Source organism: Athene noctua, chromosome 18 (genome assembly GCF_965140245.1).
Source record: "Athene noctua chromosome 18, bAthNoc1.hap1.1, whole genome shotgun sequence".
Taxonomy (NCBI): Eukaryota; Metazoa; Chordata; class Aves; order Strigiformes; family Strigidae; genus Athene; species Athene noctua.
The window spans coordinates 6,152,443-6,276,171 of NC_134054.1; the positions used below are offsets into that span (position 1 = coordinate 6,152,443).

General features: G+C 56.4%; 20 protein-coding genes across 34 annotated transcripts; all 20 read left to right on the top strand.

Annotated features, from left to right (window-relative positions):
• The first annotated feature begins 2,079 nt into the window (after positions 1-2,079).
• LOC141968001 (phosphoribosyl pyrophosphate synthase-associated protein 1-like) lies at positions 2,080-4,487 on the top strand. Of its 4 annotated transcripts, XR_012634793.1 has the most exons (4): positions 2,080-2,705; positions 3,406-3,552; positions 3,794-4,128; positions 4,227-4,338. XR_012634793.1 is itself a non-coding variant. In XM_074922314.1 (3 exons), the coding sequence occupies exons 1-3, from the start codon at positions 2,637-2,639 to the stop codon at positions 4,383-4,385; spliced, it is 375 nt and encodes a 124-aa protein (XP_074778415.1). In that variant the 5' UTR covers positions 2,080-2,636; the 3' UTR covers positions 4,386-4,487. The 4 variants fall into 4 exon arrangements, 2 of the variants coding, with proteins under 2 accessions (XP_074778415.1, XP_074778416.1); XM_074922314.1 differs by lacking the exon at positions 3,794-4,128 and having other exon boundaries at positions 4,227-4,487; XM_074922315.1 differs by having other exon boundaries at positions 3,794-4,336.
• A 3,355-nt stretch (positions 4,488-7,842) lies between these two features.
• Positions 7,843-10,002, top strand: LOC141968037 (uncharacterized). The gene is made up of 3 exons (XM_074922371.1): positions 7,843-8,386; positions 9,303-9,407; positions 9,778-10,002. The coding sequence occupies exons 1-3, from the start codon at positions 8,057-8,059 to the stop codon at positions 10,000-10,002; spliced, it is 660 nt and encodes a 219-aa protein (XP_074778472.1). The 5' UTR covers positions 7,843-8,056.
• A 2,164-nt stretch (positions 10,003-12,166) lies between these two features.
• Positions 12,167-14,114, top strand: LOC141968038 (glutamine-rich protein 2-like). Its single transcript, XM_074922372.1, has 7 exons — positions 12,167-12,413; positions 12,541-12,632; positions 12,749-12,863; positions 13,032-13,235; positions 13,506-13,631; positions 13,858-13,932; positions 14,106-14,114. The coding sequence occupies exons 1-7, from the start codon at positions 12,222-12,224 to the stop codon at positions 14,112-14,114; spliced, it is 813 nt and encodes a 270-aa protein (XP_074778473.1). The 5' UTR covers positions 12,167-12,221.
• On the top strand, positions 14,082-18,316 carry LOC141967799 (glutamine-rich protein 2-like). The gene is made up of 7 exons (XM_074921943.1): positions 14,082-14,410; positions 14,565-14,686; positions 15,577-15,642; positions 15,869-15,970; positions 16,556-16,709; positions 16,915-17,248; positions 17,582-18,316. The coding sequence occupies exons 1-7, from the start codon at positions 14,303-14,305 to the stop codon at positions 17,779-17,781; spliced, it is 1,086 nt and encodes a 361-aa protein (XP_074778044.1). The 5' UTR covers positions 14,082-14,302; the 3' UTR covers positions 17,782-18,316.
• A 2,558-nt stretch (positions 18,317-20,874) lies between these two features.
• On the top strand, positions 20,875-24,888 carry LOC141967804 (phosphoribosyl pyrophosphate synthase-associated protein 1-like). 4 transcript variants are annotated; one of them, XR_012634760.1, is made up of 4 exons: positions 20,875-22,297; positions 22,998-23,144; positions 23,386-23,720; positions 23,819-23,878. XR_012634760.1 is itself a non-coding variant. In XM_074921951.1 (3 exons), the coding sequence occupies exons 1-3, from the start codon at positions 22,229-22,231 to the stop codon at positions 23,975-23,977; spliced, it is 375 nt and encodes a 124-aa protein (XP_074778052.1). In that variant the 5' UTR covers positions 20,875-22,228; the 3' UTR covers positions 23,978-24,888. The 4 variants fall into 4 exon arrangements, 2 of the variants coding, with proteins under 2 accessions (XP_074778052.1, XP_074778053.1); XM_074921951.1 differs by lacking the exon at positions 23,386-23,720 and having other exon boundaries at positions 23,819-24,888; XM_074921952.1 differs by lacking the exon at positions 23,819-23,878 and having other exon boundaries at positions 23,386-23,812.
• A 7,269-nt stretch (positions 24,889-32,157) lies between these two features.
• LOC141968039 (uncharacterized) lies at positions 32,158-36,408 on the top strand. The gene is made up of 4 exons (XM_074922373.1): positions 32,158-32,498; positions 34,431-34,794; positions 35,709-35,813; positions 36,184-36,408. Exons 2-4 carry the CDS (start codon positions 34,465-34,467, stop codon positions 36,406-36,408), a joined length of 660 nt encoding a protein of 219 aa, XP_074778474.1. The 5' UTR covers positions 32,158-32,498; positions 34,431-34,464.
• Positions 36,409-38,526: 2,118 nt separating this feature from the next.
• On the top strand, positions 38,527-40,474 carry LOC141968040 (glutamine-rich protein 2-like). Its single transcript, XM_074922374.1, has 7 exons — positions 38,527-38,773; positions 38,901-38,992; positions 39,109-39,223; positions 39,392-39,595; positions 39,866-39,991; positions 40,218-40,292; positions 40,466-40,474. The coding sequence occupies exons 1-7, from the start codon at positions 38,582-38,584 to the stop codon at positions 40,472-40,474; spliced, it is 813 nt and encodes a 270-aa protein (XP_074778475.1). The 5' UTR covers positions 38,527-38,581.
• LOC141968041 (glutamine-rich protein 2-like) lies at positions 40,446-45,322 on the top strand. The gene is made up of 7 exons (XM_074922375.1): positions 40,446-40,770; positions 40,925-41,046; positions 41,937-42,002; positions 42,229-42,330; positions 42,915-43,068; positions 43,263-43,596; positions 43,930-45,322. Exons 1-7 carry the CDS (start codon positions 40,663-40,665, stop codon positions 44,127-44,129), a joined length of 1,086 nt encoding a protein of 361 aa, XP_074778476.1. The 5' UTR covers positions 40,446-40,662; the 3' UTR covers positions 44,130-45,322.
• Positions 45,323-47,296: 1,974 nt separating this feature from the next.
• On the top strand, positions 47,297-53,313 carry LOC141967961 (phosphoribosyl pyrophosphate synthase-associated protein 1-like). 2 transcript variants are annotated; one of them, XM_074922241.1, is made up of 3 exons: positions 47,297-48,622; positions 49,323-49,469; positions 49,711-49,851. In XM_074922241.1, the coding sequence occupies exons 1-3, from the start codon at positions 48,554-48,556 to the stop codon at positions 49,810-49,812; spliced, it is 318 nt and encodes a 105-aa protein (XP_074778342.1). In that variant the 5' UTR covers positions 47,297-48,553; the 3' UTR covers positions 49,813-49,851. The 2 variants fall into 2 exon arrangements, with proteins under 2 accessions (XP_074778342.1, XP_074778341.1); XM_074922240.1 differs by lacking the exon at positions 49,711-49,851 and adding an exon at positions 50,144-53,313 and having other exon boundaries at positions 47,303-48,622.
• Positions 53,314-54,147: 834 nt separating this feature from the next.
• On the top strand, positions 54,148-56,624 carry LOC141967814 (uncharacterized). 2 transcript variants are annotated; one of them, XM_074921962.1, is made up of 4 exons: positions 54,148-54,312; positions 55,229-55,333; positions 55,703-55,859; positions 55,952-56,624. In XM_074921962.1, the coding sequence occupies exons 1-4, from the start codon at positions 54,262-54,264 to the stop codon at positions 56,317-56,319; spliced, it is 681 nt and encodes a 226-aa protein (XP_074778063.1). In that variant the 5' UTR covers positions 54,148-54,261; the 3' UTR covers positions 56,320-56,624. The 2 variants fall into 2 exon arrangements, with proteins under 2 accessions (XP_074778063.1, XP_074778064.1); XM_074921963.1 differs by having other exon boundaries at positions 55,703-56,624.
• A 1,299-nt stretch (positions 56,625-57,923) lies between these two features.
• LOC141968043 (glutamine-rich protein 2-like) lies at positions 57,924-64,040 on the top strand. The gene is made up of 13 exons (XM_074922376.1): positions 57,924-58,170; positions 58,298-58,389; positions 58,506-58,620; positions 58,789-58,992; positions 59,263-59,388; positions 59,616-59,690; positions 60,004-60,168; positions 60,300-60,421; positions 61,312-61,377; positions 61,604-61,705; positions 62,290-62,443; positions 62,639-62,972; positions 63,306-64,040. The coding sequence occupies exons 1-13, from the start codon at positions 57,979-57,981 to the stop codon at positions 63,503-63,505; spliced, it is 1,947 nt and encodes a 648-aa protein (XP_074778477.1). The 5' UTR covers positions 57,924-57,978; the 3' UTR covers positions 63,506-64,040.
• Positions 64,041-67,425: 3,385 nt separating this feature from the next.
• Positions 67,426-69,959, top strand: LOC141967783 (phosphoribosyl pyrophosphate synthase-associated protein 1-like). Of its 2 annotated transcripts, XR_012634753.1 has the most exons (4): positions 67,426-68,054; positions 68,754-68,900; positions 69,142-69,477; positions 69,576-69,688. XR_012634753.1 is itself a non-coding variant. In XM_074921921.1 (3 exons), the coding sequence occupies exons 1-3, from the start codon at positions 67,986-67,988 to the stop codon at positions 69,732-69,734; spliced, it is 375 nt and encodes a 124-aa protein (XP_074778022.1). In that variant the 5' UTR covers positions 67,426-67,985; the 3' UTR covers positions 69,735-69,959. The 2 variants fall into 2 exon arrangements, 1 of the variants encoding a protein (XP_074778022.1); XM_074921921.1 differs by lacking the exon at positions 69,142-69,477 and having other exon boundaries at positions 69,576-69,959.
• Positions 69,960-78,217: 8,258 nt separating this feature from the next.
• Positions 78,218-82,176, top strand: LOC141968044 (uncharacterized). The gene is made up of 4 exons (XM_074922377.1): positions 78,218-78,264; positions 80,197-80,560; positions 81,477-81,581; positions 81,952-82,176. The coding sequence occupies exons 2-4, from the start codon at positions 80,231-80,233 to the stop codon at positions 82,174-82,176; spliced, it is 660 nt and encodes a 219-aa protein (XP_074778478.1). The 5' UTR covers positions 78,218-78,264; positions 80,197-80,230.
• A 2,206-nt stretch (positions 82,177-84,382) lies between these two features.
• LOC141968045 (glutamine-rich protein 2-like) lies at positions 84,383-86,330 on the top strand. Its single transcript, XM_074922378.1, has 7 exons — positions 84,383-84,629; positions 84,757-84,848; positions 84,965-85,079; positions 85,248-85,451; positions 85,722-85,847; positions 86,074-86,148; positions 86,322-86,330. The coding sequence occupies exons 1-7, from the start codon at positions 84,438-84,440 to the stop codon at positions 86,328-86,330; spliced, it is 813 nt and encodes a 270-aa protein (XP_074778479.1). The 5' UTR covers positions 84,383-84,437.
• LOC141967871 (glutamine-rich protein 2-like) lies at positions 86,302-90,656 on the top strand. The gene is made up of 7 exons (XM_074922072.1): positions 86,302-86,626; positions 86,781-86,902; positions 87,793-87,858; positions 88,085-88,186; positions 88,771-88,924; positions 89,120-89,453; positions 89,787-90,656. Exons 1-7 carry the CDS (start codon positions 86,519-86,521, stop codon positions 89,984-89,986), a joined length of 1,086 nt encoding a protein of 361 aa, XP_074778173.1. The 5' UTR covers positions 86,302-86,518; the 3' UTR covers positions 89,987-90,656.
• Positions 90,657-92,617: 1,961 nt separating this feature from the next.
• Positions 92,618-96,273, top strand: LOC141968000 (phosphoribosyl pyrophosphate synthase-associated protein 1-like). Of its 4 annotated transcripts, XR_012634791.1 has the most exons (4): positions 92,618-94,491; positions 95,192-95,338; positions 95,580-95,914; positions 96,013-96,124. XR_012634791.1 is itself a non-coding variant. In XM_074922312.1 (3 exons), exons 1-3 carry the CDS (start codon positions 94,423-94,425, stop codon positions 96,169-96,171), a joined length of 375 nt encoding a protein of 124 aa, XP_074778413.1. In that variant the 5' UTR covers positions 92,618-94,422; the 3' UTR covers positions 96,172-96,273. The 4 variants fall into 4 exon arrangements, 2 of the variants coding, with proteins under 2 accessions (XP_074778413.1, XP_074778414.1); XM_074922312.1 differs by lacking the exon at positions 95,580-95,914 and having other exon boundaries at positions 96,013-96,273; XM_074922313.1 differs by having other exon boundaries at positions 95,580-96,122.
• Positions 96,274-99,628: 3,355 nt separating this feature from the next.
• On the top strand, positions 99,629-101,786 carry LOC141968046 (uncharacterized). Its single transcript, XM_074922380.1, has 3 exons — positions 99,629-100,172; positions 101,087-101,191; positions 101,562-101,786. The coding sequence occupies exons 1-3, from the start codon at positions 99,843-99,845 to the stop codon at positions 101,784-101,786; spliced, it is 660 nt and encodes a 219-aa protein (XP_074778481.1). The 5' UTR covers positions 99,629-99,842.
• A 2,080-nt stretch (positions 101,787-103,866) lies between these two features.
• On the top strand, positions 103,867-105,814 carry LOC141968047 (glutamine-rich protein 2-like). The gene is made up of 7 exons (XM_074922381.1): positions 103,867-104,113; positions 104,241-104,332; positions 104,449-104,563; positions 104,732-104,935; positions 105,206-105,331; positions 105,558-105,632; positions 105,806-105,814. Exons 1-7 carry the CDS (start codon positions 103,922-103,924, stop codon positions 105,812-105,814), a joined length of 813 nt encoding a protein of 270 aa, XP_074778482.1. The 5' UTR covers positions 103,867-103,921.
• LOC141967794 (glutamine-rich protein 2-like) lies at positions 105,778-112,461 on the top strand. Its single transcript, XM_074921934.1, has 7 exons — positions 105,778-106,110; positions 106,265-106,386; positions 107,277-107,342; positions 107,569-107,670; positions 108,255-108,408; positions 108,614-108,947; positions 109,281-112,461. Exons 1-7 carry the CDS (start codon positions 106,003-106,005, stop codon positions 109,478-109,480), a joined length of 1,086 nt encoding a protein of 361 aa, XP_074778035.1. The 5' UTR covers positions 105,778-106,002; the 3' UTR covers positions 109,481-112,461.
• Positions 112,462-112,573: 112 nt separating this feature from the next.
• LOC141967844 (phosphoribosyl pyrophosphate synthase-associated protein 1-like) lies at positions 112,574-115,899 on the top strand. Of its 3 annotated transcripts, XR_012634769.1 has the most exons (4): positions 112,574-113,995; positions 114,695-114,841; positions 115,083-115,417; positions 115,516-115,575. XR_012634769.1 is itself a non-coding variant. In XM_074922028.1 (3 exons), the coding sequence occupies exons 1-3, from the start codon at positions 113,927-113,929 to the stop codon at positions 115,672-115,674; spliced, it is 375 nt and encodes a 124-aa protein (XP_074778129.1). In that variant the 5' UTR covers positions 112,574-113,926; the 3' UTR covers positions 115,675-115,899. The 3 variants fall into 3 exon arrangements, 2 of the variants coding, with proteins under 2 accessions (XP_074778129.1, XP_074778130.1); XM_074922028.1 differs by lacking the exon at positions 115,083-115,417 and having other exon boundaries at positions 115,516-115,899; XM_074922029.1 differs by having other exon boundaries at positions 115,083-115,589.
• The last annotated feature ends 7,830 nt before the right edge of the window (positions 115,900-123,729 follow it).

A 123,729-nucleotide genomic window follows, 5' to 3' on the forward strand; every position in this document is an offset into this window, starting at 1 on the left:
CTTGCTGCCATCTCCGGAGCTGCTGCATTCCCCTTCTGGTTTTTGGGGTTTTTTACCCCAGTCGCTTGGTGTGTGTGCGGTGTGGCGATGGGGGAGGTGCCGTGTTCTGACTCAATTTTAATCCCGTTTGGATACTTCAGCACAAACCCGGGGCTGCTGTGTTGTTTGGAGCCGTTAGAAGGGGGGTGGAGGTCGGGGCCTGGGGCTGAGCAGCGCCTGGGCCCGGGGAGGGGGGGAAGGAGTTGGTGGCCAGCGAGCCCCCACCCATGTCCTCGGGCCGTGGGGGACACTGAAAAAAGATCATGCTCACCTCCCTCCCCCCAAGCAGGGTTTGCCTAAAGGCCTGGCAGCCCTCCTATGGCAGGGGTCCCTGCAGGGCTGAGGCCTGGGGGGCTCATCACATGGCTGGGTGATGGGGCTGGGGAGGGGGGTGGGTTGCAAACCGCAGTGTTTTGTGAGGGTGCAGGATGGGGGCTGCGCTGCAGCCCAGGACATGGGGGTCCTTGCTGTGCTCACATGGCCCCCCCATGGCTCCGGGGTCTCCCCTTCCCTCCGCCCCCTCTTTGGGGATGGCAGCGGTGGCGTTGCGGGCAGGGTGCGGGCAGGGTGCGGGCAGGGTGCGGGCAGGGTGCGGGCAGCACGTGGGACTTGGCGCAGCCTCCTGGGGGGGTGCTCAAGCCCATTCTCAGTCCCAGGGATGTTCTCCCAGCAAAGAGAAAAGGCAGGGACAGCTGGTGTTAAAAAAGTGATGTTTTTAATTATTTTTAAATTAATAAAAAACCTTCAACCTGTTTTTTGTTGTTTTTTTGTTTGGGTTTGTTTTTTTTTTTTTTAGCAAGATTGATTTGAAAACTAAAAAATCCTCCCCCCAGCTCCCCCCTCTCTGGGGAAGGGCCATGAATGGCAGTTGCAGGGAGAGGGTGGGGGCATCACCTTGATAAATCCCCCTATGCCCTGGGGGTGCCAAGGGAGGGAGGATGGGGTTGGGGGGCGGTCCGGGGGGGTCTGTGTAAGAAGCTGGGCTGAATTTCAGAAGCCAGAGAAGAGGCATGTTTGCTCTGGGCGCTGCAACAAGTGTCCAGGAAATCCAGAGCCAGGGATGGGGGGACCAGCGGCTCCGTGCCCGTGGCCATGATCTGGGGTGCCTACAGCTGCCTCCATCCGTTTATTTTTTTATTTCCTCCCCCCCTGCCCCGCCCTCTTCCTTCTCCTGCCCTGCTGCAGGGATGCTGGGACGGGGAGCCACAGGGAACCCCCCCCCCCCAGCAGCCACCTCCGTGCTGCTGCTCCTTCTCTCTGGATTTATATACATTAGATATATTTATATATTATAGTTATATATTTTTTTAAAAAAATGGGGGGAGAAAAGACCAGCTAGTGACTCTTGCAGAGGCTCTCGTGGGCTGGTGCCCTCCCCGGCAGCGTGTGTCATCCCCCCCCACTTAGGCCAGGTAAGTGTTCCAAAATGCTGGATGTTCCTCTTTGCTTCAGTGGTTAGATCAGCGCAGATTATCGCCTCATGACGCGGGCATGCCCTTCACTGTGTCATTTCCATGCTGGAGTTTTTGTACTGCATTCCCTGTATAAACCAGCACCTCTGGCAGGCGAGAGGTTTGGCTTATGGACAGCAAGTCCCTGGCCCATATCAGAGGCTGGTTGCTGTTTGGTTCAAGCCTGAAGACTCTGTTATGTCTGGACACTCTCAGTGCATCCTAGTTCATCTCTCTGTTACTTTTTATAGTGCTGCTGGAAGTTTTTCAGGATAAAGGACAAAGGCTGCTACACATGTAGTTTTTCTATGAACCGTGTCAGTGCAAAAGTAGAGTCAGGAGGGAGTGGAACCTTATTTCGCAGTACATCACTGTGTGTCAGATAGCACAGCTCATCCAGGTATCCTTTTGCTTCAAATTGCTGATTGCCCTGAGCTTGTAGAACTGAGTTTGAACTGGATTTTTTCCTGCTCTTTCCATTAATCCACTTTAAAAAAAAAAAAAAAAAATTAAAAAATTAGCAAATTTGCTCCTGTAAGCTTCCTTAAGCTTTCTTTGCCTGAGCAGGTATTATGAAGGTGCTTATGCCCTCCGAAAGAGCCTTGTGTGTTTGGTGATGTGAGAGAAAGCAAGCAAGCTGCAGTGTGAGTCTCAGATCCTTCAGATGAATTAGTGAGTCCAGCAGGTGAAAAACTGCACCTGGTAAAGCATATGCCCTTTGAGAGGTGCTGCTCAGAGAAGTCCCTTTGTTGTTCCCAGCCATGAAATACCCTCTTTTTTTAAATTCCAAGTCCTGTTCTGGAGCATAAAAAGTCACTGATGTTTCCCATAAACTAGGTGCTGCTTTGTAGCTCTCCTTGCACAGGTATCTGTGAACTATTTGGATTTGCTTACTGTCTCTGAGGTCAGTACAAGGTCCCCACAGAAACTGAGTTTCATCTTTCATGCAGCAGTGCTATTCATTTAAGGAGGAAAACAATGGTTAAACGAGTGGTTCCCCACTTAGGTGGGTGTCAGGATAATGGAAAGCACGTGCCTGTATCTGTGCACCAGTAAGACACAGTTAAGGGCCTCTTGTGTGGTGAAGCTGTTGTGGTTTGACTCAAGGCTAACTGACCTGGGCTTTTTTTTTTTTCTTCTTTAGTGATGATGGCCAAGGAGAAACCGCCAATAACTGTGGTTGGAGACGTTGGAGGAAGAATTGCCATCGTTGTGGTGTGAGTGTGATGGAGAGGAGGGGGGTGGCTTCCTCCCAGCATCTTTCCTTGAGCTGCTTTATCCCAGAGGGTAGGAGGGACTGCTCATGTAGGGGTGGTAACAGGATTGTCACCACTGTTTTTTCCAGTTTTGCTGGTGGCTTTGGTTACTTCAGCTTTCACTGAAAATCCTTTGTATTTCAGTGCTTTAAGCCCTGAAATCTCCTTGCTCCCTTGAATCTACAAATACCAGATGTGTGCAAATACTCAACAAATCCAGGACATGCAGAGAAATCTCCTGAAGTATTTAAAAAAAACGCCAACCAACCAAAGTACTCGCTGAGCTTTTCTTACATGCTGTGCCATGCTGCAGTATAAGTAATCAACATGCAGCTACTATCACTGTGGAAAAAAAAACCAAAAACGCTTGCTGAAGATAAGCTCTGTTTGCCTGTGAGCATGTGCAGGGACTAATTTGTTTCCAAGACACAATATTTGTTCTGCACACTAGCAAAAGGGTGTGTAAATTAGGGAAATGGTGTCCACAGATTTAAGTTGTGCACGTGGCTGTGCTTGAATCTCAACAGCAGCTGAAGTAGCCAGAGATTATATTCTTTTTGGCTGTGTTTGTGGCCAAAGCTGCAGTACCTTGCGGATCCACTCCTGCCCTGCAGGCACAATAAACTTCTGGTTTTGATGTTATTTCTGTCTCTTCTCAGGATGACATCATCGATGATGTGGAAAGCTTTGTAGCTGCTGCAGAGATCCTGAAAGAGCGTGGAGCCTACAAGATTTTTGTGATGGCTACTCACGGGCTCCTGTCAGCAGATGCCCCCCGTCTCATAGAGGAATCCTCCATCGATGAGGTGCATCTGCTTTCTGGGCTGCTGGGGAAGGGCTGGCTCTGGTAACTGGGTTGATTTAAGGCACCAAAACCCACAAACTGATGTTCTTCCCCTGCCACGTAGCTCATCTCTGAAACGACTGGTTTCATCAGATGCTTTCAGTTAGCTGGTTCTTCACTGAGAAAAAAAAAAAAAAAAGCGTGTGTGATTAATACGTGTTCAGATCATGCTTCTCTGTGTATATTTTCTCCTTAATGCACAGATATTAGTCATCCCTGCCTGGACACTTCCCTTCCCACAGCTGAGTGCATGTGATCGCTTTCTCACTGCACAGACCTTCTACCTGCCCCTCTCCCCCAGCTGATGACGAGCTGTTGGATGCCTTAAGAGGATAAGATTTCAAACCTCGCCCTTAGGAACAAACATGTCAGATCCTGCGCTCTAAACGCACCGTCAGCCTGTGTGGAGGTGGCTGTTGTAGAGTGCTGGTTACGCCGGGCCCCTCAACAGATTGACTGTCATGTGGGGGAGACCATTTATTTTCATCTTTTGTTCCTAACGTACAAGGATTTCTCCCCCTGAACTGGGAAACAGCAGGTACACACCTCTCGTGGAGTTAATCTAGGGTGGCTGTTCAGTGAGAGCAAGCGTATCAGCAGCACAGCTAACCATCTTTTCTTTTTGTCACTCCATAGGTGGTAGTGACCAACACAGTTCCTCACGAGGTACAGAAGCTGCAGTGCCCCAAGATAAAGACGGTGGATATCAGTTTGATTCTCTCTGAAGCCATCCGACGAATCCACAATGGCGAGTCCATGGCCTATCTCTTTCGCAACATCACTGTCGATGACTAGACCTGGCGCTGCCCCCGTCCCGGCTTCCACAAGAGAAGGAAATACGCACGAAACGGCAATACCATAAATTATAGGCATAACACAACAGTTTATTCTTGTAGGAGCGTGAAGGTTTTCAGTCTTGAGCCATGAGATCTAATAGAAAACATCAACCTGGCCAGCACTTTACAGGTGAACAGAAGAGGCCACTGGCAGTGGGGAGGATTATATCGTGAGAGAGATGGAGAAATGAGGTGGTGTTGAATTTTTAAGTTCCTCTTTTTTTTTTTTTTTTTAGTTGTTATCTCTTGCCCTATAGGGGTGGAAAGCAAAGCAAAAAGAAGTAGCTGTCAGCTTATGAGAAGGGAATAGAGACTGCTCGTTGCTGCGTGTGGGCAGCAAGAGGAGACAGCCTTTGGGTTTCTGTTTCTGACTGTGACTCGCCTGAGAGAGCGCAGAAGGGAGTGCTTTATTCAGACAGCTGGGCAGGACTGCTCGCTGCTGGCAGGGCTGATCAGCAGAGCAGCTCCTTGCCAACCGAGTGGCCTCTCATCTCCTGCACAGCATAGCAAGGACTTTCATCAGAACTAAGTTAGCGGAATATCCAGACAGGGCAGCTTAGGGCAACCCATTCGCAGGGCTGCTCACATCCTTGTGTCGGGGCTCTGGGAACAAGCTCACATGTGTCTCCCAGCAGGGCAAGGGGTGCTAGTTAATGTGCTGGCCTTTTCATTTTACGAGCCTTGGATCATTATTGTTCTTCAGTGGCAAGTCACATGAGAGTCTTAAGTCCTCACTTGAAACTTGTCTGCACTGCAAAACAAGGCGCAGTTTCTGGAGTAGCATGGAGCTGATGAATTGTGGCACTCTCACGGGGAAGGGGAGTTGGAACAATATCTGCCTCTAATGCAGCTGTGCTCTCCAAAACACTAACACTGAACCTGCAACAAAAAGCATAGAATTTTTCGGTTTTGGTGGTTGCCCTGAACCTTGTACCCCCCGAACAGCTGCTCTGTCTGTACCGTGGGGCTGTTGCTGTCACCAGGCTCACTTGGAGCTTCCATGGGGAAGCAGGACTCGCTGCTTGCTCCTTTCTTGAGTGACACTAATCCTTGGCTGGAGGGGCACTTGAGAAAGTTGCACAAGGTGCTTGTGAAAGCTTTCATCTCCAGGATGAAACAAGGATAAATTCCCAAACTGTGATCTTCCCCCTTGATGAGACTGACAAACACACTTCAGTAAAATGTATGCCACTTTGTAGCCGGCTGATGTGTGGAACAAATCCTGCTTGGAGGCAGTAGCTTTAAAAGAGCACTGCTGCTAACGGGCTGTCTCTAGCAGGCAGTTGTTTTCTTTTTGCTTATCCTTCAACTTCTGCCTACATCCTTCTCTTCCACTCCAGCATCTAAAGTGTGCGCAGTGCCAAGGAGCAGGCAGCGACTCTGGGAGAAGGACAAGCCTTGAACACTGGGCACACAAGCGTGCCTCGGCCTGGGGGAGCTGGTTCTGCAGCATAGCGCCTTGTCTCGTAGCTGGTGAGGGTACACAAAAGCCCAGAGCTCTTGGGTCATCTCCAGTATCCAGCATGGGTTAAACCTCCGAGCCTGATCCCATGAGGGATGCTTGGGGCTGAATGAGCTCTTGATGCTGTTGATTGTTTTCCTGCGTTTTCAAAGCACTGTGAACAAATCACAGCTGTACTTTGTGACCACAGCGTGGGTCCTCAGCTGGGTGGAGGAACACAGTTCTGTGCTGAAGTGTGTGAAGCCCTTGCAGGTGTCTGCATGTCCCCTTGTTCGGAGCCAGTACTGGATCATACTCTTCACACTTTTAACGTTGGCTTACACTGTGAGCAGTGTCGCTCTTTTCTCCCCTCAAACTGCTTGTCAGACCGGCCAGAAGCACGGTCAGGGCTTGCTGAGTGCTCTTGCCCCAGTCAGGCTTGCTTGTACTGGGCTGTATTTGTGTGGAAACTGAAACCACAGCACTGGTGAGCAGAGAGTTATGCTTGGGACCACAACCTGAATTATTCTCAGGCTTTGCTTCAAACCTTACCCTGACTAGAAGCCAAAAAAGCAGTTGGCTAAACTGAAGCCAGGAGATGTTCGCATCTCAAAATCCTTAACTGCTTTAGGAAAACTGGTACCCTGTATTCCCTGGGCCCATAAGGGTGGCAGCGGGATATGGGTTGGGGACACAGCATCTGCCCGACCTGACCAGCCCAGACCTAGGCTGCTGTCCCATCAGCATCAAACCAGCATTTTCTCTCCAGCCCCAAGATCCTCCCCTTGCTGTTGCTGCGCCGCTGTGCTGATGGAGCCTGTGCTCTTTTAGGGGGTCTTACATCTTTTCCTGCCAGTCCCGAGTGCTGTCTAGACAGCTTGAGCAGCCCCTGGGTGTAGCTTTCGCACTCCTGAGCCTGCAGGTCTGACGCTGACTTGGAGGTAAGAGGGGCACTCAGAGGAGGGTTTGCTTCTTGCCTCTGTGCATCTTGTTCCCATCTGTTAATCTTTCTACTCCCTCTTGGAATTTAGTCCTCCCAGTCTGAAAAAAGAAGAATACAGAGCAGATCTAGATGCTTTGATTTTAATGTCTGAAAACAGGTATCGGGTGTCATTTAAAAACACGAGGTGTCTGTTCCGCTTCCTGCCTGCCCACCCTCATCCTTTCTTGGAAATGGTCTTTGAGTGCCTCAGCCAAGGGGGTGCTCTGACCCTGTGATGGTCTGAGCCGGAGGTTTCTAAGGGAAAAGAAATTCTTGTTGATTATTTTTGTAAGTCCTTCGATGGATCCCTCAGGCTCGAAGATTTTTCCCAGTGTTTGAACACTTGCTGGGGCTGTCTGGGTGCCTCTGTTTAGCTGCGTTTCTTTTTTCCCGCTAACACGGCCCTTTACTTTGCTGCAAGGGGCGGTGTCGATGCAATCAGCAGCAGCCTTCCACCATTCCCGCGTCTGAGGGAGAGGGTGAAATCTGTCATGCTTTTGATAACCAATAAATAAACGGAGGTGCTTCCTTGCCGGGACTGGGCTTGTCTGGGAGATTTTCCGGGGGGAGCAGGGTGCCGGACGGGCAGGACGGTCTCTGTGCATGGCGCAGCCACGGGCTGCAGGGAGCTGCGTCAAAATTAGCCGTCATCGTTTGCATTTTGGGTTATTGCCGCGGAGAAGGCAGCGGGGAGCCTGGGCCCTGCCCGCCGCCGGGGCCGCCGCGTCGCCTAGCAACGGGAGGCGCTGCTGTGTCCTGCCATGGAAACACGGGCACGTGGGCAGCGGGCTCGGCCAATGGGCGGTGGGCAGCGGCGGCTGCTGGCCAATAAGAAGAGGGGAGGGGCGGGCTCAGGGTGAGGGTAGGGGCTAGGGGAGCGCAGCTTGGCGGCAGAGCGCAGAGGTTGGCGGGGGGCAGAGGTTGGCGGGGCGGGGGGCCCGGGCGGTTCGGGGCGCTGGGGGTGAGGCAGAGCCGGGTATGGGGCTGGGGGTGGCCGAGGAAGGAGACACCCCCCCTCTCCCCCAGACAGCCCTGCCCTCGGGGGGTCACCGGGTCACCCGCTGCTTCGGCCACTTTCTGTGGTGAGGAGGAGGCGGGCGGCTGCCGGCTGCCCATCCCTCCCACCTGCCCAGGTCCCCTCCAGGCAAAAGGAGTGCTGTGTGTCCCCCCTAGGTGAGGCTTCGTGTTTTTGGGCAGGGCAGCAGCCATGGCCCCGCTCAGCCTGTCCCAGCTGCTGGACGTCGCCATCGGGACGCCCGAGGTCGGGGCCGTCAACTTCACGGCGCTGTACAGCCTGCTGCAGGCTGTGCTGGGGCACCTGGGCCTGGAGGACCTGCCTGCCCTGGGGTGCGATCAGCCCCCCGAGGCACCCCTCAGAGCAGAAGGGGCACAGGGCAGAGGCCCAGGCACAGAGCTGCTGACCCCCTCGAGGGACCCGCTGCAGGGGACCGTGAGCACCCCATGTGATGCCTCCACGGCTGCCGACATGGGACAGATGAAAACAAAGATTGAAGAGAACAAGAGCAGCATCTCCAAGGTAGAGGCTACTCCCAGTTCCCTGGGTGCCCCCGTGAGACACACCCTCCTCTGGGGTCTGCACCACCATTGTCTGCCCTTAGGTCTGGTTTAAGCCTAAGCTCGAGGTGGTGTGTGGAGCTTCACTGTGGGAAAGGGATGGAGTTTTGGGGAGAAAGTGCTGGGGCTGAAATGCTGCTCCAGTTGCTCTGGGTTCTCCCCAAGTTTCCATCAAGTTGTTGGTCCAATACAGCACCCGGTGCCCTCAGCTCCACCAGTCAGAAGCTCAGCACCTGTGGAGGTCCTGCCCCACCACTATCCATCCCTTCCTTCCCTACTCCTGACCCACAGCTGGGTACCGCCTCTGCTCCTCAGGCAGCTGAGAGGCTCCATCAGCATCTCCTGGGCCTCATCTCCCACCCTAAATCCCCTTGGCTCGCCCAAGCACTAAACCCAGCACTGGTGGGGATGGAGAGGGGCCTCATCCTGCACAGTGCTGAGCCACTTGCAGCCGTGCACATCCCCAGTGGGAAGAAATAAGCTCAGGTTCAAGGAAATGGCCACCTTCAGCACTGCAGGGCTGGATCCTGCTGAGGCTGGGACACGTAGGAAGAAGGCAGCAGGGAGAGTTTCCCGGCCGGGTGAGCTCACCCTCCCCGGGGCAGGCCCCTGCTTGATCACTCCTCGCTTTGTTAGCGGCGATTGCCGGTGCCCTCCCAGGCCAGGCTGCGGTTGACAGGGTGGCAGCAGCTCTTTGCCCTTTGAATCGGCCGACGTGGACAGGCGGGGATGGATCTGTCCCTGCTGAATCGGGCTGTACAGTGGACGCCCCTTGGGCAGGGGTGGGGGGGTCTCTGGGGAGCTGCTGAAGGCGTGATGAATGGTAAGTGCTGCCCGCAGTGCCCCCAGGACTCACCCCTGCCACCCCCCTCTCTCAGGCCGTAGCTCTTTCCCAGGATCTCCTCGAGGAGATCGGCAGGATGAAGGCGGCGCAGTCCCGCACGGAAGAGGACATCCGGACGATCCAGGAGACGCTTGGCATGGTGAGCTGCTGCCACTGTCCCCGGGAGGCAGCTGGGCCCTCACCCCCCTCCCTGCCCCTGTGTCACCCTGCTGCCCCTGCCCCGCGGCCCTTGGGTGTCAAGGGTGCCAGGAGGGAAGAGCAAGAAGGGTGTCCCAAGGCTGAAGAGGTGACTGCATGCACCAACCAAAGAGAAGCTAAGACATTTTTGAACAGCTGTAAAAAAAGAAACATGGGTGCTGAGAAGGAGTGGAGATAAAGATCTACTGATGCAACACAGCCACAGCCCTGCCTGGCATCCCTCTGTCCTGTGCCCAAGTTGATTCCTGGATGCTCCTTTTAAATCCCGCTCCTGTGTCCGGGCTGCCATCCCTCTCCTTGTCCCACTCCAGGGGAATCTCCAGGATGCTGCCGGCCAGCTGCCGGCCCTCCGTGACCAGACAGCGTTGGACAGTGACGTGGTACGGCCCCACGCACACCCGGATCCTGCTCCAGGATGGAGGCAGCTGCATCCCCGAGGCACCAGTGCACGCAGTCCCTCCGTGTCAAGTCATGGGCCCGGGGGGGGTCAGTGCTCCTGTGGGTCCCACCCCACCTGGCTACGTGGCCAGGGTTGACCCTCCGATCCCTTTTTTCCCCAGCAAAATCTGAAGGAAAGGCTGAGCCTCTACCCGGCCCCGGAGGAGGTGAGCAACATGGTGCGCTGGGAGGTGCTGGAGGATTGCCTGGTGGGCAGCAAAGCAGGAGGAGTAGGAGAAGGAGGAGGAGAAGGAGAAGGTCGAGGTCTGTCGGTGGTGAGTGCTGGGGCATCCCAGCTGTGGGAGCAGGACTGAGCAGGACCGCAGCCCCCAGCACCTCCAGCTGCTGCGCACCCCGGGCCCTCAGCGGAGGTTTACTCAGCACTTGTCTTCCTTGTGCATCCCGCCGGGAGGCAGGACCTGGCACTGGCAGAGCCAGGGCAGCTCTTTGGCTGCCCCAACAGAGACCTCCTCATCGTCTATGCCACTGACAGCCCCCAACAGCCCCTCTGTGGGGCAAGCGAGTACCCAAAACCCTGGAGTGGCCGCACAGCCCCCTGTCCTTGCTCAACGTTGGGCAGGACCATGGCTCCCTGCCCTCATAGTCTCTCTGGAGCTGGTGGGTGGGAGCTGGGGACAGCGGAGGGACATTCTGGGGTGAACCCCACCATGAGATGGTTTCCAAACCCTACCTGGGGCTGCTGCTCCTGAAAGGAAGATGCAGCCCATTAGACTGGGAAGTGGGTCTAGTCTAGCAGCTCTGGAGTACAGAATCCCATGGCTGGAGAGGAAAATGCCTTGCTGTTGTGTCAGGTGGCATCAGCAGGGGCTTTGCTGATCCTCTGGATCGGCTGCTAAAATGACTCTGCAGGTACAGATGTGGCCAAAAGACTATAAGGAGGCTGGGGAGGGGCCGGGTGGCTGTGGGTGCTCTGGGGTCTCTGTGGGCTGGGCAGTCTCTGCCTTTGGGGTACTTGAGTTTGGCTCCATGAGCTGGGGGGTTTGGGGACAGGGCGGGTGGCCCTTGCTGCTGCACTTCTGCCCATAAACCTGCTCCCCTTTGCCTCCTCTTCCCAGGATGGCAGTGCAGGTCAGGCTGTCCCCGCCGAGCCTCCCACTGCAGACATGGACACCCCGCACGGGGCAAGCTCAGTGCTGGGACTGAAGGGACCAGGGACACAGCCTGTACCCAGGACCAGCAAAGGGACAAGCAAGGGGACTCCAGAGACACAGCCTGGCTCCCTGGGGACACAGAGAGCACCAGTGGCCACTGAGAAGGGGGCAGGCACTTCCTCAGACGAGAAAAAGACTTCTGATGCCCGTGCCACCACCGTGGGGACACAGACAGAATCCCCTGGCATCAAGACGACCAAACTGGGGACAGAGTCAGGGGCCCCTGACACCCAGATCTCCACTCCAGGGGTGCAGGCAGGGGCCCCCAGCACCCAAACCACCGCGCCAGGGGTGCAGGCAGGGGCCCCCAGCACCCAAACCACCGCGCCAGGGGTGCAGGCAGGGGCCCCCAGCACCCAAACCACCGCGCCAGGGGTGCAGCCAGGGGCCCCCAGCACCCAAACCACCGCGCCAGGGGTGCAGCCAGGGGCCCCCAGCACCCAAACCACCGCGCCAGGGGTGCAGCCAGGGGCCCCCAGCACCCAAACCACCGCGCCAGGGGTGCAGCCAGGGGCCCCCAGCACCCAAACCACCACCCCAGGGGTGCAGCCAGAGATCCCCAGCACCCAAACCACCACCGCAGGGGTGCAGAGAGGGGCCCCCAGCACCCAAACCACCGTCCCAGGGGTGCAGCCAACACCTCCAGGGACCCAAGGAGGAGGAGCAGGGGTTCAGCCAAGCCCCTTCTGCATGGACTCCAGCCTTTCTGGTGCTGAGAAAATCCCTGGTGAAGCGATCCTTGATGCTCTGGGGACACAGATGGATGATACAAGTCCCAAGGAGGAAGGCAAGGCTTTATCCACCACACAGCTTGCCTGGACAGGCCACCCGGCGGTGGGGACCTTGCCCACATCCCAGGGGCTAGAGATCCCCCTTGACGCTGATCCCAGGGCCACGTCCCCTTCACAAGAGCCTCCCGTGCCCTGCGGGTCCTCGGGCTCCAGCAGTGTCCCCGACCGCTACGCAGAGACGGTGGAGGCTCTCCGCCAGATCGGGCAGCTCAGCCACCTCTGTGCCACCCTGAAGCAGCAGGTGGCCCAGCTGGAAGCCACCAAGTCAGACCACGCTGAGCTTGAGAAGCTGCGCCTACTCTTCTCAGGGGGAGGGGGGACCCCGTGGGGGGACGGCCGGGGCGGGGGGTAGGCATGGGGACACCCTGGGCTGGAGGCTCGTTGTACTCAGAGCCTGGCCTCAAAGGTGAGACCCCCTCACTGACAGCGTGTCCCCTTGGACCACATCTAGACAAGGAGAGCATCGCCAGCATCCTGGCCGACCTCCAGGGCCGGGTGTCCTCGCTTCAGGGCCTGACCAGCGACCTGCAGGGCGAGAAAGGGAAGGTGAGTCCCTGGGGGGCTGCGGGGTTGCCAGCGGGGGAGTTGGGCAGGGAGGAGGCAGCTGAAGGGCCCCTGGGCTGGGACAACACAAGGAGCTGTGCCCTGACTCATCCACCACTGCCTTTCCCAGATCAGGCAGCTGGAAGATGCCCTTGGAAAGCTGGAGGTAGCTGGAGCCACCTGGAAAGGGGACGTCAGCAACCAGATCACCCTGCAACTGGGGTAAAAGGATGGGACAGGGTTTCCTACCCTGCAGGAGGAGCTTGGGGGGACAAGGGACACCCCCTGAGTGTCCCTGTGGAGGCTAAGCCTGCCTGTGCCTCTGTCTCACTGACCAGGTCCACACTGCAGGAGATAAAGTATAAGCTGAAGGAGCTGGAAGAACAGCAGCAGATGACCAAGGCCACGCTGGAGCAGTTGGTGGCCAAGACAGCTGACAAGCCGCAGGAGCAGGTGAGGTCTGGGGGCAGCGCTCCCACCGCTGCAGCTCGGTGGGGTGGTTCTGGAGGGGTTCCCAGCCACATCCCCTGGCTGGCTGGGGCCATCAAGCCTCCACGGCACCCAGACTTGTTGACTGCATCCACCTCATCTCAGAGCTGATTCCTTCTCCCCTTCCTGCAGCTGGGTGAGCTGAGGGCGACCGTGTCAAGCACGGGGCAGGAGCAGGCAGAGGTGCAGGCAGCGTGCCCCGTCTGCAGCACAGACCTCAGCAAGCAGGTGGGGCAGCTCCTCCAGCGCTACGAGAAGCTCCAGGACCTGGTGGACGACTTCATGTCGCGGCAGGCGGTGGGCAAGGTGGTGAGGCAGCTGCCAGGGAGGAGCCAGGTAGGGAGATACCGGCATGGGGGGCTTGGGAGGGGGTTGCCAGCACCCCCACAGCTGGTTGTGCCTCACTTACTGTAATGTGGGGGAGCCCCTCGCTGCCCCCCAGATTGGCTCATACAAGTGAGCAGCGTGGAAGGAAATTAAAGCCTTGATGCAAATGTCCTGCTGGCACTGAGCCCATGGTCACCGGGCGAGTAACCTGGGTCTGTCCCCACGGGGGCAGCCAGCCCCCCCTTGCACGGCACCACCTTGTCATCTTCCTCCCTGAAGCAGGACGAGGAGCTGCTGAAGCGCATCCAGGCCACCATCATGCAGGTGCAAGGGGACTATGAGAAGCTCAGCTCTGTCACCGAGAACCTCCTGAATGACCGGCACCAGAAGCAGAAAGATATCGAGGTAGGTGACAGAAACCCCCCCGGGGTCAGAGCATCCTCCAGGCAGACCCCAGGCTGGGAACCACAAGGGATTTGTCTGCACCCCCCCAAACCTTGCAGCCCTGTGGAAGTTCAGTGTACCTTTCCTGGAAGTTTGGGTGAGGTGGGGGGAGTGGGGGTTGCTCGGCTGGCCAGGAAGCAGCTCCAACCCTGCCGTGGTGTCACGGGATGCTTTTCTGTGTTGGAAGGCTCTGTTCCGGTCCCTGGAGAGGCTGGAGAAGGAGAAAGCCGACAAGGAAGACCTTGTGCTGGGAATTGACGTGGTATGGCCATGGGGGGTCCTGGCACCAGCCAAGGGGGTGCTGGGCAGGGTGGCAAACACCCCTTGTCTCTTGGGGGCTCGGTGGCAGAACTGGCCTGGGGGAGGGAGGGAGGATTTCCAGACTGGCTGTGGCTCCTTCCCCAGGTCCCTCTGTCTCCTCCCGGGTCCCTTCAGCTACTGTGACCAACCCCACGGGTGTGATGGGGCGAGTGGGGCCATGTAGCCACTTCTCCCTCTCCTCCCGCCACGAGCTGGCCCTGCCCATCATACCTCCATCCTTTCCTCACCTTTCTCCTGCCTTTCCCTGCTGCTAGAAGGCAGTCAAAACCGCCCTGGCCGGCAAAGTGAGTCTCGCCCAGTTTGAGGCAAGCATGGAGCGGCAGCGTGAGATGATCCAGGAGATGCTGAGCCGGGTGACGGGGCAGGAGCAGGGCTGGCACCAGGTCCAGCAGCAGCTCAGTGAAGAGATGGACTCCAAGGTGAGGGGTGGCACGTCCCTGCTGCACCAAACTGGCGCCTTCGGGGCTTGGCAGCCTGAGGCAGCATCTCTCTGAGGATCCCCCCTCCTGGCTTTTCATGGGGAACACGATGTCCCACCCGGGGCAGTGGCTGAGGGTGTGTGTCTGTCCGTAGCTGGACCGCCTGGAGCTGGGCCCTTTCCGGCAGCAGCTGGAGGAGCACTGCAGGAGCATCCTGGAGCAGCTCGAGGAGAAGGCGCCGCTGACGGAGGCTGACGATGCAGCTGGGACGAAGAAGTGAGTGTGATGGGGGTGGCGGTGGCTTCTCCTCCCACCAGTAGTAGGTTCCTGAAGTTAAAGAAGGCACGAGGAGGGGGACCTGCAGGATGGAGCCCTCCCGAACCACAACTGGGATGTGGGTGCAAAGGTTTTCTGGAGCAAGGGTGAGGGACGGCGACTCGTCCCCCTGGGCAGGGGTGTGACACGCGGTATCACAGAGCTGCGTTTTGACCTGCCCCCCTGGCAAGGTGCAGGGGGGTTATTAGCACCGACAAAGTGATGAAACCAGTGTGAGGGCTGGTTGGGATGGCAGCTATGGGCGCCTGTGCCCTTCACCTCCCATCCCTGCTCGCCCTGGGCAGCCACAGGCAGCTGCCAGGTTTCGGAGGCGGCCGCAGGGCCAAGGCGAGCGTGTCCCTGTCCTCGGGGCAGCTGTGACAAAACTCATCCCGAAAAACGTGGTAATCCTGCATCCCCCAGGCCCGGCATTTGCACCCCAGCAAGAGGTACAGCAACACCGCCGTTTTGTCCTTGCCGGCACCCCCAGTTCCCATGTGGGTGCCCGTGGGAGTAGTTCCCATAATGGTGGTTTTTGGGTGCTCCCCTCAGTGGATTCTCCAGTGCCTAAGATGAGGTGGAGATTTTTCCCAAGCAGGAGCCCACAACCAACCGCTGTCCCACATTGTACCCCCTTGATTTTGTAGCCAGCCGGTGGGTTGTGACCTTGTTGGGGGTGGGGGGGGGTGAGTAAACCAGGCTCAAACCCCTGCGGTTCCACCCTCAAATACCATAACTCATTACCATAAAGTGCCCAGCACCTTGCTGCTGCCTGCCAGCTGCCTGCCTGTGTGCAGGCAGGGCTGAATCCCCCCCCAGGAACTCACCCAGCCCTTTTCTTCCCCCCCCAGGCAGGTGCTGGCCCATTTCCACTGCTTGTCCTGCGACCGGCCCCTCAGCGTGCTGGTGCCTGCCCCGTGAGTAGCGCCCGGCGATTTGGAGGAGAGATGGGTGCTGGTGGTGCCCCGCTGTGCCCGGCACGGGGGTTAGGGTGTCTGCCTGGGGGGTGCAGCCCTCCTGAGCCCCTCCCTGAGGGCAGCGGGATGGGAATGGGGTACAAGCCTGTGGGTTTTGGGGCACTGCCCCGAGCTGGGCTGGGTTGTGTGTCCCCTGTCACTCACGCACATCTCCTGCCCTCCCCAGGCACATCGTGGCCAACCCATACATGCCACCGCTGCCCCCCAACTTTGCCGGGCGCTCCCATGCTGTCCCTGAGGTGGAGCAAACACCACAGCACAGCCACAGGTAGGGGACGTGGGCACCCGGCCCCTGGGGTGCAGGTTGGCCCTGCCCTGGCGAGGGAGAGCTCTTCCCAGGGTGGGTGTGAAGGGATGCAGGGGGGGCCTGGGCAGGGCAGGGGAGTGCTGCAGGGGGGTCAGCTGTGCTTGTCCCAGGTCTGTGGGGTTTTACAGCCCTTCCGGCGCTGCCCTGTCTAGCCCAGGTCTGTGTCTCAGTGGTGCTGAAGCCACATGTGATGAGTTGTGTCTGGTCTCAGCCTGACTTCAGGCTTGGGGGGGGGAGTCAGCTGCCTCCTGTGAAACAAGTCGCCGAAATTAAGCACTGCAGCTGGGACAGCCCAGCTCCTGCCTCCTGATGTCCCTTGCGTAGGGTGCAGGGACCTGCCATGGCCATGACCAGCTTACCAGGGCCATGGGGAAAGAGCAGATCCAGCACGGCTGGATGGGTGTGGGCCTCCTTCAGCAGTCGGAGGGGACCCGGGAGGGACATACCCCACTGGGGAGCACCCGCGGCCCCCTCCCCGGCGTAGTAGGGTGACGCACGGGGTGCCACAGTGCTGGGCACTCAGCATCCCTGTGCTCTGTCCCACAGGGAGCTGGCGGCTGAGTGTGGGTACCCCAGCGTGCCACGGCGCTGCGGGGGCCGGCACACCCTCACCCACCCGCTGCAGCGCTGCCCGTGCCCCCCGCCCCTCCCGCCCGGCGCCCTGCGGCCGCTCCAGCCCCAAACCCTGCTCCCCACCAAGGTAGGGATGACGAAGGTAGGGATACGGCGGGGCGAGCGCGGCTGGGAGGGTGATGCTGAGCATCCGGGGGGGGGGGGGTGGGGGGGTGGGGGGGGGGCGGGGAATGATCTGTGATTCATTTTCCTCAGGGAGAGCTGGGGGGGGGTTTGCCTGGGGATGCTGATTTGGGCGCTGTGTTTCAGCCAGCCCCCTCTCTCCTTCCCAGCACGACGAGATGGAGCTGTTGGGCCAGGATGGCCACGTCTACAGGGGCCGGCGGGGCAGGCAGCTGTCTGTGCTCGTGGGCAAGGAGGGTACGGCTGGGCCACCCTCAGGGAGAGGATCCAGCGGGGGTGAAGGGGGCAGTGGAGTGGGCAGGGTGCCCAGTTTTCCCCCCCCACATGTTCCCCCTGGCTCCCCCCAGCCCAGCTCCCTCTGCTCCCTCCTGCCGAACTTCCCCAGGGCCAAGCCCAACCTGTCCCCGAGGCAGCGGGACGCCAGGGACACCGGCCGCCTGCTCTCCCGGCCCCAGAGTGCTGTGTCCTCGCTCAGCCAGCCAGGTACAGCCCTGCCAGGGCACCGGGGTGGGGGGAGAGGACACCCTGCTGTGTCCCAGTGGGTGGGGGAAAGCAGGGTGGGATGGGGGTTTGGGGTGGGGTGGAAGGAGGCTGGAGGGGGAGGACTGGGAGACGGGTCACCAGATCCCCATGTTGGAGCCAGAGCAAGGTGGGGGGATGTGGCAGGGTGGTCCTGGCCGCTCTGGGACAACAGCCTGTTTGCTTCAGGGTGGGGACCAGGACCCTGTTTCTGGGTGTCTCTGGCCGGGCAGGTGCGCATGGGTGGTGCCTGCCCCAGGGGCTGCAGGGGGGCTAACCCCTACCCCTCGCCCCCAGGCACCCCCGCCTCGCCAGAGACCAGGACAGCCTCCTCCCACGGCCACCTCTCCCAGGCACGGGGGCTCCTCCCGCCCCTCCGGCCCTTGTGGGACAGATCCAGCACCTCGGAAGCCAGGCAGGACTGGGGGTCCCCGACCGAACCCCCACCACCTCCGCCACCAAGCAGGAGAGCAGGCATCTCTGGCCAGCAGCAATAAAGGGCGATGGGCAGCCAAGCACCTGTGTGGCCTGAGTGGGGTGGCCCTGGGCCGGGATCTTCCCTTCATGCATAAGGAGGGGTCGCAGCATCCCTTGTCCTGCAGCCACAGGAGGCCAGAGGAGCTGAAACCAGCCCCTGTCCAGCCCCCATCCCGGCGTCTGTGCCAGCCCCGTGCTGCCACACTCCCCCTGACACCCCCTGGCCTCCATGAACCCCTTTCTGGCCCTGATAGCCCCTGGCAGGGAGCTCGTGGCCCCCAAAAGGGTCTGGGGGAGCCCACACTAAAGCAGGAGGAGGATTACGCTCCGTTGCTGCTGAAGGTGGTGGGAGATGGGGACTGTGGTTGGATACGGTGACCACAGTGGGAGATGGGGACCGCGGTGGGAAGGGTGGCAGCAGGACAGGGCTTCACGCCAAAAGCCAATCCCACCCCAAGCCCGCTGGTTTGCAATTCTTATCCTGCGCGATGAGCATCACTGAGCAGGTTTCCTTATCTGCTCGTGGATTGTCACCCCCTTGTCCCTCTTCCAATGCTGCCATTGATGGAAGGAGGAAGGCACTGACCCCACTGCTGCCGGGCTCGGGGCAGCTGATGATTCCCACCTCCGGAGTGAAGCACCATAACCCCTCTGTGCCCCCAGCCCTGGGGACACACATCCCCTCCTTTCTCTCATGCCACCCCCATTGCTGGGGGCTACTTTTCCCCAGCCCCTTTCTGCCACCCCTCACCATCAGATGGGAGAAAGGCCCATGGCATGCTGAGACCTGGCATAAGTCATGTCACAAATGGAGAGGTACCGGGCAGGGAAACTGCAGTCCCTGGAAGCAACATGGTGGGGGGACCTGGGGGTGTCACAGCTGGGGACATGTGGCTGCGTGTATGGGGGAGCCGGGGCTGTCCCAGCACAAAGTGTCAAGTGCCGGGGACAGCCCCAACTCCCCCATGCACACACGCAGTGACATGGAGGGGGGGGGACAGACACCAAGCGGGTGGCACCTCTCAGGTGAGTGGGAGGGTGGGAAACCCTGAGGGGAACCCCAGAGGCAGCCTGGGGGGACCCAGGCACCCGGGGAGCATCCCCTCACCCCGCCATGGTGTGTGCTGGGGGCTGCCCTGTGGAAAAACTGCTCCCCTACGTCTCCCTAAATTGGGGCGAGGAAGCACCCAAACCTCCCCCCAACAATGGCAGACCCCATCCCTGCCCACCCCACTGCAGTCTCCAGGCACCTGAGGCCCCCCCCCCCGGCCGGGGATGTTTCCCCTGGTGGGTTTGGTTTTTCAGGGGAAAACTAGGTGCTGAATACCTGCTTTGGGTGCCCAGGTGGTTCCATCAGGATCTGGGATTCCCTCAGTGCCACCTCCAGTGGGATAACTGGGAGCACTCAGAGCAAACTGGTGGGCACTGGAGTAGAGCCAGCAAAGGACCATCCCGCACCCCAGGAGGGGGGGTCAGGCACTGATGGGCTTAAAAACGCATTTGCAGGATTTGGCCCAGCTGGGGCTGAGCCCTTTGCTGCGTGCACGTGTGTGTGTCTGTGTGTCCCCCAGCTCAGCCCCTCTCCCACCCACTGTCCCATTCGCTGCTGCTGGGACCCCGCTGTGCCCTATAAACACCCCCCACCCCCCCACATGAGCACCCAGCCCCATGTCCCTTTTTGGGTGCTGCCTGCGCTGCTGGAGCAGGAGAGTAGCCCCAGCTGGGGCATTTTTTTTCCTTTTTTCTTCTGAGGTTGGGCCGTGTTGGGGGTCTCCCCTTTCCCTGGGGGATGATTTGCTGCTGTGCCTTGAGCCCCCCCCCAGCCCTTGCTGCCATCTCCGGAGCTGCTGCATTCCCCTTCTGGTTTTTGGGGTTTTTTACCCCAGTCGCTTGGTGTGTGTGCGGTGTGGCGATGGGGGAGGTGCCGTGTTCTGACTCAATTTTAATCCCGTTTGGATACTTCAGCACAAACCCGGGGCTGCTGTGTTGTTTGGAGCCGTTAGAAGGGGGGTGGAGGTCGGGGCCTGGGGCTGAGCAGCGCCTGGGCCCGGGGAGGGGGGGAAGGAGTTGGTGGCCAGCGAGCCCCCACCCATGTCCTCGGGCCGTGGGGGACACTGAAAAAAGATCATGCTCACCTCCCTCCCCCCAAGCAGGGTTTGCCTAAAGGCCTGGCAGCCCTCCTATGGCAGGGGTCCCTGCAGGGCTGAGGCCTGGGGGGCTCATCACATGGCTGGGTGATGGGGCTGGGGAGGGGGGTGGGTTGCAAACCGCAGTGTTTTGTGAGGGTGCAGGATGGGGGCTGCGCTGCAGCCCAGGACATGGGGGTCCTTGCTGTGCTCACATGGCCCCCCCATGGCTCCGGGGTCTCCCCTTCCCTCCGCCCCCTCTTTGGGGATGGCAGCGGTGGCGTTGCGGGCAGGGTGCGGGCAGGGTGCGGGCAGGGTGCGGGCAGCACGTGGGACTTGGCGCAGCCTCCTGGGGGGGTGCTCAAGCCCATTCTCAGTCCCAGGGATGTTCTCCCAGCAAAGAGAAAAGGCAGGGACAGCTGGTGTTAAAAAAGTGATTTTTTTGTTTTTAATTATTTTTAAATTAATAAAAAACCTTCAACCTGTATTTTGTTGCTGTTTTTTTGTTTGGGTTTGGGTTTTTTTTTTTAGCAAGATTGATTTGAAAATTAAAAAATCCTCCCCCCAGCTCCTCCCTCTCTGGGGAAGGGCCATGAATGGCAGTTGCAGGGAGAGGGTGGGGGCATCACCTTGATAAATCCCCCTATGCCCTGGGGGTGCCAAGGGAGGGAGGATGGGGTTGGGGGGGGGGTCCGGGGGGGTCTGTGTAAGAAGCTGGGCTGAATTTCAGAAGCCAGAGAAGAGGCATGTTTGCTCTGGGCGCTGCAACAAGTGTCCAGGAAATCCAGAGCCAGGGATGGGGGGACCAGCGGCTCCGTGCCCGTGGCCATGATCTGGGGTGCCTACAGCTGCCTCCATCCGTTTATTTTTTTATTTCCTCCCCCCCTGCCCCGCCCTCTTCCTTCTCCTGCCCTGCTGCAGGGATGCTGGGACGGGGAGCCACAGGGAAACACAACACCCCCCCCCCCAGCAGCCACCTCCGTGCTGCTGCTCCTTCTCTCTGGATTTATATACATTAGATATATTTATATATTATAGTTATATATTTTTTTAAAAAATGGGGGGAGGAAAGACCAGCTAGTGACTCTTGCAGAGGCTCTCGTGGGCTGGTGCCCTCCCCGGCAGCGTGTGTCATCCCCCCCCACTTAGGCCAGGTAAGTGTTCCAAAATGCTGGATGTTCCTCTTTGCTTCAGTGGTTAGATCAGCGCAGATTATCGCCTCATGACGCGGGCATGCCCTTCACTGTGTCATTTCCATGCTGGAGTTTTTGTACTGCATTCCCTGTATAAACCAGCACCTCTGGCAGGCGAGAGGTTTGGCTTATGGACAGCAAGTCCCTGGCCCATATCAGAGGCTGGTTGCTGTTTGGTTCAAGCCTGAAGACTCTGTTATGTCTGGACACTCTCAGTGCATCCTAGTTCATCTCTCTGTTACTTTTTATAGTGCTGCTGGAAGTTTTTCAGGATAAAGGACAAAGGCTGCTACACATGTAGTTTTTCTATGAACCGTGTCAGTGCAAAAGTAGAGTCAGGAGGGAGTGGAACCTTATTTCGCAGTACATCACTGTGTGTCAGATAGCACAGCTCATCCAGGTATCCTTTTGCTTCAAATTGCTGATTGCCCTGAGCTTGTAGAACTGAGTTTGAACTGGATTTTGTCCTGCTCTTTCCATTAATCCACTTTAAAAAAAAAAAAAAAAAAAATTAAAAAATTAGCAAATTTGCTCCTGTAAGCTTCCTTAAGCTTTCTTTGCCTGAGCAGATATTATGAAGGTGCTTATGCCCTCCGAAAGAGCCTTGTGTGTTTGGTGATGTGAGAGAAAGCAAGCAAGCTGCAGTGTGAGTCTCAGATCCTTCAGATGAATTAGTGAGTCCAGCAGGTGAAAAACTGCACCTGGTAAAGCATATGCCCTTTGAGAGGTGCTGCTCAGAGAAGTCCCTTTGTTGTTCCCAGCCATGAAATACCCTCTTTTTTTAAATTCCAAGTCCTGTTCTGGAGCATAAAAAGTCACTGATGTTTCCCATAAACTAGGTGCTGCTTTGTAGCTCTCCTTGCACAGGTATCTGTGAACTATTTGGATTTGCTTACTGTCTCTGAGGTCAGTACAAGGTCCCCACAGAAACTGAGTTTCATCTTTCATGCAGCAGTGCTATTCATTTAAGGAGGAAAACAATGGTTAAACGAGTGGTTCCCCACTTAGGTGGGTGTCAGGATAATGGAAAGCACGTGCCTGTATCTGTGCACCAGTAAGACACAGTTAAGGGCCTCTTGTGTGGTGAAGCTGTTGTGGTTTGACTCAAGGCTAACTGACCTGGGCTTTTTTTTTTTTCTTCTTTAGTGATGATGGCCAAGGAGAAACCGCCAATAACTGTGGTTGGAGACGTTGGAGGAAGAATTGCCATCGTTGTGGTGTGAGTGTGATGGAGAGGAGGGGGGGTGGCTTCCTCCCAGCATCTTTCCTTGAGCTGCTTTATCCCAGAGGGTAGGAGGGACTGCTCATGTAGGGGTGGTAACAGGATTGTCACCACTGTTTTTTCCAGTTTTGCTGGTGGCTTTGGTTACTTCAGCTTTCACTGAAAATCCTTTGTATTTCAGTGCTTTAAGCCCTGAAATCTCCTTGCTCCCTTGAATCTACAAATACCAGATGTGTGCAAATACTCAACAAATCCAGGACATGCAGAGAAATCTCCTGAAGTATTTAAAAAAACCGCCAACCAACCAAAGTACTCGCTGAGCTTTTCTTACATGCTGTGCCATGCTGCAGTATAAGTAATCAACATGCAGCTACTATCACTGTGGAAAAAAAACCAAAAACGCTTGCTGAAGATAAGCTCTGTTTGCCTGTGAGCATGTGCAGGGACTAATTTGTTTCCAAGACACAATATTTGTTCTGCACACTAGCAAAAGGGTGTGTAAATTAGGGAAATGGTGTCCACAGATTTAAGTTGTGCACGTGGCTGTGCTTGAATCTCAACAGCAGCTGAAGTAGCCAGAGATTATATTCTTTTTGGCTGTGTTTGTGGCCAAAGCTGCAGTACCTTGCGGATCCACTCCTGCCCTGCAGGCACAATAAACTTCTGGTTTTGATGTTATTTCTGTCTCTTCTCAGGATGACATCATCGATGATGTGGAAAGCTTTGTAGCTGCTGCAGAGATCCTGAAAGAGCGTGGAGCCTACAAGATTTTTGTGATGGCTACTCACGGGCTCCTGTCAGCAGATGCCCCCCGTCTCATAGAGGAATCCTCCATCGATGAGGTGCATCTGCTTTCTGGGCTGCTGGGGAAGGGCTGGCTCTGGTAACTGGGTTGATTTAAGGCACCAAAACCCACAAACTGATGTTCTTCCCCTGCCACGTAGCTCATCTCTGAAACGACTGGTTTCATCAGATGCTTTCAGTTAGCTGGTTCTTCACTGAGAAAAAAAAAAAAAAAAGCGTGTGTGATTAATACGTGTTCAGATCATGCTTCTCTGTGTATATTTTCTCCTTAATGCACAGATATTAGTCATCCCTGCCTGGACACTTCCCTTCCCACAGCTGAGTGCATGTGATCGCTTTCTCACTGCACAGACCTTCTACCTGCCCCTCTCCCCCAGCTGATGACGAGCTGTTGGATGCCTTAAGAGGATAAGATTTCAAACCTCGCCCTTAGGAACAAACATGTCAGATCCTGCGCTCTAAACGCACCGTCAGCCTGTGTGGAGGTGGCTGTTGTAGAGTGCTGGTTACGCCGGGCCCCTCAACAGATTGACTGTCATGTGGGGGAGACCATTTATTTTCATCTTTTGTTCCTAACGTACAAGGATTTCTCCCCCTGAACTGGGAAACAGCAGGTACACACCTCTCGTGGAGTTAATCTAGGGTGGCTGTTCAGTGAGAGCAAGCGTATCAGCAGCACAGCTAACCATCTTTTCTTTTTGTCACTCCATAGGTGGTAGTGACCAACACAGTTCCTCACGAGGTACAGAAGCTGCAGTGCCCCAAGATAAAGACTGTGGATATCAGTTTGATTCTCTCTGAAGCCATCCGACGAATCCACAATGGCGAGTCCATGGCCTATCTCTTTCGCAACATCACTGTCGATGACTAGACCTGGCGCTGCCCCCGTCCCGGCTTCCACAAGAGAAGGAAATACGCATGAAATGGCAATACCATAAATTATAGGCATAACACAACTGTTTATTCTTGTAGGAGCGTGAAGGTTTTCAGTCTTGAGCCATGAGATCTAATAGAAAACATCAACCTGGCCAGCACTTTACAGGTGAACAGAAGAGGCCACTGGCAGTGGGGAGGATTATATCGTGAGAGATGGAGAAATGAGGTGGTGTTGAATTTTTAAGTTCCTCTTTTTTTTTTTTTTTTAGTTGTTATCTCTTGCCCTATAGGGGTGGAAAGCAAAGCAAAAAGAAGTAGCTGTCAGCTTATGAGAAGGGAATAGAGACTGCTCGTTGCTGCGTGTGGGCAGCAAGAGGAGACAGCCTTTGGGTTTCTGTTTCTGACTGTGACTCGCCTGAGAGAGCGCAGAAGGGAGTGCTTTATTCAGACAGCTGGGCAGGACTGCTCGCTGCTGGCAGGGCTGATCAGCAGAGCAGCTCCTTGCCAACCGAGTGGCCTCTCATCTCCTGCACAGCATAGCAAGGACTTTCATCAGAACTAAGCGGAATATCCAGACAGGGCAGCTTAGGGCAACCCATTCGCAGGGCTGCTCACATCCTTGTGTCGGGGCTCTGGGAACAAGCTCACATGTGTCTCCCAGCAGGGCAAGGGGTGCTAGTTAATGTGCTGGCCTTTTCATTTTACGAGCCTTGGATCATTATTGTTCTTCAGTGGCAAGTCACATGAGAGTCTTAAGTCCTCACTTGAAACTTGTCTGCACTGCAAAACAAGGCGCAGTTTCTGGAGTAGCATGGAGCTGATGAATTGTGGCACTCTCACGGGGAAGGGGAGTTGGAACAATATCTGCCTCTAATGCAGCTGTGCTCTCCAAAACACTAACACTGAACCTGCCACAAAAAGCATAGAATTTTTCATTTTTGGTGGTTGCCCTGAACCTTGTACCCCCTGAACAGCTGCTCTGTCTGTACCGTGGGGCTGTTGCTGTCACCAGGCTCACCTGGAGCTTCCATGGGGAAGCAGGACTCGCTGCTTGCTCCTTTCTTGAGTGACACTAATCCTTGGCTGGAGGGGCACTTGAGAAAGTTGCACAAGGTGCTTGTGAAAGCTTTCATCTCCAGGATGAAACAAGGATAAATTCCCAAACTGTGATCTTCCCCCTTGATGAGGCTGACAAACACACTTCAGTAAAATGTATGCCACTTTGTAGCCGGCTGATGTGTGGAACAAATCCTGCTTGGAGGCAGTAGCTTTAAAAGAGCACTGCTGCTAACGGGCTGTCTCTAGCAGGCAGTTGTTTTCTTTTTGCTTATCCTTCAACTTCTGCCTACATCCTTCTCTTCCACTCCAGCATCTAAAGTGTGCGCAGTGCCAAGGAGCAGGCAGCGACTCTGGGAGAAGGACAAGCCTTGAACACTGGGCACACAAGCGTGCCTCGGCCTGGGGGAGCTGGTTCTGCAGCATAGCGCCTTGTCTCGTAGCTGGTGAGGGTACACAAAAGCCCAGAGCTCTTGGGTCATCTCCAGTATCCAGCATGGGTTAAACCTCCGAGCCTGATCCCATGAGGGATGCTTGGGGCTGAATGAGCTCTTGATGCTGTTGATTGTTTTCCTGCGTTTTCAAAGCACTGTGAACAAATCACAGCTGTACTTTGTGACCACAGCGTGGGTCCTCAGCTGGGTGGAGGAACACAGTTCTGTGCTGAAGTGTGTGAAGCCCTTGCAGGTGTCTGCATGTCCCCTTGTTCTGAGCCAGTACTGGATCATACTCTTCACACTTTTAACGTTGGCTTACACTGTGAGCAGTGTTGTTCTTTTCTCCCCTCAAACTGCTTGTCAGACCGGCCAGAAGCACGGTCAGGGCTTGCTGAGTGCTCTTGCCCCAGTCAGGCTTGCTTGTACTGGGCTGTATTTGTGTGGAAACTGAAACCACAGCACTGGTGAGCAGAGAGTTATGCTTGGGACTGTTGTGGTAAGGTATTAGCTGGTTTTTTTCATCTGCTTAGCCACAGGGGTGCGGCGCTCAGATCACAGCAAACCCTTGCAGGAGGTTAACCTCTGCGGGAAAAGAGAGCACAAACGCCACTATGGTGGATGCTATCTGTTCGATTTATTAACTGCGCAATTGCTTTATATACCCCTTTCTGTACATCGCGAGATCTTTAGTTCCCTGTTCTTTCCATGCATCACGAGATCTTTTCATGTGCCTCTGTTTTTCCCGTGCATTGCGAGATCTTCCGAGCGCCTCCCCCTACACTTTCCCCTCCCCATGCTTTATTGACCATGCGTCAGAAGTTGTATCAGACCGATGCCTTCCGGATCTTCCCTTTCTTTGTTCTGCAGCGGCGCCCGCAAGACCCGTCCGGGAGCTGTCTCAATCAAGGGTTAGTCAAACTTCAAAAACAGAGCACACTTAGAATAATTCCACAAAAGGCGAAAACAATACAGCAGTTATGATTACTAACTAAAAGATAAGCTAAGTTCACTACTTACAATTAAGGGATGTGAAACAGTGAGGAAAATATGAAGTAGCACACTTAATTAATAAAATACTAATGTTCAGAGCCGCAATTCCTAGGGAACCCTGGATGCAGCGAGAGTTCAGAGTGCCCTTCCTCACAAACCGGAAATCCTACGCGATGCGTCCATCCGTAGGTGAGGCGTCCAACGTCGCTGCAAGCAGGTCCAGCCTCTAAATCAACAGGCCAAAACAGCTGGCAGTTTTCTTTGAGCGGGAACATCTGATTTCATCCTCCTGTTGGGTTCCACCCAGAGTCTGGCCAGAACTCCAGGGGGAAAACCAAGGGAGTTTCTAAATAGGGTTAAACACTTGAGTTCTTAATTCTTAATATTCCTAAGCAAAGAAAGTTGAATACATGCATTCTTACAGCATTTCATCCTTGTTAATAACTACATTTCATCTAAACTACATCTTCCACTATTGACTAATAAATCTAAATATTTCATTAAGGCAACTGTATTGTGGTTCGTTCTGTCGCAGTAGCAAAATTTACCCAGACATTCTGCTTAAAAAGATCAGTCGAAGAGATTACAAACAGTTGGTACAGGGGCATCCACAGCACCCACAGCTGGATCCTGAGTGCTGGCTGCCTCTCACGCCTCAGGTGGGGTTGCACACACCTTGTCAGTAATCACCAGGGACTGTGACCTGTGAACACACAAGCGTAACCTCTTCTCCGGGTTATTAAAGAAAATAGTTCTATTTGCACCACACCTTTCCACCATCCGTTAATTTAACCTTACCAAATGTTTGTGGTGTTGCCACCAAAATTAATATTTTGGGCAGTGGTGTTGACCTGTGATAAATAAAAGAGTTCTTTTCCCGTCTCATTTGCTATAGTTACCCATATGTTAGGTCTGGGCGAGAGAATTCGTCTCGCAAAGGATTTAAGTAGCCAGAGGCCACAGAAAATCTACAAAACTTTTAAGAAGAAGTGGTTATTTCAGGTTTTATACATCGTGCAGGTATCCATTTAATTAAACCATCCTTTTCCACTGCTGCATACCCACGTCCGAACACTCTCAGTGACCAGCCCGATTCCCATGTCATCGCTCCCGGTTCCTTGATCTGAACCAAAGGATAATTTCTTGTCACCTGGTTGGCATAAAGTGTTTCCGTAGGGGAGGTGTGGACTCGTCGCCTCTAACAAAGTGATTTAGAGCATAAAGGGCGCGGGACAAAAGAGTCTGCTGCCGGTCTATGGGTGTTGTCCCCTTATGACCTTCCCCCTCCCCAAGCTGTTGTAGTTTTGCTTTTAGGGTGCGATGCGCACGTTCTACTATTGCTTGTCCTTGACTGTTGTAAGGGAGGCCGTGTACTAACTTGATGTCCCATAATGCACACCGTTCTTTAGCACGTTTAGCAATGAAACAAGGGCCGTCATCTGTTTTGATTTCTTGGGGCTTCCCTAATAAGGCAATGACGCCCTCCCAATGAGCAGTAATGTGTCTGGCTGTTTGTTTGCGAGCCATTGTGGCTAATATTGTAGAGCTAAAGGTGTCGATAGTTACTATGAGGTATTTATTTGGTTTTAATAGGTCACATTCTGTTATGTCAGTTTGCCATATCTGATTGGAAGAGAGAACCCTTGGATTGACACCTGCTTCCCACAATGGGCCCTTTTGACAGTAGGGGCAAAGTGCTACTATGTTTTTTGCTTGTGACAGAGAAATATGACATGTTTTCGCTCAGGCTTTTGCTCCGAGGTGTAGAAAGGCATGCAAATGCTTTGCAGCATCTAGTGACCATACGCCCTGAGCTGCCTGGTCAGCATGATGATTGCCTTCTGCAATTAGACCAGGTAGGGATTGATGACTGTTCACATGTGTAAGAAAGACCTGCCCTATGCCTTGTTGTAGAGCATCATAAAGTAAAGTTGATGCTTCTGTCTGTACAAATCCTACTGTTGTCATTTTGTGTACAAGTTTATAAACATATAAAGAGTCTGTAACAATATTAATTGGATTTTCTGTTTCCTGCTGAAGTGCCGTCTGGACCGCTTTGGCTTCCAACCATTGTACTGATTTGTCAATCTGAGTCCACAACTTCTTTTGCCGGCGTTCCTCAGCTTTCCATACGACTGCAGCTGTTTGGGATTGTGATGAGGCATCTGTAAAGTATGTTGTGCCAATAAGAGGGCGCATGACTAGAGGTAGTGTAAGTTGTAGGTGAAGTGTTTTCAAGTGTGAAACCCATTGTAGACCCTTTCCAGTTACTATGGTGCTCAGAAAGTCAAAGATGGCACATTGTAAATCTTCTGAACGCATAACTATGTCATCCCATACTTGTTGCTTCCAGGGGATGAGTATTGTGTCAGGTTCCTTCCCAAAGTGTTGAAGGGTCATATTACGTAGGCGTCCGATAAGGTCTGCTATAACAGCAACTATGGTAACAAAGGCGGCCTTGTTGGTATTTTGGTAAGCCCAGGCTAAAGGCGCAGGCTTGCCGTCCGTGCCTTGAAACAGGATGCCTATTGTGCCATGGTCAGAAATAAAGCACCCTGCTATGATTGGCGGTTTTGAATCCCATCGCTGCAAAGGTCTCTGTTGTTGTAAAATGTAAGTGCTACATTGTCCTGGCATTCTTTTGTGAGTTTTTTTGGTTCCCACAAGTGTTCCCCTTTCAGCAATTCGTAAAAGGGTTGCATAAGTCCCAAGGGAATACAGACAAAGCTGTGGAGCCACTGTAAGGCTCCTACTAATTTCTGAACATCATGTAGAGTGGCAATGTGTGGAGCAAGAGCTATTGGTTGTGGACTTCTATTGTTCCCAGCTAAAGTCATACCCAGATATTGTAATTGCGTACCTCGCTGGATCTTTGCCTCGGCAATACTCAAATTATGTTGTTGCAACAAGGCTTTGGCACGCTGGAACAGGTGTTCCACTTGCTGCTCTGTAGGTGCTGCTAATAATGTCATCCATATAGTGTATCACATAATGGTCAGTCTTACCTTCTCTCAAGGGTGCAATGGCTTTGGCCACATATAGCTAACAAATGACAGGTGAGTTTTTCACACCTTGAGGTAGTACAGTCCATTGCCAACGCTGAGCTGGTTGAGCAAGGTTCACAGAAGGCACAGTAAAGGCAAATCTTTGTTTGTCAGCGGGATGTAAAGGGATGCTGAATAAACAATCTTTAATATCAATAATCACAATGGACCAATCTTTTGGTATGGCGGAACCCCAGGGCAATCCAGGTTGCAGGGCGCCCATTGCCTGCATCTGTTGATTTACAGCCCTGAGGTCATGGAGTAAGCGCCACTTAGTCTTATCTTTCTTTGGATAACGAACACAGGAGTATTCCAAGGGCTTGTAGAGGGTTCCAAATGACCCACCTGTACATCTCTTTCTACTAATTGTTGAAGTGCACTTAGTTTTACTGAATTAAGCGACCGCTGCTCGACCCACAGCGGTGAAGAAGTTAACCATGTAAGTTTTAGGGCTGGTATGTGTTCGGCAGTGGCCTCTAATCTAAATTTGTAATGCCAGTTTTCATTTGTTGCATGCAGTCAAGGCCCAACAAAACTCCCTGGAAATTTGCTAATACTATAGGCTTGAGTATTGCAATCAAGGCCCCTTTCTTCTGCTCTTGGATTTTAAATGTTGTGTCGGTGATTGCTTTGTACACTGGTTTTCTCCTCTGACACCTGCCACAAATCCCCCAAATGTAGTCTGCCAGGGTCCTGGCCACCATTGTTTGCCCACTACTGCTGTATCAGCTCCTGAATCAGTCATGGCCTGCAGCACTATTTCTTCTGTTCTTCCTGGGCGAAGCTGGCTCATCCACACGGTGACCGTGGGCTTATCGCTACAATCTAAAACGAGAGCCACGGTTCCTGTCCCTGAGGGACATCTTGTGGAAAATTGTGGGCATACTTGACTGTCACTCGGGGAGTATAGGAGAAGTTGTCTCTGATTTCTGGGGGTTGCTTGCGGGGCATTGGAGGAGCCCGGCCCCCATTCCTGGCTCCTCCCCTTTCGTTTCCCTGATACTTATACCAACAATCACGTGCCCAATGACCTGTTTTGCCACATACCCAGCAAGGTGCAGTTAGCAAGGAACGTGGTTCTTGTCGCTTCATCCGATGAGATCTTCTACGAACACCAGAGAGGTTGTTTTTCCTATATGATATAGGTTTTTCTGCAAGATGGATGTCACCTGGGGCATGGATCATTGCCTCCTTTTGCACCACTTGTCATAAGAGGGTGGCTATAGGTGTATTCAAAGGAATATCCTTTACAATATCCTTGATCATTAGATTAGATTGCTGTCGCATACATTCTATTATTACAGCTTCCTTAGCACCATCAGGTAAGTCTGATTCTGTGACCGCAGCGTGGAGCTTATTAACACATTTCAAGAACGGTTCATTTTGTTCTTGCCTAATAGAGGTCCACGGGGGTTCTGCCTTTTCTAACTTAGCTATATCCATGAAAGCTTTTTTAGGAGCTTCGGTAGTGGCGGTAAATTCCCTGGGTCTGAGCTGTAATTGAGCAGGGGTTGTTGAAAATGCTCCCCGTCCTGTAAGGCGGTCGAAAGCAGTCTCCACGTGAGGGGTGTTGTAGATCTACGGCTGCTTGTACACGGTTATTAATACGATTGCCCCATGCTTCCTTCCAAAACAAAAACATAGCTGGTTTTAATCTTGCTTTTGCTAACTGTCCTAGATCAGCTGGGGTTAGTGGTAGAGCTAAGATAGTATCTGATAATAAGGTCGTTCCCGGATGTCTCAGCCCATGTTCGTTCACTGCTTTAAACAATGTTTGTACTGTTTTGGCACCAAGGGGATGCCATTCTTGCTGTCCTCCTGGGAGTAACCTAACTGGGTAAGCATCTACGGTTGTAGGTTGAAGCTTCACTCCTGACATTACACAGTCTTTCGCTACGAGCTGCCGATCAGTAGGGGGTTTTTGTAAACAAGAGGAAGCAGCCCCGCCCAGGATCAGACGTCTGTTTTCTTGGGTGGAGGCTGCCGGTGTGCGCACCGCTGCCGTCAGTGCCGCTAGCCATTTCGTCACTTCCTCCCCCGGGTTCTTCTCCTCCCCTTCCGGCAGCGCCCCTCCCTTTCCCCTGTCATTGGATGTCGGACCGCTGTCGGCTGATTCGTCATCTGACTCCGCCTGAGTTTTTTGATCTCGGCAATGAGCAAACTGACTGCCTGATTGTTTTATATCGGAGGGGTCAGGAGGCTCCGCTACAATCCAAGGTTTCACTTCCTCCGGAGGAGGGGGTGCCCCCGCAAGCCAATCGAGCAGGGGATCCGGCCGGAGCCGCCCCTTTTTTGCTCTCCTGCTGTTTTTGAAGTGCCTGCATTTCTTGTTTACATTCTTGCATTTGTTTTCTCCACTCCTCATCCTCTAAGTCAGCCAGTTGTATTGCGGCTTCTGTTTTTTGTGATGTTCCCCGAGGGCATACGGGGGGGGGGGGGGGGGGGTGCGGGCGAACTGGAAGGGCTTAGTGCCACTTCCGCTCCCTTTGTTCTCTTCAGGGGGTTTGCCTTCTGTAGGCCACGCCGCCCCTAGCTTGATAGCTTCCTCCTTAGAGGAAATATCTGCAAGGTTCTTTGTCTGAGTCATTTTCTCTGAGAAACCTTGCAACCCTCTACGTGCATCCTTAGATGCGTGCTGTTCAGCTTGGGCAATTTTCATCAATGCATTTACTTTATCCCAAGTCATCAAGTGCTGCGGATTTCTCTTTCTTGCTTGCTCTTTTAAATCACCTCTAATCAGGGGCCACAGCTCAAGCTTCATACAATCCATCGGCTCAGGCAGAATACCGAGCTTTAATAATCTTTGTAGCATCTCATTAAAGCGCTCGACTCCACAGAAGTCTTTTATTTTCTGGTCCATATTTTTATTACCTTTATTGTGGCCTGCATGGCACGCCTTGGAGTCTCCCGTCCTGCGTGAAGCTCCTTTGCCTCCTGCCGTGTACCGCCGACAGCCACCGTCCGTACACCGGGGTCGCCACTTGTTGTGGTAAGGTATTAGCTGGTTTTTCCATCTGCTTAGCCACAGGGGTGCGGCGCTCAGATCACAGCAAACCCTTGCAGGAGGTTAACCACCGCGGGAAAAGAGAGCACAAATGCCACTATGGTGGATGCTATCTGTTCGATTTATTAACTGCGCAATTGCTTTATATACCCCTTTCTGTACATCGCGAGATCTTAAGTTCCCTGTTCTTTCCATGCATCACGAGATCTTTTCATGTGCCTCTGTTTTTCCCGTACATTGCGAGATCTTCCGAGCGCCTCCCCCTACATGGGACCACAACCTGAATTATTCTCAGGCTTTGCTTCAAACCTTACCCTGACTAGAAGCCAAAAAAGCAGTTGGCTAAACTGAAGCCAGGAGATGTTCACATCTCAAAATCCTTAACTGCTTTAGGAAAACTGGTACCCTGTATTCCCTGGGCCCATAAGGGTGGCAGCGGGATATGGGTTGGGGACACAGCATCTGCCCGACCTGACCAGCCCAGACCTAGGTTGCTGTCCCATCAGCATCAAACCAGCATTTTCTCTCCAGCCCCAAGATCCTCCCCTTGCTGTTGCTGCGCCGCTGTGCTGATGGAGCCTGTGCTCTTTTAGGGGGTCTTACATCTTTTCCTGCCAGTCCCGAGTGCTGTCTAGACAGCTTGAGCAGCCCCTGGGTGTAGCTTTCGCACTCCTGAGCCTGCAGGTCTGACGCTGACTTGGAGGTAAGAGGGGCACTCAGAGGAGGGTTTGCTTCTTGCCTCTGTGCATCTTGTTCCCATCTGTTAATCTTTCTACTCCCTCTTGGAATTTAGTCCTCCCAGTCTGAAAAAAGAAGAATACAGAGCAGATCTAGATGCTTTGATTTTAATGTCTGAAAACAGGTATCGGGTGTCATTTAAAAACACGAGGTGTCTGTTCCGCTTCCTGCCTGCCCACCCTCATCCTTTCTTGGAAATGGTCTTTGAGTGCCTCAGCCAAGGGGGTGCTCTGACCCTGTGATGGTCTGAGCCGGAGGTTTCTAAGGGAAAAGAAATTCTTGTTGATTATTTTTGTAAGTCCTTCGATGGATCCCTCAGGCTCGAAGATTTTTCCCAGTGTTTGAACACTTGCTGGGGCTGTCTGGGTGCCTCTGTTTAGCTGCGTTTCTTTTTTCCCGCTAACACGGCCCTTTACTTTGCTGCAAGGGGCGGTGTCGATGCAATCAGCAGCAGCCTTCCACCATTCCCGCGTCTGAGGGAGAGGGTGAAATCTGTCATGCTTTTGATAACCAATAAATAAACGGAGGTGCTTCCTTGCCGGGACTGGGCTTGTCTGGGAGATTTTCCGGGGGGAGCAGGGTGCCGGACGGGCAGGACGGTCTCTGTGCATGGCGCAGCCACGGGCTGCAGGGAGCTGCGTCAAAATTAGCCGTCATCGTTTGCATTTTGGGTTATTGCCGCGGAGAAGGCAGCGGGGAGCCTGGGCCCTGCCCGCCGCCGGGGCCGCCGCGTCGCCTAGCAACGGGAGGCGCTGCTGTGTCCTGCCATGGAAACACGGGCACGTGGGCAGCGGGCTCGGCCAATGGGCGGTGGGCAGCGGCGGCTGCTGGCCAATAAGAAGAGGGGAGGGGCGGGCTCAGGGTGAGGGTAGGGGCTAGGGGAGCGCAGCTTGGCGGCAGAGCGCAGAGGTTGGCGGGGGGCAGAGGTTGGCGGGGCGGGGGGCCCGGGCGGTTCGGGGCGCTGGGGGTGAGGCAGAGCCGGGTATGGGGCTGGGGGTGGCCGAGGAAGGAGACACCCCCCCTCTCCCCCAGACAGCCCTGCCCTCGGGGGGTCACCGGGTCACCCGCTGCTTCGGCCACTTTCTGTGGTGAGGAGGAGGCGGGCGGCTGCCGGCTGCCCATCCCTCCCACCTGCCCAGGTCCCCTCCAGGCAAAAGGAGTGCTGTGTGTCCCCCCTAGGTGAGGCTTCGTGTTTTTGGGCAGGGCAGCAGCCATGGCCCCGCTCAGCCTGTCCCAGCTGCTGGACGTCGCCATCGGGACGCCCGAGGTCGGGGCCGTCAACTTCACGGCGCTGTACAGCCTGCTGCAGGCTGTGCTGGGGCACCTGGGCCTGGAGGACCTGCCTGCCCTGGGGTGCGATCAGCCCCCCGAGGCACCCCTCAGAGCAGAAGGGGCACAGGGCAGAGGCCCAGGCACAGAGCTGCTGACCCCCTCGAGGGACCCGCTGCAGGGGACCGTGAGCACCCCATGTGATGCCTCCACGGCTGCCGACATGGGACAGATGAAAACAAAGATTGAAGAGAACAAGAGCAGCATCTCCAAGGTAGAGGCTACTCCCAGTTCCCTGGGTGCCCCCGTGAGACACACCCTCCTCTGGGGTCTGCACCACCATTGTCTGCCCTTAGGTCTGGTTTAAGCCTAAGCTCGAGGTGGTGTGTGGAGCTTCACTGTGGGAAAGGGATGGAGTTTTGGGGAGAAAGTGCTGGGGCTGAAATGCTGCTCCAGTTGCTCTGGGTTCTCCCCAAGTTTCCATCAAGTTGTTGGTCCAATACAGCACCCGGTGCCCTCAGCTCCACCAGTCAGAAGCTCAGCACCTGTGGAGGTCCTGCCCCACCACTATCCATCCCTTCCTTCCCTACTCCTGACCCACAGCTGGGTACCGCCTCTGCTCCTCAGGCAGCTGAGAGGCTCCATCAGCATCTCCTGGGCCTCATCTCCCACCCTAAATCCCCTTGGCTCGCCCAAGCACTAAACCCAGCACTGGTGGGGATGGAGAGGGGCCTCATCCTGCACAGTGCTGAGCCACTTGCAGCCGCACATCCCCAGTGGGAAGAAATAAGCTCAGGTTCAAGGAAATGGCCACCTTCAGCACTGCAGGGCTGGATCCTGCTGAGGCTGGGACACGTAGGAAGAAGGCAGCAGGGAGAGTTTCCCGGCCGGGTGAGCTCACCCTCCCCGGGGCAGGCCCCTGCTTGATCACTCCTCGCTTTGTTAGCGGCGATTGCCGGTGCCCTCCCAGGCCAGGCTGCGGTTGACAGGGTGGCAGCAGCTCTTTGCCCTTTGAATCGGCCGACGTGGACAGGCGGGGATGGATCTGTCCCTGCTGAATCGGGCTGTACAGTGGACGCCCCTTGGGCAGGGGTGGGGGGGTCTCTGGGGAGCTGCTGAAGGCGTGATGAATGGTAAGTGCTGCCCGCAGTGCCCCCAGGACTCACCCCTGCCACCCCCCTCTCTCAGGCCGTAGCTCTTTCCCAGGATCTCCTCGAGGAGATCGGCAGGATGAAGGCGGCGCAGTCCCGCACGGAAGAGGACATCCGGACGATCCAGGAGACGCTTGGCATGGTGAGCTGCTGCCACTGTCCCCGGGAGGCAGCTGGGCCCTCACCCCCCTCCCTGCCCCTGTGTCACCCTGCTGCCCCTGCCCCGCGGCCCTTGGGTGTCAAGGGTGCCAGGAGGGAAGAGCAAGAAGGGTGTCCCAAGGCTGAAGAGGTGACTGCATGCACCAACCAAAGAGAAGCTAAGACATTTTTGAACAGCTGTAAAAAAAGAAACATGGGTGCTGAGAAGGAGTGGAGATAAAGATCTACTGATGCAACACAGCCACAGCCCTGCCTGGCATCCCTCTGTCCTGTGCCCAAGTTGATTCCTGGATGCTCCTTTTAAATCCCGCTCCTGTGTCCGGGCTGCCATCCCTCTCCTTGTCCCACTCCAGGGGAATCTCCAGGATGCTGCCGGCCAGCTGCCGGCCCTCCGTGACCAGACAGCGTTGGACAGTGACGTGGTACGGCCCCACGCACACCCGGATCCTGCTCCAGGATGGAGGCAGCTGCATCCCCGAGGCACCAGTGCACGCAGTCCCTCCGTGTCAAGTCATGGGCCCGGGGGGGGTCAGTGCTCCTGTGGGTCCCACCCCACCTGGCTACGTGGCCAGGGTTGACCCTCCGATCCCTTTTTTCCCCAGCAAAATCTGAAGGAAAGGCTGAGCCTCTACCCGGCCCCGGAGGAGGTGAGCAACATGGTGCGCTGGGAGGTGCTGGAGGATTGCCTGGTGGGCAGCAAAGCAGGAGGAGTAGGAGAAGGAGGAGGAGAAGGAGAAGGTCGAGGTCTGTCGGTGGTGAGTGCTGGGGCATCCCAGCTGTGGGAGCAGGACTGAGCAGGACCGCAGCCCCCAGCACCTCCAGCTGCTGCGCACCCCGGGCCCTCAGCGGAGGTTTACTCAGCACTTGTCTTCCTTGTGCATCCCGCCGGGAGGCAGGACCTGGCACTGGCAGAGCCAGGGCAGCTCTTCGGCTGCCCCAACAGAGACCTCCTCATCGTCTATGCCACTGACAGCCCCCAACAGCCCCTCTGTGGGGCGAGTACCCAAAACCCTGGAGTGGCCGCACAGCCCCCTGTCCTTGCTCAACGTTGGGCAGGACCATGGCTCCCTGCCCTCATAGTCTCTCTGGAGCTGGTGGGTGGGAGCTGGGGACAGCGGAGGGACATTCTGGGGTGAACCCCACCATGAGATGGTTTCCAAACCCTACCTGGGGCTGCTGCTCCTGAAAGGAAGATGCAGCCCATTAGACTGGGAAGTGGGTCTAGTCTAGCAGCTCTGGAGTACAGAATCCCATGGCTGGAGAGGAAAATGCCTTGCTGTTGTGTCAGGTGGCATCAGCAGGGGCTTTGCTGATCCTCTGGATCGGCTGCTAAAATGACTCTGCAGGTACAGATGTGGCCAAAAGACTATAAGGAGGCTGGGGAGGGGCCGGGTGGCTGTGGGTGCTCTGGGGTCTCTGTGGGCTGGGCAGTCTCTGCCTTTGGGGTACTTGAGTTTGGCTCCATGAGCTGGGGGGTTTGGGGACAGGGCGGGTGGCCCTTGCTGCTGCACTTCTGCCCATAAACCTGCTCCCCTTTGCCTCCTCTTCCCAGGATGGCAGTGCAGGTCAGGGTGTCCCCGCCGAGCCTCCCACTGCAGACATGGACACCCCGCATGGGGCAAGCTCAGTGCTGGGACTGAAGGGACCAGGGACACAGCCTGTACCCAGGACCAGCAAAGGGACAAGCAAGGGGACTCCAGAGACACAGCCTGGCTCCCTGGGGACACAGAGAGCACCAGTGGCCACTGAGAAGGGGGCAGGCACTTCCTCAGACGAGAAAAAGACTTCTGATGCCCGTGCCACCACCGTGGGGACACAGACAGAATCCCCTGGCATCAAGACGACCAAACTGGGGACAGAGTCAGGGGCCCCTGACACCCAGATCTCCACTCCAGGGGTGCAGCCAGGGGCCCCCAGCACCCAAACCACCCCCCCAGGGGTGCAGCCAGGGGCCCCCAGCACCCAAACCACCGCGCCAGGGGTGCAGCCAGGGGCCCCCAGCACCCAAACCACCGCGCCAGGGGTGCAGGCAGGGGCCCCCAGCACCCAAACCACCGCGCCAGGGGTGCAGGCAGGGGCCCCCAGCACCCAAACCACCGCGCCAGGGGTGCAGCCAGGGGCCCCCAGCACCCAAACCACCACCCCAGGGGTGCAGCCAGAGATCCCGAGCACCCAAACCACCACCGCAGGGGTGCAGAGAGGGGCCCCCAGCACCCAAACCACCGTCCCAGGGGTGCAGCCAACACCTCCAGGGACCCAAGGAGGAGGAGCAGGGGTTCAGCCAAGCCCCTTCTGCATGGACTCCAGCCTTTCTGGTGCTGAGAAAATCCCTGGTGAAGCGATCCTTGATGCTCTGGGGACACAGATGGATGATACAAGTCCCAAGGAGGAAGGCAAGGCTTTATCCACCACACAGCTTTCCTGGACAGGCCACCCGGCGGTGGGGACCTTGCCCACATCCCAGGGGCTAGAGATCCCCCTTGACGCTGATCCCAGGGCCACGTCCCCTTCACAAGAGCCTCCCGTGCCCTGCGGGTCCTCGGGCTCCAGCAGTGTCCCCGACCGCTACGCAGAGACGGTGGAGGCTCTCCGCCAGATCGGGCAGCTCAGCCACCTCTGTGCCACCCTGAAGCAGCAGGTGGCCCAGCTGGAAGCCACCAAGTCAGACCACGCTGAGCTTGAGAAGCTGCGCCTACTCTTCTCAGGGGGAGGGGGGACCCCGTGGGGGGACGGCCGGGGCGGGGGGTAGGCATGGGGACACCCTGGGCTGGAGGCTCGTTGTACTCAGAGCCTGGCCTCAAAGGTGAGACCCCCTCACTGACAGCGTGTCCCCTTGGACCACATCTAGACAAGGAGAGCATCGCCAGCATCCTGGCCGACCTCCAGGGCCGGGTGTCCTCGCTTCAGGGCCTGACCAGCGACCTGCAGGGCGAGAAAGGGAAGGTGAGTCCCTGGGGGGCTGCGGGGTTGCCAGCGGGGGAGTTGGGCAGGGAGGAGGCAGCTGAAGGGCCCCTGGGCTGGGACAACACAAGGAGCTGTGCCCTGACTCATCCACCACTGCCTTTCCCAGATCAGGCAGCTGGAAGATGCCCTTGGAAAGCTGGAGGTAGCTGGAGCCACCTGGAAAGGGGACGTCAGCAACCAGATCACCCTGCAACTGGGGTAAAAGGATGGGACAGGGTTTCCTACCCTGCAGGAGGAGCTTGGGGGGACAAGGGACACCCCCTGAGTGTCCCTGTGGAGGCTAAGCCTGCCTGTGCCTCTGTCTCACTGACCAGGTCCACACTGCAGGAGATAAAGTATAAGCTGAAGGAGCTGGAAGAACAGCAGCAGATGACCAAGGCCACGCTGGAGCAGTTGGTGGCCAAGACAGCTGACAAGCCGCAGGAGCAGGTGAGGTCTGGGGGCAGCGCTCCCACCGCTGCAGCTCGGTGGGGTGGTTCTGGAGGGGTTCCCAGCCACATCCCCTGGCTGGCTGGGGCCATCAAGCCTCCACGGCACCCAGACTTGTTGACTGCATCCACCTCATCTCAGAGCTGATTCCTTCTCCCCTTCCTGCAGCTGGGTGAGCTGAGGGCGACCGTGTCAAGCACGGGGCAGGAGCAGGCAGAGGTGCAGGCAGCGTGCCCCGTCTGCAGCACAGACCTCAGCAAGCAGGTGGGGCAGCTCCTCCAGCGCTACGAGAAGCTCCAGGACCTGGTGGACGACTTCATGTCGCGGCAGGCGGTGGGCAAGGTGGTGAGGCAGCTGCCAGGGAGGAGCCAGGTAGGGAGATACCGGCATGGGGGGCTTGGGAGGGGGTTGCCAGCACCCCCACAGCTGGTTGTGCCTCACTTACTGTAATGTGGGGGAGCCCCTCGCTGCCCCCCAGATTGGTTCATACAAGTGAGCAGCGTGGAAGGAAATTAAAGCCTTGATGCAAATGTCCTGCTGGCACTGAGCCCATGGTCACCGGGCGAGTAACCTGGGTCTGTCCCCACGGGGGCAGCCAGCCCCCCCTTGCACGGCACCACCTTGTCATCTTCCTCCCTGAAGCAGGACGAGGAGCTGCTGAAGCGCATCCAGGCCACCATCACGCAGGTGCAAGGAGACTACGAGAAGCTCAGCTCTGTCACCGAGAGCCTCCTGAATGACCGGCACCAGAAGCAGAAAGATATCGAGGTAGGTGACAGAAACCCCCCCGGGGTCAGAGCATCCTCCAGGCAGACCCCAGGCTGGGAACCACAAGGGATTTGTCTGCACCCCCCCAAACCTTGCAGCCCTGTGGAAGTTCAGTGTACCTTTCCTGGAAGTTTGGGTGAGGTGGGGGGAGTGGGGGTTGCTCGGCTGGCCAGGAAGCAGCTCCAACCCTGCCGTGGTGTCACGGGATGCTTCTCTGTGTTGGAAGGCTCTGTTCCGGTCCCTGGAGAGGCTGGAGAAGGAGAAAGCCGACAAGGAAGACCTTGTGCTGGGAATTGACGTGGTATGGCCGTGGGGGGTCCTGGCACCAGCCAAGGGGGTGCTGGGCAGGGTGGCAAACACCCCTTGTCTCTTGGGGGCTCGGTGGCAGAACTGGCCTGGGGGAGGGAGGGAGGATTTCCAGACTGGCTGTGGCTCCTTCCCCAGGTCCCTCTGTCTCCTCCCGGGTCCCTTCAGCTACTGTGACCAACCCCACGGGTGTGATGGGGCGAGTGGGGCCATGTAGCCACTTCTCCCTCTCCTCCCGCCACGAGCTGGCCCTGCCCATCATACCTCCATCCTTTCCTCACCTTTCTCCTGCCTTTCCCTGCTGCTAGAAGGCAGTCAAAACCGCCCTGGCCGGCAAAGTGAGTCGCGCCCAGTTTGAGGCAAGCATGGAGCGGCAGCGTGAGATGATCCAGGAGATGCTGAGCCGGGTGACGGGGCAGGAGCAGGGCTGGCACCAGGTCCAGCAGCAGCTCAGTGAAGAGATGGACTCCAAGGTGAGGGGTGGCACGTCCCTGCTGCGCCAAACTGGCGCCTTCGGGGCTTGGCAGCCTGAGGCAGCATCTCTCTGAGGATCCCCCCTCCTGGCTTTTCATGGGGAACACGATGTCCCACCCGGGGCAGTGGCTGAGGGTGTGTGTCTGTCCGTAGCTGGACCGCCTGGAGCTGGGCCCTTTCCGGCAGCAGCTGGAGGAGCACTGCAGGAGCATCCTGGAGCAGCTCGAGGAGAAGGCGCCGCTGACGGAGGCTGACGATGCAGCTGGGACGAAGAAGTGAGTGTGATGGGGGTGGCGGTGGCTTCTCCTCCCACCAGTAGTAGGTTCCTGAAGTTAAAGAAGGCACGAGGAGGGGGACCTGCAGGATGGAGCCCTCCCGAACCACAACTGGGATGTGGGTGCAAAGGTTTTCTGGAGCAAGGGTGAGGGACGGCGACTCGTCCCCCTGGGCAGGGGTGTGACACGCGGCATCACAGAGCTGCGTTTTGACCTGCCCCCCTGGCAAGGTGCAGGGGGGTTATTAGCACCGACAAAGTGATGAAACCAGTGTGAGGGCTGGTTGGGATGGCAGCTATGGGCGCCTGTGCCCTTCACCTCCCATCCCTGCTCGCCCTGGGCAGCCACAGGCAGCTGCCAGGTTTCGGAGGCGGCCGCAGGGCCAAGGCGAGCGTGTCCCTGTCCTCGGGGCAGCTGTGACAAAACTCATCCCGAAAAACGTGGTAATCCTGCATCCCCCAGGCCCGGCATTTGCACCCCAGCAAGAGGTACAGCAACACCGCCGTTTTGTCCTTGCCGGCACCCCCAGTTCCCATGTGGGTGCCCGTGGGAGTAGTTCCCATAATGGTGGTTTTTGGGTGCTCCCCTCAGTGGATTCTCCAGTGCCTAAGATGAGGTGGAGATTTTTCCCAAGCAGGAGCCCACAACCAACCGCTGTCCCACATTGTACCCCCTTGATTTTGTAGCCAGCCGGTGGGTTGTGACCTTGTTGGGGGTGGGGGGGGGTGAGTAAACCAGGCTCAAACCCCTGCGGTTCCACCCTCAAATACCATAACTCATTACCATAAAGTGCCCAGCACCTTGCTGCTGCCTGCCAGCTGCCTGCCTGTGTGCAGGCAGGGCTGAATCCCCCCCCAGGAACTCACCCAGCCCTTTTCTTCCCCCCCCAGGCAGGTGCTGGCCCATTTCCACTGCTTGTCCTGCGACCGGCCCCTCAACGTGCTGGTGCCTGCCCAGTGAGTAGCGCCCGGCGATTTGGAGGAGAGATGGGTGCTGGTGGTGCCCCGCTGTGCCCGGCACGGGGGTTAGGGTGTCTGCCTGGGGGGTGCAGCCCTCCTGAGCCCCTCCCTGAGGGCAGCGGGATGGGAATGGGGTACAAGCCTGTGGGTTTTGGGGCACTGCCCCGAGCTGGGCTGGGTTGTGTGTCCCCTGTCACTCACGCACATCTCCTGCCCTCCCCAGGCACATCGTGGCCAACCCATACATGCCACCGCTGCCCCCCAACTTTGCCGGGCGCTCCCATGCTGTCCCTGAGGTGGAGCAAACACCACAGCACAGCCACAGGTAGGGGACGTGGGCACCCGGCCCCTGGGGTGCAGGCTGGCCCTGCCCTGGCGAGGGAGAGCTCTTCCCAGGGTGGGTGTGAAGGGATGCAGGGGGGGCCTGGGCAGGGCAGGGGAGTGCTGCAGAGGGGTCAGCTGTGCTTGTCCCAGGTCTGTGGGGTTTTGCAGCCCTTCCGGCGCTGCCCTGTCTAGCCCAGGTCTGTGTCTCAGTGGTGCTGAAGCCACATGTGATGAGTTGTGTCTGGTCTCAGCCTGACTTCAGGCTTGGGGGGGGAGTCAGCTGCCTCCTGTGAAACAAGTCGCCGAAATTAAGCACTGCAGCTGGGACAGCCCAGCTCCTGCCTCCTGATGTCCCTTGCGTAGGGTGCAGGGACCTGCCATGGCCATGACCAGCTTACCAGGGCCATGGGGAAAGAGCAGATCCAGCACGGCTGGATGGGTGTGGGCCTCCTTCAGCAGTCGGAGGGGACCCGGGAGGGACATACCCCACTGGGGAGCACCCGCGGCCCCCTCCCCGGCGTAGTAGGGTGACGCACGGGGTGCCACAGTGCTGGGCACTCAGCATCCCTGTGCTCTGTCCCACAGGGAGCTGGCGGCTGAGTGTGGGTACCCCAGCGTGCCACGGCGCTGCGGGGGCCGGCACACCCTCACCCACCCGCTGCAGCGCTGCCCGTGCCCCCAGCCCCTCCCGCCCGGCGCCCTGCGGCCGCTCCAGCCCCAAACCCTGCTCCCCACCAAGGTAGGGATGACGAAGGTAGGGATACGGCGGGGCGAGCGCGGCTGGGAGGGTGATGCTGAGCATCCGGGGTGGGGGGGGGGGGGGGGCGGGGAATGATCTGTGATTCATTTTCCTCAGGGAGAGCTGGGGGGGGGTTTGCCTGGGGATGCTGATTTGGGCGCTGTGTTTCAGCCAGCCCCCTCTCTCCTTCCCAGCACGACGAGATGGAGCTGTTGGGCCAGGATGGCCACGTCTACAGGGGCCGGCGGGGCAGGCAGCTGTCTGTGCTCGTGGGCAAGGAGGGTACGGCTGGGCCACCCTCAAGGAGAGGATCCAGCGGGGGTGAAGGGGGCAGTGGAGTGGGCAGGGTGCCCAGTTTTCCCCCCACACATGTTCCCCCTGGCTCCCCCCAGCCCAGCTCCCTCTGCTCCCTCCTGCCGAACTTCCCCAGGGCCAAGCCCAACCTGTCCCCGAGGCAGCGGGACGCCAGGGACACCGGCCGCCTGCTCTCCCGGCCCCAGAGTGCTGTGTCCTCGCTCAGCCAGCCAGGTACAGCCCTGCCAGGGCACCGGGGTGGGGGGAGAGGACACCCTGCTGTGTCCCAGTGGGTGGGGGAAAGCAGGGTGGGATGGGGGTTTGGGGTGGGGTGGAAGGAGGCTGGAGGGGGAGGACTGGGAGACGGGTCACCAGATCCCCATGTTGGAGCCAGAGCAAGGTGGGGGGATGTGGCAGGGTGGTCCTGGCCGCTCTGGGACAACAGCCTGTTTGCTTCAGGGTGGGGACCAGGACCCTGTTTCTGGGTGTGTCTGGCCGGGCAGGTGCGCATGGGTGGTGCCTGCCCCAGGGGCTGCAGGGGGGCTAACCCCTACCCCTCGCCCCCAGGCACCCCCGCCTCGCCAGAGACCAGGACAGCCTCCTCCCACGGCCACCTCTCCCAGGCACGGGGGCTCCTCCCGCCCCTCCGGCCCTTGTGGGACAGATCCAGCACCTCGGAAGCCAGGCAGGACTGGGGGTCCCCGACCGAACCCCCACCACCTCCGCCACCAAGCAGGAGAGCAGGCATCTCTGGCCAGCAGCAATAAAGGGCGATGGGCAGCCAAGCACCTGTGTGGCCTGAGTGGGGTGGCCCTGGGCCGGGATCTTCCCTTCATGCATAAGGAGGGGTCGCAGCATCCCTTGTCCTGCAGCCACAGGAGGCCAGAGGAGCCGAAACCAGCCCCTGTCCAACCCCCATCCCGGCGTCTGTGCCAGCCCCGTGCTGCCACACTCCCCCTGACACCCCCTGGCCTCCATGAACCCCTTTCTGGCCCTGATAGCCCCTGGCAGGGAGCTCGTGGCCCCCAAAAGGGTCTGGGGGAGCCCACACTAAAGCAGGAGGAGGATTACGCTCCGTTGCTGCTGAAGGTGGTGGGAGATGGGGACTGTGGTTGGATACGGTGACCACAGTGGGAGATGGGGACCGCGGTGGGAAGGGTGGCAGCAGGACAGGGCTTCACGCCAAAAGCCAATCCCACCCCAAGCCCGCTGGTTTGCTATTCTTATCCTGCGCGATGAGCATCACTGAGCAGGTTTCCTTATCTGCTCGTGGATTGTCACCCCCTCGTCCCTCTTCCAATGCTGCCATTGATGGAAGGAGGAAGGCACTGACCCCACTGCTGCCGGGCTCGGGGCAGCTGATGATTCCCACCTCCGGAGTGAAGCACCATAACCCCTCTGTGCCCCCAGCCCTGGGGACACACATCCCCTCCTTTCTCTCATGCCACCCCCATTGCTGGGGGCTACTTTTCCCCAGCCCCTTTCTGCCACCCCTCACCATCAGATGGGAGAAAGGCCCATGGCATGCTGAGACCTGGCATAAGTCATGTCACAAATGGAGAGGTACCGGGCAGGGAAACTGCAGTCCCTGGAAGCAACATGGTGGGGGGACCTGGGGGTGTCACAGCTGGGGACATGTGGCTGCGTGTATGGGGGAGCCGGGGCTGTCCCAGCACAAAGTGTCAAGTGCCGGGGACAGCCCCAACTCCCCCATGCACACACGCAGTGACATGGAGGGGGGGGGACAGACACCAAGCGGGTGGCACCTCTCAGGTGAGTGGGAGGGTGGGAAACCCTGAGGGGAACCCCAGAGGCAGCCTGGGGGGACCCAGGCACCCGGGGAGCATCCCCTCACCCCGCCATGGTGTGTGCTGGGGGCTGCCCTGTGGAAAAACTGCTCCCCTACGTCTCCCTAAATTGGGGCGAGGAAGCACCCAAACCTCCCCCCAACAATGGCAGACCCCATCCCTGCCCACCCCACTGCAGTCTCCTGGCACCTGAGGCCCCCCCCCCCGGCCGGGGATGTTTCCCCTGGTGGGTTTGGTTTTTCAGGGGAAAACTAGGTGCTGAATACCTGCTTTGGGTGCCCAGGTGGTTCCATCAGGATCTGGGATTCCCTCAGTGCCACCTCCAGTGGGATAACTGGGAGCACTCAGAGCAAACTGGTGGGCACTGGAGTAGAGCCAGCAAAGGACCATCCCGCACCCCAGGAGGGGGGGTCAGGCACTGATGGGCTTAAAAACGCATTTGCAGGATTTGGCCCAGCTGGGGCTGAGCCCTTTGCTGCGTGCACGTGTGTGTGTCTGTGTGTCCCCCAGCTCAGCCCCTCTCCCACCCACTGTCCCATTCGCTGCTGCTGGGACCCCGCTGTGCCCTATAAACACCCCCCACCCCCCCACATGAGCACCCAGCCCCATGTCCCTTTTTGGGTGCTGCCTGCGCTGCTGGAGCAGGAGAGTAGCCCCAGCTGGGGCATTTTTTTTCCTTTTTTCTTCTGAGGTTGGGCCGTGTTGGGGGTCTCCCCTTTCCCTGGGGGATGATTTGCTGCTGTGCCTTGAGCCCCCCCCCAGCCCTTGCTGCCATCTCCGGAGCTGCTGCATTCCCCTTCTGGTTTTTGGGGTTTTTTACCCCAGTCGCTTGGTGTGTGTGCGGTGTGGCGATGGGGGAGGTGCCGTGTTCTGACTCAATTTTAATCCCGTTTGGATACTTCAGCACAAACCCGGGGCTGCTGTGTTGTTTGGAGCCGTTAGAAGGGGGGTGGAGGTCGGGGCCTGGGGCTGAGCAGCGCCTGGGCCCGGGGAGGGGGGGAAGGAGTTGGTGGCCAGCGAGCCCCCACCCATGTCCTCGGGCCGTGGGGGACACTGAAAAAAGATCATGCTCACCTCCCTCCCCCCAAGCAGGGTTTGCCTAAAGGCCTGGCAGCCCTCCTATGGCAGGGGTCCCTGCAGGGCTGAGGCCTGGGGGGCTCATCACATGGCTGGGTGATGGGGCTGGGGAGGGGGGTGGGTTGCAAACCGCAGTGTTTTGTGAGGGTGCAGGATGGGGGCTGCGCTGCAGCCCAGGACATGGGGGTCCTTGCTGTGCTCACATGGCCCCCCCATGGCTCCGGGGTCTCCCCTTCCCTCCGCCCCCTCTTTGGGGATGGCAGCGGTGGCGTTGCGGGCAGGGTGCGGGCAGGGTGCGGGCAGGGTGCGGGCAGCACGTGGGACTTGGCGCAGCCTCCTGGGGGGGTGCTCAAGCCCATTCTCAGTCCCAGGGATGTTCTCCCAGCAAAGAGAAAAGGCAGGGACAGCTGGTGTTAAAAAAGTGATTTTTTTGTTTTTAATTATTTTTAAATTAATAAAAAACCTTCAGCCTGTATTTGTTGTTGTTTTTTTGTTTGGGTTTGTGTTTTTTTTTTTTAGCAAGATTGATTTGAAAACTAAAAAATCCTCCCCCCAGCTCCCCCCTCTCTGGGGAAGGGCCATGAATGGCAGTTGCAGGGAGAGGGTGGGGGCATCACCTTGATAAATCCCCCTATGCCCTGGGGGTGCCAAGGGAGGGAGGATGGGGTTGGGGGGCGGTCCGGGGGGGTCTGTGTAAGAAGCTGGGCTGAATTTCAGAAGCCAGAGAAGAGGCATGTTTGCTCTGGGCGCTGCAACAAGTGTCCAGGAAATCCAGAGCCAGGGATGGGGGTCCAGCGGCTCCGTGCCCGTGGCCATGATCTGGGGTGCCAACAGCTGCCTCCATCCGTTTATTTCTTATTTCCTCCCCCCCTGCCCCGCCCTCTTCCTTCTCCTGCTGGGACGGGGAGCCACAGGGAACCCCCCCCCCCCCCCAGCAGCCACCTCCGTGCTGCTGCTCCTTCTCTCTGGATTTATATACATTAGATATATTTATATATTATATATAATTTTTTTAAAAAATGGGGGGAGAAAAGACCAGCTAGTGACTCTTGCAGAGGCTCTCGTGGGCTGGTGCCCTCCCCGGCAGCGTGTGTCATCCCCCCCCACTTAGGCCAGGTAAGTGTTCCAAAATGCTGGATGTTCCTCTTTGCTTCAGTGGTTAGATCAGCGCAGATTATCGCCTCATGACGCGGGCATGCCCTTCACTGTGTCATTTCCATGCTGGAGTTTTTGTACTGCATTCCCTGTATAAACCAGCACCTCTGGCAGGCGAGAGGTTTGGCTTATGGACAGCAAGTCCCTGGCCCATATCAGAGGCTGGTTGCTGTTTGGTTCAAGCCTGAAGACTCTGTTATGTCTGGACACTCTCAGTGCATCCTAGTTCATCTCTCTGTTACTTTTTATAGTGCTGCTGGAAGTTTTTCAGGATAAAGGACAAAGGCTGCTACACATGTAGTTTTTCTATGAACCGTGTCAGTGCAAAAGTAGAGTCAGGAGGGAGTGGAACCTTATTTCGCAGTACATCACTGTGTGTCAGATAGCACAGCTCATCCAGGTATCCTTTTGCTTCAAATTGCTGATTGCCCTGAGCTTGTAGAACTGAGTTTGAACTGGATTTTGTCCTGCTCTTTCCATTAATCCACTTAAAAAAAAAAAAAAAAAATAAAAATTAAAAAATTAGCAAATTTGCTCCTGTAAGCTTCCTTAAGCTTTCTTTGCCTGAGCAGATATTATGAAGGTGCTTATGCCCTCCGAAAGAGCCTTGTGTGTTTGGTGATGTGAGAGAAAGCAAGCAAGCTGCAGTGTGAGTCTCAGATCCTTCAGATGAATTAGTGAGTCCAGCAGGTGAAAAACTGCACCTGGTAAAGCATATGCCCTTTGAGAGGTGCTGCTCAGAGAAGTCCCTTTGTTGTTCCCAGCCATGAAATACCCTCTTTTTTTAAATTCCAAGTCCTGTTCTGGAGCATAAAAAGTCACTGATGTTTCCCATAAACTAGGTGCTGCTTTGTAGCTCTCCTTGCACAGGTATCTGTGAACTATTTGGATTTGCTTACTGTCTCTGAGGTCAGTACAAGGTCCCCACAGAAACTGAGTTTCATCTTTCATGCAGCAGTGCTATTCATTTAAGGAGGAAAACAATGGTTAAACGAGTGGTTCCCCACTTAGGTGGGTGTCAGGATAATGGAAAGCACGTGCCTGTATCTGTGCACCAGTAAGACACAGTTAAGGGCCTCTTGTGTGGTGAAGCTGTTGTGGTTTGACTCAAGGCTAACTGACCTGGGCTTTTTTTTTTTTCTTCTTTAGTGATGATGGCCAAGGAGAAACCGCCAATAACTGTGGTTGGAGACGTTGGAGGAAGAATTGCCATCGTTGTGGTGTGAGTGTGATGGAGAGGAGGGGGGTGGCTTCCTCCCAGCATCTTTCCTTGAGCTGCTTTATCCCAGAGGGTAGGAGGGACTGCTCATGTAGGGGTGGTAACAGGATTGTCACCACTGTTTTTTCCAGTTTTGCTGGTGGCTTTGGTTACTTCAGCTTTCACTGAAAATCCTTTGTATTTCAGTGCTTTAAGCCCTGAAATCTCCTTGCTCCCTTGAATCTACAAATACCAGATGTGTGCAAATACTCAACAAATCCAGGACATGCAGAGAAATCTCCTGAAGTATTTAAAAAAACTGCCAACCAACCAAAGTACTCGCTGAGCTTTTCTTACATGCTGTGCCATGCTGCAGTATAAGTAATCAACATGCAGCTACTATCACTGTGGAAAAAAAAACCAAAAACGCTTGCTGAAGATAAGCTCTGTTTGCCTGTGAGCATGTGCAGGGACTAATTTGTTTCCAAGACACAATATTTGTTCTGCACACTAGCAAAAGGGTGTGTAAATTAGGGAAATGGTGTCCACAGATTTAAGTTGTGCACGTGGCTGTGCTTGAATCTCAACAGCAGCTGAAGTAGCCAGAGATTATATTCTTTTTGGCTGTGTTTGTGGCCAAAGCTGCAGTACCTTGCGGATCCACTCCTGCCCTGCAGGCACAATAAACTTCTGGTTTTGATGTTATTTCTGTCTCTTCTCAGGATGACATCATCGATGATGTGGAAAGCTTTGTAGCTGCTGCAGAGATCCTGAAAGAGCGTGGAGCCTACAAGATTTTTGTGATGGCTACTCACGGGCTCCTGTCAGCAGATGCCCCCCGTCTCATAGAGGAATCCTCCATCGATGAGGTGCATCTGCTTTCTGGGCTGCTGGGGAAGGGCTGGCTCTGGTAACTGGGTTGATTTAAGGCACCAAAACCCACAAACTGATGTTCTTCCCCTGCCACGTAGCTCATCTCTGAAACGACTGGTTTCATCAGATGCTTTCAGTTAGCTGGTTCTTCACTGAGAAAAAAAAAAAAAAAAGCGTGTGTGATTAATACGTGTTCAGATGATGCTTCTCTGTGTATATTTTCTCCTTAATGCACAGATATTAGTCATCCCTGCCTGGACACTTCCCTTCCCACAGCTGAGTGCATGTGATCGCTTTCTCACTGCACAGACCTTCTACCTGCCCCTCTCCCCCAGCTGATGACGAGCTGTTGGATGCCTTAAGAGGATAAGATTTCAAACCTCGCCCTTAGGAACGAACATGTCAGATCCTGCGCTCTAAACGCACCGTCAGCCTGTGTGGAGGTGGCTGTTGTAGAGTGCTGGTTACGCCGGGCCCCTCAACAGATTGACTGTCATGTGGGGGAGACCATTTATTTTCATCTTTTGTTCCTAACGTACAAGGATTTCTCCCCCTGAACTGGGAAACAGCAGGTACACACCTCTCGTGGAGTTAATCTAGGGTGGCTGTTCAGTGAGAGCAAGCGTATCAGCAGCACAGCTAACCATCTTTTCTTTTTGTCACTCCATAGGTGGTAGTGACCAACACAGTTCCTCACGAGGTACAGAAGCTGCAGTGCCCCAAGATAAAGACGGTGGATATCAGTTTGATTCTCTCTGAAGCCATCCGACGAATCCACAATGGCGAGTCCATGGCCTATCTCTTTCGCAACATCACTGTCGATGACTAGACCTGGCGCTGCCCCCGTCCCGGCTTCCACAAGAGAAGGAAATACGCACGAAACGGCAATACCATAAATTATAGGCATAACACAACTGTTTATTCTTGTAGGAGCGTGAAGGTTTTCAGAGTCTTGAGCCATGAGATCTAATAGAAAACATCAACCTGGCCAGCACTTTACAGGTGAACAGAAGAGGCCACTGGCAGTGGGGAGGATTATATCGTGAGAGAGATGGAGAAATGAGGTGGTGTTGAATTTTTAAGTTCCTCTTTTTTTTTTTTTTTTAGTTGTTATCTCTTGCCCTATAGGGGTGGAAAGCAAAGCAAAAAGAAGTAGCTGTCAGCTTATGAGAAGGGAATAGAGACTGCTCGTTGCTGCGTGTGGGCAGCAAGAGGAGACAGCCTTTGGGTTTCTGTTTCTGACTGTGACTCGCCTGAGAGAGCGCAGAAGGGAGTGCTTTATTCAGACAGCTGGGCAGGACTGCTCGCTGCTGGCAGGGCTGATCAGCAGAGCAGCTCCTTGCCAACCGAGTGGCCTCTCATCTCCTGCACAGCATAGCAAGGACTTTCATCAGAACTAAGTTAGCGGAATATCCAGACAGGGCAGCTTAGGGCAACCCATTCGCAGGGCTGCTCACATCCTTGTGTCGGGGCTCTGGGAACAAGCTCACATGTGTCTCCCAGCAGGGCAAGGCAAGGGGTGCTAGTTAATGTGCTGGCCTTTTCATTTTACGAGCCTTGGATCATTATTGTTCTTCAGTGGCAAGTCACATGAGAGTCTTAAGTCCTCACTTGAAACTTGTCTGCACTGCAAAACAAGGCGCAGTTTCTGGAGTAGCATGGAGGTGATGAATTGTGGCACTCTCACGGGGAAGGGGAGTTGGAACAATATCTGCCTCTAATGCAGCTGTGCTCTCCAAAACACTAACACTGAACCTGCAACAAAAAGCATAGAATTTTTCATTTTTGGTGGTTGCCCTGAACCTTGTACCCCCCGAACAGCTGCTCTGTCTGTACCGTGGGGCTGTTGCTGTCACCAGGCTCACTTGGAGCTTCCATGGGGAAGCAGGACTCGCTGCTTGCTCCTTTCTTGAGTGACACTAATCCTTGGCTGGAGGGGCACTTGAGAAAGTTGCACAAGGTGCTTGTGAAAGCTTTCATCTCCAGGATGAAACAAGGATAAATTCCCAAACTGTGATCTTCCCCCTTGATGAGGCTGACAAACACACTTCAGTAAAATGTATGCCACTTTGTAGCCTGCTGATGTGTGGAACAAATCCTGCTTGGAGGCAGTAGCTTTAAAAGAGCACTGCTGCTAACGGGCTGTCTCTAGCAGGCAGTTGTTTTCTTTTTGCTTATCCTTCAACTTCTGCCTACATCCTTCTCTTCCACTCCAGCATCTAAAGTGTGCGCAGTGCCAAGGAGCAGGCAGCGACTCTGGGAGAAGGACAAGCCTTGAACACTGGGCACACAAGCGTGCCTCGGCCTGGGGGAGCTGGTTCTGCAGCATAGCGCCTTGTCTCGTAGCTGGTGAGGGTACACAGAAGCCCAGAGCTCTTGGGTCATCTCCAGTATCCAGCATGGGTTAAACCTCCGAGCCTGATCCCATGAGGGATGCTTGGGGCTGAATGAGCTCTTGATGCTGTTGATTGTTTTCCTGCGTTTTCAAAGCACTGTGAACAAATCACAGCTGTACTTTGTGACCACAGCGTGGGTCCTCAGCTGGGTGGAGGAACACAGTTCTGTGCTGAAGTGTGTGAAGCCCTTGCAGGTGTCTGCATGTCCCCTTGTTCTGAGCCAGTACTGGATCATACTCTTCACACTTTTAACGTTGGCTTACACTGTGAGCAGTGTTGCTCTTTTCTCCCCTCAAACTGCTTGTCAGACCGGCCAGAAGCACGGTCAGGGCTTGCTGAGTGCTCTTGCCCCAGTCAGGCTTGCTTGTACTGGGCTGTATTTGTGTGGAAACTGAAACCACAGCACAGGCGTGCAGAGAGTTATGCTTGGGACCACAACCTGAATTATTCTCAGGCTTTGCTTCAAACCTTATAACCCTGACTAGAAGCCAAAAAAGCAGTTGGCTAAACTGAAGCCAGGAGATGTTCACATCTCAAAATCCTTAACTGCTTTAGGAAAACTGGTACCCTGTATTCCCTGGGCCCATAAGGGTGGCAGCGGGATATGGGTTGGGGACACAGCATCTGCCCGACCTGACCAGCCCAGACCTAGGTTGCTGTCCCATCAGCATCAAACCAGCATTTTCTCTCCAGCCCCAAGATCCTCCCCTTGCTGTTGCTGCGCCGCTGTGCTGATGGAGCCTGTGCTCTTTTAGGGGGTCTTACATCTTTTCCTGCCAGTCCCGAGTGCTGTCTAGACAGCTTGAGCAGCCCCTGGGTGTAGCTTTCGCACTCCTGAGCCTGCAGGTCTGACGCTGACTTGGAGGTAAGAGGGGCACTCAGAGGAGGGTTTGCTTCTTGCCTCTGTGCATCTTGTTCCCATCTGTTAATCTTTCTACTCCCTCTTGGAATTTAGTCCTCCCAGTCTGAAAAAAGAAGAATACAGAGCAGATCTAGATGCTTTGATTTTAATGTCTGAAAACAGGTATCGGGTGTCATTTAAAAACACGAGGTGTCTGTTCCGCTTCCTGCCTGCCCACCCTCATCCTTTCTTGGAAATGGTCTTTGAGTGCCTCAGCCAAGGGGGTGCTCTGACCCTGTGATGGTCTGAGCCGGAGGTTTCTAAGGGAAAAGAAATTCTTGTTGATTATTTTTGTAAGTCCTTCGATGGATCCCTCAGGCTCGAAGATTTTTCCCAGTGTTTGAACACTTGCTGGGGCTGTCTGGGTGCCTGTGTTTAGCTGCGTTTCTTTTTTCCCGCTTACACGGCCCTTTACTTTGCTGCAAGGGGCGGTGTCGATGCAATCAGCAGCAGCCTTCCACCATTCCCGCGTCTGAGGGAGAGGGTGAAATCTGTCATGCTTTTGATAACCAATAAATAAACGGAGGTGCTTCCTTGCCGGGACTGGGCTTGTCTGGGAGATTTTCCGGGGGGAGCAGGGTGCCGGACGGGCAGGACGGTCTCTGTGCATGGCGCAGCCACGGGCTGCAGGGAGCTGCGTCAAAATTAGCCGTCATCGTTTGCATTTTGGGTTATTGCCGCGGAGAAGGCAGCGGGGAGCCTGGGCCCTGCCCGCCGCCGGGGCCGCCGCGTCGCCTAGCAACGGGAGGCGCTGCTGTGTCCTGCCATGGAAACACGGGCACGTGGGCAGCGGGCTCGGCCAATGGGCGGTGGGCAGCGGCGGCTGCTGGCCAATAAGAAGAGGGGAGGGGCGGGCTCAGGGTGAGGGTAGGGGCTAGGGGAGCGCAGCTTGGCGGCAGAGCGCAGAGGTTGGCGGGGGGCAGAGGTTGGCGGGGCGGGGGGCCCGGGCGGTTCGGGGCGCTGGGGGTGAGGCAGAGCCGGGTATGGGGCTGGGGGTGGCCGAGGAAGGAGACACCCCCCCTCTCCCCCAGACAGCCCTGCCCTCGGGGGGTCACCGGGTCACCCGCTGCTTCGGCCACTTTCTGTGGTGAAGAGGAGGCGGGCGGCTGCCGGCTGCCCATCCCTCCCACCTGCCCAGGTCCCCTCCAGGCAAAAGGAGTGCTGTGTGTCCCCCCTAGGTGAGGCTTCGTGTTTTTGGGCAGGGCAGCAGCCATGGCCCCGCTCAGCCTGTCCCAGCTGCTGGACGTCGCCATCGGGACGCCCGAGGTCGGGGCCGTCAACTTCACGGCGCTGTACAGCCTGCTGCAGGCTGTGCTGGGGCACCTGGGCCTGGAGGACCTGCCTGCCCTGGGGTGCGATCAGCCCCCCAAGGCACCCCTCAGAGCAGAAGGGGCACAGGGCAGAGGCCCAGGCACAGAGCTGCTGACCCCCTCGAGGGACCCGCTGCAGGGGACCGTGAGCACCCCATGTGATGCCTCCACGGCTGCCGACATGGGACAGATGAAAACAAAGATTGAAGAGAACAAGAGCAGCATCTCCAAGGTAGAGGCTACTCCCAGTTCCCTGGGTGCCCCCCTGAGACACCCCCTCCTCTGGGGTCTGCACCACCATTGTCTGCCCTTAGGTCTGGTTTAAGCCTAAGCTCGAGGTGGTGTGTGGAGCTTCACTGTGGGAAAGGGATGGAGTTTTGGGGAGAAAGAGCTGGGGCTGAAATGCTGCTCCAGTTGCTCTGGGTTCTCCCCAAGTTTCCATCAAGTTGTTGGTCCAATACAGCACCCGGTGCCCTCAGCTCCACCAGTCAGAAGCTCAGCACCTGTGGAGGTCCTGCCCCACCACTATCCATCCCTTCCTTCCCTACTCCTGACCCACAGCTGGGTACCGCCTCTGCTCCTCAGGCAGCTGAGAGGCTCCATCAGCATCTCCTGGGCCTCATCTCCCACCCTAAATCCCCTTGGCTCGCCCAAGCACTAAACCCAGCACTGATGGGGATGGAGAGGGGCCTCATCCTGCACAGTGCTGAGCCACTTGCAGCCGCGCACATCCCCAGTGGGAAGAAATAAGCTCAGGTTCAAGGAAATGGCCACCTTCAGCACTGCAGGGCTGGATCCTGCTGAGGCTGGGACACGTAGGAAGAAGGCAGCAGGGAGAGTTTCCCGGCCGGGTGAGCTCACCCTCCCCGGGGCAGGCCCCTGCTTGATCACTCCTCGCTTTGTTAGCGGCGATTGCCGGTGCCCTCCCAGGCCAGGCTGCGGTTGACAGGGTGGCAGCAGCTCTTTGCCCTTTGAATCGGCCGACGTGGACAGGTGGGGATGGATTCGTCCCTGCTGACTCGGGCTGTACAGTGGACGCCCCTGGGGCAGGGGTGGGGGGGTCTCTGGGGAGCTGCTGAAGGCGTGATGAATGGTAAGTGCTGCCCGCAGTGCCCCCAGGACTCACCCCTGCCACCCCCCTCTCTCAGGCCGTAGCTCTTTCCCAGGATCTCCTCGAGGAGATCGGCAGGACGAAGGCGGCGCAGTCCCGCATGGAAGAGGACATCCGGACGATCCAGGAGACGCTTGGCATGGTGAGCTGCTGCCACTGTCCCCGGGAGGCAGCTGGGCCCTCACCCCCCTCCCTGCCCCTGTGTCACCCTGCTGCCCCTGCCCCGCGGCCCTGGGTGTCAAGGGTGCCAGGAGGGAAGAGCAAGAAGGGTGTCCCAAGGCTGAAGAGGTGACTGCATGCACCAACCAAAGAGAAGCTAAGACATTTTTGAACAGCTGTAAAAAAAGAAACATGGGTGCTGAGAAGGAGTGGAGATAAAGATCTACTGATGCAACACAGCCACAGCCCTGCCTGGCATCCCTCTGTCCTGTGCCCAAGTTGATTCCTGGATGCTCCTTTTAAATCCCGCTCCTGTGTCCGGGCTGCCATCCCTCTCCTTGTCCCACTCCAGGGGAATCTCCAGGATGCTGCCGGCCAGCTGCCGGCCCTCCGTGACCAGACAGCGTTGGACAGTGACGTGGTACGGCCCCACGCACACCCGGATCCTGCTCCAGGATGGAGGCAGCTGCATCCCCGAGGCACCAGTGCACGCAGTCCCTCCGTGTCAGGTCATGGGCCCGGGGGGGGTCAGTGCTCCTGTGGGTCCCACCCCACCTGGCTACGTGGCCAGGGTTGACCCTCCGATCCCTTTTTTCCCCAGCAAAATCTGAAGGAAAGGCTGAGCCTCTACCCGGCCCCGGAGGAGGTGAGCAACATGGTGCGCTGGGAGGTGCTGGAGGATTGCCTGGTGGGCAGCAAAGCAGGAGGAGGAGGAGAAGGAGGAGGAGAAGGAGAAGGTCGAGGTCTGTCGGTGGTGAGTGCTGGGGCATCCCAGCTGTGGGAGCAGGACTGAGCAGGACCGCAGCCCCCAGCGCCTCCAGCTGCTGCGCACCCCGGGCCCTCAGCGGAGGTTTACTCAGCACTTGTCTTCCTTGTGCATCCCGCCGGGAGGCAGGACCTGGCACTGGCAGAGCCAGGGCAGCTCTTCGGCTGCCCCAACAGAGACCTCCTCATCGTCTATGCCACTGACAGCCCCCAACAGCCCCTCTGTGGGGCAAGCGAGTACCCAAAACCCTGGAGTGGCCGCACAGCCCCCTGTCCTTGCTCAACGTTGGGCAGGACCATGGCTCCCTGCCCTCATAGTCTCTCTGGAGCTGGTGGGTGGGAGCTGGGGACAGCGGAGGGACATTCTGGGGTGAACCCCACCATGAGATGGTTTCCAAATCCTACCTGGGGCTGCTGCTCCTGAAAGGAAGATGCAGCCCATTAGACTGGGAAGTGGGTCTAGTCTAGCAGCTCTGGAGTACAGAATCCCATGGCTGGAGAGGAAAATGCCTTGCTGTTGTGTCAGGTGGCATCAGCAGGGGCTTTGCGGATCCTCTGGATCGGCTGCTAAAATGACTCTGCAGGCACAGATGTGGCCAAAGGACTATAAGGAGGCTGGGGAGGGGCCGGGTGGCTGTGGGTGCTCTGGGGTCTCTGTGGGCTGGGCAGTCTCTGCCTTTGGGGTACTTGAGTTTGGCTCCATGAGCTGGGGGGTTTGGGGACAGGGCGGGTGGCCCTTGCTGCTGCACTTCTGCCCATAAACCTGCTGCCCTTTGCCTCCTCTTCCCAGGATGGCAGTGCAGGTCAGGCTGTCCCCGCCGAGCCTCCCACTGCAGACATGGACACCCCGCATGGGGCAAGCTCAGTGCTGGGACTGAAGGGACCAGGGACACAGCCTGTACCCAGGACCAGCAAAGGGACAAGCAAGGGGACTCCAGAGACACAGCCTGGCTCCCTGGGGACACAGAGAGCACCAGTGGCCACTGAGAAGGGGGCAGGCACTTCCTCAGACGAGAAAAAGACTTCTGATGCCCGTGCCACCACCGTGGGGACACAGACAGAATCCCCTGGCATCAAGACGACCAAACTGGGGACAGAGTCAGGGGCCCCTGACACCCAGATCTCCACTCCAGGGGTGCAGGCAGGGGCCCCCAGCACCCAAACCACCACGCCAGGGGTGCAGGCAGGGGCCCCCAGCACCCAAACCACCACGCCAGGGGTGCAGGCAGGGGCCCCCAGCACCCAAACCACCACGCCAGGGGTGCAGCCAGGGATCCCCAGCACCCAAACCACCACCGCAGGGGTGCAGAGAGGGGCCCCCAGCACCCAAACCACCATCCCAGGGGTGCAGCCAACACCTCCAGGGACCCAAGGAGGAGGAGCAGGGGTTCAGCCAAGCCCCTTCTGCATGGACTCCAGCCTTTCTGGTGCTTAGAAAATCCCTGGTGAAGCGATCCTTGATGCTCTGGGGACACAGATGGATGATACAAGTCCCAAGGAGGAAGGCAAGGCTTTATCCACCACACAGCTTGCCTGGACAGGCCACCCGGCGGTGGGGACCTTGCCCACATCCCAGGGGCTAGAGATCCCCCTTGACGCTGATCCCAGGGCCACGTCCCCTTCACAAGAGCCTCCCGTGCCCTGCGGGTCCTCGGGCTCCAGCAGTGTCCCCGACCGCTACGCAGAGACGGTGGAGGCTCTCCGCCAGATCGGGCAGCTCAGCCACCTCTGTGCCACCCTGAAGCAGCAGGTGGCCCAGCTGGAAGTCACCAAGTCAGACCACGCTGAGCTTGAGAAGCTGCGCCTACTCTTCTCAGGGGGAGGGGGGACCCCGTGGGGGGACGGCCGGGGCGGGGGGTAGGCATGGGGACACCCTGGGCTGGAGGCTCGTTGTACTCAGAGCCTGGCCTCAAAGGTGAGACCCCCTCACTGACAGCGTGTCCCCTTGGACCACATCTAGACAAGGAGAGCATCGCCAGCATCCTGGCCGACCTCCAGGGCCGGGTGTCCTCGCTTCAGGGCCTGACCAGCGACCTGCAGGGCGAGAAAGGGAAGGTGAGTCCCTGGGGGGCTGCGGGGTTGCCAGCGGGGGAGTTGGGCAGGGAGGAGGCAGCTGAAGGGCCCCTGGGCTGGGACAACACAAGGAGCTGTGCCCTGACTCATCCACCACTGCCTTTCCCAGATCAGGCAGCTGGAAGATGCCCTTGGAAAGCTGGAGGTAGCTGGAGCCACCTGGAAAGGGGACGTCAGCAACCAGATCACCCTGCAACTGGGGTAAAAGGATGGGACAGGGTTTCCTACCCTGCAGGAGGAGCTTGGGGGGACAAGGGACACCCCCTGAGTGTCCCTGTGGAGGCTAAGCCTGCCTGTGCCTCTGTCTCACTGACCAGGTCCACACTGCAGGAGATAAAGTATAAGCTGAAGGAGCTGGAAGAACAGCAGCAGATGACCAAGGCCACGCTGGAGCAGTTGGTGGCCAAGACAGCTGACAAGCCGCAGGAGCAGGTGAGGTCTGGGGGCAGCGCTCCCACCGCTGCAGCTCGGTGGGGTGGTTCTGGAGGGGTTCCCAGCCACATCCCCTGGCTGGCTGGGGCCATCAAGCCTCCACGGCACCCAGACTTGTTGACTGCATCCACCTCATCTCAGAGCTGATTCCTTCTCCCCTTCCTGCAGCTGGGTGAGCTGAGGGCGACCGTGTCAAGCACGGGGCAGGAGCAGGCAGAGGTGCAGGCAGCGTGCCCCGTCTGCAGCACAGACCTCAGCAAGCAGGTGGGGCAGCTCCTCCAGCGCTACGAGAAGCTCCAGGACCTGGTGGACGACTTCATGTCGCGGCAGGCGGTGGGCAAGGTGGTGAGGCAGCTGCCAGGGAGGAGCCAGGTAGGGAGATACCGGCATGGGGGGCTTGGGAGGGGGTTGCCAGCACCCCCACAGCTGGTTGTGCCTCACTTACTGTAATGTGGGGGAGCCCCTCGCTGCCCCCCAGATTGGCTCATACAAGTGAGCAGCGTGGAAGGAAATTAAAGCCTTGATGCAAATGTCCTGCTGGCACTGAGCCCATGGTCACCGGGCGAGTAACCTGGGTCTGTCCCCATGGGGGCAGCCAGCCCCCCCTTGCACGGCACCACCTTGTCATCTTCCTCCCTGAAGCAGGACGAGGAGCTGCTGAAGCGCATCCAGGCCACCATCACGCAGGTGCAAGGGGACTACGAGAAGCTCAGCTCTGTCACCGAGAGCCTCCTGAATGACCGGCACCAGAAGCAGAAAGATATCGAGGTAGGTGACAGAAACCCCCCCCGGGGTCAGAGCATCCTCCAGGCAGACCCCAGGCTGGGAACCACAAGGGATTTGTCTGCACCCCCCCAAACCTTGCAGCCCTGTGGAAGTTCAGTGTACCTTTCCTGGAAGTTTGGGTGAGGTGGGGGGAGTGGGGGTTGCTCGGCTGGCCAGGAAGCAGCTCCAACCCTGCCGTGGTGTCACGGGATGCTTCTCTGTGTTGGAAGGCTCTGTTCCGGTCCCTGGAGAGGCTGGAGAAGGAGAAAGCCGACAAGGAAGACCTTGTGCTGGGAATTGACGTGGTATGGCCGTGGGGGGTCCTGGCACCAGCCAAGGGGGTGCTGGGCAGGGTGGCAAACACCCCTTGTCTCTTGGGGGCTCGGTGGCAGAACTGGCCTGGGGGAGGGAGGGAGGATTTCCAGACTGGCTGTGGCTCCTTCCCCAGGTCCCTCTGTCTCCTCCCGGGTCCCTTCAGCTACTGTGACCAACCCCACGGGTGTGATGGGGCGAGTGGGGCCATGTAGCCACTTCTCCCTCTCCTCCCGCCACGAGCTGGCCCTGCCCATCATACCTCCATCCTTTCCTCACCTTTCTCCTGCCTTTCCCTGCTGCTAGAAGGCAGTCAAAACCGCCCTGGCCGGCAAAGTGAGTCGCGCCCAGTTTGAGGCAAGCATGGAGCGGCAGCGTGAGATGATCCAGGAGATGCTGAGCCGGGTGACGGGGCAGGAGCAGGGCTGGCACCAGGTCCAGCAGCAGCTCAGTGAAGAGATGGACTCCAAGGTGAGGGGTGGCACGTCCCTGCTGCGCCAAACTGGAGGCAGCATCTCTCTGAGGATCCCCCCTCCTGGCTTTTCATGGGGAACACGATGTCCCACCCGGGGCAGTGGCTGAGGGTGTGTGTCTGTCCGTAGCTGGACCGCCTGGAGCTGGGCCCTTTCCGGCAGCAGCTGGAGGAGCACTGCAGGAGCATCCTGGAGCAGCTCGAGGAGAAGGCGCCGCTGACGGAGGCTGACGATGCAGCTGGGACGAAGAAGTGAGTGTGATGGGGGTGGCGGTGGCTTCTCCTCCCACCAGTAGTAGGTTCCTGAAGTTAAAGAAGGCACGAGGAGGGGGACCTGCAGGATGGAGCCCTCCCGAACCAAAACGGGGATGTGGGTGCAAAGGTTTTCTGGAGCAAGGGTGAGGGACGGCGACTCGTCCCCCTGGGCAGGGGTGTGACACGCGGCATCACAGAGCTGCGTTTTGACCTGCCCCCCTGGCAAGGTGCAGGGGGGTTATTAGCACCGACAAAGTGATGAAACCAGTGTGAGGGCTGGTTGGGATGGCAGCTATGGGCGCCTGTGCCCTTCACCTCCCATCCCTGCTCGCCCTGGGCAGCCACAGGCAGCTGCCAGGTTTCGGAGGCGGCCGCAGGGCCAAGGCGAGCGTGTCCCTGTCCTCGGGGCAGCTGTGACAAAACTCATCCCGAAAAACGTGGTAATCCTGCATCCCCCAGGCCTGGCATTTGCACCCCAGCAAGAGGTACAGCAACACCGCCGTTTTGTCCTTGCCGGCACCCCCAGTTCCCATGTGGGTGCCCGTGGGAGTAGTTCCCATAATGGTGGTTTTTGGGTGCTCCCCTCAGTGGATTCTCCAGTGCCTAAGATGAGGTGGAGATTTTTCCCAAGCAGGAGCCCACAACCAACCGCTGTCCCACATTGTACCCCCTTGATTTTGTAGCCAGCCGGTGGGTTGTGACCTTGTTGGGGGGGGGCGGGGGTGAGTAAACCAGGCTCAAACCCCTGCGGTTCCACCCTCAAATACCATAACTCATTACCATAAAGTGCCCAGCACCTTGCTGCTGCCTGCCAGCTGCCTGCCTGTGTGCAGGCAGGGCTGAATCCCCCCCCAGGAACTCACCCAGCCCTTTTCTTCCCCCCCCAGGCAGGTGCTGGCCCATTTCCACTGCTTGTCCTGCGACCGGCCCCTCAGCGTGCTGGTGCCTGCCCCGTGAGTAGCGCCCGGCGATTTGGAGGAGAGATGGGTGCTGGTGGTGCCCCGCTGTGCCCGGCACGGGGGTTAGGGTGTCTGCCTGGGGGGTGCAGCCCTCCTGAGCCCCTCCCTGAGGGCAGCGGGATGGGAATGGGGTACAAGCCTGTGGGTTTTGGGGCACTGCCCCGAGCTGGGCTGGGTTGTGTGTCCCCTGTCACTCACGCACATCTCCTGCCCTCCCCAGGCACATCGTGGCCAACCCATACATGCCACCGCTGCCCCCCAACTTTGCCGGGCGCTCCCATGCTGTCCCTGAGGTGGAGCAAACACCACAGCACAGCCACAGGTAGGGGACGTGGGCACCCGGCCCCTGGGGTGCAGGCTGGCCCTGCCCTGGCGAGGGAGAGCTCTTCCCAGGGTGGGTGTGAAGGGATGCAGGGGGGGCCTGGGCAGGGCAGGGGAGTGCTGCAGAGGGGTCAGCTGTGCTTGTCCCAGGTCTGTGGGGTTTTACAGCCCTTCCGGCGCTGCCCTGTCTAGCCCAGGTCTGTGTCTCAGTGGTGCTGAAGCCACATGTGATGAGTTGTGTCTGGTCTCAGCCTGACTTCAGGCTTGCGGGCGGAGTCAGCTGCCTCCTGTGAAACAAGTCGCCGAAATTAAGCACTGCAGCTGGGACAGCCCAGCTCCTGCCTCCTGATGTCCCTTGCGTAGGGTGCAGGGACCTGCCATGGCCATGACCAGCTTACCAGGGCCATGGGGAAAGAGCAGATCCAGCACGGCTGGATGGGTGTGGGCCTCCTTCAGCAGTCGGAGGGGACCCGGGAGGGACATACCCCACTGGGGAGCACCCGCGGCCCCCTCCCCGGCGTAGTAGGGTGACGCACGGGGTGCCACAGTGCTGGGCACTCAGCATCCCTGTGCTCTGTCCCACAGGGAGCTGGCGGCTGAGTGTGGGTACCCCAGCGTGCCACGGCGCTGCGGGGGCCGGCACACCCTCACCCACCCGCTGCAGCGCTGCCCGTGCCCCCCGCCCCTCCCGCCCGGCGCCCTGCGGCCGCTCCAGCCCCAAACCCTGCTCCCCACCAAGGTAGGGATGACGAAGGTAGGGATACGGCGGGGCGAGCGCGGCTGGGAGGGTGATGCTGAGCATCCGGGGGGGGTGGGGGGGGTGGGGCGGGGAATGATCTGTGATTCATTTTCCTCAGGGAGAGCTGGGGGGGGGTTTGCCTGGGGATGCTGATTTGGGCGCTGTGTTTCAGCCAGCCCCCTCTCTCCTTCCCAGCACGACGAGATGGAGCTGTTGGGCCAGGATGGCCACGTCTACAGGGGCCGGCGGGGCAGGCAGCTGTCTGTGCTCGTGGGCAAGGAGGGTACGGCTGGGCCACCCTCAAGGAGAGGATCCAGCGGGGGTGAAGGGGGCAGTGGAGTGGGCAGGGTGCCCAGTTTTCCCCCCCCACATGTTCCCCCTGGCTCCCCCCAGCCCAGCTCCCTCTGCTCCCTCCTGCCGAACTTCCCCAGGGCCAAGCCCAACCTGTCCCCGAGGCAGCGGGACGCCAGGGACACCGGCCGCCTGCTCTCCCGGCCCCAGAGTGCTGTGTCCTCGCTCAGCCAGCCAGGTACAGCCCTGCCAGGGCACCGGGGTGGGGGGAGAGGACACCCTGCTGTGTCCCAGTGGGTGGGGGAAAGCAGGGTGGGATGGGGGTTTGGGGTGGGGTGGAAGGAGGCTGGAGGGGGAGGACTGGGAGACGGGTCACCAGATCCCCATGTTGGAGCCAGAGCAAGGTGGGGGGATGTGGCAGGGTGGTCCTGGCCGCTCTGGGACAACAGCCTGTTTGCTTCAGGGTGGGGACCAGGACCCTGTTTCTGGGTGTCTCTGGCCGGGCAGGTGCGCATGGGTGGTGCCTGCCCCAGGGGCTGCAGGGGGGCTAACCCCTACCCCTCGCCCCCAGGCACCCCCGCCTCGCCAGAGACCAGGACAGCCTCCTCCCACGGCCACCTCTCCCAGGCACGGGGGCTCCTCCCGCCCCTCCGGCCCTTGTGGGACAGATCCAGCACCTCGGAAGCCAGGCAGGACTGGGGGTCCCCGACCGAACCCCCACCACCTCCGCCACCAAGCAGGAGAGCAGGCATCTCTGGCCAGCAGCAATAAAGGGCGATGGGCAGCCAAGCACCTGTGTGGCCTGAGTGGGGTGGCCCTGGGCCGGGATCTTCCCTTCATGCATAAGGAGGGGTCGCAGCATCCCTTGTCCTGCAGCCACAGGAGGCCAGAGGAGCCGAAACCAGCCCCTGTCCAGCCCCCATCCCGGCGTCTGTGCCAGCCCCGTGCTGCCACACTCCCCCTGACACCCCCTGGCCTCCATGAACCCCTTTCTGGCCCTGATAGCCCCTGGCAGGGAGCTCGTGGCCCCCAAAAGGGTCTGGGGGAGCCCACACTAAAGCAGGAGGAGGATTACGCTCCGTTGCTGCTGAAGGTGGTGGGAGATGGGGACTGTGGTTGGATACGGTGACCACAGTGGGAGATGGGGACCGCGGTGGGAAGGGTGGCAGCAGGACAGGGCTTCACGCCAAAAGCCAATCCCACCCCAAGCCCGCTGGTTTGCAATTCTTATCCTGCGCGATGAGCATCACTGAGCAGGTTTCCTTATCTGCTCGTGGATTGTCACCCCCTTGTCCCTCTTCCAATGCTGCCATTGATGGAAGGAGGAAGGCACTGACCCCACTGCTGCCGGGCTCGGGGCAGCTGATGATTCCCACCTCCGGAGTGAAGCACCATAACCCCTCTGTGCCCCCAGCCCTGGGGACACACATCCCCTCCTTTCTCTCATGCCACCCCCATTGCTGGGGGCTACTTTTCCCCAGCCCCTTTCTGCCACCCCTCACCATCAGATGGGAGAAAGGCCCATGGCATGCTGAGACCTGGCATAAGTCATGTCACAAATGGAGAGGTACCGGGCAGGGAAACTGCAGTCCCTGGAAGCAACATGGTGGGGGGACCTGGGGGTGTCACAGCTGGGGACATGTGGCTGTGTGTATGGGGGAGCCGGGGCTGTCCCAGCACAAAGTGTCAAGTGCCGGGGACAGCCCCAACTCCCCCATGCACACACGCAGTGACAGCCCCAACTCCCCCATGCACACACGCAGTGACATGGAGGGGGGGGACAGACACCAAGCGGGTGGCACCTCTCAGGTGAGTGGGAGGGTGGGAAACCCTGAGGGGAACCCCAGAGGCAGCCTGGGGGGACCCAGGCACCCGGGGAGCATCCCCTCACCCCGCCATGGTGTGTGCTGGGGGCTGCCCTGTGGAAAAACTGCTCCCCTACGTCTCCCTAAATTGGGGCGAGGAAGCACCCAAACCTCCCCCCAACAATGGCAGACCCCATCCCTGCCCACCCCACTGCAGTCTCCAGGCACCTGAGGCCCCCCCCCCCCGGCCGGGGATGTTTCCCCTGGTGGGTTTGGTTTTTCAGGGGAAAACTAGGTGCTGAATACCTGCTTTGGGTGCCCAGGTGGTTCCATCAGGATCTGGGATTCCCTCAGTGCCACCTCCAGTGGGATAACTGGGAGCACTCAGAGCAAACTGGTGGGCACTGGAGTAGAGCCAGCAAAGGACCATCCCGCACCCCAGGAGGGGGGGTCAGGCACTGATGGGCTTAAAAACGCATTTGCAGGATTTGGCCCAGCTGGGGCTGAGCCCTTTGCTGCGTGCACGTGTGTGTGTCTGTGTGTCCCCCAGCTCAGCCCCTCTCCCACCCACTGTCCCATTCGCTGCTGCTGGGACCCCGCTGTGCCCTATAAACACCCCCCACCCCCCCACATGAGCACCCAGCCCCATGTCCCTTTTTGGGTGCTGCCTGCGCTGCTGGAGCAGGAGAGTAGCCCCAGCTGGGGCATTTTTTTTCCTTTTTTCTTCTGAGGTTGGGCCGTGTTGGGGGTCTCCCCTTTCCCTGGGGGATGATTTGCTGCTGTGCCTTGAGCCCCCCCCCAGCCCTTGCTGCCATCTCCGGAGCTGCTGCATTCCCCTTCTGGTTTTTGGGGTTTTTTACCCCAGTCGCTTGGTGTGTGTGCGGTGTGGCGATGGGGGAGGTGCCGTGTTCTGACTCAATTTTAATCCCGTTTGGATACTTCAGCACAAACCCGGGGCTGCTGTGTTGTTTGGAGCCGTTAGAAGGGGGGTGGAGGTCGGGGCCTGGGGCTGAGCAGCGCCTGGGCCCGGGGAGGGGGGGAAGGAGTTGGTGGCCAGCGAGCCCCCACCCATGTCCTCGGGCCGTGGGGGACACTGAAAAAAGATCATGCTCACCTCCCTCCCCCCAAGCAGGGTTTGCCTAAAGGCCTGGCAGCCCTCCTATGGCAGGGGTCCCTGCAGGGCTGAGGCCTGGGGGGCTCATCACATGGCTGGGTGATGGGGCTGGGGAGGGGGGTGGGTTGCAAACCGCAGTGTTTTGTGAGGGTGCAGGATGGGGGCTGCGCTGCAGCCCAGGACATGGGGGTCCTTGCTGTGCTCACATGGCCCCCCCATGGCTCCGGGGTCTCCCCTTCCCTCCGCCCCCTCTTTGGGGATGGCAGCGGTGGCGTTGCGGGCAGGGTGCGGGCAGGGTGCGGGCAGGGTGCGGGCAGGGTGCGGGCAGCACGTGGGACTTGGCGCAGCCTCCTGGGGGGGTGCTCAAGCCCATTCTCAGTCCCAGGGATGTTCTCCCAGCAAAGAGAAAAGGCAGGGACAGCTGGTGTTAAAAAAGTGATGTTTTTAATTATTTTTAAATTAATAAAAAACCTTCAACCTGTTTTTTGTTGTTTTTTTGTTTGGGTTTGGTTTTTTTTTTTTTAGCAAGATTGATTTGAAAACTAAAAAATCCTCCCCCCAGCTCCCCCCTCTCTGGGGAAGGGCCATGAATGGCAGTTGCAGGGAGAGGGTGGGGGCATCACCTTGATAAATCCCCCTATGCCCTGGGGGTGCCAAGGGAGGGAGGATGGGGTTGGGGGGCGGTCCGGGGGGGTCTGTGTAAGAAGCTGAGCTGAATTTCAGAAGCCAGAGAAGAGGCATGTTTGCTCTGGGCGCTGCAACAAGTGTCCAGGAAATCCAGAGCCAGGGATGGGGGGACCAGCGGCTCCGTGCCCGTGGCCATGATCTGGGGTGCCTACAGCTGCCTCCATCCGTTTATTTTTTTATTTCCTCCCCCCCTGCCCCGCCCTCTTCCTTCTCCTGCCCTGCTGCAGGGATGCTGGGACGGGGAGCCACAGGGAAACCCACCCCCCCCCCCCAGCAGCCACCTCCGTGCTGCTGCTCCTTCTCTCTGGATTTATATACATTAGATATATTTATATATTATAGTTATATATTTTTTTAAAAAAATGGGGGGAGAAAAGACCAGCTAGTGACTCTTGCAGAGGCTCTCGTGGGCTGGTGCCCTCCCCGGCAGCGTGTGTCATCCCCCCCCACTTAGGCCAGGTAAGTGTTCCAAAATGCTGGATGTTCCTCTTTGCTTCAGTGGTTAGATCAGCGCAGATTATCGCCTCATGACGCGGGCATGCCCTTCACTGTGTCATTTCCATGCTGGAGTTTTTGTACTGCATTCCCTGTATAAACCAGCACCTCTGGCAGGTGAGAGGTTTGGCTTATGGACAGCAAGTCCCTGGCCCATATCAGAGGCTGGTTGCTGTTTGGTTCAAGCCTGAAGACTCTGTTATGTCTGGACACTCTCAGTGCATCCTAGTTCATCTCTCTGTTACTTTTTATAGTGCTGCTGGAAGTTTTTCAGGATAAAGGACAAAGGCTGCTACACATGTAGTTTTTCTATGAACCGTGTCAGTGCAAAAGTAGAGTCAGGAGGGAGTGGAACCTTATTTCGCAGTACATCACTGTGTGTCAGATAGCACAGCTCATCCAGGTATCCTTTTGCTTCAAATTGCTGATTGCCCTGAGCTTGTAGAACTGAGTTTGAACTGGATTTTTTCCTGCTCTTTCCATTAATCCACTTTAAAAAAAAAAAAAAAAAAATTAAAAAATTAGCAAATTTGCTCCTGTAAGCTTCCTTAAGCTTTCTTTGCCTGAGCAGGTATTATGAAGGTGCTTATGCCCTCCGAAAGAGCCTTGTGTGTTTGGTGATGTGAGAGAAAGCAAGCAAGCTGCAGTGTGAGTCTCAGATCCTTCAGATGAATTAGTGAGTCCAGCAGGTGAAAAACTGCACCTGGTAAAGCATATGCCCTTTGAGAGGTGCTGCTCAGAGAAGTCCCTTTGTTGTTCCCAGCCATGAAATACCCTCTTTTTTTAAATTCCAAGTCCTGTTCTGGAGCATAAAAAGTCACTGATGTTTCCCATAAACTAGGTGCTGCTTTGTAGCTCTCCTTGCACAGGTATCTGTGAACTATTTGGATTTGCTTACTGTCTCTGAGGTCAGTACAAGGTCCCCACAGAAACTGAGTTTCATCTTTCATGCAGCAGTGCTATTCATTTAAGGAGGAAAACAATGGTTAAACGAGTGGTTCCCCACTTAGGTGGGTGTCAGGATAATGGAAAGCACGTGCCTGTATCTGTGCACCAGTAAGACACAGTTAAGGGCCTCTTGTGTGGTGAAGCTGTTGTGGTTTGACTCAAGGCTAACTGACCTGGGCTTTTTTTTTTTTCTTCTTTAGTGATGATGGCCAAGGAGAAACCGCCAATAACTGTGGTTGGAGACGTTGGAGGAAGAATTGCCATCATTGTGGTATGAGTGTGATGGAGAGGAGGGGGGTGGCTTCCTCCCAGCATCTTTCCTTGAGCTGCTTTATCCCAGAGGGTAGGAGGGACTGCTCATGTAGGGGTGGTAACAGGATTGTCACCACTGTTTTTTCCAGTTTTGCTGGTGGCTTTGGTTACTTCAGCTTTCACTGAAAATCCTTTGTATTTCAGTGCTTTAAGCCCTGAAATCTCCTTGCTCCCTTGAATCTACAAATACCAGATGTGTGCAAATACTCAACAAATCCAGGACATGCAGAGAAATCTCCTGAAGTATTTAAAAAAACCGCCAACCAACCAAAGTACTCGCTGAGCTTTTCTTACATGCTGTGCCATGCTGCAGTATAAGTAATCAACATGCAGCTACTATCACTGTGGAAAAAAAACCAAAAACGCTTGCTGAAGATAAGCTCTGTTTGCCTGTGAGCATGTGCAGGGACTAATTTGTTTCCAAGACACAATATTTGTTCTGCACACTAGCAAAAGGGTGTGTAAATTAGGGAAATGGTGTCCACAGATTTAAGTTGTGCACGTGGCTGTGCTTGAATCTCAACAGCAGCTGAAGTAGCCAGAGATTATATTCTTTTTGGCTGTGTTTGTGGCCAAAGCTGCAGTACCTTGCGGATCCACTCCTGCCCTGCAGGCACAATAAACTTCTGGTTTTGATGTTATTTCTGTCTCTTCTCAGGATGACATCATCGATGATGTGGAAAGCTTTGTAGCTGCTGCAGAGATCCTGAAAGAGCGTGGAGCCTACAAGATTTTTGTGATGGCTACTCACGGGCTCCTGTCAGCAGATGCCCCCCGTCTCATAGAGGAATCCTCCATCGATGAGGTGCATCTGCTTTCTGGGCTGCTGGGGAAGGGCTGGCTCTGGTAACTGGGTTGATTTAAGGCACCAAAACCCACAAACTGATGTTCTTCCCCTGCCACGTAGCTCATCTCTGAAACGACTGGTTTCATCAGATGCTTTCAGTTAGCTGGTTCTTCACTGAGAAAAAAAAAAAAAAAAGCGTGTGTGATTAATACGTGTTCAGATCATGCTTCTCTGTGTATATTTTCTCCTTAATGCACAGATATTAGTCATCCCTGCCTGGACACTTCCCTTCCCACAGCTGAGTGCATGTGATCGCTTTCTCACTGCACAGACCTTCTACCTGCCCCTCTCCCCCAGCTGATGACGAGCTGTTGGATGCCTTAAGAGGATAAGATTTCAAACCTCGCCCTTAGGAACAAACATGTCAGATCCTGCGCTCTAAACGCACCCGTCAGCCTGTGTGGAGGTGGCTGTTGTAGAGTGCTGGTTACGCCGGGCCCCTCAACAGATTGACTGTCATGTGGGGGAGACCATTTATTTTCATCTTTTGTTCCTAACGTACAAGGATTTCTCCCCCTGAACTGGGAAACAGCAGGTACACACCTCTCGTGGAGTTAATCTAGGGTGGCTGTTCAGTGAGAGCAAGCGTATCAGCAGCACAGCTAACCATCTTTTCTTTTTGTCACTCCATAGGTGGTAGTGACCAACACAGTTCCTCACGAGGTACAGAAGCTGCAGTGCCCCAAGATAAAGACGGTGGATATCAGTTTGATTCTCTCTGAAGCCATCCGACGAATCCACAATGGCGAGTCCATGGCCTATCTCTTTCGCAACATCACTGTCGATGACTAGACCTGGCGCTGCCCCCGTCCCGGCTTCCACAAGAGAAGGAAATACGCATGAAACGGCAATACCATAAATTATAGGCATAACACAACTGTTTATTCTTGTAGGAGCGTGAAGGTTTTCAGTCTTGAGCCATGAGATCTAATAGAAAACATCAACCTGGCCAGCACTTTACAGGTGAACAGAAGAGGCCACTGGCAGTGGGGAGGATTATATCGTGAGAGATGGAGAAATGAGGTGGTGTTGAATTTTTAAGTTCCTCTTTTTTTTTTTTTTTTTGTTGTTATCTCTTGCCCTATAGGGGTAGAAAGCAAAGCAAAAAGAAGTAGCTGTCAGCTTATGAGAAGGGAATAGAGACTGCTCGTTGCTGCGTGTGGGCAGCAAGAGGAGACAGCCTTTGGGTTTCTGTTTCTGACTGTGACTCGCCTGAGAGAGCGCAGAAGGGAGTGCTTTATTCAGACAGCTGGGCAGGACTGCTCGCTGCTGGCAGGGCTGATCAGCAGAGCAGCTCCTTGCCAACCGAGTGGCCTCTCATCTCCTGCACAGCATAGCAAGGACTTTCATCAGAACTAAGTTAGCGGAATATCCAGACAGGGCAGCTTAGGGCAACCCATTCGCAGGGCTGCTCACATCCTTGTGTCGGGGCTCTGGGAACAAGCTCACATGTGTCTCCCAGCAGGGCAAGGCAAGGGGTGCTAGTTAATGTGCTGGCCTTTTCATTTTACGAGCCTTGGATCATTATTGTTCTTCAGTGGCAAGTCACATGAGAGTCTTAAGTCCTCACTTGAAACTTGTCTGCACTGCAAAACAAGGCGCAGTTTCTGGAGTAGCATGGAGGTGATGAATTGTGGCACTCTCACGGGGAAGGGGAGTTGGAACAATATCTGCCTCTAATGCAGCTGTGCTCTCCAAAACACTAACACTGAACCTGCAACAAAAAGCATAGAATTTTTCGGTTTTGGTGGTTGCCCTGAACCTTGTACCCCCCGAACAGCTGCTCTGTCTGTACCGTGGGGCTGTTGCTGTCACCAGGCTCACTTGGAGCTTCCATGGGGAAGCAGGACTCGCTGCTTGCTCCTTTCTTGAGTGACACTAATCCTTGGCTGGAGGGGCACTTGAGAAAGTTGCACAAGGTGCTTGTGAAAGCTTTCATCTCCAGGATGAAACAAGGATAAATTCCCAAACTGTGATCTTCCCCCTTGATGAGGCTGACAAACACACTTCAGTAAAATGTATGCCACTTTGTAGCCGGCTGATGTGTGGAACAAATCCTGCTTGGAGGCAGTAGCTTTAAAAGAGCACTGCTGCTAACGGGCTGTCTCTAGCAGGCAGTTGTTTTCTTTTTGCTTATCCTTCAACTTCTGCCTACATCCTTCTCTTCCACTCCAGCATCTAAAGTGTGCGCAGTGCCAAGGAGCAGGCAGCGACTCTGGGAGAAGGACAAGCCTTGAACACTGGGCACACAAGCGTGCCTCGGCCTGGGGGAGCTGGTTCTGCAGCATAGCGCCTTGTCTCGTAGCTGGTGAGGGTACACAAAAGCCCAGAGCTCTTGGGTCATCTCCAGTATCCAGCATGGGTTAAACCTCCGAGCCTGATCCCATGAGGGATGCTTGGGGCTGAATGAGCTCTTGATGCTGTTGATTGTTTTCCTGCGTTTTCAAAGCACTGTGAACAAATCACAGCTGTACTTTGTGACCACAGCGTGGGTCCTCAGCTGGGTGGAGGAGCACAGTTCTGTGCTGAAGTGTGTGAAGCCCTTGCAGGTGTCTGCATGTCCCCTTGTTCTGAGCCAGTACTGGATCATACTCTTCACACTTTTAACGTTGGCTTACACTGTGAGCAGTGTCGCTCTTTTCTCCCCTCAAACTGCTTGTCAGACCGGCCAGAAGCACGGTCAGGGCTTGCTGAGTGCTCTTGCCCCAGTCAGGCTTGCTTGTACTGGGCTGTATTTGTGTGGAAACTGAAACCACAGCACTGGTGAGCAGAGAGTTATGCTTGGGACTGTTGTGGTAAGGTATTAGCTGGTTTTTTTCATCTGCTTAGCCACAGGGGTGCGGCGCTCAGATCACAGCAAACCCTTGCAGGAGGTTAACCTCTGCGGGAAAAGAGAGCACAAACGCCACTATGGTGGATGCTATCTGTTCGATTTATTAACTGCGCAATTGCTTTATATACCCCTTTCTGTACATCGCGAGATCTTTAGTTCCCTGTTCTTTCCATGCATCACGAGATCTTTTCATGTGCCTCTGTTTTTCCCGTGCATTGCGAGATCTTCCGAGCGCCTCCCCCTACACTTTCCCCTCCCCATGCTTTATTGACCATGCGTCAGAAGTTGTATCAGACCGATGCCTTCCGGATCTTCCCTTTCTTTGTTCTGCAGCGGCGCCCGCAAGACCCGTCCGGGAGCTGTCTCAATCAAGGGTGAGTCAAACTTCAAAAACAGAGCACACTTAGAATAATTCCACAAAAGGCGAAAACAATACAGCAGTTATGATTACTAACTAAAAGATAAGCTAAGTTCACTACTTATAATTAAGGGATGTGAAACAGTGAGGAAAATATGAAGTAGCACACTTAATTAATAAAATACTAATGTTCAGAGCCGCAATTCCTAGGGAACCCTGGATGCAGCGAGAGTTCAGAGTGCCCTTCCTCACAAACCGGAAATCCTACGCGATGCGTCCATCCATAGGTGAGGCGTCCAACGTCGCTGCAAGCAGGTCCAGCCTCTAAATCAACAGGCCAAAACAGCTGGCAGTTTTCTTTGAGCGGGAACATCTGATTTCATCCTCCTGTTGGGTTCCACCCAGAGTCTGGCCAGAACTCCAGGGGAAAAACCAAGGGAGTTTCTAAATAGGGTTAAACACTTGAGTTCTTAATTCTTAATATTCCTAAGCAAAGAAAGTTGAATACATGCATTCTTACAGCATTTCATCCCTGTTAATAACTACATTTCATCTAAACTACATCTTCCACTATTGACTAATAAATCTAAATATTTCATTAAGGCAACTGTATTGTGGTTCGTTCTGTCGCAGTAGCAAAATTTACCCAGACATTCTGCTTAAAAAGATCAGTCGAAGAGATTACAAACAGTTGGTACAGGGGCATCCACAGCACCCACAGCTGGATCCTGAGTGCTGGCTGCCTCTCACGCCTCAGGTGGGGTTGCACACACCTTGTCAGTAATCACCAGGGACTGTGACCTGTGAACACACAAGCGTAACCTCTTCTCCGGGTTATTAAAGAAAATAGTTCTATTTGCACCACACCTTTCCACCATCCGTTAATTTAACCTTACCAAATGTTTGTGGTGTTGCCACCAAAATTAATATTTTGGGCAGTGGTGTTGACCTGTGATAAATAAAAGAGTTCTTTTCCCGTCTCATTTGCTATAGTTACCCATATGTTAGGTCTGGGCGAGAGAATTCGTCTCGCAAAGGATTTAAGTAGCCAGAGGCCACAGAAAATCTACAAAACTTTTAAGAAGAAGTGGTTATTTCAGGTTTTATACATCGTGCAGGTATCCATTTAATTAAACCATCCTTTTCCACTGCTGCATACCCACGTCCGAACACTCTCAGTGACCAGCCCGATTCCCATGTCATCGCTCCCGGTTCCTTGATCTGAACCAAAGGATAATTTCTTGTCACCTGGTTGGCATAAAGTGTTTCCGTAGGGGAGGTGTGGACTCGTCGCCTCTAACAAAGTGATTTAGAGCATAAAGGGCGCGGGACAAAAGAGTCTGCTGCCGGTCTATGGGTGTTGTCCCCTTATGACCTTCCCCCTCCCCAAGCTGTTGTAGTTTTGCTTTTAGGGTGCGATGCGCACGTTCTACTATTGCTTGTCCTTGACTGTTGTAAGGGAGGCCGTGTACTAACTTGATGTCCCATAATGCACACCGTTCTTTAGCACGTTTAGCAATGAAACAAGGGCCGTCATCTGTTTTGATTTCTTGGGGCTTCCCTAATAAGGCAATGACGCCCTCCCAATGAGCAGTAATGTGTCTGGCTGTTTGTTTGCGAGCCATTGTGGCTAATATTGTAGAGCTAAAGGTGTCGATAGTTACTATGAGGTATTTATTTGGTTTTAATAGGTCACATTCTGTTATGTCAGTTTGCCATATCTGATTGGAAGAGAGAACCCTTGGATTGACACCTGCTTCCCACAATGGGCCCTTTTGACAGTAGGGGCAAAGTGCTACTATGTTTTTTGCTTGTGACAGAGAAATATGACATGTTTTCGCTCAGGCTTTTGCTCCGAGGTGTAGAAAGGCATGCAAATGCTTTGCAGCATCTAGTGACCATACGCCCTGAGCTGCCTGGTCAGCATGATGATTGCCTTCTGCAATTAGACCAGGTAGGGATTGATGACTGTTCACATGTGTAAGAAAGACCTGCCCTATGCCTTGTTGTAGAGCATCATAAAGTAAAGTTGATGCTTCTGTCTGTACAAATCCTACTGTTGTCATTTTGTGTACAAGTTTATAAACATATAAAGAGTCTGTAACAATATTAATTGGATTTTCTGTTTCCTGCTGAAGTGCCGTCTGGACCGCTTTGGCTTCCAACCATTGTACTGATTTGTCAATCTGAGTCCACAACTTCTTTTGCCGGCATTCCTCAGCTTTCCATACGACTGCAGCTGTTGGGGATTGTGATGAGGCATCTGTAAAGTATGTTGTGCCAATAAGAGGGCGCATGACTAGAGGTAGTGTAAGTTGTAGGTGAAGTGTTTTCAAGTGTGAAACCCATTGTAGACCCTTTCCAGTTACTATGGTGCTCAGAAAGTCAAAGATGGCACACTGTAAATCTTCTGAACGCATAACTATGTCATCCCATACTTGTTGCTTCCAGGGGATGAGTATTGTGTCAGGTTCCTTCCCAAAGTGTTGAAGGGTCATATTACGTAGGCGTCCGATAAGGTCTGCTATAACAGCAACTATGGTAACAAAGGCGGCCTTGTTGGTATTTTGGTAAGCCCAGGCTAAAGGCGCAGGCTTGCCGTCCGTGCCTTGAAACAGGATGCCTATTGTGCCATGGTCAGAAATAAAGCACCCTGCTATGATTGGCGGTTTTGAATCCCATCGCTGCAAAGGTCTCTGTTGTTGTAAAATGTAAGTGCTACATTGTCCTGGCATTCTTTTGTGAGTTTTTTTGGTTCCCACAAGTGTTCCCCTTTCAGCAATTCGTAAAAGGGTTGCATAAGTCCCAAGGGAATACAGACAAAGCTGTGGAGCCACTGTAAGGCTCCTACTAATTTCTGAACATCATGTAGAGTGGCAATGTGTGGAGCAAGAGCTATTGGTTGTGGACTTCTATTGTTCCCAGCTAAAGTCATACCCAGATATTGTAATTGCGTACCTCGCTGGATCTTTGCCTCGGCAATACTCAAATTATGTTGTTGCAACAAGGCTTTGGCACGCTGGAACAGGTGTTCCACTTGCTGCTCTGTAGGTGCTGCTAATAATGTCATCCATATAGTGTATCACATAATGGTCAGTCTTACCTTCTCTCAAGGGTGCAATGGCTTTGGCCACATATAGCTAACAAATGACAGGTGAGTTTTTCACACCTTGAGGTAGTACAGTCCATTGCCAACGCTGAGCTGGTTGAGCAAGGTTCACAGAAGGCACAGTAAAGGCAAATCTTTGTTTGTCAGCGGGATGTAAAGGGATGCTGAATAAACAATCTTTAATATCAATAATCACAATGGACCAATCTTTTGGTATGGCGGAACCCCAGGGCAATCCAGGTTGCAGGGCGCCCATTGCCTGCATCTGTTGATTTACAGCCCTGAGGTCATGGAGTAAGCGCCACTTAGTCTTATCTTTCTTTGGATAACGAACACAGGAGTATTCCAAGGGCTTGTAGAGGGTTCCAAATGACCCACCTGTACGTCTCTTTCTACTAATTGTTGAAGTGCACTTAGTTTTACTGAATTAAGCGACCACTGCTCGACCCACAGCGGTGAAGAAGTTAACCATGTAAGTTTTAGGGCTGGTATGTGTTCGGCAGTGGCCTCTAATCTAAATTTGTAATGCCAGTTTTCATTTGTTGCATGCAGTCAAGGCCCAACAAAACTCCCTGGAAATTTGCTAATACTATAGGCTTGAGTATTGCAATCAAGGCCCCTTTCTTCTGCTCTTGGATTTTAAATGTTGTGTCGGTGATTGCTTTGTACACTGGTTTTCTCCTCTGACACCTGCCACAAATCCCCCAAATGTAGTCTGCCACTGTCCTGGCCACCATTGTTTGCCCACTACTGCTGTATCAGCTCCTGAATCAGTCATGGCCTGCAGCACTATTTCTTCTGTTCTTCCTGGGCGAAGCTGGCTCATCCACACGGTGACCGTGGGCTTATCGCTACAATCTAAAACGAGAGCCACGGTTCCTGTCCCTGAGGGACATCTTGTGGAAAATTGTGGGCATACTTGACTGTCACTCGGGGAGTATAGGAGAAGTTGTCTCTGATTTCTGGGGGTTGCTTGCGGGGCATTGGAGGAGCCCGGCCCCCATTCCTGGCTCCTCCCCTTTCGTTTCCCTGATACTTATACCAACAATCACGTGCCCAATGACCTGTTTTGCCACATACCCAGCAAGGTGCAGTTAGCAAGGAACGTGGTTCTTGTCGCTTCATCCGATGAGATCTTCTACGAACACCAGAGAGGTTGTTTTTCCTATATGATATAGGTTTTTCTGCAAGATGGATGTCACCTGGGGCATGGATCATTGCCTCCTTTTGCACCACTTGTCATAAGAGGGTGGCTATAGGTGTATTCAAAGGAATATCCTTTACAATATCCTTGATCATTAGATTAGATTGCTGTCGCATACATTCTATTATTACAGCTTCCTTAGCACCATCAGGTAAGTCTGATTCTGTGACCGCAGCGTGGAGCTTATTAACACATTTCAAGAACGGTTCATTTTGTTCTTGCCTAATAGAGGTCCACGGGGGTTCTGCCTTTTCTAACTTAGCTATATCCATGAAAGCTTTTTTAGGAGCTTCGGTAGTGGCGGTAAATTCCCTGGGTCTGAGCTGTAATTGAGCAGGGGTTGTTGAAAATGCTCCCCGTCCTGTAAGGCGGTCGAAAGCAGTCTCCACGTGAGGGGTGTTGTAGATCTACGGCTGCTTGTACACGGTTATTAATACGATTGCCCCATGCTTCCTTCCAAAACAAAAACATAGCTGGTTTTAATCTTGCTTTTGCTAACTGTCCTAGATCAGCTGGGGTTAGTGGTAGAGCTAAGATAGTATCTGATAATAAGGCCGTTCCCGGATGTCTCAGCCCATGTTCGTTCACTGCTTTAAACAATGTTTGTACTGTTTTGGCACCAAGGGGATGCCATTCTTGCTGTCCTCCTGGGAGTAACCTAACTGGGTAAGCATCTACGGTTGTAGGTTGAAGCTTCACTCCTGACATTACACAGTCTTTCGCTACGAGCTGCCGATCAGTAGGGGGTTTTTGTAAACAAGAGGAAGCAGCCCCGCCCAGGATCAGACGTCTGTTTTCTTGGGTGGAGGCTGCCGGTGTGCGCACCGCTGCCGTCAGTGCCGCTAGCCATTTCGTCACTTCCTCCCCCGGGTTCTCCTCCTCCCCTTCCGGCAGCGCCCCTCCCTTTCCCCTGTCATTGGATGTCGGACCGCTGTCGGCTGATTCGTCATCTGACTCCGCCTGAGTTTTTTGATCTCGGCAATGAGCAAACTGACTGCCTGATTGTTTTATATCGGAGGGGTCAGGAGGCTCCGCTACAATCCAAGGTTTCACTTCCTCCGGAGGAGGGGGTGCCCCCGCAAGCCAATCGAGCAGGGGATCCGGCCGGAGCCGCCCCTTTTTTGCTCTCCTGCTGTTTTTGAAGTGCCTGCATTTCTTGTTTACATTCTTGCATTTGTTTTCTCCACTCCTCATCCTCTAAGTCAGCCAGTTGTATTGCGGCTTCTGTTTTTTGTGATGTTCCCCGAGGGCATACGGGGAGGGGGGGGGGGGTGTGCGGGCGAACTGGAAGGGCTTAGTGCCACTTCCGCTCCCTTTGTTCTCTTCAGGGGGTTTGCCTTCTGTAGGCCACGCCGCCCCTAGCTTGATAGCTTCCTCCTTAGAGGAAATATCTGCAAGGTTCTTTGTCTGAGTCATTTTCTCTGAGAAACCTTGCAACCCTCTACGTGCATCCTTAGATGCGTGCTGTTCGGCTTGGGCAATTTTCATCAATGCATTTACTTTATCCCAAGTCATCAAGTGCTGCGGATTTCTCTTTCTTGCTTGCTCTTTTAAATCACCTCTAATCAGGGGCCACAGCTCAAGCTTCATACAATCCATCGGCTCAGGCAGAATACCGAGCTTTAATAATCTTTGTAGCATCTCATTAAAGCGCTCGACTCCACAGAAGTCTTTTATTTTCTGGTCCATATTTTTATTACCTTTATTGTGGCCTGCATGGCACGCCTTGGAGTCTCCCGTCCTGCGTGAAGCTCCTTTGCCTCCTGCCGTGTACCGCCGACAGCCACCGTCCGTACACCGGGGTCGCCACTTGTTGTGGTAAGGTATTAGCTGGTTTTTCCATCTGCTTAGCCACAGGGGTGCGGCGCTCAGATCACAGCAAACCCTTGCAGGAGGTTAACCACCGCGGGAAAAGAGAGCACAAACGCCACTATGGTGGATGCTATCTGTTCGATTTATTAACTGCGCAATTGCTTTATATACCCCTTTCTGTACATCGCGAGATCTTAAGTTCCCTGTTCTTTCCATGCATCACGAGATCTTTTCATGTGCCTCTGTTTTTCCCGTACATTGCGAGATCTTCCGAGCGCCTCCCCCTACATGGGACCACAACCTGAATTATTCTCAGGCTTTGCTTCAAACCTTACCCTGACTAGAAGCCAAAAAAGCAGTTGGCTAAACTGAAGCCAGGAGATGTTCACATCTCAAAATCCTTAACTGCTTTAGGAAAACTGGTACCCTGTATTCCCTGGGCCCATAAGGGTGGCAGCGGGATATGGGTTGGGGACACAGCATCTGCCCGACCTGACCAGCCCAGACCTAGGTTGCTGTCCCATCAGCATCAAACCAGCATTTTCTCTCCAGCCCCAAGATCCTCCCCTTGCTGTTGCTGCGCCGCTGTGCTGATGGAGCCTGTGCTCTTTTAGGGGGTCTTACATCTTTTCCTGCCAGTCCCGAGTGCTGTCTAGACAGCTTGAGCAGCCCCTGGGTGTAGCTTTCGCACTCCTGAGCCTGCAGGTCTGACGCTGACTTGGAGGTAAGAGGGGCACTCAGAGGAGGGTTTGCTTCTTGCCTCTGTGCATCTTGTTCCCATCTGTTAATCTTTCTACTCCCTCTTGGAATTTAGTCCTCCCAGTCTGAAAAAAGAAGAATACAGAGCAGATCTAGATGCTTTGATTTTAATGTCTGAAAACAGGTATCGGGTGTCATTTAAAAACACGAGGTGTCTGTTCCGCTTCCTGCCTGCCCACCCTCATCCTTTCTTGGAAATGGTCTTTGAGTGCCTCAGCCAAGGGGGTGCTCTGACCCTGTGATGGTCTGAGCCGGAGGTTTCTAAGGGAAAAGAAATTCTTGTTGATTATTTTTGTAAGTCCTTCGATGGATCCCTCAGGCTCGAAGATTTTTCCCAGTGTTTGAACACTTGCTGGGGCTGTCTGGGTGCCTCTGTTTAGCTGCGTTTCTTTTTTCCCGCTTACACGGCCCTTTACTTTGCTGCAAGGGGCGGTGTCGATGCAATCAGCAGCAGCCTTCCACCATTCCCGCGTCTGAGGGAGAGGGTGAAATCTGTCATGCTTTTGATAACCAATAAATAAACGGAGGTGCTTCCTTGCCGGGACTGGGCTTGTCTGGGAGATTTTCCGGGGGGAGCAGGGTGCCGGACGGGCAGGACGGTCTCTGTGCATGGCGCAGCCACGGGCTGCAGGGAGCTGCGTCAAAATCAGCCGTCATCGTTTGCATTTTGGGTTATTGCCGCGGAGAAGGCAGCGGGGAGCCTGGGCCCTGCCCGCCGCCGGGGCCGCCGCGTCGCCTAGCAACGGGAGGCGCTGCTGTGTCCTGCCATGGAAACACGGGCACGTGGGCAGCGGGCTCGGCCAATGGGCGGTGGGCAGCGGCGGCTGCTGGCCAATAAGAAGAGGGGAGGGGCGGGCTCAGGGTGAGGGTAGGGGCTAGGGGAGCGCAGCTTGGCGGCAGAGCGCAGAGGTTGGCGGGGGGCAGAGGTTGGCGGGGCGGGGGGCCCGGGCGGTTCGGGGCGCTGGGGGTGAGGCAGAGCCGGGTATGGGGCTGGGGGTGGCCGAGGAAGGAGACACCCCCCCTCTCCCCCAGACAGCCCTGCCCTCGGGGGGTCACCGGGTCACCCGCTGCTTCGGCCACTTTCTGTGGTGAGGAGGAGGCGGGCGGCTGCCGGCTGCCCATCCCTCCCACCTGCCCAGGTCCCCTCCAGGCAAAAGGAGTGCTGTGTGTCCCCCCTAGGTGAGGCTTCGTGTTTTTGGGCAGGGCAGCAGCCATGGCCCCGCTCAGCCTGTCCCAGCTGCTGGACGTCGCCATCGGGACGCCCGAGGTCGGGGCCGTCAACTTCACGGCGCTGTACAGCCTGCTGCAGGCTGTGCTGGGGCACCTGGGCCTGGAGGACCTGCCTGCCCTGGGGTGCGATCAGCCCCCCGAGGCACCCCTCAGAGCAGAAGGGGCACAGGGCAGAGGCCCAGGCACAGAGCTGCTGACCCCCTCGAGGGACCCGCTGCAGGGGACCGTGAGCACCCCATGTGATGCCTCCACGGCTGCCGACATGGGACAGATGAAAACAAAGATTGAAGAGAACAAGAGCAGCATCTCCAAGGTAGAGGCTACTCCCAGTTCCCTGGGTGCCCCCGTGAGACACCCCCTCCTCTGGGGTCTGCACCACCATTGTCTGCCCTTAGGTCTGGTTTAAGCCTAAGCTCGAGGTGGTGTGTGGAGCTTCACTGTGGGAAAGGGATGGAGTTTTGGGGAGAAAGTGCTGGGGCTGAAATGCTGCTCCAGTTGCTCTGGGTTCTCCCCAAGTTTCCATCAAGTTGTTGGTCCAATACAGCACCCGGTGCCCTCAGCTCCACCAGTCAGAAGCTCAGCACCTGTGGAGGTCCTGCCCCACCACTATCCATCCCTTCCTTCCCTACTCCTGACCCACAGCTGGGTACCGCCTCTGCTCCTCAGGCAGCTGAGAGGCTCCATCAGCATCTCCTGGGCCTCATCTCCCACCCTAAATCCCCTTGGCTCGCCCAAGCACTAAACCCAGCACTGGTGGGGATGGAGAGGGGCCTCATCCTGCACAGTGCTGAGCCACTTGCAGCCGCGCACATCCCCAGTGGGAAGAAATAAGCTCAGGTTCAAGGAAATGGCCACCTTCAACACTGCAGGGCTGGATCCTGCTGAGGCTGGGACACGTAGGAAGAAGGCAGCAGGGAGAGTTTCCCGGCCGGGTGAGCTCACCCTCCCCGGGGCAGGCCCCTGCTTGATCACTCCTCGCTTTGTTAGCGGCGATTGCCGGTGCCCTCCCAGGCCAGGCTGCGGTTGACAGGGTGGCAGCAGCTCTTTGCCCTTTGAATCGGCCGACGTGGACAGGCGGGGATGGATCTGTCCCTGCTGAATCGGGCTGTACAGTGGACGCCCCTTGGGCAGGGGTGGGGGGGTCTCTGGGGAGCTGCTGAAGGCGTGATGAATGGTAAGTGCTGCCCGCAGTGCCCCCAGGACTCACCCCTGCCACCCCCCTCTCTCAGGCCGTAGCTCTTTCCCAGGATCTCCTCGAGGAGATCGGCAGGATGAAGGCGGCGCAGTCCCGCACGGAAGAGGACATCCGGACGATCCAGGAGACGCTTGGCATGGTGAGCTGCTGCCACTGTCCCCGGGAGGCAGCTGGGCCCTCACCCCCCTCCCTGCCCCTGTGTCACCCTGCTGCCCCTGCCCCGCGGCCCTTGGGTGTCAAGGGTGCCAGGAGGGAAGAGCAAGAAGGGTGTCCCAAGGCTGAAGAGGTGACTGCATGCACCAACCAAAGAGAAGCTAAGACATTTTTGAACAGCTGTAAAAAAAGAAACATGGGTGCTGAGAAGGAGTGGAGATAAAGATCTACTGATGCAACACAGCCACAGCCCTGCCTGGCATCCCTCTGTCCTGTGCCCAAGTTGATTCCTGGATGCTCCTTTTAAATCCCGCTCCTGTGTCCGGGCTGCCATCCCTCTCCTTGTCCCACTCCAGGGGAATCTCCAGGATGCTGCCGGCCAGCTGCCGGCCCTCCGTGACCAGACAGCGTTGGACAGTGACGTGGTACGGCCCCACGCACACCCGGATCCTGCTCCAGGATGGAGGCAGCTGCATCCCCGAGGCACCAGTGCACGCAGTCCCTCCGTGTCAAGTCATGGGCCCGGGGGGGGTCAGTGCTCCTGTGGGTCCCACCCCACCTGGCTACGTGGCCAGGGTTGACCCTCCGATCCCTTTTTTCCCCAGCAAAATCTGAAGGAAAGGCTGAGCCTCTACCCGGCCCCGGAGGAGGTGAGCAACATGGTGCGCTGGGAGGTGCTGGAGGATTGCCTGGTGGGCAGCAAAGCAGGAGGAGTAGGAGAAGGAGGAGGAGAAGGAGAAGGTCGAGGTCTGTCGGTGGTGAGTGCTGGGGCATCCCAGCTGTGGGAGCAGGACTGAGCAGGACCGCAGCCCCCAGCGCCTCCAGCTGCTGCGCACCCCGGGCCCTCAGCGGAGGTTTACTCAGCACTTGTCTTCCTTGTGCATCCCGCCGGGAGGCAGGACCTGGCACTGGCAGAGCCAGGGCAGCTCTTCGGCTGCCCCAACAGAGACCTCCTCATCGTCTATGCCACTGACAGCCCCCGACAGCCCCTCTGTGGGGCAAGCAAGTACCCAAAACCCTGGAGTGGCCGCACAGCCCCCTGTCCTTGCTCAACGTTGGGCAGGACCATGGCTCCCTGCCCTCATAGTCTCTCTGGAGCTGGTGGGTGGGAGCTGGGGACAGCGGAGGGACATTCTGGGGTGAACCCCACCATGAGATGGTTTCCAAATCCTACCTGGGGCTGCTGCTCCTGAAAGGAAGATGCAGCCCATTAGACTGGGAAGTGGGTCTAGTCTAGCAGCTCTGGAGTACAGAATCCCATGGCTGGAGAGGAAAATGCCTTGCTGTTGTGTCAGGTGGCATCAGCAGGGGCTTTGCGGATCCTCTGGATCGGCTGCTAAAATGACTCTGCAGGCACAGATGTGGCCAAAGGACTATAAGGAGGCTGGGGAGGGGCCGGGTGGCTGTGGGTGCTCTGGGGTCTCTGTGGGCTGGGCAGTCTCTGCCTTTGGGGTACTTGAGTTTGGCTCCATGAGCTGGGGGGTTTGGGGACAGGGCGGGTGGGCCTTGCTGCTGCACTTCTGCCCATAAACCTGCTCCCCTTTGCCTCCTCTTCCCAGGATGGCAGTGCAGGTCAGGCTGTCCCCGCCGAGCCTCCCACTGCAGACATGGACACCCCGCACGGGGCAAGCTCAGTGCTGGGACTGAAGGGACCAGGGACACAGCCTGTACCCAGGACCAGCAAAGGGACAAGCAAGGGGACTCCAGAGACACAGCCTGGCTCCCTGGGGACACAGAGAGCACCAGTGGCCACTGAGAAGGGGGCAGGCACTTCCTCAGACGACAAAAAGACTTCTGATGCCCGTGCCACCACCGTGGGGACACAGACAGAATCCCCTGGCATCAAGACGACCAAACTGGGGACAGAGTCAGGGGCCCCTGACACCCAGATCTCCACTCCAGGGGTGCAGGCAGGGGCCCCCAGCACCCAAACCACCCCCCCAGGGGTGCAGCCAGGGGCCCCCAGCACCCAAACCACGCCCCCAGGGGTGCAGCCAGGGGCCCCCAGCACCCAAACCACCGCGCCAGGGGTGCAGCCAGGGGCCCCCAGCACCCAAACCACCGCGCCAGGGGTGCAGCCAGGGGCCCCCAGCACCCAAACCACCGCGCCAGGGGTGCAGCCAGGGGCCCCCAGCACCCAAACCACCGCGCCAGGGGTGCAGCCAGGGGCCCCCAGCACCCAAACCACCGCGCCAGGGGTGCAGCCAGGGGCCCCCAGCACCCAAACCACCGCGCCAGGGGTGCAGCCAGAGATCCCGAGCACCCAAACCACCACCGCAGGGGTGCAGAGAGGGGCCCCCAGCACCCAAACCACCATCCCAGGGGTGCAGCCAACACCTCCAGGGACCCAAGGAGGAGGAGCAGGGGTTCAGCCAAGCCCCTTCTGCATGGACTCCAGCCTTTCTGGTGCTGAGAAAATCCCTGGTGAAGCGATCCTTGATGCTCTGGGGACACAGATGGATGATACAAGTCCCAAGGAGGAAGGCAAGGCTTTATCCACCACACAGCTTGCCTGGACAGGCCACCCGGCGGTGGGGACCTTGCCCACATCCCAGGGGCTAGAGATCCCCCTTGACGCTGATCCCAGGGCCACGTCCCCTTCACAAGAGCCTCCCGTGCCCTGCGGGTCCTCGGGCTCCAGCAGTGTCCCCGACCGCTACGCAGAGACGGTGGAGGCTCTCCGCCAGATCGGGCAGCTCAGCCACCTCTGTGCCACCCTGAAGCAGCAGGTGGCCCAGCTGGAAGCCACCAAGTCAGACCACGCTGAGCTTGAGAAGCTGCGCCTACTCTTCTCAGGGGGAGGGGGGACCCCGTGGGGGGACGGCCGGGGCGGGGGGTAGGCATGGGGACACCCTGGGCTGGAGGCTCGTTGTACTCAGAGCCTGGCCTCAAAGGTGAGACCCCCTCACTGACAGCGTGTCCCCTTGGACCACATCTAGACAAGGAGAGCATCGCCAGCATCCTGGCCGACCTCCAGGGCCGGGTGTCCTCGCTTCAGGGCCTGACCAGCGACCTGCAGGGCGAGAAAGGGAAGGTGAGTCCCTGGGGGGCTGCGGGGTTGCCAGCGGGGGAGTTGGGCAGGGAGGAGGCAGCTGAAGGGCCCCTGGGCTGGGACAACACAAGGAGCTGTGCCCTGACTCATCCACCACTGCCTTTCCCAGATCAGGCAGCTGGAAGATGCCCTTGGAAAGCTGGAGGTAGCTGGAGCCACCTGGAAAGGGGACGTCAGCAACCAGATCACCCTGCAACTGGGGTAAAAGGATGGGACAGGGTTTCCTACCCTGCAGGAGGAGCTTGGGGGGACAAGGGACACCCCCTGAGTGTCCCTGTGGAGGCTAAGCCTGCCTGTGCCTCTGTCTCACTGACCAGGTCCACACTGCAGGAGATAAAGTATAAGCTGAAGGAGCTGGAAGAACAGCAGCAGATGACCAAGGCCACGCTGGAGCAGTTGGTGGCCAAGACAGCTGACAAGCCGCAGGAGCAGGTGAGGTCTGGGGGCAGCGCTCCCACCGCTGCAGCTCGGTGGGGTGGTTCTGGAGGGGTTCCCAGCCACATCCCCTGGCTGGCTGGGGCCATCAAGCCTCCACGGCACCCAGACTTGTTGACTGCATCCACCTCATCTCAGAGCTGATTCCTTCTCCCCTTCCTGCAGCTGGGTGAGCTGAGGGCGACCGTGTCAAGCACGGGGCAGGAGCAGGCAGAGGTGCAGGCAGCGTGCCCCGTCTGCAGCACAGACCTCAGCAAGCAGGTGGGGCAGCTCCTCCAGCGCTACGAGAAGCTCCAGGACCTGGTGGACGACTTCATGTCGCGGCAGGCGGTGGGCAAGGTGGTGAGGCAGCTGCCAGGGAGGAGCCAGGTAGGGAGATACCGGCATGGGGGGCTTGGGAGGGGGTTGCCAGCACCCCCACAGCTGGTTGTGCCTCACTTACTGTAATGTGGGGGAGCCCCTCGCTGCCCCCCAGATTGGTTCATACAAGTGAGCAGCGTGGAAGGAAATTAAAGCCTTGATGCAAATGTCCTGCTGGCACTGAGCCCATGGTCACCGGGCGAGTAACCTGGGTCTGTCCCCACGGGGGCAGCCAGCCCCCCCTTGCACGGCACCACCTTGTCATCTTCCTCCCTGAAGCAGGACGAGGAGCTGCTGAAGCGCATCCAGGCCACCATCACGCAGGTGCAAGGAGACTACGAGAAGCTCAGCTCTGTCACCGAGAGCCTCCTGAATGACCGGCACCAGAAGCAGAAAGATATCGAGGTAGGTGACAGAAACCCCCCCGGGGTCAGAGCATCCTCCAGGCAGACCCCAGGCTGGGAACCACAAGGGATTTGTCTGCACCCCCCCAAACCTTGCAGCCCTGTGGAAGTTCAGTGTACCTTTCCTGGAAGTTTGGGTGAGGTGGGGGGAGTGGGGGTTGCTCGGCTGGCCAGGAAGCAGCTCCAACCCTGCCGTGGTGTCACGGGATGCTTTTCTGTGTTGGAAGGCTCTGTTCCGGTCCCTGGAGAGGCTGGAGAAGGAGAAAGCCGACAAGGAAGACCTTGTGCTGGGAACTGACGTGGTATGGCCGTGGGGGGTCCTGGCACCAGCCAAGGGGGTGCTGGGCAGGGTGGCAAACACCCCTTGTCTCTTGGGGGCTCGGTGGCAGAACTGGCCTGGGGGAGGGAGGGAGGATTTCCAGACTGGCTGTGGCTCCTTCCCCAGGTCCCTCTGTCTCCTCCCGGGTCCCTTCAGCTACTGTGACCAACCCCACGGGTGTGATGGGGCGAGTGGGGCCATGTAGCCACTTCTCCCTCTCCTCCCGCCACGAGCTGGCCCTGCCCATCATACCTCCATCCTTTCCTCACCTTTCTCCTGCCTTTCCCTGCTGCTAGAAGGCAGTCAAAACCGCCCTGGCCGGCAAAGTGAGTCGCGCCCAGTTTGAGGCAAGCATGGAGCGGCAGCGTGAGATGATCCAGGAGATGCTGAGCCGGGTGACGGGGCAGGAGCAGGGCTGGCACCAGGTCCAGCAGCAGCTCAGTGAAGAGATGGACTCCAAGGTGAGGGGTGGCACGTCCCTGCTGCGCCAAACTGGCGCCTTCGGGGCTTGGCAGCCTGAGGCAGCATCTCTCTGAGGATCCCCCCTCCTGGCTTTTCATGGGGAACACGATGTCCCACCCGGGGCAGTGGCTGAGGGTGTGTGTCTGTCCGTAGCTGGACCGCCTGGAGCTGGGCCCTTTCCGGCAGCAGCTGGAGGAGCACTGCAGGAGCATCCTGGAGCAGCTCGAGGAGAAGGCGCCGCTGACGGAGGCTGACGATGCAGCTGGGACGAAGAAGTGAGTGTGATGGGGGTGGCGGTGGCTTCTCCTCCCACCAGTAGTAGGTTCCTGAAGTTAAAGAAGGCACGAGGAGGGGGACCTGCAGGATGGAGCCCTCCCGAACCACAACTGGGATGTGGGTGCAAAGGTTTTCTGGAGCAAGGGTGAGGGACGGCGACTCGTCCCCCTGGGCAGGGGTGTGACACGCGGCATCACAGAGCTGCGTTTTGACCTGCCCCCCTGGCAAGGTGCAGGGGGGTTATTAGCACCGACAAAGTGATGAAACCAGTGTGAGGGCTGGTTGGGATGGCAGCTATGGGCGCCTGTGCCCTTCACCTCCCATCCCTGCTCGCCCTGGGCAGCCACAGGCAGCTGCCAGGTTTCGGAGGCGGCCGCAGGGCCAAGGCGAGCGTGTCCCTGTCCGCGGGGCAGCTGTGACAAAACTCATCCCGAAAAACGTGGTAATCCTGCATCCCCCAGGCCCGGCATTTGCACCCCAGCAAGAGGTACAGCAACACCGCCGTTTTGTCCTTGCCGACACCCCCAGTTCCCATGTGGGTGCCCGTGGGAGTAGTTCCCATAATGGTGGTTTTTGGGTGCTCCCCTCAGTGGATTCTCCAGTGCCTAAGATGAGGTGGAGATTTTTCCCAAGCAGGAGCCCACAACCAACCGCTGTCCCACATTGTACCCCCTTGATTTTGTAGCCAGCCGGTGGGTTGTGACCTTGTTGGGGGTGGGGGGGGGTGAGTAAACCAGGCTCAAACCCCTGCGGTTCCACCCTCAAATACCATAACTCATTACCATAAAGTGCCCAGCACCTTGCTGCTGCCTGCCAGCTGCCTGCCTGTGTGCAGGCAGGGCTGAATCCCCCCCCAGGAACTCACCCAGCCCTTTTCTTCCCCCCCCAGGCAGGTGCTGGCCCATTTCCACTGCTTGTCCTGCGACCGGCCCCTCAGCGTGCTGGTGCCTGCCCCGTGAGTAGCGCCCGGCGATTTGGAGGAGAGATGGGTGCTGGTGGTGCCCCGCTGTGCCCGGCACGGGGGTTAGGGTGTCTGCCTGGGGGGTGCAGCCCTCCTGAGCCCCTCCCTGAGGGCAGCGGGATGGGAATGGGGTACAAGCCTGTGGGTTTTGGGGCACTGCCCCGAGCTGGGCTGGGTTGTGTGTCCCCTGTCACTCACGCACATCTCCTGCCCTCCCCAGGCACATCGTGGCCAACCCATACATGCCACCGCTGCCCCCCAACTTTGCCGGGCGCTCCCATGCTGTCCCTGAGGTGGAGCAAACACCACAGCACAGCCACAGGTAGGGGACGTGGGCACCCGGCCCCTGGGGTGCAGGTTGGCCCTGCCCTGGCGAGGGAGAGCTCTTCCCAGGGTGGGTGTGAAGGGATGCAGGGGGGGCCTGGGCAGGGCAGGGGAGTGCTGCAGAGGGGTCAGCTGTGCTTGTCCCAGGTCTGTGGGGTTTTACAGCCCTTCCGGCGCTGCCCTGTCTAGCCCAGGTCTGTGTCTCAGTGGTGCTGAAGCCACATGTGATGAGTTGTGTCTGGTCTCAGCCTGACTTCAGGCTTGCGGGCGGAGTCAGCTGCCTCCTGTGAAACAAGTCGCCGAAATTAAGCACTGCAGCTGGGACAGCCCAGCTCCTGCCTCCTGATGTCCCTTGCGTAGGGTGCAGGGACCTGCCATGGCCATGACCAGCTTACCAGGGCCATGGGGAAAGAGCAGATCCAGCACGGCTGGATGGGTGTGGGCCTCCTTCAGCAGTCGGAGGGGACCCGGGAGGGACATACCCCACTGGGGAGCACCCGCGGCCCCCTCCCCGGCGTAGTAGGGTGACGCACGGGGTGCCACAGTGCTGGGCACTCAGCATCCCTGTGCTCTGTCCCACAGGGAGCTGGCGGCTGAGTGTGGGTACCCCAGCGTGCCACGGCGCTGCGGGGGCCGGCACACCCTCACCCACCCGCTGCAGCGCTGCCCGTGCCCCCCGCCCCTCCCGCCCGGCGCCCTGCGGCCGCTCCAGCCCCAAACCCTGCTCCCCACCAAGGTAGGGATGACGAAGGTAGGGATACGGCGGGGCGAGCGCGGCTGGGAGGGTGATGCTGAGCATCCGGGTGGGGGGGGGGGGGGGGGCCAGGGAATGATCTGTGATTCATTTTCCTCAGGGAGAGCTGGGGGGGGGTTTGCCTGGGGATGCTGATTTGGGCGCTGTGTTTCAGCCAGCCCCCTCTCTCCTTCCCAGCACGACGAGATGGAGCTGTTGGGCCAGGATGGCCACGTCTACAGGGGCCGGCGGGGCAGGCAGCTGTCTGTGCTCGTGGGCAAGGAGGGTACGGCTGGGCCACCCTCAGGGAGAGGATCCAGCGGGGGTGAAGGGGGCAGTGGAGTGGGCAGGGTGCCCAGTTTTCCCCCCCCACATGTTCCCCCTGGCTCCCCCCAGCCCAGCTCCCTCTGCTCCCTCCTGCCGAACTTCCCCAGGGCCAAGCCCAACCTGTCCCCGAGGCAGCGGGACGCCAGGGACACCGGCCGCCTGCTCTCCCGGCCCCAGAGTGCTGTGTCCTCGCTCAGCCAGCCAGGTACAGCCCTGCCAGGGCACCGGGGTGGGGGGAGAGGACACCCTGCTGTGTCCCAGTGGGTGGGGGAAAGCAGGGTGGGATGGGGGTTTGGGGTGGGGTGGAAGGAGGCTGGAGGGGGAGGACTGGGAGACGGGTCACCAGATCCCCATGTTGGAGCCAGAGCAAGGTGGGGGGATGTGGCAGGGTGGTCCTGGCCGCTCTGGGACAACAGCCTGTTTGCTTCAGGGTGGGGACCAGGACCCTGTTTCTGGGTGTCTCTGGCCGGGCAGGTGCGCATGGGTGGTGCCTGCCCCAGGGGCTGCAGGGGGGCTAACCCCTACCCCTCGCCCCCAGGCACCCCCGCCTCGCCAGAGACCAGGACAGCCTCCTCCCACGGCCACCTCTCCCAGGCACGGGGGCTCCTCCCGCCCCTCCGGCCCTTGTGGGACAGATCCAGCACCTCGGAAGCCAGGCAGGACTGGGGGTCCCCGACCGAACCCCCACCACCTCCGCCACCAAGCAGGAGAGCAGGCATCTCTGGCCAGCAGCAATAAAGGGCGATGGGCAGCCAAGCACCTGTGTGGCCTGAGTGGGGTGGCCCTGGGCCGGGATCTTCCCTTCATGCATAAGGAGGGGTCGCAGCATCCCTTGTCCTGCAGCCACAGGAGGCCAGAGGAGCCGAAACCAGCCCCTGTCCAGCCCCCATCCCGGCGTCTGTGCCAGCCCCGTGCTGCCACACTCCCCCTGACACCCCCTGGCCTCCATGAACCCCTTTCTGGCCCTGATAGCCCCTGGCAGGGAGCTCGTGGCCCCCAAAAGGGTCTGGGGGAGCCCACACTAAAGCAGGAGGAGGATTACGCTCCGTTGCTGCTGAAGGTGGTGGGAGATGGGGACTGTGGTTGGATACGGTGACCACAGTGGGAGATGGGGACCGCGGTGGGAAGGGTGGCAGCAGGACAGGGCTTCACGCCAAAAGCCAATCCCACCCCAAGCCCGCTGGTTTGCTATTCTTATCCTGCGCGATGAGCATCACTGAGCAGGTTTCCTTATCTGCTCGTGGATTGTCACCCCCTTGTCCCTCTTCCAATGCTGCCATTGATGGAAGGAGGAAGGCACTGACCCCACTGCTGCCGGGCTCGGGGCAGCTGATGATTCCCACCTCCGGAGTGAAGCACCATAACCCCTCTGTGCCCCCAGCCCTGGGGACACACATCCCCTCCTTTCTCTCATGCCACCCCCATTGCTGGGGGCTACTTTTGCCCAGCCCCTTTCTGCCACCCCTCACCATCAGATGGGAGAAAGGCCCATGGCATGCTGAGACCTGGCATAAGTCATGTCACAAATGGAGAGGTACCGGGCAGGGAAACTGCAGTCCCTGGAAGCAACATGGTGGGGGGACCTGGGGGTGTCACAGCTGGGGACATGTGGCTGCGTGTATGGGGGAGCCGGGGCTGTCCCAGCACAAAGTGTCAAGTGCCGGGGACAGCCCCAACTCCCCCATGCACACACGCAGTGACATGGAGGGGGGGGGACAGACACCAAGCGGGTGGCACCTCTCAGGTGAGTGGGAGGGTGGGAAACCCTGAGGGGAACCCCAGAGGCAGCCTGGGGGGACCCAGGCACCCGGGGAGCATCCCCTCACCCCGCCATGGTGTGTGCTGGGGGCTGCCCTGTGGAAAAACTGCTCCCCTACGTCTCCCTAAATTGGGGCGAGGAAGCACCCAAACCTCCCCCCAACAATGGCAGACCCCATCCCTGCCCACCCCACTGCAGTCTCCAGGCACCTGAGCCCCCCCCCCCCGGCCGGGGATGTTTCCCCTGGTGGGTTTGGTTTTTCAGGGGAAAACTAGGTGCTGAATACCTGCTTTGGGTGCCCAGGTGGTTCCATCAGGATCTGGGATTCCCTCAGTGCCACCTCCAGTGGGATAACTGGGAGCACTCAGAGCAAACTGGTGGGCACTGGAGTAGAGCCAGCAAAGGACCATCCCGCACCCCAGGAGGGGGGGTCAGGCACTGATGGGCTTAAAAACGCATTTGCAGGATTTGGCCCAGCTGGGGCTGAGCCCTTTGCTGCGTGCACGTGTGTGTGTCTGTGTGTCCCCCAGCTCAGCCCCTCTCCCACCCACTGTCCCATTCGCTGCTGCTGGGACCCCGCTGTGCCCTATAAACACCCCCCACCCCCCCACATGAGCACCCAGCCCCATGTCCCTTTTTGGGTGCTGCCTGCGCTGCTGGAGCAGGAGAGTAGCCCCAGCTGGGGCATTTTTTTTCCTTTTTTCTTCTGAGGTTGGGCCGTGTTGGGGGTCTCCCCTTTCCCTGGGGGATGATTTGCTGCTGTGCCTTGAGCCCCCCCCCAGCCCTTGCTGCCATCTCCGGAGCTGCTGCATTCCCCTTCTGGTTTTTGGGGTTTTTTACCCCAGTCGCTTGGTGTGTGTGCGGTGTGGCGATGGGGGAGGTGCCGTGTTCTGACTCAATTTTAATCCCGTTTGGATACTTCAGCACAAACCCGGGGCTGCTGTGTTGTTTGGAGCCGTTAGAAGGGGGGTGGAGGTCGGGGCCTGGGGCTGAGCAGCGCCTGGGCCCGGGGAGGGGGGGAAGGAGTTGGTGGCCAGCGAGCCCCCACCCATGTCCTCGGGCCGTGGGGGACACTGAAAAAAGATCATGCTCACCTCCCTCCCCCCAAGCAGGGTTTGCCTAAAGGCCTGGCAGCCCTCCTATGGCAGGGGTCCCTGCAGGGCTGAGGCCTGGGGGGCTCATCACATGGCTGGGTGATGGGGCTGGGGAGGGGGGTGGGTTGCAAACCGCAGTGTTTTGTGAGGGTGCAGGATGGGGGCTGCGCTGCAGCCCAGGACATGGGGGTCCTTGCTGTGCTCACATGGCCCCCCCATGGCTCCGGGGTCTCCCCTTCCCTCCGCCCCCTCTTTGGGGATGGCAGCGGTGGCGTTGCGGGCAGGGTGCGGGCAGGGTGCGGGCAGGGTGCGGGCAGCACATGGGACTTGGCGCAGCCTCCTGGGGGGGTGCTCAAGCCCATTCTCAGTCCCAGGGATGTTCTCCCAGCAAAGAGAAAAGGCAGGGACAGCTGGTGTTAAAAAAGTGATGTTTTTAATTATTTTTAAATTAATAAAAAACCTTCAACCTGTTTTTTGTTGTTTTTTTGTTTGGGTTTGTTTGGTTTTTTTTTAGCAAGATTGATTTGAAAACTAAAAAATCCTCCCCCCAGCTCCCCCCTCTCTGGGGAAGGGCCATGAATGGCAGTTGCAGGGAGAGGGTGGGGGCATCACCTTGATAAATCCCCCTATGCCCTGGGGGTGCCAAGGGAGGGAGGATGGGGTTGGGGGGCGGTCCGGGGGGGTCTGTGTAAGAAGCTGGGCTGAATTTCAGAAGCCAGAGAAGAGGCATGTTTGCTCTGGGCGCTGCAACAAGTGTCCAGGAAATCCAGAGCCAGGGATGGGGGGACCAGCGGCTCCGTGCCCGTGGCCATGATCTGGGGTGCCTACAGCTGCCTCCATCCGTTTATTTTTTTATTTCCTCCCCCCCTGCCCCGCCCTCTTCCTTCTCCTGCCCTGCTGCAGGGATGCTGGGACGGGGAGCCACAGGGAAACCCACCCCCCCCCCCCAGCAGCCACCTCCGTGCTGCTGCTCCTTCTCTCTGGATTTATATACATTAGATATATTTATATATTATAGTTATATATTTTTTTAAAAAAATGGGGGGAGAAAAGACCAGCTAGTGACTCTTGCAGAGGCTCTCGTGGGCTGGTGCCCTCCCCGGCAGCGTGTGTCATCCCCCCCCACTTAGGCCAGGTAAGTGTTCCAAAATGCTGGATGTTCCTCTTTGCTTCAGTGGTTAGATCAGCGCAGATTATCGCCTCATGACGCGGGCATGCCCTTCACTGTGTCATTTCCATGCTGGAGTTTTTGTACTGCATTCCCTGTATAAACCAGCACCTCTGGCAGGCGAGAGGTTTGGCTTATGGACAGCAAGTCCCTGGCCCATATCAGAGGCTGGTTGCTGTTTGGTTCAAGCCTGAAGACTCTGTTATGTCTGGACACTCTCAGTGCATCCTAGTTCATCTCTCTGTTACTTTTTATAGTGCTGCTGGAAGTTTTTCAGGATAAAGGACAAAGGCTGCTACACATGTAGTTTTTCTATGAACCGTGTCAGTGCAAAAGTAGAGTCAGGAGGGAGTGGAACCTTATTTCGCAGTACATCACTGTGTGTCAGATAGCACAGCTCATCCAGGTATCCTTTTGCTTCAAATTGCTGATTGCCCTGAGCTTGTAGAACTGAGTTTGAACTGGATTTTGTCCTGCTCTTTCCATTAATCCACTTTAAAAAAAAAAAAAAAAAAATTAAAAAATTAGCAAATTTGCTCCTGTAAGCTTCCTTAAGCTTTCTTTGCCTGAGCAGATATTATGAAGGTGCTTATGCCCTCCGAAAGAGCCTTGTGTGTTTGGTGATGTGAGAGAAAGCAAGCAAGCTGCAGTGTGAGTCTCAGATCCTTCAGATGAATTAGTGAGTCCAGCAGGTGAAAAACTGCACCTGGTAAAGCATATGCCCTTTGAGAGGTGCTGCTCAGAGAAGTCCCTTTGTTGTTCCCAGCCATGAAATACCCTCTTTTTTTAAATTCCAAGTCCTGTTCTGGAGCATAAAAAGTCACTGATGTTTCCCATAAACTAGGTGCTGCTTTGTAGCTCTCCTTGCACAGGTATCTGTGAACTATTTGGATTTGCTTACTGTCTCTGAGGTCAGTACAAGGTCCCCACAGAAACTGAGTTTCATCTTTCATGCAGCAGTGCTATTCATTTAAGGAGGAAAACAATGGTTAAACGAGTGGTTCCCCACTTAGGTGGGTGTCAGGATAATGGAAAGCACGTGCCTGTATCTGTGCACCAGTAAGACACAGTTAAGGGCCTCTTGTGTGGTGAAGCTGTTGTGGTTTGACTCAAGGCTAACTGACCTGGGCTTTTTTTTTTTTCTTCTTTAGTGATGATGGCCAAGGAGAAACCGCCAATAACTGTGGTTGGAGACGTTGGAGGAAGAATTGCCATCGTTGTGGTGTGAGTGTGATGGAGAGGAGGGGGGTGGCTTCCTCCCAGCATCTTTCCTTGAGCTGCTTTATCCCAGAGGGTAGGAGGGACTGCTCATGTAGGGGTGGTAACAGGATTGTCACCACTGTTTTTTCCAGTTTTGCTGGTGGCTTTGGTTACTTCAGCTTTCACTGAAAATCCTTTGTATTTCAGTGCTTTAAGCCCTGAAATCTCCTTGCTCCCTTGAATCTACAAATACCAGATGTGTGCAAATACTCAACAAATCCAGGACATGCAGAGAAATCTCCTGAAGTATTTAAAAAAACCGCCAACCAACCAAAGTACTCGCTGAGCTTTTCTTACATGCTGTGCCATGCTGCAGTATAAGTAATCAACATGCAGCTACTATCACTGTGGAAAAAAAAAACAAAAACGCTTGCTGAAGATAAGCTCTGTTTGCCTGTGAGCATGTGCAGGGACTAATTTGTTTCCAAGACACAATATTTGTTCTGCACACTAGCAAAAGGGTGTGTAAATTAGGGAAATGGTGTCCACAGATTTAAGTTGTGCACGTGGCTGTGCTTGAATCTCAACAGCAGCTGAAGTAGCCAGAGATTATATTCTTTTTGGCTGTGTTTGTGGCCAAAGCTGCAGTACCTTGCGGATCCACTCCTGCCCTGCAGGCACAATAAACTTCTGGTTTTGATGTTATTTCTGTCTCTTCTCAGGATGACATCATCGATGATGTGGAAAGCTTTGTAGCTGCTGCAGAGATCCTGAAAGAGCGTGGAGCCTACAAGATTTTTGTGATGGCTACTCACGGGCTCCTGTCAGCAGATGCCCCCCGTCTCATAGAGGAATCCTCCATCGATGAGGTGCATCTGCTTTCTGGGCTGCTGGGGAAGGGCTGGCTCTGGTAACTGGGTTGATTTAAGGCACCAAAACCCACAAACTGATGTTCTTCCCCTGCCACGTAGCTCATCTCTGAAACGACTGGTTTCATCAGATGCTTTCAGTTAGCTGGTTCTTCACTGAGAAAAAAAAAAAAAAAAGCGTGTGTGATTAATACGTGTTCAGATCATGCTTCTCTGTGTATATTTTCTCCTTAATGCACAGATATTAGTCATCCCTGCCTGGACACTTCCCTTCCCACAGCTGAGTGCATGTGATCGCTTTCTCACTGCACAGACCTTCTACCTGCCCCTCTCCCCCAGCTGATGACGAGCTGTTGGATGCCTTAAGAGGATAAGATTTCAAACCTCGCCCTTAGGAACAAACATGTCAGATCCTGCGCTCTAAACGCACCGTCAGCCTGTGTGGAGGTGGCTGTTGTAGAGTGCTGGTTACGCCGGGCCCCTCAACAGATTGACTGTCATGTGGGGGAGACCATTTATTTTCATCTTTTGTTCCTAACGTACAAGGATTTCTCCCCCTGAACTGGGAAACAGCAGGTACACACCTCTCGTGGAGTTAATCTAGGGTGGCTGTTCAGTGAGAGCAAGCGTATCAGCAGCACAGCTAACCATCTTTTCTTTTTGTCACTCCATAGGTGGTAGTGACCAACACAGTTCCTCACGAGGTACAGAAGCTGCAGTGCCCCAAGATAAAGACGGTGGATATCAGTTTGATTCTCTCTGAAGCCATCCGACGAATCCACAATGGCGAGTCCATGGCCTATCTCTTTCGCAACATCACTGTCGATGACTAGACCTGGCGCTGCCCCCGTCCCGGCTTCCACAAGAGAAGGAAATACGCACGAAACGGCAATACCATAAATTATAGGCATAACACAACAGTTTATTCTTGTAGGAGCGTGAAGGTTTTCAGTCTTGAGCCATGAGATCTAATAGAAAACATCAACCTGGCCAGCACTTTACAGGTGAACAGAAGAGGCCACTGGCAGTGGGGAGGATTATATCGTGAGAGAGATGGAGAAATGAGGTGGTGTTGAATTTTTAAGTTCCTCTTTTTTTTTTTTTTTTTAGTTGTTATCTCTTGCCCTATAGGGGTGGAAAGCAAAGCAAAAAGAAGTAGCTGTCAGCTTATGAGAAGGGAATAGAGACTGCTCGTTGCTGCGTGTGGGCAGCAAGAGGAGACAGCCTTTGGGTTTCTGTTTCTGACTGTGACTCGCCTGAGAGAGCGCAGAAGGGAGTGCTTTATTCAGACAGCTGGGCAGGACTGCTCGCTGCTGGCAGGGCTGATCAGCAGAGCAGCTCCTTGCCAACCGAGTGGCCTCTCATCTCCTGCACAGCATAGCAAGGACTTTCATCAGAACTAAGTTAGCGGAATATCCAGACAGGGCAGCTTAGGGCAACCCATTCGCAGGGCTGCTCACATCCTTGTGTCGGGGCTCTGGGAACAAGCTCACATGTGTCTCCCAGCAGGGCAAGGGGTGCTAGTTAATGTGCTGGCCTTTTCATTTTACGAGCCTTGGATCATTATTGTTCTTCAGTGGCAAGTCACATGAGAGTCTTAAGTCCTCACTTGAAACTTGTCTGCACTGCAAAACAAGGCGCAGTTTCTGGAGTAGCATGGAGCTGATGAATTGTGGCACTCTCACGGGGAAGGGGAGTTGGAACAATATCTGCCTCTAATGCAGCTGTGCTCTCCAAAACACTAACACTGAACCTGCAACAAAAAGCATAGAATTTTTCGGTTTTGGTGGTTGCCCTGAACCTTGTACCCCCCGAACAGCTGCTCTGTCTGTACCGTGGGGCTGTTGCTGTCACCAGGCTCACTTGGAGCTTCCATGGGGAAGCAGGACTCGCTGCTTGCTCCTTTCTTGAGTGACACTAATCCTTGGCTGGAGGGGCACTTGAGAAAGTTGCACAAGGTGCTTGTGAAAGCTTTCATCTCCAGGATGAAACAAGGATAAATTCCCAAACTGTGATCTTCCCCCTTGATGAGACTGACAAACACACTTCAGTAAAATGTATGCCACTTTGTAGCCAGCTGATGTGTGGAACAAATCCTGCTTGGAGGCAGTAGCTTTAAAAGAGCACTGCTGCTAACGGGCTGTCTCTAGCAGGCAGTTGTTTTCTTTTTGCTTATCCTTCAACTTCTGCCTACATCCTTCTCTTCCACTCCAGCATCTAAAGTGTGCGCAGTGCCAAGGAGCAGGCAGCGACTCTGGGAGAAGGACAAGCCTTGAACACTGGGCACACAAGCGTGCCTCGGCCTGGGGGAGCTGGTTCTGCAGCATAGCGCCTTGTCTCGTAGCTGGTGAGGGTACACAAAAGCCCAGAGCTCTTGGGTCATCTCCAGTATCCAGCATGGGTTAAACCTCCGAGCCTGATCCCATGAGGGATGCTTGGGGCTGAATGAGCTCTTGATGCTGTTGATTGTTTTCCTGCGTTTTCAAAGCACTGTGAACAAATCACAGCTGTACTTTGTGACCACAGCGTGGGTCCTCAGCTGGGTGGAGGAACACAGTTCTGTGCTGAAGTGTGTGAAGCCCTTGCAGGTGTCTGCATGTCCCCTTGTTCGGAGCCAGTACTGGATCATACTCTTCACACTTTTAACGTTGGCTTACACTGTGAGCAGTGTCGCTCTTTTCTCCCCTCAAACTGCTTGTCAGACCGGCCAGAAGCACGGTCAGGGCTTGCTGAGTGCTCTTGCCCCAGTCAGGCTTGCTTGTACTGGGCTGTATTTGTGTGGAAACTGAAACCACAGCACAGGCGTGCAGAGAGTTATGCTTGGGACCACAACCTGAATTATTCTCAGGCTTTGCTTCAAACCTTACCCTGACTAGAAGCCAAAAAAGCAGTTGGCTAAACTGAAGCCAGGAGATGTTCGCATCTCAAAATCCTTAACTGCTTTAGGAAAACTGGTACCCTGTATTCCCTGGGCCCATAAGGGTGGCAGCGGGATATGGGTTGGGGACACAGCATCTGCCCGACCTGACCAGCCCAGACCTAGGCTGCTGTCCCATCAGCATCAAACCAGCATTTTCTCTCCAGCCCCAAGATCCTCCCCTTGCTGTTGCTGCGCCGCTGTGCTGATGGAGCCTGTGCTCTTTTAGGGGGTCTTACATCTTTTCCTGCCAGTCCCGAGTGCTGTCTAGACAGCTTGAGCAGCCCCTGGGTGTAGCTTTCGCACTCCTGAGCCTGCAGGTCTGACGCTGACTTGGAGGTAAGAGGGGCACTCAGAGGAGGGTTTGCTTCTTGCCTCTGTGCATCTTGTTCCCATCTGTTAATCTTTCTACTCCCTCTTGGAATTTAGTCCTCCCAGTCTGAAAAAAGAAGAATACAGAGCAGATCTAGATGCTTTGATTTTAATGTCTGAAAACAGGTATCGGGTGTCATTTAAAAACACGAGGTGTCTGTTCCGCTTCCTGCCTGCCCACCCTCATCCTTTCTTGGAAATGGTCTTTGAGTGCCTCAGCCAAGGGGGTGCTCTGACCCTGTGATGGTCTGAGCCGGAGGTTTCTAAGGGAAAAGAAATTCTTGTTGATTATTTTTGTAAGTCCTTCGATGGATCCCTCAGGCTCGAAGATTTTTCCCAGTGTTTGAACACTTGCTGGGGCTGTCTGGGTGCCTGTGTTTAGCTGCGTTTCTTTTTTCCCGCTAACACGGCCCTTTACTTTGCTGCAAGGGGCGGTGTCGATGCAATCAGCAGCAGCCTTCCACCATTCCCGCGTCTGAGGGAGAGGGTGAAATCTGTCATGCTTTTGATAACCAATAAATAAACGGAGGTGCTTCCTTGCCGGGACTGGGCTTGTCTGGGAGATTTTCCGGGGGGAGCAGGGTGCCGGACGGGCAGGACGGTCTCTGTGCATGGCGCAGCCACGGGCTGCAGGGAGCTGCGTCAAAATTAGCCGTCATCGTTTGCATTTTGGGTTATTGCCGCGGAGAAGGCAGCGGGGAGCCTGGGCCCTGCCCGCCGCCGGGGCCGCCGCGTCGCCTAGCAACGGGAGGCGCTGCTGTGTCCTGCCATGGAAACACGGGCACGTGGGCAGCGGGCTCGGCCAATGGGCGGTGGGCAGCGGCGGCTGCTGGCCAATAAGAAGAGGGGAGGGGCGGGCTCAGGGTGAGGGTAGGGGCTAGGGGAGCGCAGCTTGGCGGCAGAGCGCAGAGGTTGGCGGGGGGCAGAGGTTGGCGGGGCGGGGGGCCCGGGCGGTTCGGGGCGCTGGGGGTGAGGCAGAGCCGGGTATGGGGCTGGGGGTGGCCGAGGAAGGAGACACCCCCCCTCTCCCCCAGACAGCCCTGCCCTCGGGGGGTCACCGGGTCACCCGCTGCTTCGGCCACTTTCTGTGGTGAGGAGGAGGCGGGCGGCTGCCGGCTGCCCATCCCTCCCACCTGCCCAGGTCCCCTCCAGGCAAAAGGAGTGCTGTGTGTCCCCCCTAGGTGAGGCTTCGTGTTTTTGGGCAGGGCAGCAGCCATGGCCCCGCTCAGCCTGTCCCAGCTGCTGGACGTCGCCATCGGGACGCCCGAGGTCGGGGCCGTCAACTTCACGGCGCTGTACAGCCTGCTGCAGGCTGTGCTGGGGCACCTGGGCCTGGAGGACCTGCCTGCCCTGGGGTGCGATCAGCCCCCCGAGGCACCCCTCAGAGCAGAAGGGGCACAGGGCAGAGGCCCAGGCACAGAGCTGCTGACCCCCTCGAGGGACCCGCTGCAGGGGACCGTGAGCACCCCATGTGATGCCTCCACGGCTGCCGACATGGGACAGATGAAAACAAAGATTGAAGAGAACAAGAGCAGCATCTCCAAGGTAGAGGCTACTCCCAGTTCCCTGGGTGCCCCCGTGAGACACACCCTCCTCTGGGGTCTGCACCACCATTGTCTGCCCTTAGGTCTGGTTTAAGCCTAAGCTCGAGGTGGTGTGTGGAGCTTCACTGTGGGAAAGGGATGGAGTTTTGGGGAGAAAGTGCTGGGGCTGAAATGCTGCTCCAGTTGCTCTGGGTTCTCCCCAAGTTTCCATCAAGTTGTTGGTCCAATACAGCACCCGGTGCCCTCAGCTCCACCAGTCAGAAGCTCAGCACCTGTGGAGGTCCTGCCCCACCACTATCCATCCCTTCCTTCCCTACTCCTGACCCACAGCTGGGTACCGCCTCTGCTCCTCAGGCAGCTGAGAGGCTCCATCAGCATCTCCTGGGCCTCATCTCCCACCCTAAATCCCCTTGGCTCGCCCAAGCACTAAACCCAGCACTGGTGGGGATGGAGAGGGGCCTCATCCTGCACAGTGCTGAGCCACTTGCAGCCGCACATCCCCAGTGGGAAGAAATAAGCTCAGGTTCAAGGAAATGGCCACCTTCAGCACTGCAGGGCTGGATCCTGCTGAGGCTGGGACACGTAGGAAGAAGGCAGCAGGGAGAGTTTCCCGGCCGGGTGAGCTCACCCTCCCCGGGGCAGGCCCCTGCTTGATCACTCCTCGCTTTGTTAGCGGCGATTGCCGGTGCCCTCCCAGGCCAGGCTGCGGTTGACAGGGTGGCAGCAGCTCTTTGCCCTTTGAATCGGCCGACGTGGACAGGCGGGGATGGATCTGTCCCTGCTGAATCGGGCTGTACAGTGGACGCCCCTTGGGCAGGGGTGGGGGGGTCTCTGGGGAGCTGCTGAAGGCGTGATGAATGGTAAGTGCTGCCCGCAGTGCCCCCAGGACTCACCCCTGCCACCCCCCTCTCTCAGGCCGTAGCTCTTTCCCAGGATCTCCTCGAGGAGATCGGCAGGATGAAGGCGGCGCAGTCCCGCACGGAAGAGGACATCCGGACGATCCAGGAGACGCTTGGCATGGTGAGCTGCTGCCACTGTCCCCGGGAGGCAGCTGGGCCCTCACCCCCCTCCCTGCCCCTGTGTCACCCTGCTGCCCCTGCCCCGCGGCCCTTGGGTGTCAAGGGTGCCAGGAGGGAAGAGCAAGAAGGGTGTCCCAAGGCTGAAGAGGTGACTGCATGCACCAACCAAAGAGAAGCTAAGACATTTTTGAACAGCTGTAAAAAAAGAAACATGGGTGCTGAGAAGGAGTGGAGATAAAGATCTACTGATGCAACACAGCCACAGCCCTGCCTGGCATCCCTCTGTCCTGTGCCCAAGTTGATTCCTGGATGCTCCTTTTAAATCCCGCTCCTGTGTCCGGGCTGCCATCCCTCTCCTTGTCCCACTCCAGGGGAATCTCCAGGATGCTGCCGGCCAGCTGCCGGCCCTCCGTGACCAGACAGCGTTGGACAGTGATGTGGTACGGCCCCACGCACACCCGGATCCTGCTCCAGGATGGAGGCAGCTGCATCCCCGAGGCACCAGTGCACGCAGTCCCTCCGTGTCAAGTCATGGGCCCGGGGGGGGTCAGTGCTCCTGTGGGTCCCACCCCACCTGGCTACGTGGCCAGGGTTGACCCTCCGATCCCTTTTTTCCCCAGCAAAATCTGAAGGAAAGGCTGAGCCTCTACCCGGCCCCGGAGGAGGTGAGCAACATGGTGCGCTGGGAGGTGCTGGAGGATTGCCTGGTGGGCAGCAAAGCAGGAGGAGTAGGAGAAGGAGGAGGAGAAGGAGAAGGTCGAGGTCTGTCGGTGGTGAGTGCTGGGGCATCCCAGCTGTGGGAGCAGGACTGAGCAGGACCGCAGCCCCCAGCACCTCCAGCTGCTGCGCACCCCGGGCCCTCAGCGGAGGTTTACTCAGCACTTGTCTTCCTTGTGCATCCCGCCGGGAGGCAGGACCTGGCACTGGCAGAGCCAGGGCAGCTCTTCGGCTGCCCCAACAGAGACCTCCTCATCGTCTATGCCACTGACAGCCCCCGACAGCCCCTCTGTGGGGCAAGCGAGTACCCAAAACCCTGGAGTGGCCGCACAGCCCCCTGTCCTTGCTCAACGTTGGGCAGGACCATGGCTCCCTGCCCTCATAGTCTCTCTGGAGCTGGTGGGTGGGAGCTGGGGACAGCGGAGGGACATTCTGGGGTGAACCCCACCATGAGATGGTTTCCAAACCCTACCTGGGGCTGCTGCTCCTGAAAGGAAGATGCAGCCCATTAGACTGGGAAGTGGGTCTAGTCTAGCAGCTCTGGAGTACAGAATCCCATGGCTGGAGAGGAAAATGCCTTGCTGTTGTGTCAGGTGGCATCAGCAGGGGCTTTGCTGATCCTCTGGATCGGCTGCTAAAATGACTCTGCAGGTACAGATGTGGCCAAAAGACTATAAGGAGGCTGGGGAGGGGCCGGGTGGCTGTGGGTGCTCTGGGGTCTCTGTGGGCTGGGCAGTCTCTGCCTTTGGGGTACTTGAGTTTGGCTCCATGAGCTGGGGGGTTTGGGGACAGGGCGGGTGGCCCTTGCTGCTGCACTTCTGCCCATAAACCTGCTCCCCTTTGCCTCCTCTTCCCAGGATGGCAGTGCAGGTCAGGCTGTCCCCGCCGAGCCTCCCACTGCAGACATGGACACCCCGCACGGGGCAAGCTCAGTGCTGGGACTGAAGGGACCAGGGACACAGCCTGTACCCAGGACCAGCAAAGGGACAAGCAAGGGGACTCCAGAGACACAGCCTGGCTCCCTGGGGACACAGAGAGCACCAGTGGCCACTGAGAAGGGGGCAGGCACTTCCTCAGACGAGAAAAAGACTTCTGATGCCCGTGCCACCACCGTGGGGACACAGATAGAATCCCCTGGCATCAAGACGACCAAACTGGGGACAGAGTCAGGGGCCCCTGACACCCAGATCTCCACTCCAGGGGTGCAGGCAGGGGCCCCCAGCACCCAAACCACCCCCCCAGGGGTGCAGCCAGGGGCCCCCAGCACCCAAACCACCGCGCCAGGGGTGCAGCCAGGGGCCCCCAGCACCCAAACCACCGCGCCAGGGGTGCAGCCAGGGGCCCCCAGCACCCAAACCACCGCGCCAGGGGTGCAGCCAGGGGCCCCCAGCACCCAAACCACCGCGCCAGGGGTGCAGCCAGGGGCCCCCAGCACCCAAACCACCACCGCAGGGGTGCAGAGAGGGGCCCCCAGCACCCAAACCACCATCCCAGGGGTGCAGCCAACACCTCCAGGGACCCAAGGAGGAGGAGCAGGGGTTCAGCCAAGCCCCTTCTGCATGGACTCCAGCCTTTCTGGTGCTGAGAAAATCCCTGGTGAAGCGATCCTTGATGCTCTGGGGACACAGATGGATGATACAAGTCCCAAGGAGGAAGGCAAGGCTTTATCCACCACACAGCTTGCCTGGACAGGCCACCCGGCGGTGGGGACCTTGCCCACATCCCAGGGGCTAGAGATCCCCCTTGACGCTGATCCCAGGGCCACGTCCCCTTCACAAGAGCCTCCCGTGCCCTGCGGGTCCTCGGGCTCCAGCAGTGTCCCCGACCGCTACGCAGAGACGGTGGAGGCTCTCCGCCAGATCGGGCAGCTCAGCCACCTCTGTGCCACCCTGAAGCAGCAGGTGGCCCAGCTGGAAGCCACCAAGTCAGACCACGCTGAGCTTGAGAAGCTGCGCCTACTCTTCTCAGGGGGAGGGGGGACCCCGTGGGGGGACGGCCGGGGCGGGGGGTAGGCATGGGGACACCCTGGGCTGGAGGCTCGTTGTACTCAGAGCCTGGCCTCAAAGGTGAGACCCCCTCACTGACAGCGTGTCCCCTTGGACCACATCTAGACAAGGAGAGCATCGCCAGCATCCTGGCCGACCTCCAGGGCCGGGTGTCCTCGCTTCAGGGCCTGACCAGCGACCTGCAGGGCGAGAAAGGGAAGGTGAGTCCCTGGGGGGCTGCGGGGTTGCCAGCGGGGGAGTTGGGCAGGGAGGAGGCAGCTGAAGGGCCCCTGGGCTGGGACAACACAAGGAGCTGTGCCCTGACTCATCCACCACTGCCTTTCCCAGATCAGGCAGCTGGAAGATGCCCTTGGAAAGCTGGAGGTAGCTGGAGCCACCTGGAAAGGGGACGTCAGCAACCAGATCACCCTGCAACTGGGGTAAAAGGATGGGACAGGGTTTCCTACCCTGCAGGAGGAGCTTGGGGGGACAAGGGACACCCCCTGAGTGTCCCTGTGGAGGCTAAGCCTGCCTGTGCCTCTGTCTCACTGACCAGGTCCACACTGCAGGAGATAAAGTATAAGCTGAAGGAGCTGGAAGAACAGCAGCAGATGACCAAGGCCACGCTGGAGCAGTTGGTGGCCAAGACAGCTGACAAGCCGCAGGAGCAGGTGAGGTCTGGGGGCAGCGCTCCCACCGCTGCAGCTCGGTGGGGTGGTTCTGGAGGGGTTCCCAGCCACATCCCCTGGCTGGCTGGGGCCATCAAGCCTCCACGGCACCCAGACTTGTTGACTGCATCCACCTCATCTCAGAGCTGATTCCTTCTCCCCTTCCTGCAGCTGGGTGAGCTGAGGGCGACCGTGTCAAGCACGGGGCAGGAGCAGGCAGAGGTGCAGGCAGCGTGCCCCGTCTGCAGCACAGACCTCAGCAAGCAGGTGGGGCAGCTCCTCCAGCGCTACGAGAAGCTCCAGGACCTGGTGGACGACTTCATGTCGCGGCAGGCGGTGGGCAAGGTGGTGAGGCAGCTGCCAGGGAGGAGCCAGGTAGGGAGATACCGGCATGGGGGGCTTGGGAGGGGGTTGCCAGCACCCCCACAGCTGGTTGTGCCTCACTTACTGTAATGTGGGGGAGCCCCTCGCTGCCCCCCAGATTGGCTCATACAAGTGAGCAGCGTGGAAGGAAATTAAAGCCTTGATGCAAATGTCCTGCTGGCACTGAGCCCATGGTCACCGGGCGAGTAACCTGGGTCTGTCCCCACGGGGGCAGCCAGCCCCCCCTTGCACAGCACCACCTTGTCATCTTCCTCCCTGAAGCAGGACGAGGAGCTGCTGAAGCGCATCCAGGCCACCATCACGCAGGTGCAAGGGGACTACGAGAAGCTCAGCTCTGTCACCGAGAGCCTCCTGAATGACCGGCACCAGAAGCAGAAAGATATCGAGGTAGGTGACAGAAACCCCCCCGGGGTCAGAGCATCCTCCAGGCAGACCCCAGGCTGGGAACCACAAGGGATTTGTCTGCACCCCCCCAAACCTTGCAGCCCTGTGGAAGTTCAGTGTACCTTTCCTGGAAGTTTGGGTGAGGTGGGGGGAGTGGGGGTTGCTCGGCTGGCCAGGAAGCAGCTCCAACCCTGCCGTGGTGTCACGGGATGCTTTTCTGTGTTGGAAGGCTCTGTTCCGGTCCCTGGAGAGGCTGGAGAAGGAGAAAGCCGACAAGGAAGACCTTGTGCTGGGAATTGACGTGGTATGGCCGTGGGGGGTCCTGGCACCAGCCAAGGGGGTGCTGGGCAGGGTGGCAAACACCCCTTGTCTCTTGGGGGCTCGGTGGCAGAACTGGCCTGGGGGAGGGAGGGAGGATTTCCAGACTGGCTGTGGCTCCTTCCCCAGGTCCCTCTGTCTCCTCCCGGGTCCCTTCAGCTACTGTGACCAACCCCACGGGTGTGATGGGGCGAGTGGGGCCATGTAGCCACTTCTCCCTCTCCTCCCGCCACGAGCTGGCCCTGCCCATCATACCTCCATCCTTTCCTCACCTTTCTCCTGCCTTTCCCTGCTGCTAGAAGGCAGTCAAAACCGCCCTGGCCGGCAAAGTGAGTCTCGCCCAGTTTGAGGCAAGCATGGAGCGGCAGCGTGAGATGATCCAGGAGATGCTGAGCCGGGTGACGGGGCAGGAGCAGGGCTGGCACCAGGTCCAGCAGCAGCTCAGTGAAGAGATGGACTCCAAGGTGAGGGGTGGCACGTCCCTGCTGCGCCAAACTGGCGCCTTCGGGGCTTGGCAGCCTGAGGCAGCATCTCTCTGAGGATCCCCCCTCCTGGCTTTTCATGGGGAACACGATGTCCCACCCGGGGCAGTGGCTGAGGGTGTGTGTCTGTCCGTAGCTGGACCGCCTGGAGCTGGGCCCTTTCCGGCAGCAGCTGGAGGAGCACTGCAGGAGCATCCTGGAGCAGCTCGAGGAGAAGGCGCCGCTGACGGAGGCTGACGATGCAGCTGGGACGAAGAAGTGAGTGTGATGGGGGTGGCAGTGGCTTCTCCTCCCACCAGTAGTAGGTTCCTGAAGTTAAAGAAGGCACGAGGAGGGGGACCTGCAGGATGGAGCCCTCCCGAACCAAAACGGGGATGTGGGTGCAAAGGTTTTCTGGAGCAAGGGTGAGGGACGGCGACTCGTCCCCCTGGGCAGGGGTGTGACACGCGGCATCACAGAGCTGCGTTTTGACCTGCCCCCCTGGCAAGGTGCAGGGGGGTTATTAGCACCGACAAAGTGATGAAACCAGTGTGAGGGCTGGTTGGGATGGCAGCTATGGGCGCCTGTGCCCTTCACCTCCCATCCCTGCTCGCCCTGGGCAGCCACAGGCAGCTGCCAGGTTTCGGAGGCGGCCGCAGGGCCAAGGCGAGCGTGTCCCTGTCCTCGGGGCAGCTGTGACAAAACTCATCCCGAAAAACGTGGTAATCCTGCATCCCCCAGGCCCGGCATTTGCACCCCAGCAAGAGGTACAGCAACACCGCCGTTTTGTCCTTGCCGGCACCCCCAGTTCCCATGTGGGTGCCCGTGGGAGTAGTTCCCATAATGGTGGTTTTTGGGTGCTCCCCTCAGTGGATTCTCCAGTGCCTAAGATGAGGTGGAGATTTTTCCCAAGCAGGAGCCCACAACCAACCGCTGTCCCACATTGTACCCCCTTGATTTTGTAGCCAGCCGGTGGGTTGTGACCTTGTTGGGGGTGGGGGGGGGTGAGTAAACCAGGCTCAAACCCCTGCGGTTCCACCCTCAAATACCATAACTCATTACCATAAAGTGCCCAGCACCTTGCTGCTGCCTGCCAGCTGCCTGCCTGTGTGCAGGCAGGGCTGAATCCCCCCCCAGGAACTCACCCAGCCCTTTTCTTCCCCCCCCAGGCAGGTGCTGGCCCATTTCCACTGCTTGTCCTGCGACCGGCCCCTCAGCGTGCTGGTGCCTGCCCCGTGAGTAGCGCCCGGCGATTTGGAGGAGAGATGGGTGCTGGTGGTGCCCCGCTGTGCCCGGCACGGGGGTTAGGGTGTCTGCCTGGGGGGTGCAGCCCTCCTGAGCCCCTCCCTGAGGGCAGCGGGATGGGAATGGGGTACAAGCCTGTGGGTTTTGGGGCACTGCCCCGAGCTGGGCTGGGTTGTGTGTCCCCTGTCACTCACGCACATCTCCTGCCCTCCCCAGGCACATCGTGGCCAACCCATACATGCCACCGCTGCCCCCCAACTTTGCCGGGCGCTCCCATGCTGTCCCTGAGGTGGAGCAAACACCACAGCACAGCCACAGGTAGGGGACGTGGGCACCCGGCCCCTGGGGTGCAGGTTGGCCCTGCCCTGGCGAGGGAGAGCTCTTCCCAGGGTGGGTGTGAAGGGATGCAGGGGGGGCCTGGGCAGGGCAGGGGAGTGCTGCAGGGGGGTCAGCTGTGCTTGTCCCAGGTCTGTGGGGTTTTACAGCCCTTCCGGCGCTGCCCTGTCTAGCCCAGGTCTGTGTCTCAGTGGTGCTGAAGCCACATGTGATGAGTTGTGTCTGGTCTCAGCCTGACTTCAGGCTTGCGGGCGGAGTCAGCTGCCTCCTGTGAAACAAGTCGCCGAAATTAAGCACTGCAGCTGGGACAGCCCAGCTCCTGCCTCCTGATGTCCCTTGCGTAGGGTGCAGGGACCTGCCATGGCCATGACCAGCTTACCAGGGCCATGGGGAAAGAGCAGATCCAGCACGGCTGGATGGGTGTGGGCCTCCTTCAGCAGTCGGAGGGGACCCGGGAGGGACATACCCCACTGGGGAGCACCCGCGGCCCCCTCCCCGGCGTAGTAGGGTGACGCACGGGGTGCCACAGTGCTGGGCACTCAGCATCCCTGTGCTCTGTCCCACAGGGAGCTGGCGGCTGAGTGTGGGTACCCCAGCGTGCCACGGCGCTGCGGGGGCCGGCACACCCTCACCCACCCGCTGCAGCGCTGCCCGTGCCCCCCGCCCCTCCCGCCCGGCGCCCTGCGGCCGCTCCAGCCCCAAACCCTGCTCCCCACCAAGGTAGGGATGACGAAGGTAGGGATACGGCGGGGCGAGCGCGGCTGGGAGGGTGATGCTGAGCATCCGGGGGGGGGGGGGTGGGGGGGTGGGGGGGGGGCGGGGAATGATCTGTGATTCATTTTCCTCAGGGAGAGCTGGGGGGGGGTTTGCCTGGGGATGCTGATTTGGGCGCTGTGTTTCAGCCAGCCCCCTCTCTCCTTCCCAGCACGACGAGATGGAGCTGTTGGGCCAGGATGGCCACGTCTACAGGGGCCGGCGGGGCAGGCAGCTGTCTGTGCTCGTGGGCAAGGAGGGTACGGCTGGGCCACCCTCAGGGAGAGGATCCAGCGGGGGTGAAGGGGGCAGTGGAGTGGGCAGGGTGCCCAGTTTTCCCCCCCCACATGTTCCCCCTGGCTCCCCCCAGCCCAGCTCCCTCTGCTCCCTCCTGCCGAACTTCCCCAGGGCCAAGCCCAACCTGTCCCCGAGGCAGCGGGACGCCAGGGACACCGGCCGCCTGCTCTCCCGGCCCCAGAGTGCTGTGTCCTCGCTCAGCCAGCCAGGTACAGCCCTGCCAGGGCACCGGGGTGGGGGGAGAGGACACCCTGCTGTGTCCCAGTGGGTGGGGGAAAGCAGGGTGGGATGGGGGTTTGGGGTGGGGTGGAAGGAGGCTGGAGGGGGAGGACTGGGAGACGGGTCACCAGATCCCCATGTTGGAGCCAGAGCAAGGTGGGGGGATGTGGCAGGGTGGTCCTGGCCGCTCTGGGACAACAGCCTGTTTGCTTCAGGGTGGGGACCAGGACCCTGTTTCTGGGTGTCTCTGGCCGGGCAGGTGCGCATGGGTGGTGCCTGCCCCAGGGGCTGCAGGGGGGCTAACCCCTACCCCTCGCCCCCAGGCACCCCCGCCTCGCCAGAGACCAGGACAGCCTCCTCCCACGGCCACCTCTCCCAGGCACGGGGGCTCCTCCCGCCCCTCCGGCCCTTGTGGGACAGATCCAGCACCTCGGAAGCCAGGCAGGACTGGGGGTCCCCGACCGAACCCCCACCACCTCCGCCACCAAGCAGGAGAGCAGGCATCTCTGGCCAGCAGCAATAAAGGGCGATGGGCAGCCAAGCACCTGTGTGGCCTGAGTGGGGTGGCCCTGGGCCGGGATCTTCCCTTCATGCATAAGGAGGGGTCGCAGCATCCCTTGTCCTGCAGCCACAGGAGGCCAGAGGAGCTGAAACCAGCCCCTGTCCAGCCCCCATCCCGGCGTCTGTGCCAGCCCCGTGCTGCCACACTCCCCCTGACACCCCCTGGCCTCCATGAACCCCTTTCTGGCCCTGATAGCCCCTGGCAGGGAGCTCGTGGCCCCCAAAAGGGTCTGGGGGAGCCCACACTAAAGCAGGAGGAGGATTACGCTCCGTTGCTGCTGAAGGTGGTGGGAGATGGGGACTGTGGTTGGATACGGTGACCACAGTGGGAGATGGGGACCGCGGTGGGAAGGGTGGCAGCAGGACAGGGCTTCACGCCAAAAGCCAATCCCACCCCAAGCCCGCTGGTTTGCTATTCTTATCCTGCGCGATGAGCATCACTGAGCAGGTTTCCTTATCTGCTCGTGGATTGTCACCCCCTTGTCCCTCTTCCAATGCTGCCATTGATGGAAGGAGGAAGGCACTGACCCCACTGCTGCCGGGCTCGGGGCAGCTGATGATTCCCACCTCCGGAGTGAAGCACCATAACCCCTCTGTGCCCCCAGCCCTGGGGACACACATCCCCTCCTTTCTCTCATGCCACCCCCATTGCTGGGGGCTACTTTTCCCCAGCCCCTTTCTGCCACCCCTCACCATCAGATGGGAGAAAGGCCCATGGCATGCTGAGACCTGGCATAAGTCATGTCACAAATGGAGAGGTACCGGGCAGGGAAACTGCAGTCCCTGGAAGCAACATGGTGGGGGGACCTGGGGGTGTCACAGCTGGGGACATGTGGCTGCGTGTATGGGGGAGCCGGGGCTGTCCCAGCACAAAGTGTCAAGTGCCGGGGACAGCCCCAACTCCCCCATGCACACACGCAGTGACATGGAGGGGGGGGGACAGACACCAAGCGGGTGGCACCTCTCAGGTGAGTGGGAGGGTGGGAAACCCTGAGGGGAACCCCAGAGGCAGCCTGGGGGGACCCAGGCACCCGGGGAGCATCCCCTCACCCCGCCATGGTGTGTGCTGGGGGCTGCCCTGTGGAAAAACTGCTCCCCTACGTCTCCCTAAATTGGGGCGAGGAAGCACCCAAACCTCCCCCCAACAATGGCAGACCCCATCCCTGCCCACCCCACTGCAGTCTCCAGGCACCTGAGGCCCCCCCCCCCGGCCGGGGATGTTTCCCCTGGTGGGTTTGGTTTTTCAGGGGAAAACTAGGTGCTGAATACCTGCTTTGGGTGCCCAGGTGGTTCCATCAGGATCTGGGATTCCCTCAGTGCCACCTCCAGTGGGATAACTGGGAGCACTCAGAGCAAACTGGTGGGCACTGGAGTAGAGCCAGCAAAGGACCATCCCGCACCCCAGGAGGGGGGGTCAGGCACTGATGGGCTTAAAAACGCATTTGCAGGATTTGGCCCAGCTGGGGCTGAGCCCTTTGCTGCGTGCACGTGTGTGTGTCTGTGTGTCCCCCAGCTCAGCCCCTCTCCCACCCACTGTCCCATTCGCTGCTGCTGGGACCCCGCTGTGCCCTATAAACACCCCCCACCCCCCCACATGAGCACCCAGCCCCATGTCCCTTTTTGGGTGCTGCCTGCGCTGCTGGAGCAGGAGAGTAGCCCCAGCTGGGGCATTTTTTTTCCTTTTTTCTTCTGAGGTTGGGCCGTGTTGGGGGTCTCCCCTTTCCCTGGGGGATGATTTGCTGCTGTGCCTTGAGCCCCCCCCCAGCCCTTGCTGCCATCTCCGGAGCTGCTGCATTCCCCTTCTGGTTTTTGGGGTTTTTTACCCCAGTCGCTTGGTGTGTGTGCGGTGTGGCGATGGGGGAGGTGCCGTGTTCTGACTCAATTTTAATCCCGTTTGGATACTTCAGCACAAACCCGGGGCTGCTGTGTTGTTTGGAGCCGTTAGAAGGGGGGTGGAGGTCGGGGCCTGGGGCTGAGCAGCGCCTGGGCCCGGGGAGGGGGGGAAGGAGTTGGTGGCCAGCGAGCCCCCACCCATGTCCTCGGGCCGTGGGGGACACTGAAAAAAGATCATGCTCACCTCCCTCCCCCCAAGCAGGGTTTGCCTAAAGGCCTGGCAGCCCTCCTATGGCAGGGGTCCCTGCAGGGCTGAGGCCTGGGGGGCTCATCACATGGCTGGGTGATGGGGCTGGGGAGGGGGGTGGGTTGCAAACCGCAGTGTTTTGTGAGGGTGCAGGATGGGGGCTGCGCTGCAGCCCAGGACATGGGGGTCCTTGCTGTGCTCACATGGCCCCCCCATGGCTCCGGGGTCTCCCCTTCCCTCCGCCCCCTCTTTGGGGATGGCAGCGGTGGCGTTGCGGGCAGGGTGCGGGCAGGGTGCGGGCAGGGTGCGGGCAGCACGTGGGACTTGGCGCAGCCTCCTGGGGGGGTGCTCAAGCCCATTCTCAGTCCCAGGGATGTTCTCCCAGCAAAGAGAAAAGGCAGGGACAGCTGGTGTTAAAAAAGTGATTTTTTTGTTTTTAATTATTTTTAAATTAATAAAAAACCTTCAACCTGTTTTTTGTTGCTGTTTTTTTGTTTGGGTTTGGGTTTTTTTTTTTAGCAAGATTGATTTGAAAATTAAAAAATCCTCCCCCCAGCTCCTCCCTCTCTGGGGAAGGGCCATGAATGGCAGTTGCAGGGAGAGGGTGGGGGCATCACCTTGATAAATCCCCCTATGCCCTGGGGGTGCCAAGGGAGGGAGGATGGGGTTGGGGGGGGGGTCCGGGGGGGTCTGTGTAAGAAGCTGAGCTGAATTTCAGAAGCCAGAGAAGAGGCATGTTTGCTCTGGGCGCTGCAACAAGTGTCCAGGAAATCCAGAGCCAGGGATGGGGGGACCAGCGGCTCCGTGCCCGTGGCCATGATCTGGGGTGCCTACAGCTGCCTCCATCCGTTTATTTTTTTATTTCCTCCACCCCTGCCCCGCCCTCTTCCTTCTCCTGCCCTGCTGCAGGGATGCTGGGACGGGGAGCCACAGGGAAACACAACACCCCCCCCCCCAGCAGCCACCTCCGTGCTGCTGCTCCTTCTCTCTGGATTTATATACATTAGATATATTTATATATTATAGTTATATATTTTTTTAAAAAATGGGGGGAGGAAAGACCAGCTAGTGACTCTTGCAGAGGCTCTCGTGGGCTGGTGCCCTCCCCGGCAGCGTGTGTCATCCCCCCCCACTTAGGCCAGGTAAGTGTTCCAAAATGCTGGATGTTCCTCTTTGCTTCAGTGGTTAGATCAGCGCAGATTATCGCCTCATGACGCGGGCATGCCCTTCACTGTGTCATTTCCATGCTGGAGTTTTTGTACTGCATTCCCTGTATAAACCAGCACCTCTGGCAGGCGAGAGGTTTGGCTTATGGACAGCAAGTCCCTGGCCCATATCAGAGGCTGGTTGCTGTTTGGTTCAAGCCTGAAGACTCTGTTATGTCTGGACACTCTCAGTGCATCCTAGTTCATCTCTCTGTTACTTTTTATAGTGCTGCTGGAAGTTTTTCAGGATAAAGGACAAAGGCTGCTACACATGTAGTTTTTCTATGAACCGTGTCAGTGCAAAAGTAGAGTCAGGAGGGAGTGGAACCTTATTTCGCAGTACATCACTGTGTGTCAGATAGCACAGCTCATCCAGGTATCCTTTTGCTTCAAATTGCTGATTGCCCTGAGCTTGTAGAACTGAGTTTGAACTGGATTTTGTCCTGCTCTTTCCATTAATCCACTTTAAAAAAAAAAAAAAAAAAATTAAAAAATTAGCAAATTTGCTCCTGTAAGCTTCCTTAAGCTTTCTTTGCCTGAGCAGATATTATGAAGGTGCTTATGCCCTCCGAAAGAGCCTTGTGTGTTTGGTGATGTGAGAGAAAGCAAGCAAGCTGCAGTGTGAGTCTCAGATCCTTCAGATGAATTAGTGAGTCCAGCAGGTGAAAAACTGCACCTGGTAAAGCATATGCCCTTTGAGAGGTGCTGCTCAGAGAAGTCCCTTTGTTGTTCCCAGCCATGAAATACCCTCTTTTTTTAAATTCCAAGTCCTGTTCTGGAGCATAAAAAGTCACTGATGTTTCCCATAAACTAGGTGCTGCTTTGTAGCTCTCCTTGCACAGGTATCTGTGAACTATTTGGATTTGCTTACTGTCTCTGAGGTCAGTACAAGGTCCCCACAGAAACTGAGTTTCATCTTTCATGCAGCAGTGCTATTCATTTAAGGAGGAAAACAATGGTTAAACGAGTGGTTCCCCACTTAGGTGGGTGTCAGGATAATGGAAAGCACGTGCCTGTATCTGTGCACCAGTAAGACACAGTTAAGGGCCTCTTGTGTGGTGAAGCTGTTGTGGTTTGACTCAAGGCTAACTGACCTGGGCTTTTTTTTTTTTCTTCTTTAGTGATGATGGCCAAGGAGAAACCGCCAATAACTGTGGTTGGAGACGTTGGAGGAAGAATTGCCATCGTTGTGGTATGAGTGTGGTGGAGAGGAGGGGGGTGGCTTCCTCCCAGCATCTTTCCTTGAGCTGCTTTATCCCAGAGGGTAGGAGGGACTGCTCATGTAGGGGTGGTAACAGGATTGTCACCACTGTTTTTTCCAGTTTTGCTGGTGGCTTTGGTTACTTCAGCTTTCACTGAAAATCCTTTGTATTTCAGTGCTTTAAGCCCTGAAATCTCCTTGCTCCCTTGAATCTACAAATACCAGATGTGTGCAAATACTCAACAAATCCAGGACATGCAGAGAAATCTCCTGAAGTATTTAAAAAAACCGCCAACCAACCAAAGTACTCGCTGAGCTTTTCTTACATGCTGTGCCATGCTGCAGTATAAGTAATCAACATGCAGCTACTATCACTGTGGAAAAAAAACCAAAAACGCTTGCTGAAGATAAGCTCTGTTTGCCTGTGAGCATGTGCAGGGACTAATTTGTTTCCAAGACACAATATTTGTTCTGCACACTAGCAAAAGGGTGTGTAAATTAGGGAAATGGTGTCCACAGATTTAAGTTGTGCACGTGGCTGTGCTTGAATCTCAACAGCAGCTGAAGTAGCCAGAGATTATATTCTTTTTGGCTGTGTTTGTGGCCAAAGCTGCAGTACCTTGCGGATCCACTCCTGCCCTGCAGGCACAATAAACTTCTGGTTTTGATGTTATTTCTGTCTCTTCTCAGGATGACATCATCGATGATGTGGAAAGCTTTGTAGCTGCTGCAGAGATCCTGAAAGAGCGTGGAGCCTACAAGATTTTTGTGATGGCTACTCACGGGCTCCTGTCAGCAGATGCCCCCCGTCTCATAGAGGAATCCTCCATCGATGAGGTGCATCTGTTTTCTGGGCTGCTGGGGAAGGGCTGGCTCTGGTAACTGGGTTGATTTAAGGCACCAAAACCCACAAACTGATGTTCTTCCCCTGCCACGTAGCTCATCTCTGAAACGACTGGTTTCATCAGATGCTTTCAGTTAGCTGGTTCTTCACTGAGAAAAAAAAAAAAAAAAGCGTGTGTGATTAATACGTGTTCAGATCATGCTTCTCTGTGTATATTTTCTCCTTAATGCACAGATATTAGTCATCCCTGCCTGGACACTTCCCTTCCCACAGCTGAGTGCATGTGATCGCTTTCTCACTGCACAGACCTTCTACCTGCCCCTCTCCCCCAGCTGATGACGAGCTGTTGGATGCCTTAAGAGGATAAGATTTCAAACCTCGCCCTTAGGAACAAACATGTCAGATCCTGCGCTCTAAACGCACCGTCAGCCTGTGTGGAGGTGGCTGTTGTAGAGTGCTGGTTACGCCGGGCCCCTCAACAGATTGACTGTCATGTGGGGGAGACCATTTATTTTCATCTTTTGTTCCTAACGTACAAGGATTTCTCCCCCTGAACTGGGAAACAGCAGGTACACACCTCTCGTGGAGTTAATCTAGGGTGGCTGTTCAGTGAGAGCAAGCGTATCAGCAGCACAGCTAACCATCTTTTCTTTTTGTCACTCCATAGGTGGTAGTGACCAACACAGTTCCTCACGAGGTACAGAAGCTGCAGTGCCCCAAGATAAAGACTGTGGATATCAGTTTGATTCTCTCTGAAGCCATCCGACGAATCCACAATGGCGAGTCCATGGCCTATCTCTTTCGCAACATCACTGTCGATGACTAGACCTGGCGCTGCCCCCGTCCCGGCTTCCACAAGAGAAGGAAATACGCATGAAATGGCAATACCATAAATTATAGGCATAACACAACTGTTTATTCTTGTAGGAGCGTGAAGGTTTTCAGTCTTGAGCCATGAGATCTAATAGAAAACATCAACCTGGCCAGCACTTTACAGGTGAACAGAAGAGGCCACTGGCAGTGGGGAGGATTATATCGTGAGAGATGGAGAAATGAGGTGGTGTTGAATTTTTAAGTTCCTCTTTTTTTTTTTTTTTTTAGTTGTTATCTCTTGCCCTATAGGGGTGGAAAGCAAAGCAAAAAGAAGTAGCTGTCAGCTTATGAGAAGGGAATAGAGACTGCTCGTTGCTGCGTGTGGGCAGCAAGAGGAGACAGCCTTTGGGTTTCTGTTTCTGACTGTGACTCGCCTGAGAGAGCGCAGAAGGGAGTGCTTTATTCAGACAGCTGGGCAGGACTGCTCGCTGCTGGCAGGGCTGATCAGCAGAGCAGCTCCTTGCCAACCGAGTGGCCTCTCATCTCCTGCACAGCATAGCAAGGACTTTCATCAGAACTAAGCGGAATATCCAGACAGGGCAGCTTAGGGCAACCCATTCGCAGGGCTGCTCACATCCTTGTGTCGGGGCTCTGGGAACAAGCTCACATGTGTCTCCCAGCAGGGCAAGGGGTGCTAGTTAATGTGCTGGCCTTTTCATTTTACGAGCCTTGGATCATTATTGTTCTTCAGTGGCAAGTCACATGAGAGTCTTAAGTCCTCACTTGAAACTTGTCTGCACTGCAAAACAAGGCGCAGTTTCTGGAGTAGCATGGAGCTGATGAATTGTGGCACTCTCACGGGGAAGGGGAGTTGGAACAATATCTGCCTCTAATGCAGCTGTGCTCTCCAAAACACTAACACTGAACCTGCAACAAAAAGCATAGAATTTTTCGGTTTTGGTGGTTGCCCTGAACCTTGTACCCCCTGAACAGCTGCTCTGTCTGTACCGTGGGGCTGTTGCTGTCACCAGGCTCACCTGGAGCTTCCATGGGGAAGCAGGACTCGCTGCTTGCTCCTTTCTTGAGTGACACTAATCCTTGGCTGGAGGGGCACTTGAGAAAGTTGCACAAGGTGCTTGTGAAAGCTTTCATCTCCAGGATGAAACAAGGATAAATTCCCAAACTGTGATCTTCCCCCTTGATGAGGCTGACAAACACACTTCAGTAAAATGTATGCCACTTTGTAGCCGGCTGATGTGTGGAACAAATCCTGCTTGGAGGCAGTAGCTTTAAAAGAGCACTGCTGCTAACGGGCTGTCTCTAGCAGGCAGTTGTTTTCTTTTTGCTTATCCTTCAACTTCTGCCTACATCCTTCTCTTCCACTCCAGCATCTAAAGTGTGCGCAGTGCCAAGGAGCAGGCAGCGACTCTGGGAGAAGGACAAGCCTTGAACACTGGGCACACAAGCGTGCCTCGGCCTGGGGGAGCTGGTTCTGCAGCATAGCGCCTTGTCTCGTAGCTGGTGAGGGTACACAGAAGCCCAGAGCTCTTGGGTCATCTCCAGTATCCAGCATGGGTTAAACCTCCGAGCCTGATCCCATGAGGGATGCTTGGGGCTGAATGAGCTCTTGATGCTGTTGATTGTTTTCCTGCGTTTTCAAAGCACTGTGAACAAATCACAGCTGTACTTTGTGACCACAGCGTGGGTCCTCAGCTGGGTGGAGGAACACAGTTCTGTGCTGAAGTGTGTGAAGCCCTTGCAGGTGTCTGCATGTCCCCTTGTTCTGAGCCAGTACTGGATCATACTCTTCACACTTTTAACGTTGGCTTACACTGTGAGCAGTGTTGCTCTTTTCTCCCCTCAAACTGCTTGTCAGACCGGCCAGAAGCACGGTCAGGGCTTGCTGAGTGCTCTTGCCCCAGTCAGGCTTGCTTGTACTGGGCTGTATTTGTGTGGAAACTGAAACCACAGCACTGGTGAGCAGAGAGTTATGCTTGGGACTGTTGTGGTAAGGTATTAGCTGGTTTTTTTCATCTGCTTAGCCACAGGGGTGCGGCGCTCAGATCACAGCAAACCCTTGCAGGAGGTTAACCTCTGCGGGAAAAGAGAGCACAAACGCCACTATGGTGGATGCTATCTGTTCGATTTATTAACTGCGCAATTGCTTTATATACCCCTTTCTGTACATCGCGAGATCTTTAGTTCCCTGTTCTTTCCATGCATCACGAGATCTTTTCATGTGCCTCTGTTTTTCCCGTGCATTGCGAGATCTTCCGAGCGCCTCCCCCTACACTTTCCCCTCCCCATGCTTTATTGACCATGCGTCAGAAGTTGTATCAGACCGATGCCTTCCGGATCTTCCCTTTCTTTGTTCTGCAGCGGCGCCCGCAAGACCCGTCCGGGAGCTGTCTCAATCAAGGGTTAGTCAAACTTCAAAAACAGAGCACACTTAGAATAATTCCACAAAAGGCGAAAACAATACAGCAGTTATGATTACTAACTAAAAGATAAGCTAAGTTCACTACTTACAATTAAGGGATGTGAAACAGTGAGGAAAATATGAAGTAGCACACTTAATTAATAAAATACTAATGTTCAGAGCCGCAATTCCTAGGGAACCCTGGATGCAGCGAGAGTTCAGAGTGCCCTTCCTCACAAACCGGAAATCCTACGCGATGCGTCCATCCGTAGGTGAGGCGTCCAACGTCGCTGCAAGCAGGTCCAGCCTCTAAATCAACAGGCCAAAACAGCTGGCAGTTTTCTTTGAGCGGGAACATCTGATTTCATCCTCCTGTTGGGTTCCACCCAGAGTCTGGCCAGTACTCCAGGGGGAAAACCAAGGGAGTTTCTAAATAGGGTTAAACACTTGAGTTCTTAATTCTTAATATTCCTAAGCAAAGAAAGTTGAATACATGCATTCTTACAGCATTTCATCCTTGTTAATAACTACATTTCATCTAAACTACATCTTCCACTATTGACTAATAAATCTAAATATTTCATTAAGGCAACTGTATTGTGGTTCGTTCTGTCGCAGTAGCAAAATTTACCCAGACATTCTGCTTAAAAAGATCAGTCGAAGAGATTACAAACAGTTGGTACAGGGGCATCCACAGCACCCACAGCTGGATCCTGAGTGCTGGCTGCCTCTCACGCCTCAGGTGGGGTTGCACACACCTTGTCAGTAATCACCAGGGACTGTGACCTGTGAACACACAAGCGTAACCTCTTCTCCAGGTTATTAAAGAAAATAGTTCTATTTGCACCACACCTTTCCACCATCCGTTAATTTAACCTTACCAAATGTTTGTGGTGTTGCCACCAAAATTAATATTTTGGGCAGTGGTGTTGACCTGTGATAAATAAAAGAGTTCTTTTCCCGTCTCATTTGCTATAGTTACCCATATGTTAGGTCTGGGCGAGAGAATTCGTCTCGCAAAGGATTTAAGTAGCCAGAGGCCACAGAAAATCTACAAAACTTTTAAGAAGAAGTGGTTATTTCAGGTTTTATACATCGTGCAGGTATCCATTTAATTAAACCATCCTTTTCCACTGCTGCATACCCACGTCCGAACACTCTCAGTGACCAGCCCGATTCCCATGTCATCGCTCCCGGTTCCTTGATCTGAACCAAAGGATAATTTCTTGTCACCTGGTTGGCATAAAGTGTTTCCGTAGGGGAGGTGTGGACTCGTCGCCTCTAACAAAGTGATTTAGAGCATAAAGGGCGCGGGACAAAAGAGTCTGCTGCCAGTCTATGGGTGTTGTCCCCTTATGACCTTCCCCCTCCCCAAGCTGTTGTAGTTTTGCTTTTAGGGTGCGATGCGCACGTTCTACTATTGCTTGTCCTTGACTGTTGTAAGGGAGGCCGTGTACTAACTTGATGTCCCATAATGCACACCGTTCTTTAGCACGTTTAGCAATGAAACAAGGGCCGTCATCTGTTTTGATTTCTTGGGGCTTCCCTAATAAGGCAATGACGCCCTCCCAATGAGCAGTAATGTGTCTGGCTGTTTGTTTGCGAGCCATTGTGGCTAATATTGTAGAGCTAAAGGTGTCGATAGTTACTATGAGGTATTTATTTGGTTTTAATAGGTCACATTCTGTTATGTCAGTTTGCCATATCTGATTGGAAGAGAGAACCCTTGGATTGACACCTGCTTCCCACAATGGGCCCTTTTGACAGTAGGGGCAAAGTGCTACTATGTTTTTTGCTTGTGACAGAGAAATATGACATGTTTTCGCTCAGGCTTTTGCTCCGAGGTGTAGAAAGGCATGCAAATGCTTTGCAGCATCTAGTGACCATACGCCCTGAGCTGCCTGGTCAGCATGATGATTGCCTTCTGCAATTAGACCAGGTAGGGATTGATGACTGTTCACATGTGTAAGAAAGACCTGCCCTATGCCTTGTTGTAGAGCATCATAAAGTAAAGTTGATGCTTCTGTCTGTACAAATCCTACTGTTGTCATTTTGTGTACAAGTTTATAAACATATAAAGAGTCTGTAACAATATTAATTGGATTTTCTGTTTCCTGCTGAAGTGCCGTCTGGACCGCTTTGGCTTCCAACCATTGTACTGATTTGTCAATCTGAGTCCACAACTTCTTTTGCCGGCGTTCCTCAGCTTTCCATACGACTGCAGCTGTTTGGGATTGTGATGAGGCATCTGTAAAGTATGTTGTGCCAATAAGAGGGCGCATGACTAGAGGTAGTGTAAGTTGTAGGTGAAGTGTTTTCAAGTGTGAAACCCATTGTAGACCCTTTCCAGTTACTATGGTGCTCAGAAAGTCAAAGATGGCACATTGTAAATCTTCTGAACGCATAACTATGTCATCCCATACTTGTTGCTTCCAGGGGATGAGTATTGTGTCAGGTTCCTTCCCAAAGTGTTGAAGGGTCATATTACGTAGGCGTCCGATAAGGTCTGCTATAACAGCAACTATGGTAACAAAGGCGGCCTTGTTGGTATTTTGGTAAGCCCAGGCTAAAGGCGCAGGCTTGCCGTCCGTGCCTTGAAACAGGATGCCTATTGTGCCATGGTCAGAAATAAAGCACCCTGCTATGATTGGCGGTTTTGAATCCCATCGCTGCAAAGGTCTCTGTTGTTGTAAAATGTAAGTGCTACATTGTCCTGGCATTCTTTTGTGAGTTTTTTTGGTTCCCACAAGTGTTCCCCTTTCAGCAATTCGTAAAAGGGTTGCATAAGTCCCAAGGGAATACAGACAAAGCTGTGGAGCCACTGTAAGGCTCCTACTAATTTCTGAACATCATGTAGAGTGGCAATGTGTGGAGCAAGAGCTATTGGTTGTGGACTTCTATTGTTCCCAGCTAAAGTCATACCCAGATATTGTAATTGCGTACCTCGCTGGATCTTTGCCTCGGCAATACTCAAATTATGTTGTTGCAACAAGGCTTTGGCACGCTGGAACAGGTGTTCCACTTGCTGCTCTGTAGGTGCTGCTAATAATGTCATCCATATAGTGTATCACATAATGGTCAGTCTTACCTTCTCTCAAGGGTGCAATGGCTTTGGCCACATATAGCTAACAAATGACAGGTGAGTTTTTCACACCTTGAGGTAGTACAGTCCATTGCCAACGCTGAGCTGGTTGAGCAAGGTTCACAGAAGGCACAGTAAAGGCAAATCTTTGTTTGTCAGCGGGATGTAAAGGGATGCTGAAAAAACAATCTTTAATATCAATAATCACAATGGACCAATCTTTTGGTATGGCGGAACCCCAGGGCAATCCAGGTTGCAGGGCGCCCATTGCCTGCATCTGTTGATTTACAGCCCTGAGGTCATGGAGTAAGCGCCACTTAGTCTTATCTTTCTTTGGATAACGAACACAGGAGTATTCCAAGGGCTTGTAGAGGGTTCCAAATGACCCACCTGTACGTCTCTTTCTACTAATTGTTGAAGTGCACTTAGTTTTACTGAATTAAGCGACCACTGCTCGACCCACAGCGGTGAAGAAGTTAACCATGTAAGTTTTAGGGCTGGTATGTGTTCGGCAGTGGCCTCTAATCTAAATTTGTAATGCCAGTTTTCATTTGTTGCATGCAGTCAAGGCCCAACAAAACTCCCTGGAAATTTGCTAATACTATAGGCTTGAGTATTGCAATCAAGGCCCCTTTCTTCTGCTCTTGGATTTTAAATGTTGTGTCGGTGATTGCTTTGTACACTGGTTTTCTCCTCTGACACCTGCCACAAATCCCCCAAATGTAGTCTGCCAGGGTCCTGGCCACCATTGTTTGCCCACTACTGCTGTATCAGCTCCTGAATCAGTCATGGCCTGCAGCACTATTTCTTCTGTTCTTCCTGGGCGAAGCTGGCTCATCCACACGGTGACCGTGGGCTTATCGCTACAATCTAAAACGAGAGCCACGGTTCCTGTCCCTGAGGGACATCTTGTGGAAAATTGTGGGCATACTTGACTGTCACTCGGGGAGTATAGGAGAAGTTGTCTCTGATTTCTGGGGGTTGCTTGCGGGGCATTGGAGGAGCCCGGCCCCCATTCCTGGCTCCTCCCCTTTCGTTTCCCTGATACTTATACCAACAATCACGTGCCCAATGACCTGTTTTGCCACATACCCAGCAAGGTGCAGTTAGCAAGGAACGTGGTTCTTGTCGCTTCATCCGATGAGATCTTCTACGAACACCAGAGAGGTTGTTTTTCCTATATGATATAGGTTTTTCTGCAAGATGGATGTCACCTGGGGCATGGATCATTGCCTCCTTTTGCACCACTTGTCATAAGAGGGTGGCTATAGGTGTATTCAAAGGAATATCCTTTACAATATCCTTGATCATTAGATTAGATTGCTGTCGCATACATTCTATTATTACAGCTTCCTTAGCACCATCAGGTAAGTCTGATTCTGTGACCGCAGCGTGGAGCTTATTAACACATTTCAAGAACGGTTCATTTTGTTCTTGCCTAATAGAGGTCCACGGGGGTTCTGCCTTTTCTAACTTAGCTATATCCATGAAAGCTTTTTTAGGAGCTTCGGTAGTGGCGGTAAATTCCCTGGGTCTGAGCTGTAATTGAGCAGGGGTTGTTGAAAATGCTCCCCGTCCTGTAAGGCGGTCGAAAGCAGTCTCCACGTGAGGGGTGTTGTAGATCTACGGCTGCTTGTACACGGTTATTAATACGATTGCCCCATGCTTCCTTCCAAAACAAAAACATAGCTGGTTTTAATCTTGCTTTTGCTAACTGTCCTAGATCAGCTGGGGTTAGTGGTAGAGCTAAGATAGTATCTGATAATAAGGTCGTTCCCGGATGTCTCAGCCCATGTTCGTTCACTGCTTTAAACAATGTTTGTACTGTTTTGGCACCAAGGGGATGCCATTCTTGCTGTCCTCCTGGGAGTAACCTAACTGGGTAAGCATCTACGGTTGTAGGTTGAAGCTTCACTCCTGACATTACACAGTCTTTCGCTACGAGCTGCCGATCAGTAGGGGGTTTTTGTAAACAAGAGGAAGCAGCCCCGCCCAGGATCAGACGTCTGTTTTCTTGGGTGGAGGCTGCCGGTGTGCGCACCGCTGCCGTCAGTGCCGCTAGCCATTTCGTCACTTCCTCCCCCGGGTTCTCCTCCTCCCCTTCCGGCAGCGCCCCTCCCTTTCCCCTGTCATTGGATGTCGGACCGCTGTCGGCTGATTCGTCATCTGACTCCGCCTGAGTTTTTTGATCTCGGCAATGAGCAAACTGACTGCCTGATTGTTTTATATCGGAGGGGTCAGGAGGCTCCGCTACAATCCAAGGTTTCACTTCCTCCGGAGGAGGGGGTGCCCCCGCAAGCCAATCGAGCAGGGGATCCGGCCGGAGCCGCCCCTTTTTTGCTCTCCTGCTGTTTTTGAAGTGCCTGCATTTCTTGTTTACATTCTTGCATTTGTTTTCTCCACTCCTCATCCTCTAAGTCAGCCAGTTGTATTGCGGCTTCTGTTTTTTGTGATGTTCCCCGAGGGCATACGGGGAGGGGGGGGGGGGTGTGCGGGCGAACTGGAAGGGCTTAGTGCCACTTCGGCTCCCTTTGTTCTCTTCAGGGGGTTTGCCTTCTGTAGGCCAC

What these genes read in the sequence shown, in the direction of transcription:
- LOC141967844 (XM_074922028.1), top strand. Translation starts at nt 113,927, where the DNA reads ATGATGGCCAAGGAGAAACCGCCAATAACTGTGGTTGGAGACGTTGGA. An exon ending in GAAGAATTGCCATCGTTGTG is followed by an intron (nt 113,996 to 114,694) that starts GTATGAGTGTGG and finishes GTCTCTTCTCAG; the next exon opens with GATGACATCATCGATGATGT. An exon ending in AGGAATCCTCCATCGATGAG is followed by an intron (nt 114,842 to 115,515) that starts GTGCATCTGTTT and finishes GTCACTCCATAG; the next exon opens with GTGGTAGTGACCAACACAGT.
- LOC141968045 (XM_074922378.1), top strand. Translation starts at nt 84,438, where the DNA reads ATGGGGACACCCTGGGCTGGAGGCTCGTTGTACTCAGAGCCTGGCCTC. An exon ending in TGCAGGGCGAGAAAGGGAAG is followed by an intron (nt 84,630 to 84,756) that starts GTGAGTCCCTGG and finishes TGCCTTTCCCAG; the next exon opens with ATCAGGCAGCTGGAAGATGC. An exon ending in CAGATCACCCTGCAACTGGG is followed by an intron (nt 84,849 to 84,964) that starts GTAAAAGGATGG and finishes CTCACTGACCAG; the next exon opens with GTCCACACTGCAGGAGATAA.
- LOC141968001 (XM_074922314.1), top strand. Translation starts at nt 2,637, where the DNA reads ATGATGGCCAAGGAGAAACCGCCAATAACTGTGGTTGGAGACGTTGGA. An exon ending in GAAGAATTGCCATCGTTGTG is followed by an intron (nt 2,706 to 3,405) that starts GTGTGAGTGTGA and finishes GTCTCTTCTCAG; the next exon opens with GATGACATCATCGATGATGT. An exon ending in AGGAATCCTCCATCGATGAG is followed by an intron (nt 3,553 to 4,226) that starts GTGCATCTGCTT and finishes GTCACTCCATAG; the next exon opens with GTGGTAGTGACCAACACAGT.
- LOC141968000 (XM_074922312.1), top strand. Translation starts at nt 94,423, where the DNA reads ATGATGGCCAAGGAGAAACCGCCAATAACTGTGGTTGGAGACGTTGGA. An exon ending in GAAGAATTGCCATCGTTGTG is followed by an intron (nt 94,492 to 95,191) that starts GTGTGAGTGTGA and finishes GTCTCTTCTCAG; the next exon opens with GATGACATCATCGATGATGT. An exon ending in AGGAATCCTCCATCGATGAG is followed by an intron (nt 95,339 to 96,012) that starts GTGCATCTGCTT and finishes GTCACTCCATAG; the next exon opens with GTGGTAGTGACCAACACAGT.
- LOC141968043 (XM_074922376.1), top strand. Translation starts at nt 57,979, where the DNA reads ATGGGGACACCCTGGGCTGGAGGCTCGTTGTACTCAGAGCCTGGCCTC. An exon ending in CAGATCACCCTGCAACTGGG is followed by an intron (nt 58,390 to 58,505) that starts GTAAAAGGATGG and finishes CTCACTGACCAG; the next exon opens with GTCCACACTGCAGGAGATAA. An exon ending in AGCTGCCAGGGAGGAGCCAG is followed by an intron (nt 58,993 to 59,262) that starts GTAGGGAGATAC and finishes TCCTCCCTGAAG; the next exon opens with CAGGACGAGGAGCTGCTGAA.
- LOC141968047 (XM_074922381.1), top strand. Translation starts at nt 103,922, where the DNA reads ATGGGGACACCCTGGGCTGGAGGCTCGTTGTACTCAGAGCCTGGCCTC. An exon ending in TGCAGGGCGAGAAAGGGAAG is followed by an intron (nt 104,114 to 104,240) that starts GTGAGTCCCTGG and finishes TGCCTTTCCCAG; the next exon opens with ATCAGGCAGCTGGAAGATGC. An exon ending in AGAAGCAGAAAGATATCGAG is followed by an intron (nt 105,332 to 105,557) that starts GTAGGTGACAGA and finishes CTGTGTTGGAAG; the next exon opens with GCTCTGTTCCGGTCCCTGGA.
- LOC141967799 (XM_074921943.1), top strand. Translation starts at nt 14,303, where the DNA reads ATGGAGCGGCAGCGTGAGATGATCCAGGAGATGCTGAGCCGGGTGACG. An exon ending in GATGCAGCTGGGACGAAGAA is followed by an intron (nt 14,687 to 15,576) that starts GTGAGTGTGATG and finishes TTCCCCCCCCAG; the next exon opens with GCAGGTGCTGGCCCATTTCC. An exon ending in AAACCCTGCTCCCCACCAAG is followed by an intron (nt 16,710 to 16,914) that starts GTAGGGATGACG and finishes TCTCCTTCCCAG; the next exon opens with CACGACGAGATGGAGCTGTT.
- LOC141967794 (XM_074921934.1), top strand. Translation starts at nt 106,003, where the DNA reads ATGGAGCGGCAGCGTGAGATGATCCAGGAGATGCTGAGCCGGGTGACG. An exon ending in AGCGTGCTGGTGCCTGCCCC is followed by an intron (nt 107,343 to 107,568) that starts GTGAGTAGCGCC and finishes TGCCCTCCCCAG; the next exon opens with GCACATCGTGGCCAACCCAT. An exon ending in AAACCCTGCTCCCCACCAAG is followed by an intron (nt 108,409 to 108,613) that starts GTAGGGATGACG and finishes TCTCCTTCCCAG; the next exon opens with CACGACGAGATGGAGCTGTT.
- LOC141968037 (XM_074922371.1), top strand. Translation starts at nt 8,057, where the DNA reads ATGGCCCCGCTCAGCCTGTCCCAGCTGCTGGACGTCGCCATCGGGACG. An exon ending in ACAAGAGCAGCATCTCCAAG is followed by an intron (nt 8,387 to 9,302) that starts GTAGAGGCTACT and finishes CCCCTCTCTCAG; the next exon opens with GCCGTAGCTCTTTCCCAGGA. An exon ending in TCCAGGAGACGCTTGGCATG is followed by an intron (nt 9,408 to 9,777) that starts GTGAGCTGCTGC and finishes GTCCCACTCCAG; the next exon opens with GGGAATCTCCAGGATGCTGC.
- LOC141968038 (XM_074922372.1), top strand. Translation starts at nt 12,222, where the DNA reads ATGGGGACACCCTGGGCTGGAGGCTCGTTGTACTCAGAGCCTGGCCTC. An exon ending in CAGATCACCCTGCAACTGGG is followed by an intron (nt 12,633 to 12,748) that starts GTAAAAGGATGG and finishes CTCACTGACCAG; the next exon opens with GTCCACACTGCAGGAGATAA. An exon ending in AGAAGCAGAAAGATATCGAG is followed by an intron (nt 13,632 to 13,857) that starts GTAGGTGACAGA and finishes CTGTGTTGGAAG; the next exon opens with GCTCTGTTCCGGTCCCTGGA.
- LOC141968046 (XM_074922380.1), top strand. Translation starts at nt 99,843, where the DNA reads ATGGCCCCGCTCAGCCTGTCCCAGCTGCTGGACGTCGCCATCGGGACG. An exon ending in ACAAGAGCAGCATCTCCAAG is followed by an intron (nt 100,173 to 101,086) that starts GTAGAGGCTACT and finishes CCCCTCTCTCAG; the next exon opens with GCCGTAGCTCTTTCCCAGGA. An exon ending in TCCAGGAGACGCTTGGCATG is followed by an intron (nt 101,192 to 101,561) that starts GTGAGCTGCTGC and finishes GTCCCACTCCAG; the next exon opens with GGGAATCTCCAGGATGCTGC.
- LOC141967871 (XM_074922072.1), top strand. Translation starts at nt 86,519, where the DNA reads ATGGAGCGGCAGCGTGAGATGATCCAGGAGATGCTGAGCCGGGTGACG. An exon ending in GATGCAGCTGGGACGAAGAA is followed by an intron (nt 86,903 to 87,792) that starts GTGAGTGTGATG and finishes TTCCCCCCCCAG; the next exon opens with GCAGGTGCTGGCCCATTTCC. An exon ending in AGCGTGCTGGTGCCTGCCCC is followed by an intron (nt 87,859 to 88,084) that starts GTGAGTAGCGCC and finishes TGCCCTCCCCAG; the next exon opens with GCACATCGTGGCCAACCCAT.
- LOC141968041 (XM_074922375.1), top strand. Translation starts at nt 40,663, where the DNA reads ATGGAGCGGCAGCGTGAGATGATCCAGGAGATGCTGAGCCGGGTGACG. An exon ending in ACACCACAGCACAGCCACAG is followed by an intron (nt 42,331 to 42,914) that starts GTAGGGGACGTG and finishes TCTGTCCCACAG; the next exon opens with GGAGCTGGCGGCTGAGTGTG. An exon ending in AAACCCTGCTCCCCACCAAG is followed by an intron (nt 43,069 to 43,262) that starts GTAGGGATGACG and finishes TCTCCTTCCCAG; the next exon opens with CACGACGAGATGGAGCTGTT.
- LOC141967961 (XM_074922240.1), top strand. Translation starts at nt 48,554, where the DNA reads ATGATGGCCAAGGAGAAACCGCCAATAACTGTGGTTGGAGACGTTGGA. An exon ending in GAAGAATTGCCATCGTTGTG is followed by an intron (nt 48,623 to 49,322) that starts GTGTGAGTGTGA and finishes GTCTCTTCTCAG; the next exon opens with GATGACATCATCGATGATGT. An exon ending in AGGAATCCTCCATCGATGAG is followed by an intron (nt 49,470 to 50,143) that starts GTGCATCTGCTT and finishes GTCACTCCATAG; the next exon opens with GTGGTAGTGACCAACACAGT.
- LOC141968039 (XM_074922373.1), top strand. Translation starts at nt 34,465, where the DNA reads ATGGCCCCGCTCAGCCTGTCCCAGCTGCTGGACGTCGCCATCGGGACG. An exon ending in ACAAGAGCAGCATCTCCAAG is followed by an intron (nt 34,795 to 35,708) that starts GTAGAGGCTACT and finishes CCCCTCTCTCAG; the next exon opens with GCCGTAGCTCTTTCCCAGGA. An exon ending in TCCAGGAGACGCTTGGCATG is followed by an intron (nt 35,814 to 36,183) that starts GTGAGCTGCTGC and finishes GTCCCACTCCAG; the next exon opens with GGGAATCTCCAGGATGCTGC.
- LOC141968044 (XM_074922377.1), top strand. Translation starts at nt 80,231, where the DNA reads ATGGCCCCGCTCAGCCTGTCCCAGCTGCTGGACGTCGCCATCGGGACG. An exon ending in ACAAGAGCAGCATCTCCAAG is followed by an intron (nt 80,561 to 81,476) that starts GTAGAGGCTACT and finishes CCCCTCTCTCAG; the next exon opens with GCCGTAGCTCTTTCCCAGGA. An exon ending in TCCAGGAGACGCTTGGCATG is followed by an intron (nt 81,582 to 81,951) that starts GTGAGCTGCTGC and finishes GTCCCACTCCAG; the next exon opens with GGGAATCTCCAGGATGCTGC.
- LOC141968040 (XM_074922374.1), top strand. Translation starts at nt 38,582, where the DNA reads ATGGGGACACCCTGGGCTGGAGGCTCGTTGTACTCAGAGCCTGGCCTC. An exon ending in TGCAGGGCGAGAAAGGGAAG is followed by an intron (nt 38,774 to 38,900) that starts GTGAGTCCCTGG and finishes TGCCTTTCCCAG; the next exon opens with ATCAGGCAGCTGGAAGATGC. An exon ending in CAGATCACCCTGCAACTGGG is followed by an intron (nt 38,993 to 39,108) that starts GTAAAAGGATGG and finishes CTCACTGACCAG; the next exon opens with GTCCACACTGCAGGAGATAA.
- LOC141967783 (XM_074921921.1), top strand. Translation starts at nt 67,986, where the DNA reads ATGATGGCCAAGGAGAAACCGCCAATAACTGTGGTTGGAGACGTTGGA. An exon ending in GAAGAATTGCCATCATTGTG is followed by an intron (nt 68,055 to 68,753) that starts GTATGAGTGTGA and finishes GTCTCTTCTCAG; the next exon opens with GATGACATCATCGATGATGT. An exon ending in AGGAATCCTCCATCGATGAG is followed by an intron (nt 68,901 to 69,575) that starts GTGCATCTGCTT and finishes GTCACTCCATAG; the next exon opens with GTGGTAGTGACCAACACAGT.
- LOC141967814 (XM_074921962.1), top strand. Translation starts at nt 54,262, where the DNA reads ATGGGACAGATGAAAACAAAGATTGAAGAGAACAAGAGCAGCATCTCC. An exon ending in ACAAGAGCAGCATCTCCAAG is followed by an intron (nt 54,313 to 55,228) that starts GTAGAGGCTACT and finishes CCCCTCTCTCAG; the next exon opens with GCCGTAGCTCTTTCCCAGGA. An exon ending in ACGCAGTCCCTCCGTGTCAG is followed by an intron (nt 55,860 to 55,951) that starts GTCATGGGCCCG and finishes TTTTTTCCCCAG; the next exon opens with CAAAATCTGAAGGAAAGGCT.
- LOC141967804 (XM_074921951.1), top strand. Translation starts at nt 22,229, where the DNA reads ATGATGGCCAAGGAGAAACCGCCAATAACTGTGGTTGGAGACGTTGGA. An exon ending in GAAGAATTGCCATCGTTGTG is followed by an intron (nt 22,298 to 22,997) that starts GTGTGAGTGTGA and finishes GTCTCTTCTCAG; the next exon opens with GATGACATCATCGATGATGT. An exon ending in AGGAATCCTCCATCGATGAG is followed by an intron (nt 23,145 to 23,818) that starts GTGCATCTGCTT and finishes GTCACTCCATAG; the next exon opens with GTGGTAGTGACCAACACAGT.